The sequence below is a fragment of the Bombina bombina genome, chromosome 2 (genome assembly GCF_027579735.1).
Source record: "Bombina bombina isolate aBomBom1 chromosome 2, aBomBom1.pri, whole genome shotgun sequence".
Classification (NCBI taxonomy): domain Eukaryota; kingdom Metazoa; phylum Chordata; class Amphibia; order Anura; family Bombinatoridae; genus Bombina; species Bombina bombina.
In genome coordinates this window covers 647157859-647302037 of record NC_069500.1, presented here as the reverse complement: position 1 = coordinate 647302037, position 144179 = coordinate 647157859, and positions in this window count along the sequence as shown.

Below are 144179 nucleotides of genomic sequence, written 5' to 3'. Positions count from 1 at the left end.
CATGTGATAAGAGGCTATCTTTAGTGGCTTAGAAACAGACAGAAATGTTGAGGTTTAAAGATTATAAAGTATATTAATATAACAATGTTGGTTGTGCAAAGCTGGGAAATGGGTAGTAAAGGCATTATTTATATTTTTAAACAATAACAATGTTGGTGTTTACTGTCCCTTTAACTTAATACTGATTGGATGTAAAACTAGGCTGATTTTTTATTTATTTAAATGTCTGCTTACTTCTTTGAAACTGATTTGCAAAAAACTCTGTTGGTGACAAAACTCACAGCTAAAACATAAATTACAATATTAAATAAAAATATAATAATAATATTAATATATTAACATAACTAAATTAATTAATAAATAAGTACTTAAAATAAATTGCGTTCTATATATGACATTTTAACAATGAAAACGCTATCAGCATAATTGTAAAAAGAAAAAACAGGTAACAAAGCTTGCCCAAAATAATACTGTCAAAATCTAACAAGTCTGTTTATTCAGCTGTAAATATTTTCTTCATAGATAAGCTGTTTTCAGTTGCACTCTATTTATAACACCGAACAATAAGTTCACAAAAAGCTCTTTGATGAAAGTTAATTAAATGTTCTTATGTCTACAATTCAAATTTTCTGCTAAATATGAATTTTTCTTATGTATGAGAAAAAAAGTTATTTGTGAATCAATATTTTTTTTTTACATATTTAAAGAAAAAGATAACAATCATCTCTAAACTATTTTCTCAACACTGATACACAGTTTTGAATATATATGTAAAATGAAAGCCTTAGAAGTTGGAAAGTTCTGTTATATATTTCCATTGAATAAGAAATAATTGTGCTGTAATGTGAAATCAATACACTGAAAAATAAATTGTTGTTCTGTAGTTTATAGTTATTGCCTCAGTTTTCGTTTTTCAGTTATCACTCCAATACCTTCATTACATCAAATTGATGTGTGTAAAGGATTTTCAATAATGAAAAGGACCAGCCATCCAAAGCACTATAGGATACACAAATAAGTCAAAGAGATTAAATCAAATAGTTTTCTTGACCTAGATTTTACAGGGTCATCAGTATGGATGAGGTCATAGGTCACATAATGCTTTTAAACTTATGAAATCTCCCATAAAGAAGTATATGCATGCAAAATATATGATTGTTTTCAAGCACACAATGGAAAAAAAATAGATTAATTCTGATGAAAAGAGCTGAGGTATATAATTCAAATAAATTATACAAATGGTTCTTAGGTAGCCTTGGCAACAGCTAGATACAGTTTTAAAACATAACATAAGACCAGCTTTTTGGTCTGAAATTGATAAAGTGCCACACTGCCATTTGCAATAGGAGAACAATGCCAAGACCAGAGATGTCTTCAGGAACCTCTTTAAAGGGACACTCAATCAAAATTAAACTTTCATTATTCAGATAGAGCATGCCATTTTAAACAACTTTCCAATTTACTTCCCTTAACAAAATTTATATTTAAACTTTTTGGGTCACCAGCTTCTACTTAGCATGTGCAAGAATTCACAGACTATATGTATATGCATTTGTGATTGGCTGATGGCTGTCACATGGTACAGGGGGAGGGGAAAAAGACATAACTTTTAAAATTGTCAGAAAAAAAATCTACTACTCATTTGAAGTTCAGACTAAGTGCTTTCACATTGTCTTGTTATCTTGCATTTGTTGATTATGCAAATCTACAGTGTTGACTGGTCCTTTAAGTTACTAATTAGACATGTGCACGGATGAAAAAAATAGTTTTCTCTAGATGACCAGCCTTAACTAATAAATGAAAGAATAAAAGGTGATATATTCATTTAAAATTTTAAACAAATAAAACACAATCAATTTTTAAAAGTAGAGCTCTATTGATGAAAGTTAATATCATTTTGGTTCATAAAATGTGTATAAAATGTAAAAAATAATAAAAAAAAGCTTTACATCAAATTCTAAACTGGCTAGTTTTGACCAGAATGATTTTTTAATGTATACTGGCGAAACTGAACTGACATAAAGCAACCTGAAGTGTATCATTTGTCAGATCAAGAATTCAATACTTTTGCCTCCCCATAAATGACTGAAATGTCACCTATAATCTGCTTTCTGTAAATTTAGCATTAACAATTTACTGTTGTCTTCATCTATTTGGTCTGAGTCTGTAAAGTTAAAGGGACACTGCGCTGTAAAATTTGTTTCCCTTTAAAGTGTTTCCAATGGCTTTCTATACCACCACCCATTGTTCTCAAGAACATGCCCATTCAGCTGAACTTAATCTACAGGAACAGCAGACCTCATTATCTTATCTTTCTCTATGTACAAAAAGACATAGGGGGGTAGTTATCAAGCCGTCAACCTCAAATACGCTGGAATTCCGCAGCGTATTTGTGGCGAGGCTGATTCGCCTTAGTTATCAAAGGCTCGAGACCGGCAAAAGTAGAATTTTGTGACGTAAACTTCGATCCGCCGGACTCAGTCCGACACAGATCGATTCTTACGTCACTCCAGATGTTCCGCACACAAGTGCGGCACAATCTCACTACTTTTGCTAGTTATCAAATGACTAGCAGGTATGCTCGGCACTTTTACGGCCCAGCGTACCTGGTTTTCAAACCGCCACCCCTGGAGGCGGCGGATCCCATAGGAATCAATGGGAGTCTGACCATAGCGAAAGTACAAGTTCGCTGCTGACAGACATCCCATTGATTTCTATGGGAGCTGTCTGCACCTAACACCCTAACATGTACCCCGAGTCTAAACACCCCTAATCTGTCCCTCCTACACCGCCGCAACTAAATAAAGTTATTACCCCCTAAACCGCCGCTCCCAGAGCCCACCGCAAGCTACTCTATACATATTAACCCCTAAACCGCCACTCCCGGAGCCCACCGCAACTATAATAAATGTATTAACCCCTAAACCGCCGCTCCCTGAACCCGCCGCAACCTATATTAAATTTATTAACCCCTATCCTTCCCCCCCTACACCGTCGCCACCTATATTAAATTTATTAACCCCTATCCTGCCCCCCCTACACCGTCGCCACCTATATTAAATTTATTAACCCCTATCCTGCCCCCCTACACTGTCGCCACCTATATTAAATTTATTAACCCCTATCCTGCCCCCCACTACACCGCCGCCACTGTAATAAAATTATTAACCCCTAAACCTAAGTCTAACACTAACCCTAACACCCCCCTAACTTAAATATTAATTAAATAAATCTAAATAATATTTCTATTATTAACTAAGTTAATCCTATTTAAAACTAAATACTTACCTGTAAAATAAACCCTAATATAGCTACAATATAAATAATAATTATATTGTAGCTCTCTTAGGATTTATTTTTATTTTACAGGCAACTTTCAATTTATTTTAACCAGGTTCAATAGCTATTAAATAGTTATTAACTATTTAATAGCTACCTAGCTAAAATAAAGAGAAATGTACCTGTAAAATAAAAACTAACCTAAGTTACAATTACACCTAACACTACACTATACTTAAATAAATTATTCCTATTTAAAACTAAATACTTACCTGTAAAATAAACCCTAAGATAGCTACAATATAATTAATAATTATATTGTAGCTATCTTAGGATTTATATTTATTTTACAGGTAACTTTGTATTTATTTTAGCTAGTTAGAATAGTTATTAAATAGTTATTAACTATTTAATAACTACCTAGCTAAAAGAAATACAAAATTACCTGTAAAATAAATCCTAACCTAAGTTACAATTAAACCTAATACTACACTATCATTAAATGAATTAAATAAACTACCTACAAATAACTACAATTAAATACAATTACATAGACTAACTAAAGTACAAAAAATAAAAAAAGCTAAGTTACAAAAAAATAAAAAAATAAGTTACAAACATTTTAAAAATATTACAACAATTTTAAGCTACTTACACCTAATCTAAGCCCCCTAATAAAATAACAAACCCCCCCAAAATAAAAAAATGCCCTACCCTATTCTAAATTAAATAAAGTTCAAAGCTCTTTTACCTTACCAGCCCTTAAAAGGGCCATTTGTGGGGCTTGCCCCAAAGAAAACTGCTCTTTTGCCTGTAAAAGAAAAATACAACCCCCCCAACATTAAAACCCACCACCCACATACCCCTAATCTAACCCAAGCCCCCCTTACAAAAACCTAACACTAATCCCCTGAAGATCATCCTACCTTGAGTCGTCTTCACTCAGCCTAGCAGCGATGGAACCGAAGTGGACATCCGGAGCGGAAGAAGTTAATCCTCCAAGCGGCGCTGAAGAAATCTTCCATCCAATGAAGTCATCTTCCAAGAGGCGCTGAAGAGGTCTTCTATCCGGGCGATGTCATCTTCCAAGCCGGGTCTTGAATCTTCCTCCCGCCGACGCGGAACATCCTTTTTCACCGATGGACTACCGACGAATGAAGGCTCCTTTAAGGGACGTCATCCAAGATGGCGTCCCCTCAATTCCGATTGGCTGATAGGATTCTATCAGCCAATCGGAATTAAGGTAGGAAAAATCTGATTGGCTCATGGAATCAGCCAATCAGATTCAAGTTCAATCCGATTGGCTGATCCAATCAGCCAATCAGATTGAGCTCGCATTCTATTGGCTGATCGGAACAGCCAATAGAATGCAAGCTCAATCTGATTGGCTGATTGGATCAGCCAATCGGATTGAACTTGAATCTGATTGGCTGATTCCATCAGCCAATCAGATTTTTCCTACCTTAATTCCGATTGGCTGATAGAATCCTATCAGCCAATCAGAATTGAGGGGACACCATCTTGGATGACGTCCCTTAAAGGAGCCTTCATTCGTCGGTAGTCCGTCGGTGAAGAAGGATGTTCCGCGTCGGCGGGAGGAAGATTCAAGACCCGGCTTGGAAGATGACATCGCCCGGATAGAAGACCTCTTCAGCGCCTCTTGGAAGATGACATCACCCAGATCGATGACTTCTTCAGCGCTGCCTGGATGATGACTTCATCGGATGGAAGATTTCTTCAGCGCCGCTTGGAGGATTAACTTCTTCCGCTCCGGATGTCCACTTCGGTTCCATCGCTGCTCGGCTGAGTGAAGACGACTCAAGGTAGGATGATCTTCAGGGGATTAGTGTTAGGTTTTTGTAAGGGGGGTTTGGGTTAGATTAGGGGTATGTGGGTGGTGGGTTTTAATGTTGGGGGGGTTGTATTTTTCTTTTACAGGCAAAAGAGCAGTTTTCTTTGGGGCAAGCCCCACAAATGGCCCTTTTAAAGGCTGGTAAGGTAAAAGAGCTTTGAACTTTATTTAATTTAGAATAGGGTAGGGCATTTTTTTATTTTGGGGGGGTTTGTTATTTTATTAGGGGGCCTAGATTAGGTGTAAGTAGCTTAAAATTGTTGTAATATTTTTAAAATGTTTGTAACTTATTTTTTTATTTTTTGTAACTTAGCTTTTTTTATTTTTTGTACTTTAGTCAGTTTATGTAATTGTATTTAATTGTAGTTATTTGTAGGTAGTTTATTTAATTAATTTAATGATAGTGTAGTATTAGGTTTAATTGTAACTTAGGTTAGGATTTAATTTACAGGTAATTTTGTATTTCTTTTAGCTAGGTAGTTATTAAATAGTTAATAACTATTTAATAACTATTCTAACTAGCTAAAATAAATACAAAGTTACCTGTAAAATAAATATAAATCCTAAGATAGCTACAATATAATTATTATTTATATTGTAGCTATATTAGGGTTTATTTTATAGGTAAGTATTTAGTTTTAAATAGGAATAATTTATTAAAGTATAGTGTGGTGTTAGGTGTAATTGTAACTTAGGTTAGGATTTATTTTACAGGTAATTTTCAGTTTATTTTAGCTAGGTAAGCTATTAAATAGTTAATAACTATTTAATAGCTATTGTAGTTAAAATAAATTGAAAGTTGCCTGTAAAATAAAAATAAATCCTAAGATAGCTACAATATAATTATTATTTATATTGTAGCTATATTAGGGTTTATTTTAAAGGTAAGTATTTAGTTTTAAATAGGATTAATTTAGTTAATAAGAGTAATATTATTTAGATTTATTTAATTAATATTTAAGTTAGGGGGGCGTTAGGGTTAGACTTAGGTTTAGGGGTTAATAATTTTATTACAGTGGCGGCGGTGTAGTGGGGGGCAGGATAGGGGTTAATAAATTTATTATAGGTGACGACGGTGTAGGGGGGCAGGATAGGGGTTAATAGGTTTAATATAGGTTGCGGCGGGTTCAGGGAGCGGCAGTTTAGGGGTTAAACTATTTATTTAGTTGCGGCGAGGTGCGGGATCAGCAGGATAGGGGTTAATAATTTTATTATAGAGGGCGACGGTATAGGGGGGGCAGGATAGGGGTTAGTAGGTATACTGTAGGTGGCAGCGGTGTCTTGGAGCGGTGGTTTAGGGGTTAATACATTTATCAGAGTTGAGGCAGGGTCTAGGAGCGGCGGTTTAGGGGTTAATACATTTAAAAGAGTTGCGGCAGGGTCTAGGAGCAGCGGTTTAGGGGTTAGTAACTTTATTGAGTTGCGGGAGGCTCCGGGGGCGCCGGTATAGGGATAGAACAGTGTAGTTTAGTGTGGGTGCTTAGTGACAGGCTAGCAATAAAGCTGGGAAAAAGCCGAAGAGCAGCGAGATCGGATGAGTGATAACTCTCACAGTCCGCTGCTCATCGCCCCGCGGCTTTTTGACAGCTTTATTTGATAACTTAGGCGAACGTATTCAAGGTCCGCGGTGGCAAAGGTAGGCGAGCTTAGGCGGGCGTATTGGGCCGGCGAAGGCAGAAAAGTAGACGGCTTGAGAACTACCCCCCATAGGCTCAGATTACAAGTGGCATGCTATTTCCATACACAGGAGAGGGGGCAATAGGGAATTAAAACTGAAACAAAAGGAAGTTTGGTGGATCAAACATCTAAATACATTACACTATTATTATGATTTGTATTTGTTTTTATAGATTTTGTGGGTTATGTTTTCTGGTACCACTAGAGGTCACTATCTAATATAATTCTCTTGAAACCTGGATAGGTATGAGTTAATCCAATTAAAAAATGCAGGATGTAATTTGATTGATCCAGATACCCTTTTTAAAGTGTATGTTCAGTTGTTTTTAACTCTGCATGATTAAGGACCATGTAGGTCCGAAACGTCGCTTTTAAAGGGACACTGTACCCAAAAATGTTCTTTTGTAATTCAGAAAGAGCATGCGATTTTAAGCAACTTTCTAATTTACTCCTTTTATCAATTTTTCTTCGTTCTCTTGCTATCATTATTTGAAAAAGAAGGCATCTAAGCTTTCTTTTGGTTTCAGTACTCTGGACAGCACTTTTTTATTGGTGGATGAATTTATCCACCAATCAGCAAGGACAACCCAGGTTGTTCACCAAAAATGGGCCGGCATCTAAACTTACATTCTTGCATTTCAAATAAAGATACCAAGAGAAAGAAGAAAATTTTATAATAGGAGTAAATTAGAAAGTCGCTTAAAATGTTATGCTCAATCTGAATCACGAAAGAAAATTTTTGGGTACATTGTCCCTTTAAGGTTGTTATATCCTAATAAAAGAAATAATTTTTCACCTTTGAACAAGGTTGAGGTATTGTGGTTCTGTCACACTTAACGCATTGACTATATACTGTATATATATATATATATATATATATATTTGTATGTATATATATACACTATAGCCCTTTCCATTCAAATACCTTGTCATAGACCATATACCTTTGAACCATTATTACTTTTTAATTGTAATATTTGTGTGAATAATTTATATCAGATAGTGTATATATAAATATAACACTTTATTTTAATGTATTTATGTTATGTTTAGTGCAACTTTTACTTAAGAACTAACCCTTTACGCAAGGTCTTCAGCCATGCTAACCCGACAAGTGTCAATATTACTTTGTGCTCTTGCAGTCGCTTTTAATTTCAACTTGTAATATGAGTGTGTTAGCGCTGAAACAATATTTCTAATGTTAGAGTGCCACTTGTAATCTAGCGGATAGCTTGGTATTACACATTTTTAAAATGGGTAATAGCGTCAATGAATAAAATCAGCTATTTCAATTATAAAAATAAACTTTAAGGTAAATTTCCAGTCCATGTAGTACTATGCAGCTGGTATAATAAGTCAATGAGAATAAATTAAGCCAATAGCAAAAAAAAAAATACAAAAGTGCAACCAACCACCATGTTACTATGTTATAGTAAAAAGTAAAGTTTAATGAATACGTGCTATCTTTATGGAACTACCCATGGTACTTATATTAAAGTGTATGTATAATCATTCATTTAACTGCAACAATAATCTATATGCTGCAATCTTTTCCTTTTTTATTTTGTTTTATGATTTAGCAATATACTTAACATATCTCAATTATTTAAAGTTTGTTTTAAAATACTTTTTTTGCAAAAAAACTGGAAGTGTATCCGCTAAAAGCATATAAGGATGTATGCGTTTGTGGTAGATCAGTTAAATACACTTGTCTTGCCACAAAGAATTCAAGTGACAAGAGCATATATCTTGATTTCAAATTATGAATGGTTTATGCTAGTAAGCAAAATGCAAGACAGAAGCCAAAATGGTAAACAGCAATATATTTCTCATGAATTTCTATCAAGTTTCTTGATTAAACTTTTGTAAATTGTAGAGTACATTCCTTGCTAAGATCTAGATGCCTGAGTTGAAAGCATAGGACATGGTGCTTATAAAATACAGAAGAGTTACTAACAATAAAAACATTTTGGAAAGTCAAATGCATTTGTACTATACTCAGGATAAGAAATTGTATGCAAGGGTTTAACTGTTAGTCAGAATTTATTTCTTGTAGAACACAATAATATTCCTAACAGCTGTGGAAGCATAATACAATGTCTTTGCAATCAATTTAAAAAAACTATTAAATACAGTAGAATTGCATAATTAAAATGGCATTATAAAAACACATGCAGTAATGCTTACTTTGAATTTCAAACAAGGAGTATATTTTTTCTTAAATATGTATTTTTCCCAATTTGCAGTCACCCTATATCATGTGACAGATATCAGCCAATCAAAGACTAGTATACACTGTGAACTCTTGCACATGTTCAGTAGTAGATGGTGCCTTGGAAAGTGTGCATATAAAAAGACTAAAATTTGATAAAAGTCAATTGCAATGTCTGCATGATCTATAAAAATCAGGACATTTTAAGTTTAACCTAATTGTCCCTTTAATTGAAAATGTATTTTGTGTTAAAAAAACTCCTAGGTGCTACTATAATACACCTTACATTCTATAAGATATAACAAGATGGCTACTGTCATCTTTGAACATCTATGTGTGCTGAAGGATGATGGCTCCCTGACTATGTCTTCTCTAGTGGGTGACTCTTTTTGGATGATTTCTTCACTTATTGAATTTTATTTAAAGACAATTCACACCTCTTTTTTCCTTTGGCTGCAAGATGCAGACATTTTAGAATAGGGTTGACAAATTTCCTGTTTTTATCATGATTGTCCTATTTTTTAAAACACTGTATATTTATCTCCAGAACTTTTTGAAGGGATGTGAAAATGTCCTGCTTTTTTTTTATTATTTACTTATTTAGGGCTAGATGATGAGTGGCACGTTAACAGTTACACATGAGGGAAAAAGGTTTGTTCACGGGTGTTAGCGCACATTGGGTTTACTGCATGTATTAGAAGTTGAAAGTAAACACGATCAGTTGAGCACAATCACGATTCACACTACAATGATTACTACGTCCTCAGAGCTCTGGTTAACTGTTTTGTGTAACAAAAAAGTCTCACAAAACACATCAAAAATACATTACAAAGTAGAGTTACACTCAAAATAAAAGTAAGCTATTTACTTTAATTATAGTGGAGTTAACGCTCGAGCAGGAATGTTAAATACCCATCCACTTGTAATCTGGCTCATAATGTTTTCTTTATATATGCACTGATATTATTTTATGTCCATGCATGCAATATCTGAAGCTATTAGAAGCTCTGCAGCTGGTGAACTACAGTTCCATGCATGCTTCAGGGGTGGACATGTGTAAGAGTAGGCGGGAGAAGCCTGTGCGCCTTTTTTGTGGAGTTTAATTTGGAGTGGGGAGGGACAGATTAAAAGCAGAACAAAAGTAAAAAAGCAGAGAAAGAGTTGATCTGCAGAGGAAGATTGGAACAGCAGTGAGAGAGAGAGATCAAACATCAGAGAGCATTTGAACACCATAAAGAGAGTTAAAAAGCAGAGACAGGACTGAGCATAGAGAGAGTTGAACAGCATAGAGATTACTCTATAAGTCTATGGTTAATAACTACTAAGGAACTTTATTGTGAAGTGAGTTGTGAAAACAATCGGCTAGATTACGACTTTTGCGTTATGAGGGGTGCGTTACTAACTTGCACGTTATTGTCACCGCTCACTTACCTGCAGTGCTGGTATTACAGGTTTTTATCAACCCGGCGTTAACAGGCAAAAAGTGAGCGTAGAGAAAAATTGAGCTCCAAACTGCACTCCAATACCAGCACTGCTTACGTCAGCAGTGAGCTGGTTGTACGTGCTCGTGCACGATTTCCCCATAGACATCAATGGGGAGAGCCGGGTGAGAAAAACACCTGCAAAAAAGCAGCGTAAAACTCAGTAACGCAGCCCCATTGATTCCACATTTTATGTTTACACCTAACACCCTAAAATGAACCCGAGTCTAAACACCCCTAATCTTACACTTATTAACCCCTAATCTGCCGCCCCGACATCGCCGGCACCTACATTATATTTATTAACCCCTAATCTGCCGCTTCGGACATCGCCGCCACCTATATTATACTTATTAACCCCTAATCTGCTGCCCCAACATCGCCGACACCTACATTATATTTATTAACCCCTAATCTCCCTCCCCCAATGTCGCCGCAACCTACCTACATTTATTAATCCCTAATCTGCTGCCCCCAATGTCGCCGCCACTATTCTAAATTTATTAACCCCTAAACCTAAGTCTAACCCTAACCCCCCTAACTTAAATATAATTTAAATAAATCTAAATACAATTACTATCATTAACTAAATTATTCCTATTTAAAACTAAATACTTACCTGTAAAATAAACCCTAAGCTAGCTACAATATAACTAATAGTTACATTGTATCTAGCTTAGGGTTTATTTTTATTTTACAGGCAAGTTTATATTTATTTTAACTAGGTAGAATAGTTACTAAATAGTTATTAACTATTTAATAACTACCTAGCTAAAATAAATACAAATTTACCTGTAAAATAAAACCTAACCTAAGTTACACTAACACCTAACACTACACTACAATTAAATAAATTACCTAAATGAAATACTATTAAATAAATCAAATACAATTAGCTAAATTAAAAAACAAACACTAAATTACAGAAAATAAAAAACAATTGACAAGATCTTTAAACTAATTACACCTAATCTAATAGCCCTATCAAAATAAAATAAAACACCCAAAATAAAATAAAACCCTAGCCTAACCTAAACTACCAATAGCCCTTAAAAGGGCCTTTTGCAGGGCATTGCTCTTTTACCTGTAAAAAAAATACACACAACCCCCCCAACCGTAAAACCCACCACCCACACAACCAACCCCCCAAATAAAACCCTAACTAAAAAAAACTAAGCTCCCCATTGCCCTGAAAAGGGCATTTGGATGGGCATTGCCCTTAAAAGGGCATTTAGCTCTATTGCTGCCCAAAGCCCTAACCTAAAAATAAAACCCACCCAATACAATCTTAAAAAATCCTAACATTAACCCCCGAAGATCCACTTACCGGGAGAAGTCTTCATCCAAGCGGCAAGATGTCCTCAACGAAACCGAAAGAAGTGGTCCTCCAGACGGGCAGAAGTCTTCATCCAGATGGCATCTTCTATCTTCATCCTTCCGAAGTGGAGCAGGTCCATCTTCAAGACATCCGGCGCGGAGCATCTTCTTCCAACGATGACTACCCGACAAAGGAAGGTACCTTTAAGTGACGTCATCCACAATGGCGTCCCTTGGATTCCGATTGGCTGATAGAATTCTATCAGCCAATCTGAATTAAGGTTGAAAAAATCCTATTGGCTAGGTAGGTAGGTGGCGGCGATGTTAGGGGCGGCAGATTAGGGGTTAATAATATTTAACTAGTGTTTGCGAGGTGGTAGTGCAGCGGTTTACGGGTTAATATGTTTATTCTAGTGGCGGCGATGTCCGGAGCTGCAGATTAGGGGTTAATATTTTTATTATAGTGTTTGCAATGCGGGAGGGCCTCGGTTTAGGGTTTAATAGGTAGTTTATGGGTGTTAGTGTACTTTTTAGCACTTTAGTTATGAGTTTTATGCTACAGCTTTGTAGTGTAAAACTCATAACTACTGACTTTAAAATGCGTTAGGAATCTTGCGGGATAGGCTGTACCGCTCACTTTTTGGCCTCCCAGGACAAACTTGTATTATCAGCGATATGGAAGTCCCATAGAAAAAAAGACTATACGCAATTTGCGTAAGTTGGTTTGCGGTAAGGCCAAAAAAGTGTGCGGTGCCCCTAAATCTGCAAGACTCGTAATACCAGTTAGGACCTGTTAATGCTGCTTTTTCACCTTACCGCGAAACTCGTAATCTAGCCGTATATTACTAAACATCTTAGTGTGTGTGGGAGGTAGGAGAAACACTTTTCAAAGTATAAAATAAAGAGGGTCATAAAAAAACACCAGTTATGATTTGTAGGAATTGCAGTCTGACATTCATTGTTATCTGTATGTTTTCAGCAATGTTGCATGTGACATTGTTTCTTTATAACAGTGATAATTGTGGCAGCTATTTTTTCATCCATTATTTAATTTAAAAGAAATTGTTTGAAAGGCTACAACCAAAACCTTCATCGTTGATGAAGTGACTCTTTTTTATTTCCCTCAGCTCTAGTCACCCTATATTAGGACATTTTGATATTGTAATGTAAATTTTTTATTTATATGTAGAAAAAATAATTTTATGACATATTTTCATTATTTGTTTTGTCCTCTTTTCCTGTAATCTAAACAGTGGCCTTTCCAATTCTTGTGCAAACACCTGATGTAACATTTCAAAATTCCACACACTAATTGGTCACACATTCTAGCGAACCATTTAGAACTGTCTCAACAGAGAAGGAAACCTAGGTTACAACATGGTGACACTCACACATTATTTTATGGCCACTTGATAATCAAAACGTTGCCAGGCCAGATGTGAAAAACATCTCTGACACTCACAGCTGCCCTCAGATCTAAAATGAGGTTGTGCTTGTGAGAAGTGAGATGTCTCACTAATAAACTAAAAGAGCTTGATAAAAAGGGAAACTTGGGAGAGCAAAGTTAGCAGGGAACAATGAACACACTTTAAAAATAAAATCTTATAGTCAATATAAATCAGATTAATCTGCTTTCAGCGTATAAACCCATGAAACACCCCTGTTCAGCCCACTAGCAGTGGTGGGGTAACATTTTACAATATAGAAAACAAAAAATGCTTTGAAGTTTGTATTATACAAAAATTGCATAGTTGTTTTTTGCATGTGCAGTGTTATATTACAATTTTTACTGTATTGTTTTTCATTTCATTATTTCATTTATTCATTTTATACTATTTGTTTTGTGAGCCTTATTGTATATGCATCACCTGTTCTCAAGGTAAAATCTTCTTTTATAAAATTAAGATAGGAATTTCATAATACTGAAGTTGCTTATTTCTTAGTAGTTTAAGCCTCTGGTTTTGTAAGATTTTCTAATATCTTTTTAAAAATATAAATCTGTATATTATTATTTGATTAACTTTTGCTTTGAATACATAACATTGTATCTAGGATTTATTTAGTGTTGAATGTCCTTTTAATTAGATAGGAAAATAAAAGATTATTTGTCACATAATTAAGATCTTCCTTTCACTTCAGGTAGAAAACTCTTCTTTGTTCAGATTTACTATCTATAAAGCATTTTTTGCTTCTAGTTCAATAATCTGCTTTTAAATACGACATTGTCATTTATGACAATGTATAAATGTAATTCTGCAGAGTTCAGATACTAGACTTATATTTAATTGACTTACATAGTAAAGCCAAGGCCGAATATGACTCAAGATAACTATATTGACTCATGATAATGTCAGAAAGAAAGGTGAGATATAGAATGGCTGACTAATCCACTTCTTTCTAATCTTACTGATTTACGATAATCTGACAGATACTAATGTGGGTGTTTTGTAATCCACCATCCACTGAAATAGTGAATTCTTAAGCATTTTGCTAGCACCAGTCACTATGTTTCAGATCACTGAGTATCATGGTGGTACCTAGCAATATGAAAACTTGTCACTCAATAAGCAAATAAAATACATTTTAGAATGAAAGAATACTTCAAGCGGACTAAGAACATGATAATAAAAAACTCACCAGCATAGAGAGAAATCACGCCTTTTATAGAGCATTATATTGTAATGTCTCTGCTTCTAATCCAGAACCACGTATAGCGAGATAAACAGTTTTTAAGCTAAAATGTACCCTTCTACAATTCTTTTGAGGGACCTCACAGTACTGACGAGAAGGGATGTGCAGGAGAATTTTTTTTGTTTTCTTTAAAGGACCAGTAAGTATAGTAGATTTGCATAATCAACAAATGCATGATAAAAGGAGAATGCAAAAACACTTACGGGCCGAATTAAGAAGCTCTAAATGTAGCTGTTTCCACGCGAGCCTCCAGGCTCGCTGGAAACAAAAGTTATGAAGCAGCGGTTGTAAGACCGCTGCTCCTTAACTCATCCACCACCTCTAAGGTGTCGGACAGCAACCATCCCGATCAGATACGATCAGGATGATTGACACCCCCTACTAGCGGCCGATTCACTAGAAATGCTTGTGCAATGTTAAATGCCGACAGCCTATGCTGTCGGTATTTAGCGATGTCGGGCAGACATGATCCGCTACAGCGGATCATGTCGGCCCAACAGTTAATAAATCTATCCCTATGTCTGAACTTCAAATGAATTGTAGATTTTGTTCTGCCAAATTTCAAAGTTATGTCTATTTCCACTCCTCTTGTATCATGTGACAGTCATCAGCCAATGACAAATGCATATACGTATATTCTGTGAATTATTGCACATGCTCAGTAAGAGCTGGTGACTCAAAAAGTGTAAATATAAAAAGACTGTGCACATTTTGTTAATGGAAGTAAATTGAAAAGTTGTTTAAAATGGCATGCTCTATCTAAATCAGTAAAGTTTTTGTTTGACTTGAGTGTCCCTTTACTTTTCATTTGTGCATTCATTCAGACATTCATTTTCCTGTTTCCAAAAAATGAAAATCTGATTTAATGAATAGAATGGATACAAGATTATGAATCCATAATAGGTGTGTACAGAAGGGTTAAACTCCCAGTATCCTATTTCTATTTGTTAGATTAGTGTAAAGTTGTAGTATTAATATATTGATTCTGGTATCATATGGGAACAAGTAAAAAATAGTAATCAGAAAAAAACCTTCCATTCTTTAAATCCAGGACAAATCTTTTCTATTTGTCCTGTGTGTGTTTTTCTGTGTTTGTTTGAGTGTATGTATATGTATGTGTGTGTGTGTTTCTGAGAGTGTTTGTGAGAGTGTTTTTATATATGTGTGTGTGTGTGTGAGTGAGTTTAGTTTTTTTCTGTGAGTTTCTATGTGTGTGTGGGTGTTTCTATGTGTGCATGTGTGTGTGTTTGAGAGTTTCTGTGTGTGTTTCTTTGTGTGTGTTAGTGATTCTCTGTGTGTGTTTCTGTGTGTGTGTCTGTGTTTCTATATGTGTAAGTTTGTGTTTCTGTGTATATGTGTGACAGTGTTTCTGTGGGTATGTGTAAGTGAGTGTTTCTATGTGTGTATGAGTGTTTACATCTTCCAGTCCTGCAGCTCACATTAGCACAGGATTTTTTAACTCCTTTGCTTCTTGACGTTTCTGGTTGCTAGCAGCATTTGCGGATACTAATTTATGTGTAAGATAATATTTGTGTGTGTATCACTATTCCTCTTCTCTCTTTATTTCCACTATCACTCTAACTCTTTCCTCTCTATCTCTCCTCTATCTCCCATTTCTCCTATCTCTCCTATCTCTTTCTTCTTTCTCTCTCTCTCTCACTCTCTCTCTCTCTCTCTTATTCTCGCTCTTTCCTCTTTCTCCTCTCGCTCTACTCTCTCCCCTTTCTCTTTTCTCACTCCTTTTTCATCTCTCTCTCTTCTTTTTCCTCCTTCCTCTTTCTCTCCTTTCCTCTCTCCCCTTTCTCCTATCTTCTTTCCCATTTCCCTCCTGTGTGTATTTATGACAGAGCTACATAATTTTTAGGGGCTGTACAAATGAGAATGATTATTATAATAATAATATGTGTGTGTATATGAGGGGGTGTGTGTGTTACATTCCAATGTTCTTCACATAGAAGAAATTCTTATATTTATTTTTAAACATATATTTCTATTTGATTGTTTTTTTTTATAAAATATGTACCTATACCTGTATACCTATATGAATATATACAGGTATAGATATATACAGATATATATATAGGAAGATATATTTACAGATACAAAGAACATGTTCTGCTGTATGAAGAACATTGGAATGTAAAAATATTTACATTAACTACACAGTAAAAAAAAAATATTAAAGCTATATGAAACAAAAAAAATCTCTTCCATGATTCAGATAGAGCATGTAATTTTAAACAACTTTCTAATTTGGGCGTAAGCTCAGGAGCCCATTTCTGGACCACTATATGGCAGCAGTTTCTGCAAGAATGGTAACCATTTGCAAGAGCACTAGATGGCAGCACTATTTCCTGTCAGGTAGTGCTCTAGATCCCTACCTAGGAATCTCTTCAATACAGAATATCATCAGAACGAAGCAAATTTGATAATATAAGTAAATAGAAAGTTTTTTTTTTAAATGGTGTGTTCTTTCTGAATCCTAACATAATATTGTTAGGTTTCATATCCCTTTAAACATTAAAATTGAAAAAATATATATTTTTATAGTTGTAAGGTACTTAAGTGGAAAGGGCTCCAAATTGTATGTGTTGTATGTGTGTATTATATATGTGATTATATGTCTATATGTATATATATATATATATATATATATATATATATATATATATATATATATATATATATATATATAAAAATGTGTGTGTATGTGATTTTATGTGTCTATGTATGTATATAAATGTATATTAAAGCATTTTATATTATATATTATTTGAGGAAAATATTAAAGCAGGCATTTTTTATGTAAAAAATCGAAATAATCCATATATATATATATATATATATATTACAGTATGTATAATATTTTTTAATAATTATTATTAATATCTTTTTAATATTATATTTTTAATATTGCAAGAACAAGCTTTAAGATTACTAATTCTTCATGTGTGCTAACCTTACACTGTGTTAGACCTAAAGTGTGAAACCAGAAGTGTGTTACGCATATTTTACATTTCTGTTCTCCATATAGAATTTTTTTTAATTTAAATATATATATGTATATATATATATATATATATGATAATTTTAATGTAAAATAGATGTATATACCTATATATCTAAAGGAATAGATATAAAGATATAGATATATACAGATACCCGACGAGCATAAAATATGATTATGCTCTCGCAATCACATTTACTTTCAACTTGCATCGTACGCAAAAAGCCAATATTGCTTACTTGCTACAGTTAGAGCACCCCTTGTAATCTAGCCCTATATATTTTGCTAGTCTCTTTATCAAGAGATGACTGGCAATTGATAAGTGACAACTTGGATAAAAATATTATACCAGCCTATAAATTAGCAGCCATAACAGCACTTATGGAAATATAAGACCAACTTGGTGAAAAATGAACCATGTACTAAATGTCAATAGCCAGTCTCGTCTGCTTTATGTGCTCGTCTCTTCTTATATATTGGGTAGAAGAACAATTCTTTCATATCCCTATTTTTATGAAGCAGTGGGCGCATTAAAAGTTCATGCCAGCCTCTCTTTAAACATATTTTAGTGAGGAGCAAGTTGATGCAGACTTTGTGGACAGACTTGTAGCAGTGCATAACAATGGTGAACAATCACTTTCCTTGCCAGTAGCTGTAATAGATATTTAGGAAGTAAAAATTTTGTAACAAGAATTCCCAACAAATCCTATTCTAAAGAGAAACTGTTTAGTAAATAACTTTTATACTGTAATGTCCCTTTCTTAAAACACTTTATGCAATGTACAGAAACAATAAGTGCAAAAACCATATATAAAAAAAAAAATAGGAATAAAGATCAACTTTCAATAATTGTTGCACATTAGGGGCTAAATTACAAATGTAGCACTATTTTATCGCTTGCCCGCAAACAGGCAAATTTGCTCATTTGCAGGCGCGGGATAAATAGTCAGCCATTACAAGTTGCTGGTTATTGCTGCCGCAAGTTCACGGTAGCAATTAGCGCTCAGAAAATTAGAGATTAGATCTCTGGTTAATTTTCTAAAATTGTTCCAAATACAGTTTTATAGGCAGTTTTGGGGCCTAAATTTGGCGGGTTTGGGGTGTTAGAAAAAAAATGGCACTGACTACAGGGAGTGCAGAATTATTAGGCAAGTTGTATTTTTGAGGATTAATTTTATTATTGAACAACAACCATGTTCTCAATGAACCCAAAAAACTCATTAATATCAAAGCTGAATAGTTTTGGAAGTAGTTTTTAGTTTGTTTTTAGTTATAGCTATTTTAGGGGGATATCTGTGTGTGCAGGTGACTATTACTGTGCATAATTATTAGGCAACTTAACAAAAAACAAATATATACCCATTTCAATTATTTATTTTTACCAGTGAAACCAATATAACATCTCAACATTCACAAATATACATTTCTGACATTCAAAAACAAAACAAAAACAAATCAGTGACCAATATAGCCACCTTTCTTTGCAAGGACACTCAAAAGCCTGCCATCCATGGATTCTGTCAGTGTTTTGATCTGTTCACCATCAACATTGCGTGCAGCAGCAACCACAGCCTCCCAGACACTGTTCAGAGAGGTGTACTGTTTTCCCTCCTTGTAAATCTCACATTTGATGATGGACCACAGGTTCTCAATGGGGTTCAGATCAGGTGAACAAGGAGGCCATGTCATTAGATTTTCTTCTTTTATACCCTTTCTTGCCAGCCGCGCTGTGAAGTACTTGGACGCGTGTGATGGAGCATTGTCCTGCATGAAAATCATGTTTTTCTTGAAGGATGCAGACTTCTTCCTGTACCACTGCTTGAAGAAGGTGTCTTCCAGAAACTGGCAGTAGGACTGGGAGTTGAGCTTGACTCCATCCTCAACCCGAAAAGGCCCCACAAGCTCATCTTTTATGATACCAGCCCAAACCAGTATTCCACCTCCACCTTGCTGGAGTCAGACTGGAGCTCTCTGCCCTTTACCAATCCAGCCACGGGCCCATCCATCTGGCCCATCAAGACTCACTCTCATTTCATCAGTCCATAAAACCTTAGAAAAATCAGTCTTGAGATATTTCTTGGCCCAGTCTTGACGTTTCAGCTTGTGTGGCTTGTTCAGTGGTGGTCGTCTTTCAGCCTTTCTTACCTTGGCCATGTCTCTGAGTATTGCACACCTTGTGCTTTTGGGCATTCCAGTGATGTTGCAGCTCTGAAATATGGCCAAACTGGTGGCAAGTGGCATCTTGGCAGCTGCACGCTTGACTTTTCTCAGTTCATGGGCAGTTATTTTGCGCCTTGGTTTTTCCACACGCTTCTTGCGACCCTGTTGACTATTTTGAATGAAACGCTTGATTGTTCGATGATCACGCTTCAGAAGCTTTGCAATTTTAAGAGTGCTGCATCCCTCTGCAAGATATCTCACTATTTTTGACTTTTCTGAGCCTGTCAAGTCCTTCTTTTGACCCATTTTGCCAAAGGAAAGGAAGTTGCCTAATAATTATGCACACCTGATATAGGGTGTTGATGTCATTAGACCACATCCCTTCTCATTACAGAGATGCACATCACCTAATATGCTTAATTGGTAGTAGGCTTTCGAGCCTATACAGCTTGGAGTAAGACAACATGCAGAAAGAGGATGATGTGGTCAAAATACTCATTTGCCTAATAATTCTGCACTCCCTGTATATACATATATATTTATGTGTTAATATGTGTATATGCATATAATAACACAGATATATATATATATATATATATATATATATATATGTGTATAAGCACATAATAACACATAGATATATATGTGTATATGCACATAATAACACATAGATATATATGTGTATATGCACATAATAACACATAGATATATATGTGTATAAGCACATAATAACACATAGATATATATGTGTATAAGCACATAATAACACATAGATATATATGTGTATATGCACATAATAACACATAGATATATATGTGTATAAGCACATAATAACACATAGATATATATGTGTATATGCACATAATAACACATAGATATATATGTGTATAAGCACATAATAACACATAGATATATATGTGTATATGCACATAATAACACATAGATATATATGTGTATATGCACATAATAACACATAGATATATATGTGTATAAGCACATAATAACACATAGATATATATGTGTATATGCACATAATAACACATAGATATATATGTGTATAAGCACATAATAACACATAGATATATATGTGTATATGCACATAATAACACATAGATATATATGTGTATAAGCACATAATAACACATAGATATATATGTGTATATGCACATAATAACACATAGATATATATGTGTATAAGCACATAATAACACATAGATATATATGTGTATATGCACATAATAACACATAGATATATATGTGTATATGCACATAATAACACATAGATATATATGTGTATATGCACATAATAACACATAGATATATATGTGTATAAGCACATAATAACACATAGATATATATGTGTATATGCACATAATATATTTAAAAATTCTGCGATTGCTGCATGACTTACCCCCTTCGCTGCACTTACAAGGCTTTCATTGGAGCCTATGGAAGCACGCTCTTGTAAGCGCAATGCTTCCTAGCAATGCGAACGCGAGGACACATTTGCATTGCACTTCACTTGTAATACCAGGGCACATTAGTGTGCGCTGGTATTACAAAGAGGAACGCTAATATTGCTTTAGCGCTTCACTTTAAATCTAGCCCTAGGTATTTTTTTTAAAATATCTTGAAACAAAACCAATGTTGTATTTATTTATTTATTTATTTATTTAATTACTTTTTTTGAAAATGTTATTTGCTTTGGTATTTGGAAAAAATAAAACCTAATATTGCTGGACCAAAAATCAAGTAACACATTATTTTATTTTTTTCTTAAAGCACATAAATACTTTTCTTTTTATAAGCTGTGACAGGCATACATTTTCCTGGTTTCTCTCTCTTTTTTAATGATCACTGAGTTACATAAACTCAATGTAATATACTCTGTCATTTAGAAAATGAAATATTGGCCTTTCCTATCCAATTTGTCCAAGAAGAGGACTTGCAAAGAACCAACATAACTTGGTGGCAATAGATTATTAAAGGAAAATAAAGCAGGTTCCCCACAATGCACCTGAGACCATTGATATAATTTTCAAAGGCCTGGACCATATTCACTAACACTGTTATGGGTATGAAGCTATTATAATGTGTTTATAATTAAAAACAAACAATAATGTGGACAAATATGTCTGTTTATATTTAGTGGCATTTAATATGGTTGTATAATTCCAATGAATTAATTTATAAAAAGAGAGAATTTGAGTTTTAGGACATCTCATTGTGCTAATAAAATAAAAATAAAAAAATTCCATGCAAGCTGCATCTACAAGATTCTAGAAGCCCCTGGGAGTGCGGAGTAACGTGAAGGGGCCTTGACCTTTGGAGGATAAGGCCCGTCTTTTGGATTGGTTGTTGGGAAAAGAGGGAGGGGCTGGCGCGAGCTGGTGCATATTTAAAGAATGAGCGGGAACAGGCAGGTAACAATCTGACAGGAAATTGTTTTGATAGCAGCTCTGTCAGTCGTTGTTGTGTGTCTTTTCCCGCTCATTATACAGGATGGCGCAGTTGGATGCCCTGCTTGGGCAGCTTAAAGAGGCAGCTGAAAAAAAGAGGTTCTACCTGGTTCGAGGAGCGTCTTCGTTCCTTGCTGGATCCGGATGTCGGTGAAGGGGAGATGCAGTCGTGAAGATGTCCAGGCCGGTAAGACGTTCCAGGCCGCCGGTGAGGTTGGATCCGGATGTCGCGAGGAGTTCCGGTGGTCGCAGGAGAGTGAGTCCAAGTCCGGGTGCCAAGTCTGTGGTGAAGAAGAAGTCAGGTTCCAGCTCCGTGAGTCGTCAGGTTTCATCGGGGACTAGGTAGCCTTGTGTCTCCGACGGTGGTGACGTCATCGAACCAGATCAGGAGCCCCAGACAAGACGTAGTTACGATGGCTCAGGGTAAGGCGGCCATTTACGGCCTTAGGGGGGCTGATGGGGGAAAAAAGCAGGTCAATAAAGACGATGGTCCATTGAGGCCTGAAAAAATAATGGGTAGGAATGTGGAGGGTGAAAGTGACAGAAATGTGGGGCCAGTTGAAAAGCAGGGTTTTGGGGGTGATATTGCAGTCAGAGATAACGGCCCTGGGGGGAGGACACAGTTTGTAGAAGCGCAAGTACACACTGTAGAACATACGGCCCAGGTTGTGAGGCCTAGTGGCGGTTTGGGCAGCCATCAGTTATATGTTGTGGAAAAAAGGTTGATGGGGGAGGAAATAATTGGGGATCAACCTGAAGGAGAGACTGGTATTGGCGTGGAGGATTTAACCTTATATTTGGATTCGTCTGAGGAGGATATTATACCTCATTCTCCTCGGAAGGGTGGTCCTCCTTGCCGGTCCAGGATCTCAGTCAGGACATTGGGAGATTCAGTTTTGGGGGGAGGGGAAGGGGAGCGGAGGGGTGGGAATGATACTGCTGGGGACCATGTGTTTGTTTCTAATAATGTTTATATTTCAGAAAGGAATGTAGCTGGGACACGGCCAGAGTTTTCTTCTGGTTTGCTTGTGGTGGGAGAGGACAGTCTAAGCGGGGAAGCTTATTGCCTACAAGATTCTTGGACCGACAACATCAATTATCAAGTAAATTCTCTCAAGGATTTTCATGGTAATAGACGTCACTTGGCCTAAATAAAAGTAAGACACAATTAAAGGGATAGTCTAGTCCAAAATAAAGTTTCATGATTCAGATAGAGAATGTAATTTTAAACTATTTTCAAATGTACTTTTATAATCAATTTAGCTTTGTTCTCTTGGTATTCTTAGTTGAAAGCTAAACCTAGGAGGTTCATATGCAAATTTCTAAGTCCTTGAAGGCCTCCTCTTCTCTCAGGGCATTTTGACAGTTTTACACCACTAGATGGTGTTAGTTCATGTGTGTCATATAGATAACACTGTGCTTACACACGTGGAGTTCAGGTGAGCCAGCTCTGATTGGCTAAAATGGATTGTTGTCAAAAGAACTGAAATAAGGGGGTAGTTTGCAGAGGATTAGATACAAGGTAATCATAGAGGTAAAACGTGCATTTATATACCTGTTTTGGTTGTGCAAAACTAGGGAATGGGTAATAAAGGGATTATATATCTTTCGAAACAATACAAATTCTGGTGTAGACTGTCCCTTAAAATAATAACAATAACTTCCTAATATATTTTATTGCATGTTTAAATTTCTTTAACCAACAATATTAATTCGGGCCATACTGCCAATTAATAATTTAATATAATTTGGATTATTTCTATAATTAATATTTTTAAACTTTCAAACATTTAAAGGAAAATTAAATACTTTTAGGTTTTAAATTATTATTTTTATTATTATTTATAAAATATTTTACCAGGAAGAATACATTGAGATTTCTCTAGTTTTCAAGTATGTCCTGGGTCCACAAAATATTCCATTGATACAATAGGGTACAATAAAAAACAAAAACAATATTAATACATAATACTGTATATGCAAAATTTAACATATAACAGGTAGAAAATAAATAATCAACTTTGACAGATGCATTCTGTTTTGAGATATGCAAAGAGGAATCTCTTAAAGGATTTTAGGCTTGGGGAAGGTTTTAAAGTGTGCAGGAGGTCGTTCCATAATTGTGGTGCTCTGTGGGAAAAGGAGGATCGAGCTGCTTTCTTTTTGTATTGAGGCAGACTAAATAATGTGCTGGTACTGGATCGGTGGTTATGGGAGGTGGGAATAGCCGGGGAGAGCATTCTGCTCAGGTAGGGTGGGAGCTTCCCAGAAAAGCTCTTAAACACAAGGCTGGAAAGATGGAGGGTGCGTCTGGATTCCAGCGACAGCCAGTTTAGTTCTTTTAGTATGTCACAATGGTGGGTCCTGTAGTTACATTGTAGCACAAAGAGGCAGAACAAGTTATACAGTGTATTACGTTTATTTAGGTGAGTTTGCGGTGCAGGTGCATATACTACATCCCCATAATCCATGATTGGCATCAGAATTTGCTGTACAATCTTTTCCTTTACTGTAGGGCTGAGGCAGGATTTGTTTCTGTACAGGGCACCTAGTTTTGGATAGAGTTTAGATGCAAGTTTTACTATGTGGAGGCAAAAAGATAGATTGGGGTCTAACAACATACCCATGTATTTGAAAGAGTAGACTGTGGTCAGGGTGCAATTTGATTTTGTTTTGATGCGTACATGGGAATTTTGTAGTTTGTGCAATTTAGGTACCGTTCCAAAGATCATTGTGACAGTTTTGTCAGTGTTTAGGAAGAGTTTGTTTTTTGAGATCCACTTTTCTACATCTGTGAACTGGTCTTGGGGCACTGCATCAAGCTAAGTCAGATCAGATTTGTTTGCATAGATTACTGTGTCGTCTGCGTACATGTGTACAGTTGAGGATTTGCAGACATTTGGCAGATCATTTATAAATAATGTGAATAGTAGGGGGCCGAGAATGGAACCTTGGGGAACACCACACGTTACTGGGAGAGGGAGGGAGTCACTGTCAGAAATGGAGACATACTGTGATCAATCTGATACATATGATCGAAACCAGGTTAGCGGACGATCACCAATACCTGAGTTTTTTGTTTGAGCTGTAGTATGTCGTGGTCTCCTGTGTCACAGGCCTTTGCAAAATCAAGGAGAATTGCTCCAGTTAGGTCTCCTTGTTCCATGCCAGTTTGGATGTCATTGCAAACTTTTAGGAGGGCAGTTGTAGTGGAGTGATTCGGTCAGATAGTTAGATTGTTGGTAATACTCACATCGTTGCGTATGGACGCATTTTTCTAAGAATTTTGACAATACTGGGAGCAATGACATTGGGCGATAGTTAGTAACCAAGGTTAACTCACCACTTTTATGGATAGGCATTACTCTTGCAGTCTTCCAAAGTTTGGGTATGTATCCAGACACCAAGGATTCATTAATTAGGGTTGTGACAGGTTTAGCAATTGCCGGCGCATTGAGCTTCAAAACCATTGCTGGGATTTGATCAGGTCCAGACTGTTTTTTTATTTTTAGATTATTAAGGTGTTTCTTAATGACATTGATGGGTACAGGTCTAAAATTTAACTTCTCTATATTGGGTCTTTTCAGATTTAGTGGGACCTGATCCATATTTGTAGTTTCAGGATGCGTGTCATTTATTAGTTTGTCAATCAGTGTGATAGAGCATCTGGCAAAATAATTGTTAAAGGCATTTGCTACTTCTAAGGGAAGTTGCAGGGTTTGGTTGTCCACTTTGACAGTGGAGGGTTGGGAGTGGATTGGGGGAGTGTGTATGTTATTTATGACTTTCCAAAACTTTCTAGGGTTTGATATGTTATTGTTCAGATTTTCACAGAAATATTGGGCCTTGGCCAATTTTGTTTGTTTAGTGCATATATTTCGCCATTGTCTATATACAGTGATTGTAATATAAATGTTTAATTATGTGTATTAAAACACCTTTTGTCTACAGTATAGTTTAACATAATTTATTTTGCTTTCTTTTCCTGTAATTGAACTCTGAAAAACAAAAAGCTTGAGACAAGTGCATATTAACTGTCCTGATTCAGATATAACATACAATTTCAATCAACTTTCCAGTTTACCGATACCCAATTTTCTTCTTTCTTTTGTTATCCTTTGTTGAAAAACATATCTATGTAGGCTGAGGAGCAACAACGCACTAATGAAAGATTTTTTTTTTTATGCCATAACAAGTGAAAATGTGTTTTCCTACATATATAGAAACCCATTGCTAAAACAAATCTATATAAACACACAAACTTGTATGCATCCGGTAAAAGGAAAAAAATTAGATCAGCAAATATAGTGCATTCTTTCACTGGCAATTTAAAGCAATAAATTATACTATGTACCATTATCCACAATTTATCAAAAAACTATGACTTATACTTAAACAAAATCCCTCTATCATTCATTTAGAATCCTGCTATATTTCTAGGGAATTATTCTGTACACAATGCACAGCTTTTGCTGACACAGCAAAACCAATGCGTTATCATTATACATATAATTATAAAGTTCCAAGATGAGAAAATAATGTGTGCTTGCACAGAACTATCTGATTAAAATAGGTAGAGAGAGGGGAAAAAAATGTGAAGTAAAAGGAGTCCAGTCATTTAGGTAAATGTTTCTGTATTTTGAAATGAGTTTGTTTTTGTATGTATGTGTGTGTGTGCGTATATGTGTATGTGAGTGTGTGTGTGCGTATATGTGTGTGTGAGTGTGTATGTGAGTGTGTGTGTGCGTATATGTGTGTGTGAGTGTGTATGTGAGTGTGTGTGTGCGTATATATGTGTATGTGTGTGAGTGTGTGTGCGTATATGTGTATGTGAGTGTGTGCATGTTAGTGTGTGTGTGTGCGTATATATGTGTATGTGTGTATGTGAGTGTGTGTGCGTATATGTATATGTGAGTGTGTGTATGTGAGTGTGTGTGTATGTGTGTGCGTATATGTGAGTGTGTATGTGAGTGTATGAGTGTGCGTATATGTGTATGTAAGTGTGTATGTGAGTGTGTATCTGCGTATGTGAGTGTGTGTGTGCATATATGTGTATGTGAGTGTGTGTGGGTGTTTATATGTGAGTGTGTGTGTATATGTGTGTGTATATGTGTATGTGAGTGTGTGTATTTAAGTTTGTGTATGTATATGTGTGTATGCGTGTGCGTATATGTGTGTTTGTGAGTGTGTGTGTATGTCTGTGCGTATGTGAGTGTATGTCTGTGCGTATGTGTGTGTGTGCTTATATGTGTATGTGAGTGTATGTGAGTGTGTGTGTATTTAAGTATGTATGTGAGTGTGTGTGAGCATGCGTGTGTGTATGTATCTGTATGATATTTGTAGTATGTGTTTGTGTGTGCCAATGTCTTTTGTAGGGGGGAGAAATATAAGTTACATAACAAACTATCCTCATCTTGGTTATTTTGCTGTGAAAGTCCATTAAAGGAACACTGTACTGTAAAGTAAGTTTCCCCTTAATATGTGACCAGTGGCATTGTATACCAGCTGCAGAGTATTAAATGTATTTTAAATTGCTCCTTTGGGTTTATTTTTATTTATGAAATATCGTAGTTGTTTTTGTACTTTTAAACCACAACCCAGAAACCACAAACCGAGTTTACAAAGAGCAGACCTCTTTTGTATCACAGACTCCATTATGTTAACTCTCTATAACTCTGTCTATATAAACTAAGCCCAATACTTAAAAAAATAACATTATAGTACCTATTTATTGCACCTCCACTGTGGTTGTAATTTCTTCTGCTTGGTTTGCATAGCTTTTCTGTAATCATTACTGTTATACTGATGTTTTCAGTATTGGTGGCATTTTCAGCAGTCAAATACAGCTATTTGAATTGACAAACTAAAGGAGATTAAGCTATCGGAAAACAATGAAAAATATTGCAGCAGGTAAAATGGATCATATTAAAGAGTAAAAAAAAATACAGTACACTGTCCCTTTATTAGTGCATTAGCATGATTCTTAGACAAACAGGTTCTTAAATAGGTGAGTACAACATATGTATACCCCATATACAGGGAAAAGGATACAAATGCCAAAAGAAACCCAATGATTTTGCTCCTGGCTCTTTTTATGGTTTAAATGTGAAATGTGGATACGTGGTAACATGTACTCTACCACCTTTATGCATGTTTTTGTATGGATGTAATATATAGGGGTATCAAGGACCCAGCTGACAAGGCCCTATAAAGTACAAAGAGACGTTAGACACCACTAATACAAAATTTGCTTAAAGGGACATGAGAGACAAAATTATACTTTCACGATTGAGATACACGGCACTTTTCAATTCTTCTATTATCAAATTTACTTTGTTCCCTCTGATTCCTATGTTGAAAAGCTGTACACATGTATCTGTTGTAATTGGCTCATCAGATGTGTTAAGCTAACTCCCAGTAGTGCATTGCTCCTCTGGAGCTGATTTTTACTTGTGTTTAATTCCTTTGCAGAGGTTAAACATAGAGTTAAATGCAAGAAGCATGATCTGCTAAAAAGTGTGCATGGATTTCTTTTTTTTCTATTTTTTATGTCAACAACTATGCTTCCATTGCTACTGCTATTAATAATAATATTAACCAATCTAATAAAAGCTATATAACGTAAACTAAACTAGTAAAAATATATATATTTTTGATTTGCATTACAGTTTTCCATGAGATATCCTAGTGAATTATTTAACCATTGCAGACAAGCGTAAATGATAAGTAAATCATAAAAGAAATTGTATTATAAGAAACATATAGGTCTTGCTATTAAAGATAGTAATCATGTTTTGTAAGGAAATCAATACAGATTGTCTTTCCTATATTGCTTCCTTAAAGAAGAATCAAGCTGCTGCATATAAACAGAAGATAAGACACAGAGAAAACAAAATGGTGAAGCTTAAAAGATAGGACAAAAACAAATATTTTACAGCTATCAATCCATATTTTCTAAGTTTGTAAGGTCATAAAACATATATATATACTGTTGTCTATCACCATTTAAAATGTAAAAATAAAAGGTGACTCACTCTTGGGGTATATTTATTAATGTGTGAGCGGACATGATACGATGTAGCGTATCATGTCTGCTGCACATCGATAAATGCAGATAGCATACGCTGTCGGCATTTATCATTGCACCAGTAGTTCTTGTGAACTACTGGTGCAATACCGCCCCCTGCAGATTCGCAGCCAATTGACCGCTAGCAGGGGGTGTCAATCAACCCAATCGTATTGGATCGGGCTGATTTCTGTCTGCGGCCTCAGAGCAGGCTTCATAACTTCTGTTTCCGGCGAGCCTGAAGGCTCACTGCAAACAAGGGGCCTCAAGCTCCACACAGAACTTGATAAATTGACCCCTTGAAGTCATCCAATAGAAAGCATAGCTTTGAATATTGTTATAATGCTCCATTTCAGACAGCCAGTCCCTTCTTTTGTTTGTTTTTTACTCTTAAAATTTACATTATATATTGGACCGATTGGACCAGAGCGGGAGCGAGCTACATTGAGTTTAATGGCATTATTGAGCCGGCTGCGAGTAGACAGCGTGCCGTATTGCGCTGATGAAAAAAACAGACCCGCTCAGTTGAGCCAGGAGCGGCGTTCTGTAAAATTAATTTTTGTAGGTAAATATCTCTGCAGTCCTTTGATATAGAAAGCTGCAGCTAAGCTAATGTTATATAATTTTGCAGAATTATATAACATTATTTGGTAGGTTTACTGGCCCTTTGGAGTATTTGGAGGAACCGTTAGGCATGTGCATTCGTGAACAAATGCCAAAGATAGCGGCAGCAAGCCACATTCAGCAATTAGAGCCGGATTTATTCTCTGAAACTGCAACACACTAAGATCTGCATTTGCACAAATCTTAATGTGTTGGACTTTCATGAGAATAAATGCAGTTTTGAAAATTGCTTAATGTAGTTTGTTTCTACCCAAAGGTCACAAATGCATATGCCTGTTGGGCATCTTAGCATGTTAATACTACAATTAAAATGAATATTATATTAACTATACACATATTGTTAAATAATATCATTGGATAAAGGGACTTCCTACAACAAAAGTTGTGTACTGCAAATATATATATACACATGTATACACATATATAGACATATATATAATATAGTAACAAGGGAGAGCACTCTCACTCAGTAAATCAACTGCCAGGGTGCTAGTGTAATTAAATATAGTTGAACACAAAACTGGCACTCTTTGGTCTTTCCAAAAAAATCTTTTACTGGGAAAGTAATGACTTTTTGGGGACAATGTATCTAGGGTCTGAGGAAGGGGATAATTTGTCCCCGAAACGTCACTACTTTCACAGTAAAAGATTTTTTTTGACATTCAAAAATTTGGGGTCCCTTAGACTTTTCCTTATTTTCCATTAAAACATACATAAAATATGTTTGAAATGGAAATATAGCCATTAACAAGGTTATAAATAATACATTTTAAGTGAAATAATAATAGTGTCTTTCAAACTTTGCTTTCATCAAAGAATCATCCTTGTGCAGCAATTACAGCCTATTAGACCTTTGGCATTCTAATTGTCAATTTGTTTAGGTAATCTGAAGATATTTCACCACATGCTTCCTGAAACACCTCCCACAAATTGGATTGGCTTACTGGGCACTTCTTACATACCATACGGTCAAGCTGCTCCCACAATAGCTCAATAGGGTTAAGATCTGGTTAATGTGCAGGCCAATCCATAAAAGATAGAATACCAGTACCAGCTGACTTCTTCTTCCCTAAATAGTTCTTGCATAGTTTGGAGCTGTGCTTTGGGTCATTCTCTCATTGTATTAGGAAATTGTGCCATTTAAAGGGTAGGGCATGGCGTTGCAAAATGTAGTGATACCCTTCCTTCTTCAAGGTCACTTTTACCCTGTATAAAGCTCTTACTTAAAACCACCAAAGCACCCCCAGACCATTACATTGCCTTCACCATGCTGGACAGAAGGCATCAAGCACTCCTCCAGCTTCTTTTCATTTGGTCTGTGTCTCACAAATGTTCTTCTTTGTGATCAAAATACCTTAAACTTAGATTTGTCTGTCAAAACACTTTTTTTCACAATCTTCCTATGTCCAATGTCTGTGTTCTTTTGCCCATCTTATCTTTTCTTTTTATTGACCAGTCTGAAATATGGCTTTTTCTTTGCAATTCTGCCTAGAAGACCAGCATCCTGGATTAGCCTCTTTACTGTTGACGTTGAGATTACTATTTAATGAAGTTGCCAGATGATGACCTGTGAAGCGGCTGTTTCTCAAATGAGACACTCTAATGTTTATGTCCTTTTTCTTACTTGTGCACCAGGGTCTCCCACTGCTCTTTCTATTCTGGTTGGAGCCATTTTGCACTGTTCTGTACACAGCATTGTAAGAGATATTTAGTTTCTTGGCAATTTTTTGCTTTGAATAACCTTCATTTCTCCAAACAAGAATAGACTGACATGTCTTAGAACAAAAATTTTTTGTTTTTGGCCATCTTGAGCCTGTTATCAAACAAACAATTTCTGATGTTCCAGATATTCAACTAGTCTAACGAAAGCCAGTTTTATTGCTTCTTTAATCATCACAACATTTTTCATCTATTCTAACATAATGATCAATTAGCCTTTTTAAATTATAAACTTGGATTAGCAAACACAAATAGCAAACACAAAGTGCAATTGGAGCACAGGACAGATGGTTGCTAATAATATGCCTATGTATGCGTATGTAGATATTCCATTAAAAATCAGCCGTTTCCAGCTATAATAGTCATTTACACCTTAAACAATGTCTATACTGTATTTATGATCAATTTGATGTTATTTTAACGGACAAAAAAAATTTGCTCTTCTTTCGAAAAGAAGGACATTTCTAAGTGACCCCAAATGTTTGAACACTAGTGTATATCTATATATGTATATATTCATATAGATATTTGGATATAGTGTAAGAATATATATATATATATATATATATATATATCCATACTGACTCCATTTTGTATCTTTACAGCCATTCTGAACTAACACTGACTTTTAGTATGCTATGAACTAAGTCTTCTGTTTTTATGCTGTTACAGGGAACATCTTTATCTCATAACTATGTGTAGCTTAGATTTGCTTTGATAAACATGCTCCCACCAAATATCTTAGCTCAGGCAGATGTGCTTATCCCTGTTTCAAGGTTGAAGCCTCACAGCTTTGTCTCTTATTAAACACCTAGGATCCTATGTCTGAAGTTCCGTAATTTCCACTGATGATGTTGCAATAAGGGGGCGTCTATGAAGCCCCTCTGTGTCACTTTACAAAATATATGTGATGTATACTATATAACCGCAGCACTGTTTATAATAAACAGAGCAGACTGAGACTATATTGTATGCCTGTGTCTGATTTTGCTCTCCAAGGCCTTGTATGGTGAATTATTCAGTTCCAGGGCAATAGTAGTAGAGAGATAAGTGGTATCCCAGCCATGAGAGGACCTCTAACATATAGATATATATTTTTCACACAAAAAAAATCATATATATATATATATATATATATATATATATATATATATATATATATATATATACTTCTAGCTAAAAAATAAAAATTCCATGCCACTTATAATCTAGCCCTTTATTGTTCAAATAAAAAAAAATATGCAAGGTACTGCATATTATAATTTACATTTTATCTTCTGTAAAATTGTCTGCCTAGTGCAACCAGTAATGCCCATGTTAGTAGTGAGATCACTGGGCAGTGAAGTTATATCAGTGAGTTGAGAAATAAGGAACAATCCAATTAACCCATACCTAGGGGACTGACAGTGTAAATCTATCCCTAAATATGTGTTTTAGCGATAAGCTGATTTTACATACAAATGATAGTTTAGGAGTACTCATTAATTACACTTTTTTTGTGCTACAGTCTATTAAATTCAGCATTATGGTCAGTGCATTTCAAATGAATTACCCATTACATTAAACATACCTGTCTTTAGCAATTAAACAAATATAATGTCTCATTTTTTCTGCAGTTTTCTTTCTATATCATTTGTATGGCTATTAATGTTTTTTTGCTATTTACAGAGCAGAAACTATCACCAATAGTACACATGATGCAGCTGTTGTCCAGAAATACTTGGTTATAAAAATTAATTGATATAATACTATAAAAAGCTGAAACAAAGCTGCCAGTGGAAATCACAAACAATTTCAATTCATTGAATTTAATGATCCATAAAACATTTGTCTGCTGTGCATTCTGAATACTGACTCATTACAATGCAAATGAAATGATAGCTAATAACTTTGTATACAAATGTTTTTGTGACTTTTTAATCTGATAGAGGATTTTAGTCAGTAAATGTAGTTTGCCTAAAATGTTTTACATTTCTGTGTGTCTATTCCCTGTGTTATTGCACCAAATAAAAAAACACCTATTAAAACCAGATTAATGTTTATAATATTCCTTTATTTCATGACCGATAAAAAGCCCTATGTTTTTAAACAGATTTTTGGGCAAACAAGGCATATATTATATACCACTGTATATATCGCTAGTGGAAGCTAAAGATTAGCGGGTCCGAAGAACAAAATTATAAATACAAATAAATAATATTTAATATATAAACAGAAAATACATGTCAACTTTAAAACAATCCTATAGATGTGACAATCAACTTATAAAAACTCATTAGGGGCGTCTCCCGATATGAGAATACTACGCATATAAATGTGAAGTACAACTAAAACTTATGGCACAGCTACACAAATGGCTCCAAATAAAATTGATACACAAAAGTCAAATATAAAACAATGTTGCTAAGGAGAGATATGAGATCCAAAGCATGCCAAAGTCAAAGATATATCAAAACATTGGCAGAATCTGGACTAGGAATCAGAACTCCTTCAGCCCAAACCGATAAAGTCACCAAGGAATTAAAAGTTAGTGAGTGTACCTTTATAAGGCTTATCCTGGTGTCTGAATAATAATAATTCAATGGCTGATCCTTTCTAACTTCAGCAGTATCTACCGCATCCAGAGAGAACTTTGTGCCTGGGGAAGAAAAAGAGGATTTACCGGTACTTCTGTTACCAAACATGGTAATCCACTCAGACCTCTGCAATGTCCAAAATTCGACAGACGCGAGTAGCGTCTCCTGTCTTGCGGGAGTCCGGGATCTTAGCTCTCACGTGACTACCCTCCGCTATGCAAATTAAATAATAGCTAATAACTTTGTATACAAATGTATTTGGGACTTTATACATCTGATAGAGGATTTTAGTCAGTAAATGTAGTTTGCCTAAACTGTTTTACATTTCTGTGTGTCTATTCCCTGTGTTATTGCACCAAATCAAAAAACACCTATTAAAACCAGATTAATTTATTTCATGACTGATAAAAAGCCATATGTTTTTAAACAGATTTTTGGGCAATTGGGCAAACAAGGCATATATTAAATACCACCCATTAGCTCTTAAAATGGGAGACAACAGCCCTTTCAATGGAGGTACTCATAGGAAAACCAGTGCTCATATATAGCTACATGGACAACTACACTAAGGTAATAGGCTAGTAGGCCAGGGATTTGCTGATATGTGTGATGGTGGCATGACAGAGAGGCTCTAGACCCAGGGTTTTGATATGAATTATAATGGGCCCATTTAGCTGTTTATGGGTTGCAAGACTAATTGTCTGAAATTTGTTTTAGTCATGAAGCATGATGTGACGACTGACCCTTATGTAGATGGTCATAGGTCATAGTGTATAAAGTAGGTTTGCTGAGTTACAGCCTGATTCATGGTCAAATCACAGCCCCATTTTCTCTCCTGACAGTTAACAACTGGTCATCTAATATGAAGGAGATCTGAAAAAAAATAATTTTTACTTTGGCATCCATGGACGGAGTATCATTGATCATGCAAACAATACCTGTGACTATTTCTGTTCTCTGACCAGCACTTATTAGAGTAAATATTTTAGAAATTGTATCTGCTATATCTCCTGTGCAACCATTTTCTAAAATATGTAGTTAGAACACACAAGGACTTCTGAGGTATCAGTCAATAAATCATTTTATCAACACAATCTTCTTTATTATTTAAAATGTCTAAGGAATATCAAATAGGTAATTACTTCTGAAAAATTACACTAGATAGAGGCACTAAAATTGTATGTTTTCTTTGAAAAAAATAATACTAGTGAAAAAATATTACAAACATAATTTTCCTTTCTTCATACATATCAATAGTTTTCCAAAACAATGAAATTGCAACAATGTAATCTCTAAACATAATTTTCTTTAAAATGCTGTGAAATGCCTCAACTGGCTGTTAACTTTTGAAGGAAACCTAGGTTCAGTAATAATTAAATATATATATATATATATATATATATATCTATATCTCTCTATCTATACATTTCTATATCAATATCTATCTATCTATCTATCTATCTATCTATCATCTCGCACATTAAAGAAGTTATATGTTAACTTAAGTACAATGAGTGTTTTTTATGGATCTCTATCATTTATCTTTTTATCTATCTATCTATCTATCTATCTATCTATCTATTTTTTATCTTTCTTTCTATCTTTCTATCCATCCATCCACCTCCTCTCTCTCTCTTTTTTTCTATCTATATATCTATAACTATATCTAGCTATTAAATATAAAAACGTGATAACACACAATTACACTGTGTTACTGCAAACAACAATAACAATCATTGTGGCCTCAATAATATCTATTTCATACTTATTTCTATTGTGCATATGGCATGTATCGCGAAACTGGATGTTTGCAATCAATGTAATTTCCTGTTTACGTCTATGCATGCCCACTGCTGAGCCGGATTTTACTACTTGTCACTCATTACATACTGGTCCTTCTGCCCTCACTTTCTTAAAGTGGTATAGTGCATCATATCCACAATTAGTGTTAAACAATCTTACACCCATATATATATTTCCATACATATTATCTTTATGCCCCACCCTTTGGTTAATTAATATGGATACATTTGGAATTCTGTTTTAGTAAAACACCCTAATTTTTAACATGATCCTATTTTATGCCATAACTTTTTTATCTTAGTTTATGGGGGCGATTTAACAAGCTCCATATGGAGCTGTATGCAGCTGTTTCCGTGCGATCCTTCAGGCTCGCTGGATACAGGACTTAGGAAGCAGCAGTCTTAAGACCGCTACTCCTTAACTTGCCCGCTACCTCTGATTCAGCGGATAGCAATCTGCCCAATCACATATGATTGGGTTGATTGACACCCCTACTAGTGGTCGATTGGCAGCGAATTTGCAGGGGGCGGCATTGCACAAGCATTTCTAGTGAAATGCTTGTGCAATGATAAATGCCAACAGCGTATGCTGTCGGCATTTATCGATGTGCGGCAGAAATGATCTGCTGTCCACCCCTGTATCTTTGTTTTGTACATCATATAATTAAATATTTTTATACATCAGACCCTTAACAGTTGGTGTTCCGGATATGATTATGGGGCCTATCTATCAAGCTCCGAAAGGAGCTTGACGGCCTGTGTTTCTGGCGAGTCTTCAGACTCACCAGAAACAGCAGTTATGAAGCAGCAGTCACAAAGACCGCTGCTCCATAACCCTGTCCGCCTGCTCTGAGCAGGCGGACAGGAATCGCCACAATTCAACCTGATCGAGTAGGATCGGGTTGATTGACACCTCCCTGCTGGCGGCCAATTGGCCGCGAGTCTGCAGGGGGCGGCGTTGCACCAGCAGCTCTTGTGAGCTGCTGGTGCAATGCTGAATACGGGGAGCGTATTGCTCTCCGCATTCAGCGAGGTCTTGCGGACCTGATCCGCAGTGTCGGATCAGGTCTGCAAGACCTTTGTTAAATAGGGGCCATTGTCTTGGCGCTGTTTTTGAGGAAGAGGTAGCTAATTAACTATTTTTGTTTATACCATTTTGCACTGTTTGCGCACTGTTTATTTGTTGGAACAATTATAGCAAATACCTATATCAACAACTTTAGAAATGATAAAAAATTAAAGTTGATATTTATTTATTGGGAAATTTACTTTTTTTACTAGCCAATAAATACCTTGTGTCATAAAACATAAAAGAATGGTATTATGTTAGACATGTAAAACTGGAATAATACATTCTTAAGAACATAAGTGGTTTTATTATAGTTATCAAGATTGCAAAACAGCCCAGTTTTTTCTAAACCCTGTGCTTGACTGACACTGTTTTGTGTGACGTTGTGGCTGATAGATTCAGGTCTGTGACCCTGTATGACTACAGTTGGCCATTTCTAGTCTCTACCAAACAAATTAATTGCAAGATAACGCCCTTAACTTGTGCTTTAGGTTACAGGGCTGCAAGAGTTCCATAGAGTGAGCTGCCACAAAATATCAAAATAATAGTCTACAGGGTCTGTGAATCCAGTAAAAGCCTGTTTTTCAAATGCTCATAATAAACATTAATTGCTCATACAATTATGACTGAATCGTAATATAAACTTGGCAGTGACTTATGAAAATTTGAAATAAATTTACATTATAAATAACACTTTTTTGAATGTATGTCTAATAGGATGGTTTAAAACCTGTGGATATCCTGTGAAAATATATGTTTTTTTCCATAAGGATATCAATTATAAATATTTAGACATTTTCCTCAGGAGTCCTATGTGGTTGTTACCTGGCTAACTTCTGCAAATTTATTTTTAAGATTTGGGAGACTGGCACCACTAAGTACCAATTCACAGCAGCTGTATGTAAAAGTTATGCTTCATTTAAAGTGATCTGTTTGGGGAAGTAATTTGCGTAAAGAACCTGTTTTTGAAAACTTCGCCTCTACAAGTGATATTTAGAGAATGCCTATTGTGCACCATATACGGTACATGAATACTGTTGACTCACCACTGATTGAAGCCCATTACATTTATTTTTTTACATTTTAAATCATATGCATGGCATATGTCAACAGATTATTTTGGTAATTGTCTCTTTTCTATTATAGTTCATCAGTACTCAAAGTGACCTGTATTCAATCTCCTAACAATTATCTTAAATCTTTGGTATGTGTGAATTACCTTAAAAACTTTCTTTTCTCTGTCTTCCATTTTGATTAGAAAGGTGTCATTTGCATTGCTTGATCCTGCTATAATTTGACCTTTGCTAATTAGGATCATGTGACTGTTATTATCTTTAAATTGTATACCCATAGCTTGTTACATCAAGCTTGCTTGTGAGATCAGTGCAGCATGTGTAGTTCTCTAAGTGTGCTAGTTCATAAGTGTAGGGAGTCATAACAAGGGAGTTAGACAAATGAGTGGACAAGACAGAAACAAGTGCATTTAAATCTCCCTAAATTAACTGCAATCATGCTACACTTTCTAATGTCTTCATTAACCTTTTCCTCCATTCTCCTTAAAGTCACAGCTCTTCCTTTCACAAACAGCACTTAGACAATTCATATTTCTCCTTCTCTTCTACCTTCCCCCTCTACAACCAGGGCCGGATTGGGCAGCCGGGATACCGGGAAAAATCCCGGTGGGCCGCCGGCCAGCAGCTCAGCTGAGCTGGTTCAGCTGCTGCAGTCTGAGAGAAGTGAAGCAATTTTTTGATGAGATGCGGCTGCCGATATATATTGTGAACGATTGTGATTATAATATGTTGTGTTGCAACTTGCTTTTGGCTAAGGGCAGGAGGCAGTGGCACGCCAGTAGACTGTCTGTGTCTTTAATTCTACTACTTACAATTCTTCAAGTTCACTTCTAACTGTATAACCAATAATAACCTAACCAGCCGGCCGCAACCGCAAAGCAACCAATCATCAGACAGACTGAGCCTGTGTCTGTCACTCACAATTGCTAATTGGATCATGATGAGGCCTCCAGGGAACGTGGGGGTGGGCCGGCTGGCCAGGCTAGAAAGTGACTGACTTCATCACACGTCACGCTTTCACACCTGACATAGTGTAGGGAGCGTTAGCAAGCCGCCTAGTTGAGTAATTTGGAGCAGGCCTTAATGGGGTAACGTGTGTGTGCAGTGTGTGGGATCAGATGGACGACGGACATTCACGGCCGGCAACGCAGAGACTGAGTCTGAGAACATATACCACCAGCTCACCGGGCAACATTACACAGTGTGACTCCCCTCCTCATGCTGAGCTTGCAGACAGGAAGTGTGTAGCAGCAAGCCAAACGAGCTGCTGAGGAGGACAAGACAGAGCTGCTGAGAGAAGGAATGACCTACCACAATCTGGTGAATTTACGGTAAGTATATTTTTATTTTTTATTTTCTTCAAGGCACTGAGGACAGATGATTAGTAACTGTGAAATTCCCCTCTTGGGTTGTTGCTGATTCACTGGTGCACCGGACCCGGTCACCCCTCTGACTAACTATGCTTAATGCTTTGCTCTGCACTGGCTTTCCTCTCCGTTTTGAAAGCCCAACCTCTGCTGCAATATTCAGTGCTATGTTCGGCAGAGGAGTTATTAAGAGTAACACAGATTGTCAGTGTCAGTCTGCACTGCAGCTATCACTATAAGGCTCTATTGGGAGAATAACTCCTCTGCCGACATAGCACTGAATATTGCAGCAGAGGTTGGGCTTTCAAAATGGAGAGGATAGATTAGCCACTACATGAGGTAATGACAAGAGATTTGTGTGACTATGTTTTATTTTTTTCTTGCTGCTGGGCTTAAGGCTCGCCCTCCAGATAGTGCTTTTTTTCAATAGCAGGCAAAATGACAGGTAATGTGTCTGTCTGTCTACAGAATACCCTTTCACTTCATGCTACAGAACGGCATTTTAAATGTAACTAATTTATCTTCTTTACTAGGCAGGTTGCTATGACTCATTGGGGGAAGGGTGTGGGAGTGCCACTTGGAAGATATGCTACATTTCAGTGGAACTAACTAACGTTAAAGACCAGATGCACCACACAGAATGTGATTCCCTCTGAAAAACTTTAATATAAAAATTCACTGTGTAGTTTGTGTATATTTTTTATTTTATAAGCCCTAAATGTATGCCTTTAAACTTTATGTATAAACTAACATGGATTCTACAAAAACATGATGGTTTGTTTAGCTTTTAAAGCTAATAGAATGTAAGACACAGTTGTTCTGCCTAGACAAAATGTCACTTGTAAGACACAGTTGTTCTGCCTAGACAAAATGTCACAGTGTGAGGAGGTGATGGAGGGTGTCCTTTACATTGCAGTGGAGATTGGGCCGGAGGGGAGCAAGGCTGAGCCAGGAGGCGGGGCTGAGTAAGGGGCGGGGCTGAGCTAGGAGGGGCGGGGCTGAGCCATGGGGGGGGGGGCTGGGCTGGTCCATATAAATTTCCAGGGCCGGTCTGATTTCCCAGTCCGGCCCTGTCTACAACATACATGAAATCTATTCCTCTCTCACATCCCTCAGCCAGCCATGCTTTACTGATTCTAAACTTAAACACTCACATAAGACAGATTCTCATCTCCTTTCGCTCACCATATTTCTTCTTCTTGCAGCTGGGGTCCCAGGTCCACCCTCTGCTTCCCTCAATTCACTGCCCCAAATGACATCTCATACACCTTGCCCACGTAACCCTCTAAACCTCATTAACTGCACCTCTGTTAGTACACCCCAATTCTCTTGTGCCCTATGGAATTCACGCTCTGTATGCAATAAGCTTATATCTATTCACAACCTATTTATTGCACGTTCACTTAACCTGTTAGCCCTCACTGAAACTTGGCTTTCCTCCTCTAACACAACTGCTGTAGCCTCTCTGTCCTATGGCGGCCTGCACTTCAGTCACACTCCCAGACCAGGAGACAAACAAGGAGGGGGAGTAGGAATTCTCCTGTCTCCACACAGTACCTTTCACTGCATTCCTTCATCCCCCTCTCTTTCCTTCACATCTTTTGAAGTTCATGCTATTCGCCTCTTCACCCCTGTAGCATCACAACTTCTGGACCACTTTGAAGCCGGGCTTCCACATTTTTTCTCTTGTAATGTCTCTTCTCTCATCTAAGGGGACTTCAACATACCTGTTGATAATCCTAACATGCCTTCTGCCGCTAAACTTCTATCCCTTACCACCTCTTTTGGCCTGTCCCAGTGGACAACATCTCCAACCCACTGTTAAGGCAACTCCATAGACCTAGTCTTCACTAATCTCTGTGCTGTTTTCAACTTCCTTAACTTCCCCTTTCCTCTCTCTGACCACCATCTACTAACTTTCTCTCTTACCCTAGCTACTACATCTTTGCAAGCCCCCAAAAAACTGCTACCTTGCAGGAATTTAAATGACTTGGATCCCACAGACTTTTCCACTCAACTGAATCCTCTGCTCTCCGACATTTCATCCCTCTCTTGCCCAAACCTTGTGGCTTTACAGTATAATTCAGCACTAAAATCAACACTTGACAAAGCTGCACCTTCCAAAGCTGCACACTTGACAAAGCTGTACATCAATCACTCAACAGCAACCGTGGCACACCAAACAGACCAGATATCTTCAGCGACGTTCACGGGCTGCTGAACAGCAGTAGAGGAAACCATGCACCTGTGCTGATTTCCAACATTACAAATTCATCCTTAAGTCCTATAACCTGGCCAAACAAGTCTATTTCTCCTGCCATGTATCATCTCACGCATCCAACCCCAGAAAGCTGTTCTTAACCTTTAACTCCCTTCTACATCCGCCTGCACGTCCGCCCACTACCAACCTCACTACTCAGATTATTGCTGATCACTTCAAAAATAAAATTGACATCATTAGAAAAGACATCTGCACCTCACACCCCTTAAACCCAGCAATCCTATCCACCCTGTCTATTAACAAAACTCTATGCTACTTCCCTCCTGTAACAGAGGAAGAAGTCTCTGTACTCCTATCCTTGGCTCATCTCCCAACCTGCCCACTTGACCCTTTTCCTTCACAACTTCTTCCCTCTCTCTCTGCTTCACTTACCCCTACCCTAACTCATCTCTTTACCCAATCTCTCACCGCTGGCACATTTCCTGATACCTTCAAGCATGTGTCAATCATACCAATCCTAAAAAAGCCTCGCTTGACCCCTCCACCCCTTCTAACTATCGACCGGTCTCTTTACTTCCCTTTACTTCAAAATTATTGGAATGACTGGTCTATAATCGGCTAAGTCAATTTCTCACAACTAACTCCTTACTTGATCCACTACAATCTGGTTAACGCCCTAAACACTCAACAGAAACCGATTTGACTAAAGTAAATGACCTTTTATCAGCTAAAGCAAAAGGCCAATACTCCTTACTAATTCTTCTTGACCTGTCCGCTGCCTTTGACACAGTTGACCATCCTCTACTCCTAAAAATACTACATTCATTTGGCATCTGAGACACAGCCCTCTCCTGGTTTGCCTCATATCTCTAAAAATGCTAATTTTCAGTTTCCTTTAACAACATATATTGTGATCCTTGTGGCCCCTTGCTTTTCTCTCTCTATACAACCTCCCTTGGAAAACTTATAACCTCCTTTGGATTCAAATACCACGTATATGCTGATGATACCCAAATCTATCTTTCCTCTCCTGATATCTCTCCCCTCTTTACTCAACCAAATTTCCAACTGCCTCTTTGCAATTTCCTCTTGGATGTCTTCACACTACATCCAACTCAATCTGTCCAAAACTGAGCTGCTTCTTATCCCCCCCCCTTCAAGACATCCAACACCTGACATTTCTCTGATGGTTGGAGACTCTATTCTCAACACCTCACCCCAGGTCCGCTGTCTTGGGCTTACACTTGACTCAGAACTCATATTCAACTCACATATACAATTGCTTACCAAATCCTGCCGTTCACACCTACACAACATTTCCAGAATTTGGCCCTTTCCTTACTCAAAAAACTACAACAATACTTATTCATTCCCTCATTTTGTCACGCATTGATTATTGCAATCTACTTCTAAATGGCTTTCCAAAATACCGCCTCTCCTCCCTCCAATCTATCATGAATGCTTCTGCTAGACTCATCCACCTAAGTCACCGATCTACATCGGCTGCTCCACTCTGCCAGTCTCTACACTGGCTCCCCATACACTCCAGTATACAATTTAAAGTATTAACCCTAACTTACAAAGCACTCAACAGTCTAACTCCCAACTATATTTCCTCTCTCATCGTGAAATATTCCCCCATCCCATCCTCTTCGATCACCCTCTGACCTACGTCTCTCCACTCCTGTTATCTCTACATCCCACTCCTGTCTCCAAGACCCCTTAATGTGCTGCTCCTGTCCTCTGGAACTCTCTATCCCGCTCCATAAGACTGTCTCTAACCTTGTATAGCTTCATATGCTCCTTTAAAACCCACCTATTCAGAGAGGCTTACCATCTCTCCTCCATCTCTCTTCCTAACCAAACTAATACATGAACTGCCTGACTCACTGCTGCAACTACAACCAATGTGACAAGCTACCCCCAATCTTATGTCTCTGCACCCTAAACCTGTAGACTGTGAGCTCTCCGGAGCAGGGCCCTCTTCCTCCTGTACTAGATTTGTTTAGTTTTGTTATGTTTTGTATTTTATCACAAATCCTTGTCATTGTATACCCCTATCACCATACCCAGCACTACAGAATTTGGCGGCACTATATATATAAATGATAATAATAATAATCCATGTCAGCTAATGGTAAGATCTGGGTTGTCAACAATGCACCCTATTGATGACATTTTGTGATAGCTGTTCACTCTCTGACTGTTTCTTAGATATCCAAGCAGGTGATCTCTCTAGTCACTAACCATGAAGGCATAAGGGCAAATTATTTTCCAACACATTTTCTTCTCTCTTTCCATCTCCTTTATTTCCGATAGATAGATAGAGATAGAAAGAAAGAAAATGTATATCCATGTTGTCAATGTCACACCTTAAAGGGACAGCCAAGTCCAAAAAAAACTTTCATGATTCAGATAGGGCATGTAATTTTAAACAACTTTCCATCACCAATTTTGCTTTGTTCTCTTGGTATTCTTAGTTGAAAGTTAAACCTAGGAGGTTCATATGCTAATTTCTTAACCTTAAAGGCCCCCTCTGCATTTGACAGTTTTTCACCACTAGATGGCATTAGTTCATGTGTTTTAGCTCATTGAGCTCATGCACGTGAATTTACCAAGGAGTGAGCACTGGTTGGCTAAAATGCAAGTCTGTCAAAAGAACTAAAAAAGGGGGCAGTGTGCAGAGGCTTAGATACAAGGTAATTAAAGAGGTAAAACATGTAATAATATAACAATGTTGGTTATGCAAAACTGGGGAATGAGTAAGTAAGGGATTATCTGTCTTTTAAAACAACAAAAATGCTGGTGTTGACTGTCCCTTTAAGTGATATTGACAACTAATATCTTTTTTTCCCTTACTCTAACTTTATCATTGTTTAGTGACACAAATAGGTTTAAAAATGGATGGACACATGTCACATATTACAGTTATATTGTACTGAGATTTGCTATGAGCAAAAAAAATGATTGAACTCAGAAACAAGTTGGATAAATTCAGGATGAAAAAAATGTACACTACAAAGAGATCTCAGTAGTGACCATGGGCGTGAAATTAAAGTTTCAGGAGCTGGAGTAAAGGGAATGGAAAGCACAGTTGGTTGGTTTATTATCACATGCTCATGGGATTGTAGATGTTCTATGCTATGATGTGACAGATAATTAGTAAGATATCCAACACCTAAGACTTCAGTCCTCTACAGATGTTTCTAGAGATCCAACTACATGCTTTGTAAGTACTGGCTCAAATACTTATATTTTTGTTCTCATCATAACTTACATTTCTAAATACTAAATTTTGTGAACATATAAAGCTGTGCCCCTGTGCTCAAAGTTTCATAATTTTTATGGGAAGTATATCCTTTACTCTTTCCTTGTAGGGACATTTCTCTTTAAGAAATTCAAAGCCCACATACTGGACATCTCAAGGAAAGAAACAGTGTGACTCTACAAAATATTCTTTATATAAGTTCCTGCCAACAATCACTCATATAAAGGAAAGCTACACTAGCTGAAAGTACAGTGCACAATAACAATATACAAGAGCACCAGAATGCCAAACTAAATTTCTTCCAAATCTTTATTAGCTGTATGCAAAATATAGGCTACATATATTATTAAGTGCCCATAAAACAACATACTGTTGTGTTTGAAACAGAATTTAAACAAATGGTTTCCGACTGGGGAATGTTGGTACTTTTAACTTACATTCCAAATTCATATTTTTTTTTTTTTTCTAACTGAGACATTGGCCTCTAGTTATCAATGTCTGTCGGACCTGATCCGACAGAGCGGATCAGGTCCGACAGACATCGCTGAATACAGCGAGCAATACGCTCGCCATATTCAGCATTGCACCAGCAGCTCACAAGAGCTGCTGGTGCAACGCCGCCCCCCTGCAGACTCACGGCCAATAGGCTGCCAGCAGGGAGGTGTCAATCAACCCGATCGTACTCTATCGGGTTGATTTCCGGCGATGTGTGTCCGTCTGCTCTTTGTGACCGCTGCTTCATAACTGCTGTTTCTGGTGAGCGTGCAGGCTCGCAAGAAAAAAAAACGGGGCATCAAGCTCCATACGGAGCTTGATACATATGCCCCCTCATATCTTTGATCCCCTAAAAAAAAATTGTGCAATATTTTTATATATATTTTTATTAGCTAGTGTTATTATGAGCGTAACTGTACTTTTAAATGTATTTTTCTATGTGTTTTGAAACACTTTTTTTTATTTCACAAAAGTAACCAGCTCTCTGAGCTTGAACTATACCGACGCCCTTTCCCTTCAATTGCGCATCACGTTTACTTTCAACTTGTAATACGAGCGCTACATCCGACGTGTGTAAACAGCCACAATAAACCCGATATTGATCACACGTAACGGTCAGCTTGCCACTCATAATCTGGCCCTATATGTATACAATTATTATAAATATTGCTGTTAATACTGCTGTCACATAACACTTAAAGGGACAGGAAACACACATTTTTTCAGATAATGAATGCAGTTTTAATTTTTTTTAAAATGTAATTCTATTATCAAATTTACTTTGTTCTCATGTTATTCTTTGTTGAAGAAATATCTAGATAGGTAGCGTGCACGTCTAGAGAACTACATGACAAGAAATAGTGCTGCCATCTAGTGCTCTTGCTAATGTATAACATTGCAAAACTGCTGCCAGAAAGTGCTGCAGACACGTGCACACTCCTGAACTTGCTTCCTGTTTTTCAACAAAAGATAACAAACAACCAAAGAAAATTTGACAATAGAAGTACAAAGGAAACTTCTTTAAAATTGTATGTTCTATCTGAATCAGGATAGCTACATGTTGAGTTATATGACATTTTAAGACATGCACATGCTTCAGGGCATATTTAGGTATGCTCCCACAGAAGAAAGCTACACTTTAACAAAGAAAAACAAAAGGAGATACATTTGATGATCGGAATAAATTGGAAAGTTTTTTTTGTATTTTTATTTATTTGCCCTTTCTGTGTCATATAATTCTAATATTTTCACCATATATTTAATGTATCAACAAGGGATTACATAATTGTTGCTATTTAGAGAATCACAAATGTTAAAAACGTTTATTATTTGCTTACAACAATGTTTATATATATATATAGCAGTAGTTTAAGTGAGCATTAGTTTAAAAAGAATTCATTTAAAGGGCCACTAAACCCAAAATCTTTCTTTCATGGTTCAGATAGAGAATAGAAATGTAAACAACATTACAATTTACTTCCATAATTTATTTTGCTTCATTTTTTAAATATCCTTATTTGAAGAAAAAGCAATGCACATGGTGAGACAATCACATGATGCTTCTATGTGCAGCAACCAATCAGCAGCTAGTGAGCATGCTTTTCATCAAAGAATATCAAGAGAATAAAACAAATTAGATAATATAAGTAAATTAGAAGGATGTTTAAAATTGCATTCTCTTTCTAAATCATAAAAGAAAAAATGTGGGTGGCATGTCCTTGCTCAATGCTTAGTATGACAGTGTTATTCTCAACTTTTTTGGCAACACCTTGTTGACTCATGAAAGCAGCATAGAACTCTGTGTTTTATTGAGTAAATGTATCACAGCAGGGGATTGGATGTCATGTCATCATGTGATCATTTCACAAACAGAAGCACATCCTCATTGCTCATGGACATAGGATGCTTACACCATATAGAGGGACTTCCAACCCCTCATTTGAAAGATAATAGTGAGATGTCCTTTTTGAATGCACTCCCAGAGATCTTGCATTGGATGGGATAATAAATATCTTTTTCTTTTTGCACTTTTATTATCAGAGGCCGTTTCCCTAACTGAGACTAATAAGCAAATTATTTTAAATCTGGCATGTTATGGCTGTTAAGGACTGGATTTGGAAAACTCTCATGGAAATGTATTTGTATAATGTATAACTTTGTATAATGTATAACTTTTTTGGGGTGGGAATTAATAGACATGTTGCCAGGGTTGGGGGTTAATGCTGGTATTCACATGCATGTATATTAAACCCTTACAGCACCTAATACAAGCACAGCTAAGGATTACTTAAAGGGACAGTATACTCCAGAATTGTTATTGTTTAAAAAGATAGATAATCCCTTTATTACCCATTCCCCAGTTTTGCCTAACCAACATTGTTATATTAATACACTTTTAACCTCTGTGATTACCTTGTATCTAAGCCTCTGCAGACTGCTCCCTTATCTCAGTGCTTTTGACAGACATGCAGTTTAGTCAATCAGTGCAGACTCCTAAATAACTCCATGGGAGTGAGTGCAATGTTATCTATATGACACACATGAACTAGTACTGTCTAACTGTAAAACACTTTCAAAATGCTCTGAGCTAAAGGGCAGTTTTCAACGGTTTAGAAATCAGCTAGGCTTAGATTTTCAAAAATACCACCAAAGGAACAAAGCAAATTTAATGATAAAGGTCAATTGGAAAGTTGTTTAAAATTGCATGCCCTATCTATCTGAATTATGAAAGTTTTTTTTTTTAACTTGACTGTCCCTTTAATGTTTCTTGGAACAATGCTAGTCCAATACCATTGACACTTGTGTTTTCATACATTATATACAGCATTTTTTATGGAACATTATCATAATTAAATAATAATTTGACTATTTAATTTTTTGTAAAACATATATTTGTCCAGGCTATATTCCACTGCTAATGCTAATACAGCATCTGCAATACAAAACGAATCTCATGCCCCTTAGGTACATTTTCACATTACATTTTTCTTGAATGTAAAGGTAAGCTACTGAAATAATTTTCTACTAAAATAATATTAATAAGCACTATATAATAGTGTCCATAGGCCAATGAAGTTATGCTTAACCCAGTACTATATGTAATTGCCAATAGTAAAATAATTTCACTTGTGGCAACAACCAACTCCTGTCAGATTTTCAGTTGATCTTGCTTTAGGGCCTGTCACTGTATTTATATAAATACATTTAAATTGTGTAATAAAAAAAAAAAAGAATTATTTAAGAAAACAATTTTATTTGTTCTAAAATTATGTGACATGCAATATGGTATTCAAGTAAGCAGGCATAACAGTATAGCTCATAGTTTATTTTTTAATGAGATGAAAACTATAAATATTATGCACAATAATTTTGTATGCAAGAAAAAGGTATAAGAAATGTATATATTATTGGTAAAACTACATCATAAAGATAGTAAAACAACATTTTATGGAAGAAAAATTAAACAGGATCAGTGGTTAGGGGTAACGTTAGGGGTCTTGGGGGTGCAAGCTGTTAGGGGGTTAAGTAGTATAGGGGTATTTTGTATTGGGGGAAATGTATCCTATGTATTGGATATATATATTAATCACCTTGAAGTTCCACAAGAGAACTTGATTGAATTAGGAAAATGTTTCAGGATTTACCCTTTTGTCTATGCTTTATATGTGTGTGTGTTTGTGAATGTTTGTGTGTGCATGTAGGACCTACTACCAAGATATTCCCAGACCCATAGGGGTCAATTTATCAATGTGTCAACATGACCACATTCACTGTGTTAAATACACTTGCTGTACATCACTGACGCAAATCTCCATTCAAAGTCCTTATTTATAAAAAAAACTGTGAAAGTCACGCGCGTCAAGTAAAATAAATATGAAGCATCAATGACGCGTTTTTTCACTATTTATCAAGTAATCTATCTAGAATTGTGTATGATCCCCATCATATGTCCATCACAAGGGGTTAAAGATGAACAGTTCTTTAACCCCTTGCCGACCAACGACGTATGGGGTATGTCCTCTAAAAAAATCCAGTTAACAACCACCGTACATCGTCGGTCTTGGAAAGCGGTGGAAGCGATCCTCATCGCTTCCAGCCGCTTTCCGGTTATTGCAGTGATGCCTCGATATTGAGGCATCCTGCAATAACTCTTCTTAGCCATCCGATGCAGAGAGAGCCCTCTCTGCATTGAACATCGATGGCCGCAATTGTTGGTGGGAGGGAGCCGATGTAGGAGGCGGGTGGGCGGCCATCGATGGGTGCCTGCCGTAAGAGGGGGGCAGGATTGTGGGCGGGTCGCCGGGGGTACAAGAAATTTTAAATCAATTGCAAGACACTCAGATATACCAGAGACTAGACGCAGATCCAACCAATAAAATAAAAAAAGAAATTGAACATATAACTATGAAGGCTGTGAAAAGAGGTATCATCACAGACACATTCAGAAATTGTCTTTTGGTGCAACATCCGATTAGGCCAGTTATATATACATTACCAAAAATACACAAAATGCCACTAGACCACCAGGTAGGCCTATAGTGGCTGGTATGAATTCAGTTTTTTCCAAAATTGCCATTTTTCTTGACACAGTATTACAACCTTTAGTAACCAAAATGACTTCATATTTAATAGATACAAGTGATTTTTTGGAAAAATTGAACAATATGGACTATGTAGGGGACAAATGTATTATCTACACCCTTGATGTATGTAGTTTATACACATCTATTAAACATGTGAGTGGCACAACATCTGTACAAGCATTGTTGAGAACTTAAGGTTATTATAGTGAGGATGAAATCAATTTCCTTATAGAAGTCCTTGGCATTATTCTATATCAGAATTATTTTCTCTTTAAGGATACTTTTTATCAGAAAATACAGGGCACTGCTATGGGCTCCAATATCGCCCCTACATATGCCAATATATTTATGGGCAGCTGTGAGGAGCACTTTTTGTATCCTCACAAGATGTTCATACGCTATGGTGCCTCCTGGTGGAGGTACATAGACGATATTTTTGGCGTGTGGAGGGGCGACATTGAGAGCCTATTATTATTTGGGACTGAAATTTACATTAACGTCAATTTTTATGTGTCAAAAAGATAGAGACCCTAAATTATGTCATGATAGACTAGAAGAGATGGGTAATAAATTTTAAAGAAGGGGCTATCCCAACTATCTGGTAGATAAACAGAAACAAGAGGTTATGCTCCAAAAGGTACCTGAACAGAGAAGAGATAATAAGAGGATAGGCTGATCTTTATAAGTAAATACAATCACATGAGTAATAAAATCATCCGCATACTCAGAGGACACTGGCATATTTTAAAAGATCTTAATCCCCTGGTGAGAGTATTTGATAATCCTCCCATGTCAGCGTATAAACGCAATAAGAATATCAAAGACCATTTGGTTCTAGCGGACATAGGCAGTGATAAAATAAATATTCAGAGAACTATAGGTCCAGGACAGACAGGGTGTTATCAATGCCTGAATTGCAGTAATTGCAATTCCATGATAAAGGGAGAAATCTTCCACCACCCTACACAAGGTACAAAATATAGGATTAAACAGTATCTAACATTTAGGTCCAAGTTTATAGTATATCGTATTAAATGTCCGTGTGGTTTTTATTACATTGGAGAGTCCTGTAGGGAGGCCAGAGAGCGGATTACACAACATAAATCCAATATAAGATGTCAAAATAAGGATGCCCCTGTATCGTCACATTTTATTGAAACTGGCCTTAACATCAGCCAATTACGCTTCCAAATTATAGAAAGAGTAATTTCTCCTTAAGGTCAGGGAAATGTTTTGGATTAACAAACTACAAACTTTGAAACCTAAGGGTCTAAATAAAGATTTTGATTGGTCTCTCTTTAGGTAAACATTCTATTTGATATAAATGATTAAGATTGCCCATACAGGTTAAAAATTCAAAATGTAAAAATTTAAAATTGACATATAAGGTATTCAGAATGTTTGCACAAATTACATACATCAATATATTCTTGGGTTATCTGTATATATCCTTGCGCTGTTCATTTCTTTTGTACCTGCATTTTTGTATATATGATGGTTGCTATTCTGCTACTAGGATTATTTCTGGATTCTGTCTTATCATGATTGTTTTTGCTAATGCAAATGTAGCTTCTCGATTTTTAATTATATGTATAGGGACTGTATGTATATGTTTTAACTGTGCCTTTTTGATATTTTGCCAATACACATTATACGCAGTGCTTGCTTAAGATAAGAAATACCATCTTTGAATGTTACAAAAACTGTCAGCATTAGATGGCGCTGTTGTACAATTAATGTGCAGTTGATTTGCACCTGTGTAATTGTTTTACACCTGTTTACTTGTATAAAGGCAGTCTCTCTGCATACACAGATAGACATGACTAATTAACCCCATCACTGCTGGGCATAATACACGTGTGGTGCGCAGTGGCATTTAGCGGCCTTCTAATTATCAAAAAGCAACGCCAAAGCCATATTTGTCTGCTATTTATAAACAAAGGGGATTCCAGAGAAGCATTTACAATCATTTATGCCATAATTGCACAAGTTGTTTATAAATAATTTCAGTGAGAAACTTAAAGTTTGTGAAAAAATTTGTGAAAAAGTGAACAATTTTTTTTATTTGATTGCATTTGGCGGTGAAATGATGGCATGAAATATACCAAAATGGGCCTAGATCAATACTTTGGGATATCTTCTAAAAAAAAATATACACATGTCAAGGGATATTCAGGGATTCCTGAAAGATATGAGTGTCCCAATGTAACTAGCGCTAATTTTGAAAAAAAGTGATTTGGAAATAGCAAAGTGCTACTTGTATTTATTGCCCTATAACTTGCAAAAAAGCAAAGAACATGTAAACACTGGGTATTTCTAAACTCAGGACAAAATTTAGAAACTATTTAGCATGGGTGTTTTTTGGTGGTTTTAGACATGTAACAGATTTTGGGGGTCAAAGTTAGAAAAAGTGTGTTTTTTTCATTTTTTTCCTCATGTATTTTTTTTTTATAGTAAATTATAAAATATGATGAAAATAATGGTATCTTTAGAAAGTCCATTTAATGGCGAGAAAAACGGTATATAATGTGTGGGTACAGTAAATGAGTAAGAGGAAAATTACTGCTAAACACAAACACTGCAGAAATGTAAAAATAGCCTTGGCCCCAAAAGGACAGAAAATGGAAAAGTGCTGTGGTCATTAAGGGGTTAATGTAATATTTAATTGGTTAACTTGTTGTGTCCTTGAAATAACTATTTTCATACAAGTACAAACAATAAATCTTACATAAATTTACATTTGTGTATATATATATATATATACATATATATATATATATATATATATATATATATACATACTGTGTGTGTGTGTATATATATATATATATATATATATATATATATTTTTTTTTTTTAATTGAAGGAGTATTGCAAATGTAAGACATAATTCATGTTCATTGTTAATGTCTGTATGAGAGGACAAACAGCATATAACTAAACTTTTCTGTGTTGGGAGACACACCTTTATATAGTCTAGTATCATCCATTTGATTCCTATGGCATTCGCGTGCTCAAAGGTTGCATATTGAAAATCAGGTTCTCTGCATCAATCGAGATGCGAGCATACCAGTTGAATGCTTTATAAATGTAGTGCTAAAAATAAATACACAGAGCGCCTCCTAAAAGGCTAAGACACTAGTAGTGACAAGATTATTTAAATAAAAAATATATTGAAATTCTATAGGGGTATATAAAATATTTTATAAGCTACTTATAGCTAAAATATACAAACAAGATGCAAAAGTGGATCCACTTAAAATTAACAATAAAATATGCATATATCTATATAAAAACAATACAATTGTGGTTAAAAACCACAACAAAATACAATCTTAATCACAAAATAAATTACAATAAAACAGCTGTTAACTGATAAGCTGGTTGATGGTTGGATAAAAAATATAAATATATAAAAACATCAATTTACTGAGTAGGTGTCTATAAATATGTAGGTCCCAAACTTAGTTAGTCTTGATAAAGGCCCAGTTCTTAGGGCCGAAACGCGTTGACATAAATGGTAAGCTTCTTTTCAATTACTGACTAAGTTTGAATAGCAGTTTTGCACTATGTTATATTTGTTTTATTACAGGTATATCTTTGAATGAATTGATCCCTGAGACATAGGATCCATTTCTGTATTTTTTCATCGTTTACACACAGGAATAACTTTTTAGGAGCATCTCTTCACATCTTGTTTTCACATAAGGGTCACTTTATAAGTGTGTTATTCACTTTAACACATCCTAAATATTCATTTGGATTATTTTTTCACATTTTTTCCTTTTTCTTTTTTCATTTTTGTGTACACACATTTTTGATTATTCACGCCCACTTCATCACATCAGCTTTTCAGGATTTTTTGGATATTCACAATAATTTTTTAAATTTTATTTGAAAACTACTACGTTTTTCTTTTGTACACTCTTCATCATTTTACCGTTTATCGAGGGATATATAAGGATAACTGTTTTAAAATAGAATCTTCATATTGGACATTCACTCTCTGGAAAGAATTTAAAGTTTGGGACCTACATATTTATGGACACCTACTCAGTAAATTGATGTTTTTATATTTATTTTTTATCCAACCATCAACAGCTGTTTTATTGTAATTTATTTTGTGATTAAGATTGTATATTGTTGTGGTTTTTAACCACAATTGTATTGTTTTTTATATAGATATATGCATATTTATTGTTAATTTTAAGTGGATCCACTTTTGTATCTTGTTTGTATATTTTAGCTATAAGTAGCTTATAAAATATTTTATATACCCCTATAGAATTTCAATATATTTTTTATTTAAATAATCTTGTCACTACTAGTGTCTTAGCCTTTTAGGAGGCGCTCTGTGTATTTATTTTTAGCACTACATTCACCTTTTTGGGGGCGCTGGTACCCACAATACTAGGAGCTACAGACACAAGGTTGAGCGCTGTCAGATTTTAACAGAATGCTTTATAAATGTTTATTGGGTCAAATAGAGTTGTATGTACAGGCTTATAACCAGTAGTACGCTCAAATAATGTGAGCATCAAACTAATATTGCTGTAGCGTATGTTACAGTGAATTGGCCATAGAGTGTTTAACCGATAAAAAAAAACCCATCACATTACTGAGAGAAGGCCTATCAGTTTAACTAATCACAGCTATAAGGGTGCTAGGCTAAAACTTTGCCGTCCTATTAGTCATGAGGTTAAATTTCAATGAAAGGACTACAGCAATAGCACAAATGTATGTTTTATATATATATATATATATATATATATATATATATATTCAGCATAATTCAACTTCAGTTACTTTTTATTAATTGCCAAACCATTCCACTCCTCTGGAATAAATCATACTCCAGTGGCAATATATACTGTATGAACTGCAAAAAAAACAGGTAACAACAGGAAAAAATACAGAGAAGAAATCAAGAAGAGATTTTCATTAAAGTCTGACAAAAAAAAATACCTTAAACTGTTTCCATGTTTTCATTTTGAGTTAAACCCACATGATAAATACTGTATATTGATTTCTTTCTATCAGTCAACCATCAATCAATTGTTCAAAAAAAGATCTTCAGGTAGATTACAAGTTATGCGCGCTATAGGGTTTTTAACGAACGCAACAAAAGTTGCGTTATTTCCCCCTCCATAGCGCTGCCATTACAAGTTTTAGAAAAGCCGGCTTGTGCGTAAAATATGGCTGTGTTGAGCTCCGTACCGCACAAAAATCCAAGCGCTGTTTTGACATGCTCGTGCACGCTTTCCCCATAGACATCAATGGGGAGAGCGTGTTAGAAAAAAAACTAACACCTGAAGCGCGGAATGAAAAAGCTCTGTAACGCAACCCCATTGATGCCTATGGGGAAAAAAAAAGTAACGTTTAAACCTAACACCCTAACATAAAGCCCAAGTCTAAACACCCCCTAATCTGCTGCCCCCGATATCGCCGACACCTACATAATGTTATTAACCCCTATTCCGCCGCTCTCAGTATAGCCACCACCAAAATAAATCTATCAACCCCTAATCTGCCGCTCCCAATATCGCCGCAACTATACTAAAGGTATTAACGCCCATTCCCCTGCACCACTACATCGCCCATACTATAATAAATTTATTAACCCCTATTCCGCCACTCCCCGACATCGCCACCACTAAATAAAGCTATTAACCCCTAAACTTCTGGTCTCCCACATCACTACCACTTAATACACCTATTAACCCCTACACTGCCAGCCCCCCACATCGCAACAACCTAAATTAAACTATATTAACCCCTAAACCCAACCATAATCCTAACACTAAACCTAACCATAACCATAACACCCCTTAACTTTAACATAATTAAAATAGAGCTAAATTAAAGTTACAATTATTAACTAAAAATATTCTTACCTGTGAAATAAAAACTAAGCTAGCTACAATATAACTAATAGTTATATTGTAGCTAGCTTAGGTTTTATTTTTATTTCACAGGTAAGTTTGTATTTACTTTAACTAGGTAGACTAGTTAGTAAATAGTTATTAACTATTTACTAACTACCTATTTAAAATAAATACAAACTTACCTGTGAAATGAAACCTAAGCTGCCTTACACTAAAACCTACCATAAAAAAAAACTATCATTACAAAAAATAACAAACAAAATTATCCAAAACAATAAAAATTATTCCTATTCTAATACCCTTTTAAAAAATAAAAAATAACCCACCCCAAACTAAAAAAGCCTAATCTATAATAAACTAAACCTTAAAAGGGCCTTTTGTAGGGCATTGCCCTAAAGATATCAGTTTTTTTACTACAAAGGAAAAACAAACACTCCCAAACAGTATGCAAACCCCCAATCCCCAAAAAGAAAAATATTTTTTTTTACACAAAATAACAAATGAATTATCAAAAATAATAACAATTATTCCTATTCAAATGCCCATTTTTTTTTAAAAAAACACCCCAAAATAAAATCCTAATCTAGAATAAACTACCAATAGCCATTAAAAGGGCCTTTTGTAGGGCATTGCCTTAAGTTAAACAACTCTCTTACCTGAAAAAAATACAAAGACCCACTAACATTACAAACCCCCACCCCCCCAAACCCACAAAATAAAAAACTATCTAAATAAACCTAATCTACCCATTGCCCTGGAAAGGGCATTTGTATGGGCATTGCCCTTAAAGGGGCATTTAGCTCTTTTGCATTGCCCTGAAAAGGGCATTTAGCTCTTTTAAGAATAGCCCAAACCCTAAACTAAAAAACCCCCCACCCAAAATAACCTTAAAAAAACTAACACTACACCCTCTTTAGGTATTCACAGTTGCTGAAGTCCCGCTTGAAGGATCTTCATCCCGGTGGCTTCATCTTCATCTAGGCGGCATCTTCATCCAGGTGGCTTCATCTTCATCCATCGCTGGACCAGCATCTTCTTCATCCCTGCGAAGGTGGAGCGGCGATGCGCAGAGGCGGAGGTCCAGGCGGAGGTCCAAGGCGGAGGTCCATTGATCCGACGTGGAGGCCCTCTTCATGCGATCGTTCGCTACACAGTGAGGATTGAAATGCAAGCTACCCCTTTTATACTGGGGGTACCATTGCATTCCTATTGGCTGAAAATTTTGAACGAAGCAATAGGAATTAGGGCTGCTAGCTACTGAAATTCTATTGGCTGAATTGAATAGCCAATAGAATTTCAGTAGCTCTAACAGCCAATTTTTGCAGCCCTAATTCCTATTAGCTGATTTTAAAATTTTCAGCCAATAGGAATGCAATGGTACCCCAGTATAAATTGGTATCTTGCATTATTTACTAGACAGGGTTTTATACTCCAGATTTATAAGTCAGTTATTATAGTGAAGTCTCTCAGAATTGTACATAAACTGGTTATTGTGATTAGATCCCTGGTAGTATTTAATTAAGCATAGTAAGTGGGTAATCCATATTGAGCATTGAACTAGAGTTATTGGTTAATAACAGAAGATTTTGGTTTTTTATTTTGGTATTTTAATGAAATTCAATTTTGAATAAGGTTAATAAATAAGGTATTTTTTATGATCTTTGCATAGCATAATATAATAGTTTAAACCTGTACAGTTTTGATTCATCTCTGGTTCTCTATAAATATAATTCAATGTGTCTATAAATTTGAACTAATATAAAGAATTTAGGCATTTACATTAATTTTATTGTTTTGTATATGCATTTTTATTGGGGGTTTGTTTTAAAGAATAATTATTAAATATATTGTATTATAACCCGGCCATATACTGACAAGGGGGTGGGGGTTTGTAATGTTAGTGGGTCTTTGTATTTTTTTTCTTTAGGTAAAAGAGCTGTTTAACTTAGGGCAATGCCCTACAAAAGGCCCTTTTAAGGGATATTAGTAGTTTATTCTAGATTAGGTTTTTTATTTATTTTTTTTTTTTTTAAATGGGTATTAGAATAGAAATAATTGTTATTATTTTTGATAATTTTTTGTTATTTTGTGTAATGTTGTTTTTTCGTTTGAGCTGGGTTTTTCTTTTTAGAATAGCCATTTGTTAAATGGGCAGCAAAAGAGCTGAATGCCCTTTTAAGGGCAATGCCCATACAAATGCCTTTTTCAGGACAATGGGTAGATTAGGTTTACTTTATTTTTATTTTGGGGGGTGGGGGTTTGTATACTGTTAGGGGGTGTTTTTCTTTTGTTAAAAGAAAGCTGATATCTTTACAAAAGGCCCTTTTAAGGGCCCACAAAAGGCACTTTTAAGGACCCTTGGTAGTTTATTATAGATTAGGCTTTTTTATTTTGGAGTGGGTTATTATTTTTTATTTTTTAAAAGGGTATTAGAAAAGGAATAATTTTTATCGTTTTGGATCATTTTGTTTGTTATTTTTTGTAATTTTAGTGTTTTTTATTTTTTGTAATGTTAGGTTTTAGTGTAAGGCAGCTTAGGTTTTATTTCACAGGTAAGTTTGTATTTATTTTAACTAGGTAGTTAGTAAATAGTTAATAACTATTTACTAACTAGTCTACTAAGTTAAAATAAATACCAACTTATCTGTGAAATAATAATAAAACCTAAGCTAGCTACAATATAACTATTAGTTATATGGTTGCTAGCTTAGGTTTTATTTCACAGGTAAGTATGTTTTTAGTTTTAAATAGGTATTATGTAGTTAATAATTGTAACTTTAATTTAACTCTATTTTAATTATGTTAACGTTAGGGCGTGCTAGGGTTAGGTTTCGGGTTAGGTTTAGGGTTACGATTAGGGTTAGGTTTAGGGGTTAATATAGTTTAATTTAGGTTGTTGCGATGTGGGGGGCTGGCAGTTTAGGGGTTAATAGGTTTATTTAGAGGCAGTGATGTGGGAGGCCAGAGGTTTAGGGGTTAATAGCTTATTTAGTGGCAGCAATGTCAGGGAGTGGCAGAATAAAGGTTAATATCTTTATTATAGCTTGGGCGATTTTGGGGTGCTGGGGAATAGGGGTTAATAACTTTAGTCCATCCAATGTAGGGAAAAATAAGCGCTCCAAGCCCACAGATGTATAAAAGTTCAATTTTATTCCAAACTATGTTAAAATCATACAGGATAGATTAAAAAGTGGTAAGCACAATAGTGCAAAAACAAGTTGTAGAACAGGTGCAAAAAACAGCAGTGCAGACGCACTCGGAATATTTGTTTGCCGCCTAGGATGTTATCTACATTTTTCTATCACTTTTCACATATACCCTCACTCTATCAGTGCCTATTATAAGTTCAGGATTTGTTTCTACATACCCCAGGGGCGCTCCGTTGAGCAGGTTAGATTTGTATCGTTAATAACTTTAGTATAGTGGCAGCGATGTCAGGGAGCGGCAGAATAGGGGTTAATCAATTTTATTAGTGGGAGCGATGTCGGGAGCGGCAGATTAGGGGTTAATAACTTTACTGACGAGGAGCAAGCAGACCATTCTGCTAAAAGTGGCTCTAGTGACCAATCTGAAGAGAACGAACTAGTGGTTAGACCCAAACAGGGAAAAAAAGACAACATGAGGTAGACATGACTCTACATATACTAGAACATATCCAGTGGTCACTAGGAACCTTAGTCAGAGAGATAATAGTATGACAACACAGATATGAGACGCAGGGAATTCCTGAGAGAAAATGAGGGAGGCACCCCTACATTAAATACCACTACTAAACCATGTTTAAAAAATAACACAATAACAAGTCAGCACCATTTTGGGCAGGTAGGAATAGAGACAGAAGGGGGAGGAGGAAGAGGAGGAAATACAGGAAGAGGTCAAAGAGGTTGAAGGGGCAGAGGTCAACGTAATAAATACAAAATATAAAAATCATCTACCTCTCAAGTTCTATACTAGAGGAGGATGAATTATCAGTTCTGAGCCTGGGGTTGGGCTTTGTCCCAAATGTTAAATTTAATTTATTTGAAATCTTAACTGACGTAAATCATCTAGTGTGAGATCTCATGTTGAGAAAATTATTTTGGGACAAAGAAATAAAAACCCAGGATGCTGATATGCATAATATTATTGTTCCAACTGTAGACAAAATAGATAACCTCCCCCCAATTATGGATATCATTGATTTCAGGGAAGCATGTGACTATTTTTCATTACAGGATCTCTGTTATGAATCTAATATCCCAAATTTGTTTGCTTAAACAACTCATGTAGGATTCAAACCGATGTCTATCTTCTATCCTACCAGGGAGAGAGGACCATTTTTGGAGGCTTTCCATCGTAGGATAGAGGAAGACCTGACACAGTTGTCTAAGTGCCACACTGCGACCCCCCAAAATCTCACCCAGGGACAGAGACTTTCCCTTGAGAGTTTGGGTAAAAGAGATGACATAGTCATCAGACAAGCAGATAAGGGGGGTAGCATTGTGGTACTGGACATAGAAGCTTACATTAAAGAAGCAGAGAGGCAAATACATGACACTGAAGTGTATCATACACTCCCCCATGACCCTACTAATATGTATAAATTACAATTTTTAGACTTGCTGGATGATGGACTGCAGGAGGGTATTCTGGACTAGGACACCTTTGATTATCTCCTCGTAAATACCCCTATTATTCCAATCTTCCATCACCTCCCCAAGGTACACAAGTCCTTGGAGGAGGTGAGAGGAAGACCTATAGTATCAGGTCTAGGTTCCCTCTTTGAGAGGGTTTTGGGTTGGTTTGAGACTCTCCTGCAGCCCATTGTCCAGCAATTACCATCTTTTCTAAAAGACACCACACATTTGCTATATTCCCTAGAACAAGTAGCCTGGGATAATAACTGTTCATGGTTAACAGTTGATGTAGTGGGTCTTTATTCATGCATTCCTCATGAGTTTGGACTGCAAGCAGTTAAATATTCCCTTGATACATATAGTAATTATGATACTAAACTTAAAAGTTATCTGATGAGGGTCCTTGAATTCCTTTTAGTTCATAATTATTTCACATTCAGAGATACTTTCTTTCTCCAGAGACGTGGGACCGCTATGGGTGTGCGAAATTCACCCCCACCTATGCTAACCTATTCATGGGTTGGTTGGAGAGGTCCCACGTCTTTGGGGAGAGAAATACATATAGAGAAAATATAAGATCATACAAGAGATACATTGATGATCTTCTCTTTATATGGATGGGTAATGAACATGACATGAATGACTTCATTGTCTATCTCAATTCTAATCAGTTGAATTTACAATTTACATCATCTCATGATAAGACTATAATACCTTACCTAGACTAATAGGTTATCCTACAACTTCTATTATAACAACCACACTATACAGGAAACCTATTACCTCTAATACAATATTACATGCCAAGTCATGCCACCCCAAACATACAGGTTTTGGGGTGGGAAAGGGTCAGTTCATAAGGATGAAAAGAAATTGTTCATCTAATACAGATTTCTTAAATGAATCAGGAATACTCAAGAAACAGTTGCATGAAAGAGGCGATTCACACAAAACTGTCACAGTAGAGCATTTTGGAGGTAAATAGAATGGATAGAAGGACAATGTTACAACAGAATAGAGATAATATCAAACCTTCTATCTTTGATAACCAAAAGACAAAATTCATTACTACATATAGCCCACCGTTTACAGAAATATGTGGAATTATAGGTAAACATTAACCTGTTTTAAAAGGTGAGAATAGCCTCAAAGATTTTGTTTCTCATGGTTGTAATTTTATTTCCAGAAGAGGTCGTACAATAGGGAATATCATAACACCTAGTATGCTTAGAAAACCTAGCACAGGAGGGAGCAGTTGGCTCCAAGTCAAAGGGCATTTTAAGTCCAATTTTTCCAATTGTATAGCTTGTAGTCACACCAGTGTAGCAAATAGGTTCCAATCTAGGGTCACCCAAATGGTCTTCTTCAGACTGTACCAATTGTTGCACCAGGTTTGTAATATATCTAGTAAAATGTACGGACTGCAAGTTGCAGTATGTTGGGTGTACCACTCCTGAGGCACATTCACGTATTAGGGAACACCTTAATAACATTGAGAAAGGGATAGATTGTTCAGACCTAGTGTGACATTTCATAATAGATCATAACAAGAGAGTTAGTACTTTTAAATGGCAAATCATTGAGTGCATATCCAAAACTCTTAGGGGAGGAGACAGAACCGCCAATGTTTTACATAGGGAGGCCTTTTGGATATTCACAATGCAAGCTAGACGTCCAAAGGGATTTATTGCAGATGGTGATATCATTAACCATTGGCAATATATATAATAAGTGAGGCCATTCCCTTCTTCCCCCCATCTCCCCCCTTTAATCTTAAGATAAAAACTTATGACATTATGTATTCATATATCTATTGAAGTTGATAATTTACTCATATTTATCATGACATCCAGGATGTATGAGTGATTTCACTCTTTCTCTTCTGATTGTATGTAACACAGAGAATATTTCACTGGTAGGTTTATCTGATCACACATTAATTATACACTATAATTACTCTTGTCTGGAATGTGCTTTCTAGGATATATTTATATCGTAATTGAGCTTGTACTGTCACTGTAAACTGTTTCTAAATACACGTTAGCTGTTAACAGGTTAAGTGTTAATTTCTTGACCACAGCTGTATCCCTTGATTGGTCTATATCAGACTATTTAAGGGAGGTAACCAGATATTAAGCCATGGTCTATGATTAAGGCTTGTCTTCAGGCGAAACGCATAAGACTGGCAGGGAGCTGTTGGTCATAGCATCTTTTTTTGATGTTTTTTAGTGCCTGAGAGCTTTTTTTTACCCTGTAATCAGTGTATTTTTCAAATAAAACATAATTTATGTAAGAACTTACCTGATAAATTCATTTCTTTCATATTAGCAAGAGTCCATGAGCTAGTGACGTATGGGATATACATTCCTACCAGGAGGGGCAAAGTTTCCCAAACCTCAAAATGCCTATAAATACACCCCTCACCACACCCACAATTCAGTTTAACGAATAGCCAAGAAGTGGGGTGATAAAAAAGTGCGAAAGCATATAAAATAAGGAATTGGAATAAATTGTGCTTTATACAAAATCATAACCACCACAAAAAAGGGTGGGCCTCATGGACTCTTGCTAATATGAAAGAAATGAATTTATCAGGTAAGTTCTTACATAAATTATGTTTTCTTTCATGTAATTAGCAAGAGTCCATGAGCTAGTGACGTATGGGATAATGACTACCCAAGATGTGGATCTTTCCACGCAAGAGTCACTAGAGAGGGAGGGATAAAATAAAGACAGCCAATTCCTGCTGAAAATAATCCACACCCAAAATAAAAGTTTAACGAAAAGCATAAGCAGAAGATTCAAACTGAAACCGCTGCCTGAAGTACTTTTCTACCAAAAACTGCTTCAGAAGAAGAAAATACATCAAAATGGTAGAATTTAGTAAAAGTATGCAAAGAGGACCAAGTTGCTGCTTTGCAAATCTGGTCAACCGAAGCTTCATTCCTAAACGCCCAGGAAGTAGAAACTGACCTAGTAGAATGAGCTGTAATTCTCTGAGGCGGAGTTTTACCCGACTCAACATAAGCAAGATGAATTAAAGATTTCAACCAAGATGCCAAAGAAATGGCAGAAGCTTTCTGGCCTTTTCTAGAACCGGAAAAGATAACAAATAGACTAGAAGTCTTACGGAAAGATTTCGTAGCTTCAACATAATATTTCAAAGCTCTAACAACATCCAAAGAATGCAACGATTTCTCCTTAGAATTCTTAGGATTAGGACATAATGAAGGAACCACAATTTCTCTACTAATGTTGTTGGAATTCACAACTTTAGGTAAAAATTCAAAAGAAGTTCGCAACACCGCCTTATCCTGGTAAAAATCAGAAAAGGAGACTCACAAGAAAGAGCAGATAATTCAGAAACTCTTCTAGCAGAAGAGATGGCTAAAAGGAACAAAACTTTCCAAGAAAGCAATTTAATGTCCAATGAATGCATAGGTTCAAACGGAGGAGCTTGAAGAGCTCCCAGAACCAGATTCAAACTCCAAGGAGGAGAGATTGACTTAATGACAGGTTTTATACGAACCAAAGCTTGTACAAAACAATGAATATCAGGAAGAATAGCAATCTTTCTGTGAAAAAGAACAGAAAGAGCAGAGATTTGTCCTTTCAAAGAACTTGCGGACAAACCCTTATCTAAACCATCCTGAAGAAACTGTAAAATTCTCGGTATTCTAAAAGAATGCCAAGAAAAATGATGAGAAAGACACCAAGAAATATAAGTCTTCCAGACTCTATAATATATCTCTCGAGATACAGACTTACGAGCCTGTAACATAGTATTAATGACAGAGTCAGAGAAACCTCTTTGACCAAGAATCAAGCTTTCAATCTCCATACCTTTAAATTTAAGGATTTCAGATCCTGATGGAAAAAAGGACCTTGTGACAGAAGGTCTGGTCTTAACGGAAGAGTCCACGGTTGGCAAGAGGCCATCCGGACAAGATCCGCATACCAAAATCTGTGAGGCCATGCCGGAGCTACCAGCAGAACAAACGAGCATTCCTTCAGAATCTTGGATATTACTCTTGGAAGAAGAACTAGAGGCGGAAAGATATAGGCAGGATGATACTTCCAAGGAAGTGATAATGCATCCACTGCCTCCGCCTGAGGATCCCGGGATCTGGATAGATACCTGGGAAGTTTCTTGTTTAGATGGGACGCCATCAGATCTATTTCTGGAAGTTCCCACATTTGAACAATCTGAAGAAATACCTCTGGGTGAAGAGACCATTCGCCCGGATGTAACGTTTGGCGACTGAGATAATCCGCTTCCCAATTGTCTATACCTGGGATATGAACCGCAGAGATTAGACAGGAGCTGGATTCCGCCCAAACCAAAATTCGAGATACTTCTCTCATAGCCAGAGGACTGTGAGTCCCTCCTTGATGATTGATGTATGCCACAGTTGTGACATTGTCCGTCTGAAAACAAATGAACGATTCTCTCTTCAGAAGAGGCCAAAACTGAAGAGCTCTGAAAATTGCACGGAGTTCCAAAATATTGATCGGTAATCTCACCTCCTGAGATTCCCAAACTCCTTGTGCTGTCAGAGATCCCCACACAGCTCCCCAACCTGAAAGACTTGCATCTGTTGAAATTACAGTCCAGGTCGGAAGCACAAAAGAAGCCCCCTGAATTAAACGATGGTGGTCTGTCCACCATGTTAGAGAGTGTCGAACAATCGGTTTTAAAGATATTATTTGAGAAATCTTCGTGTAATCCTTGCACCATTGCTTCAGCATACAGAGCTGAAGAGGTCGCATGTGAAAACGAGCAAAGGGGATCGCGTCCGATGCAGCAGTCATAAGACCTAGAATTTCCATGCATAAGGCTACCGAAGGGAATGATTGTGACTGAAGGTTTCGACAAGCTGCAATCAATTTTAGACGTCTCTTGTCTGTTAAAGACAGAGTCATGGACACTGAATCCATCTGGAAACCCAGAAAGGTTACTCTTGTCTGAGGAATCAAAGAACTTTTTGGTAAATTGATCCTCCAACCATGATCTTGAAGAAACAACACAAGTCGATTCGTATGAGATTCTGCTAAATGTAAAGACTGAGCAAGTACCAAGATATCGTCCAAATAAGGAAATACCACAATACCCTGTTCTCTGATTACAGACAGAAGGGCACCGAGAACCTTTGTAAAAATTCTTGGAGCTGTAGCTAGGCCAAACGGCAGAGCCACAAACTGGTAATGCTTGTCCAGAAAAGAGAATCTCAGGAACTGATAATGATCTGGATGAATCGGAATATGCAGATATGCATCCTGTAAATCTATTGTGGACATATAATTCCCTTGCTGAACAAAAGGCAATATAGTCCTTACAGTTACCATCTTGAACGTTGGTATCCTTACATAACGATTCAATATTTTTAGATCCAGAACTGGTCTGAAGGAATTCTCCTTCTTTGGTACAATGAAGAGATTTGAATAAAACCCCATCCCCTGTTCCGGAACTGGAACTGGCATAATTACTCCAGACAACTCTAGATCTGAAACACATTTCAAAAATGCTTGAGCTTTTACTGGATTTACTGGGACACGGGAAAGAAAAAATCTCTTTGCAGGAGGTCTCATCTTGAAACCAATTCTGTACCCTTCTAAAACAATGCTCTGAATCCAAAGATTGTGAACAGAATTGATCCAAATTTCCTTGAAAAAACGTAACCTGCCCCCTACCAGCTGAGCTGGAACGAGGGCCGCACCTTCATGTGGACTTAGAAGCAGGCTTTGCCTTTCTAGCTGGCTTGGATTTATTCCAGACTGGAGATGGTTTCCATACCGAAACTGCTCCTGAGGATGAAGGATCAGGTTTTTGTTCTTTGTTGAAACGAAAGGAACGAAAACGATTATTAGCCCTGTTTTTACCTTTAGATTTTTTATCCTGAGGTAGAAAAGTTCCTTTCCCACCAGTAACAGTTGAAATAATGGAATCCAACTGAGAACCAAATAATTTGTTACCCTGGAAAGAAATGGAAAGCAAAGTTGATTTAGAAGCCATATCAGCATTCCAAGTTTTAAGCCATAAAGCTCTTCTAGCTAAGATAGCTAGAGACATAAACCTGACATCAACTCTGATAATATCAAAAATAGCATCACATATAAAATTATTAGCATGCTGAAGAAGAATAATAATATCATGAGAATCACGATGTGTTACTTGTTGCGCTAAAGTTTCCAACCAAAAAGTTGAAGCTGCAGCAACATCAGCCAAAGATATAGCAGGTCTAAGAAGATTACCTGAACACAGATAAGCTTTTCTTAGAAAGGATTCAATTTTCCTATCTAGAGGATCTTTAAACGAAGTACCATCTGACGTAGGAATAGTAGTACGTTTAGCAAGGGTAGAAATAGCCCCATCAACTTTAGGGATCTTGTCCCAAAATTCTAATCTGTCAGACGGCACAGGATATAAATGCTTAAAACGTTTAGAAGGAGTAAATGAATTACCCAATTTATCCCATTCCTTGGAAATTACTGCAGAAATAGCATTAGGAACAGGAAAAACTTCTGGAAAAACCACAGGAGCTTTAAAAACCTTATCCAAACGTTTAGAATTAACATCAAGAGGACCAGAATCCTCTATTTCTAAAGCAATTAGTACTTCTTTAAGTAAAGAACGAATAAATTCCATTTTAAATAAATATGAAGATTTATCAGCATCAACCTCTGAGACAGAATCCTCTGAACCAGAGGAATCATCAGAATCAGAATGATGATCTTCATTTAAAAATTCATCTGTAGGGAGAGAAGTTTTAAAAGATTTTTTACGTTTACTAGAAGGAGAAATAACAGACATAGCCTTCTTAATGGATTCTGAAACAAAATCTCTTATATTATCAGGAACATTCTGCACCTTAGATGTTGAAGGAACTGCAACAGGCAATGGTACTTTACTAAAGGAAATATTATCTGCTTTAACAAGTTTGTCATGACAATCAATACAAACAACAGCTGGAGGAATAGCTACCAAAAGTTTACAGCAGATGCACTTAGCTTTGGTAGATTCAGCACTTGACAGCGATTTTCCTGTAGTATCTTCTGACTCAGATGCAACGTGGGACATCTTGCAATATGTAAGAGAAAAAACAACATATATAAAGCAAAATTGATCAAATTCCTTAAAAGACAGTTTCAGGAATGGGAAAAAATGCCAAAGAACAAGCTTCTAGCAACCAGAAGCAATAAAAAATGAGACTAAAATAATGTGGAGACAAAAGTGACGCCCATATTTTTTCGCGCCAAATAAGACGCCCACATTATTTGGCGCCTAAATGCTTTTGGCGCCAAAAATGACGCCACATCCGGAACGCCGACAAGAATGACGCAATAAAATGAAGCATTTTCAGCCCCCGCGAGCCTAACAGCCCACAGGGAAGAGTCAAATTTTTTGAAGGTAAGAAAAAATTTATTAAAACAAATGCATTATCCCAAATATGAAACTGACTGTCTGAAAATAAGGAAAGTTGAACATTCTGAGTCAAGGCAAATAAATGTTTGAATACATATATTTAGAACTTTATAAACAAAGTGCCCAACCATAGCTTGGAGTGTCACAGAAAATAAGACTTACTTACCCCAGGACACTCATCTACATATAGCAGATAGCCAAACCAGTACTGAAACGAGAATCAGTAGAGGTAATGGTATATATAAGAGTATATCGTCGATCTGAAAAGGGAGGTAAGAGATGAATCTCTACGACCGATAACAGAGAACCTATGAAATAGACCCCGTAGAAGGAGATCACTGCATTCAAATAGGCAATACTCTCCTCACATCCCTCTGACATTCACTGCACGCTGAGAGGAAAACCGGGCTCCAACTTGCTGCGGAGCGCATATCAACGTAGAATCTAGCACAAACTTACTTCACCACCTCCATCGGAGGCAAAGTTTGTAAAACTGAATTGTGGGTGTGGTGAGGGGTGTATTTATAGGCATTTTGAGGTTTGGGAAACTTTGCCCCTCCTGGTAGGAATGTATATCCCATACGTCACTAGCTCATGGACTCTTGCTAATTACATGAAAGAAATATAGATTTTTGCATTAGAGGCTCGCTGGATTTTGTTGCTTTTGGTTAATAACTTTAATATAGTATTTGTGATGCGGAAGGGCGGCAGTTTAGGGGTTAATAGTTTATGGGTGTTTAGTGTACTTTGTGACAGTTTAGTTATGAGTTTTATGTAACAGTTTTGTATCGTAAAACTTATAACTACTGCTCTCAGATTGCGAAACGGAACTTGCTAGTATAGGGTGTAACGCAAGCTTTTTAGCCTCACCGCAAAACTTGTATTGGCTGCGCTATGGAAGTCCCATGAAAAAACGTCATTTTTTACGACTGCGGGACTGACGTTGTATTACAAGCTAAAAAGGTTTGTGATACAGCTATACCGACAAGACTTGTAATGGCTGCGGTGCTGTTTTAACGCTGAAATTACCATTTTTTCAGTGTTAAAACACAAAACTTGTAATCTAGGTGCTTGTATTTAAATGGTGAGCACAAGGAGAATAACCAAAAAATATGTGCATTGAAAAAAAACATATATTGTATTGTTTCCAAGTTACACCAGTCACATGACCTTGTGTACACTTGCCTACTTTTGAATAAACTATTATAAATATTTTACTTTTAGCATCTCAGCTGCTATGTTCACAACATTATTTATGTTCTTGTTTTCTTGATTTCAGATTTCCCTTGATGAAGCAGTATAATGGGAATACTTTCCAAAAATAATTCCCTATTTTTCCCACTTATTACTATCCCCATTATATGCTAATAATCACTTTTTTAGAAATTGTTTTATTTTTTCAAGCAGTTTGTTAGTGCTCTGACATTACATTACACTTAGCACGTAAGGCATTTAAGAATGTAATTGAGCAGCATATAAAATGACTTATGGGGTTCCATAAATAATGTCTACATGAACACTTATTTCATTCAAAATAAGTTTTTCTCCTAATGTATTGTCAAAAAACATAATTTATGCTTACCTGATAAATTCCTTTCTTCTGTAGTGTGATCAGTCCACGGGTCATCATTACTTCTGGGATATTACTCCTCCCCAACAGGAAGTGCAAGAGGATTCACCCAGCAGAGCTGCATATAGCTCCTCCCCTCTACGTCACTCCCAGTCATTCGACCAAGGACCAACGAGAAAGGAAAAGCCAAGGGTGAAGTGGTGACTGGAGTATAAATTAAAAAATATTTACCTGCCTTAAAAACAGGGCGGGCCGTGGACTGATCACACTACAGAAGAAAGGAATTTATCAGGTAAGCATAAATTATGTTTTCTTCTGTTAAGTGTGATCAGTCCACGGGTCATCATTACTTCTGGGATACCAATACCAAAGCAAAAGTACACGGATGACGGGAGGGATAGGCAGGCTCTTTATACAGAAGGAACCACTGCCTGAAGAACCTTTCTCCCAAAAATAGCCTCCGATGAAGCAAAAGTGTCAAATTTGTAAAATTTGGAAAAAGTATGAAGCGAAGACCAAGTTGCAGCCTTGCAAATCTGCTCAACAGAGGCCTCATTCTTGAAGGCCCAAGTGGAAGCCACAGCTCTAGTAGAATGAGCTGTAATTCTTTCAGGAGGCTGCTGTCCAGCAGTCTCATAAGCTAAACGAATTATGCTACGAAGCCAAAAAGAAAGAGAGGTAGCAGAAGCTTTTTGACCTCTCCTCTGCCCAGAGTAAACGACAAACAGAGAAGACGTTTGTCGAAATTCCTTAGTTGCCTGTAAGTAAAATTTTAGAGCACGGACTACATCCAGGTTGTGCAGTAGACGTTCCTTCTTCGAAGAAGGATTTGGGCACAAAGAAGGAACAACAATCTCTTGATTGATATTCCTGTTAGTAACTACCTTAGGTAAGAACCCAGGTTTAGTACGCAGAACTACCTTATCCGAATGAAAAATCAAATAAGGAGAATCACAATGTAAGGCTGATAATTAAGAGACTCTTCGAGCCGAGGAAATAGCCATTAAAAATAGAACTTTCCAAGATAACAACTTTATATCAATGGAATGAAGGGGTTCAAACGGAACGCCCTGTAAAACATTAAGAACAAGGTTTAAACTCCATGGTGGAGCAACAGTTTTAAACACAGGCTTAATCCTGGCCAAAGCCTGACAAAAAGCCTGGACGTCAGGAACTTCTGACAGACGTTTGTGTAACAGAATGGACAGAGCTGAGATCTGTCCCTTTAATGAACTAGCAGATAAACCCTTTTCTAAACCTTCTTGTAGAAAAGACAATATCCTAGGAATCCTAAACTTACTCCAAGAGTAACCTTTGGATTCACACCAATATAGGTATTTACGCCATATCTTATGGTAAATCTTTCTGGTAACAGGCTTCCTAGCCTGTATTAAGGTATCAATAACTGACTCAGAAAACCCACGTCTTGATAAAATCAAGCGTTCAATTTCCAAGCAGTCAGCTTCAGAGAAGTTAGATTTTGATGTTTGAAGGGACCCTGTATCAGAAGGTCCTGTTTCAGAGGTAGAGACCAAGGTGGACAGGATGACATGTCCACCAGGTCTGCATACCAAGTCCTGCGTGGCCACGCAGGTGCTATTAGAATCACTGATGCTCTCTCTTGTTTGATTCTGGCAATCAATCGAGGAAGCATCGGGAAGGGTGGAAACACGTAAGCCATCCTGAAGTCCCAAGGTGCTGTCAGGGCATCTATCAGGACTGCTCCTGGATCCCTGGATCTGGACCCGTAACGAGGAAGCTTGGCGTTCTGTCGAGACGCCATGAGATCTATCTCTGGTTTGCCCCAACGTCGAAGTATTTGGGCAAAGACCTCCGGATGGAGTTCCCACTCCCCCGGATGAAAAGTCTGACGACTTAAGAAATCCGCCTCCCAGTTCTCCACTCCCGGGATGTGGATTGCTGACAGGTGGCAAGAGTGAGACTCTGCCCAGCGAATTATCTTTGATACTTCCATCATAGCTAGGGAGCTTCTTGTCCCTCCCTGATGGTTGATGTAAGCTACAGTCGTGATGTTGTCCGACTGAAACCTGATGAACCCCCGAGTTGTCAACTGGGGCCAAGCCAGGAGGGCATTGAGAACTGCTCTCAATTCCAGAATGTTTATTGGCAGGAGACTCTCCTCCTGACTCCATTGTCCCTGAGCCTTCAGAGAATTCCAGACGGCACCCCAACCTAGAAGGCTGGCGTCTGTTGTTACAATTGTCCAGTCTGGTCTGCTGAATGGCATCCCCCTGGACAGATGTGGCCGAGAAAGCCACCATAGAAGAGAATTTCTGGTCTCTTGATCCAGATTCAGAGAAGGGGATAAGTCTGAGTAATCCCCATTCCACTGACTTAGCATGCACAGTTGCAGTGGTCTGAGGTGTAAGCGTGCAAAGGGTACTATGTCCATTGCCGCTACCATTAAGCCGATTACCTCCATGCATTGAGCCACTGACGGGTGTTGAATGGAATGAAGGGTGCGGCAAGCACTTTGAAGTCTTGTTAGCCTGTCCTCTGTCAGGTAAATCTTCATTTCTACAGAATCTATAAGAGTCCCCAGGAAGGGAACTCTTGTGAGTGGAACGAGTGAACTTTTCTTTTCGTTCACCTTCCATCCATGTGACCTTAGAAATGCCAGTACTAACTCTGTATGAGACTTGGCAGTTTGAAAGCTTGAAGCTTGTATCAGAATGTCGTCTAGGTATGGAGCTACCGAGATTCCCCGCGGTCTTAGTACCGCCAGAAGATCACCCAGAACCTTTGTGAAGATTCTTGGAGCTGTAGCCAATCCGAATGGAAGAGCCACAAACTGGTAATGCCTGTCTAGGAAGGCAAACCTTAGGTACCGGTAATGATCTTTGTGAATCGGTATGTGAAGGTAAGCATCTTTTAAATCCACAGTGGTCATGTACTGACCCTCTTGGATCATAGGTAAAATTGTCCGAATAGTCTCCATCTTGAACGATGGAACTCTTAGGAATTTGTTTAGGATCTTTAAGTCCAGGATTGGTCTGAAAGTTCCCTCTTTTTTGGGAACCACAAACAGATTTGAGTAAAACCCCTGTCCCTGTTCCGATCGTGGAACTGGATGGATTACTCCCATTAACAAGAGCTCTTGTACGCAGCGTAGAAACGCCTCTTTCTTTGTCTGGATTGTTGACAACCTTGACAGATGAAATCTCTCTCTTGGAGGAGAGTATTTGAAGTCCAGAAGGTATCCCTGAGATATTATCTCTAGCGCCCAGGGATCCTGGACATCTCTTGCCCAAGCCTGGGCGAAGAGAGAAAGTCTGCCCCCCACTAGATCCGATCCCGGATCGGGGGCCCTCAATTCATGCTGTTTTAGGGGCAGCAGCAGGTTTCCTGGTCTGCTTGCCCTTGTTCCAGGACTGGTTAGGTTTCCAGCCTTGTCTGTAGCGAGCAACAGCTCCTTCCTGTTTTGGTGCAGAGGAAGTTGATGCTGCTCCTGCTTTGAAATTACGAAAGGAACGAAAATTAGACTGTCTAGCCTTAGCTTTGGCTTTGTCCTGAGGCAGGGCATGGCCTTTACCTCCTGTAATGTCAGCGATAATCTCTTTCAACCCGGGCCCGAATAAGGTCTGCCCTTTGAAAGGTATATTAAGCAATTTAGACTTAGAAGTAACATCAGCTGACCAGGATTTTAGCCACAGCGCCCTGCGTGCCTGAATGGCGAATCCTGAATTCTTCGCCGTAAGTTTAGTAAGATGTACTACGGCCTCCGAAATGAATGAATTAGCTAGTTTAAGGACTCTAAGCCTGTCCGTAATGTCGTCCAGAGTAGCTGAACTAATGTTCTCTTCCAGAGACTCAATCCAGAATGCCGCTGCAGCCGTGATCGGCGCAATGCATGCAAGGGGTTGCAATATAAAACCTTGTTGAGGCGTCAGACGCTACATGGAAATGCTCATTCACCTTTTTCGAGGGAGCCGGAAGGGGAGGAGCTAGCAGCAAGATGGACGCTAGCATGCTGCTCTGATCTAAAGGGCACTATCCAACACCCCCCACCTGCGTTATTCCTTGGCCAGAAACAATCCACCTGGCTTGGATACTTTGTTTGCAGAACCGGCTCCTTAATGGTAGACAGACTCAGGAGCAGAGTCAATATGCCAGGAGGCGTTCTGGCACAGAGTTATCTGGTTAAAGACCTACAACAAATCTGACTTACCTTGGAACCTAAGGGAAGGGAAGTGGAGCTGCTGTGGTGGAGGCAGAGACCACGGAGATATCCGGGATCGGCGGCCCCTATACCCACGGCAACCATCGTTCCCTTGAGCGGAGTCAGGAGCTGAGAAGTGGCGGTGTTGTAGCTGGTTCCGGGTTGTGCTGTGTGCCGGAGGGCCGGAGCTACCGGAAACAAACAGGAACCAAAGAGAGGCTTGGCGGTGCAAGGACGCTGAGGTCAAACTGGGACGGCAGCGATACTCTATTGCAGGAAGTATCGTAGATGAGCAGCCTGAGAACTGGCAAGGCTGAGAGGAGAGGAGACACGAGCAGAGCAGGTAGCAGGGACAGAGTCTACACTGCTACGGTCCGGTAAGATCACCCGCTCACCCCCTCTAGCTGGGACTGATTAAGAACTGCCATATAACTCGCTATAACAGCTGAATATAGCGAGGTGTTGCCCACAAACCCAAAAGGTTGCAAACTATAAGAAAAACCAAATTCACTCAATATATAATAGAGTGCAACAACTTAACTGTATCCCGCTTGATTATAAAGAGGTACCCAAGTGTTGGTGGAAGCATTTCCCTATATACATAATATCACGAAGCTGGATTGCTTTATACTGGTCCCTGGGGATTTACAACCTTTTTTCTAGAGAGACACTTTCCCATTCCATAAGCTGACAAAATCTAAAGACGTTCTGGCTTTAATTAAAAAGGGACTGTGGAGAGTGGGAAAACGATAACTTTGAATATCAGTCTTACCAATTCATATAATTGACTTTAGGAGACTACGGTATTTAAAAAACAGCAAAGGATTTAAAACCAAGGGATTTAGAAGTAGCTCTTAAAGTCAACCTTGCAGATATTCTATACATATAATTGGTATTAGACAAAGGCTACTTCTAAAGGCTCTGAAAATATACAAAAAGAATCTAAGAGTGAACCTTGTGTGTAATTGGCCTATGGTTTCATTATTGTTAATTGTTTCATTGCACTGTCTAGCTGATATGACAACTCTAACCAACTGCTATTTTTTTTGAGAAAAATTTTCTATTGAGGGTGTTAAACTTTTCTTTTTTAGTATACATTTTGCTTAGCAAGGGTTTAGTTTAAAATACCATGTGACAAAGGTATTTATTCTTTTACAGAGAAAGAGCAACATATAACTGAACAAATTGTGGTTTGCAGGGGTTAAATACTTGGCCTTAAGTAGGGGGATCATCTGGTTGCCTGGCATTGAAGGCTCTCTCTTTTTTTTCTTTTTAATAGCAAGCAAGGAACTGGTTAGATAAAGTGGCTACTTGATTCAGTCTATTCTTTTTCATTGAACTAATAGAGTGAGATTACTACAAGTTTCAGAGGTGGTATACACATATTCACGCACCCTCTTCTACAGGAGCACTTTATTGTGCCCCCCAAAAATAATTAAAGCAGAAAGCACTGTATTCACAATAACTGCTACACGATATGTAAAGTATAGTTGAATTTTTAACACAGTTTGTATTGTTTGTTGGTTGGTTGCTTCACAGTTAAATCTGAAATAAGAACCCTTTTGAAGGAGGGAGTGGAGGGGGATAGGGGAGGCAGAGAGGAAGGGAGAAACGCCTCTGTTTCTTATCCTCTTCTAGTTCCCAATCTGGTTATTACAGGGTCTTTTTTGTTTTTTGTTGTTGTTGAACACTATATTCACCTCACGATTGGCTCTAACCTGGTTAACAGGCTAGACCCTTTTCTCTCCTTTTTTTTGTTCTTAGCACATACACAGTTTTCATGCGAGTAGCCTCGCCTAAATAGGAATAAATAACTTCACTAAAGGATCCAAGATCAAGATAAGAACAACAATTTCTAAATATCTGTTAATTGAGATCTTGGGTATTTTTGTTTCTCACATATTCACTATATGGAAAGATTCATCTCACACACTAAAACCACCTCCCCCAATATGCCACTCAAATCAAGAGAAAAAAAACTTAAACCCAATGAGAGTTGTTCAGATTTACTCAATCAGAATGATACAGGGGTGAGTGGCTCAGATAATACCTTACTTATACAGCAGATTTCAGAACTAGTGATGCCACAATTTGAAGCTCTAAAAACTGAAATGGCAACTGTCACAAATGAAATCAAACAATTTTCAAGTCGTATGAATGAGGTAGAGTACAGAGTATCTGACATAGAGGACAGATTTACAACACAAGACCAAATGGTTAAGGCACATGAAGTTAAACTCTCCGTGATCCAAGCCAAAATTGAGGAATTAGAGGATAGGGCAAGGCGCAATAATTTGAGGGTCGTGGGGCTTCCGGAAACCGCGGAATACCACGATCTGATAAATTTTGCAGCTACACAGCTCCCAAAACTTGTAGGGAGCACTATAGAGAATGTCAGGATTCCAATAGAGAGAGCTCATAGGCTGGGCCAGCCTAGAAGCAATTTAGAGGGACAGTCAAGGCCTAGACCTGTCATTATCAAATTCTTGAACTTTCAAGATAAATTTCATATCCTTAGGTTATATCGCAAAAATAATAATATCATGATCGGCCCTAACAGAATATTACTATTCCAAGACTTCTCAATGGAGACTCAAACTAAACGCAGGGAAATGGCCCCATATTGCTCTCGAATGATCAAAGCCAATTTTAAGGCGAGGTTAGTTTACCCTGCTAAAGTAATATTAGAAAAAGATGGCAAATCCCATAGTTTTACAAAACCTGAAGAGATCAAGCTATTTTGTCAGAATATAGGAGTATAGCCAGGTAACTACTAAAGGAGCTCGAAACAGCGAATTAATGGCGGTTTTAAAACCGATGACCACAAATATGATAAATGAAGGTTGTTTTGTTAAGGAAAGATGGAAAAGTGTCAATTCGGTGGCAAGGGAGGGGGGTATCCCCTTTTCGTTTTTTTTTCCCCCCTTTCCCCCCCCCCCTTTTTTTTTTTTTTTTTTCTCTCTCTACTGTCCCTTCTTTCTGCCTCTTCTTTACCGCCTAGTAGTCTAAATGGTTAATTTAAAACTTTTATCTTGGAACATTGGAGGAATTTCTTCTCCAAGGAAAAGGAAACTGGTTATTAGACACTTAGGACTCCAGAATCCTGATATAGCCTTTATTCAGGAGACTCACCTCAGACCTAAGGAGGCTATTAAACTTAAGTCTAAATGGGTTGGGGAGGTCCTCTACACAGTATATGACAAGTCAAATAGAGGCTTAGCTATTCTTATACGCAAACATCTAGATTATAAAGTTAATAATTTAGTAAATGACCCAAATGGGCGGTATCAAATTGTGGAGATGGAAGTAAATGGTACTAACTTTATTTTCTGCAATGTATATGGCCCCAATGTTATGGATAAATATTTCTGGGAAGAATTGAGATTAAAATTGTTTTTGTATTCTGGGAGTAACTTGATAGTTGTCGGTGATTTTAATTTGACCTCTTCCGAGGTATTGGATAGATCAAAAACCAGGTCGGGGATGAGGAAAGATAGGAGAAAGGATATCCTTGAAGGTTTTACCAAAACCTTAATCTTACAAGATATCTGGCGGGTACAGAACCCGGATAGTCGTGAGTATACATGTGCTTCATGGGCACATGCCTCGTTTTCAAGGATAGACTTTTTTCTAATCTCAAAACATATGCTGAAAATGAAGATGCGGGCAGAAATTCAGGATATTGTGATCTCTGATCACGCTATCATTTCCCTAGAGATAGGATTAACTGGGAAAGCATTTTCACCAAACAAGTTTTTCTTCCCTCAATATCTCTATAATAACCCCCACTTTAAAAAATGGATCCAAAAGAGATGGCATCAATTTGTGATTGATAACCAAGACTACTTGGATAGGCCAGAAATCCTCTGGGAAACTGCAAAAGCAGTCTTTAGGGGAGAGATTAAGGCATATTTAGCAAAAATGAGGGCAATCTGGGGGAAAAGGGAGGAGCAATTAGCAAATACTTTAACTAATAACTATAAGAGATACCTGGTTGATCCTTCGCCTGGGCAGTGGCAAAAATATAAAGATAGTAAAAATCTGTATGATCTTTTCTTGAAACAACACTCTGCTTCAGAGGATTTAAAGTTGAAGGCAATGTACAAGGGAGTACATGGGGTCTCAGCTAAATACCTAGCAAGGATCGTTAATACTAGACAGCAAAAAAATTATATAGCAGCTGTTAAACATAGGAATACTAGAGTCTCTGATCCCCCAGGAATAAGAGAAGCCTTTTTTCAAACATTCCAAGAACTATATGCGCAGAAACAGATCAATGTATCCTCTAAACAGCATTTTTGGCAAGGAATATCCTTGCCTCAAATTAAGAAAGAGGATCTTCAAGAGCTTAATAAACCCTTTACTGTGGAGGAAATAACAAATACTATCCAGAAGCTGAAGTTAGGGAAAGCCCCAGGACCAGATTTCTTGCCGGCAGAATTCTATAAGTTACTCTCTGAAGAGATCCCGACGGTTTTAGTTAAGCTATACAACGACTACTTTATTAGGAATAAACCTCAATCCACGCTGTTTGCAGCTTCCAATATAGTCTTAATTCCCAAAAAAGGTAAAGACCCAGAGCTAACTACATCATATAGGCCTATCTCGCTCTTGAACCAAGACTACAAGATCTTGACACATATCTTGGCTGGTAGATTAAAAACCCCTTTAGATGGTCTGGTCCATCTGGATCAGACAGGCTTTATGACAGGTAGGAGCTCTGTCAAAAACATTAGGAAAACACAATTGGTCTTAGATTATTTCTGGAACAAAATAGAAAGACAAAGGCCCTCTCCCAAGCCAGATCTTGCTTTACTTGCAATCGATGCGGAAAAAGCATTCGACTCCATTATATGGGACCACCTATTAACAACATTGGGAAAGTTCGGTATAGTTGGCTCCTTTCAACAATTTATCACACAATTATATAAGGGGCCAACCTCTGCTCTTATAGTAAATGGAGAACTCTCTGCGAAAATTACTTTGGGGCGGGGCACTCGCCAGGGGTGCCCTTTGTCCCCTTTTCTTTTTAATTTATCCCTTGAACCTCTGGCAATACTTTTGAGAAATGAACTGCAGGGTATTCAGTTAGGAGGACATAAGTTAGTTCTATCGTTATTCGCAGATGATCTTCTGCTTTTTCTTAGTAATCTAAAGATAGCCATTCCTCGATTGTTGGAACTATGTAATCTCTTTAGCTCCTTCTCAGGCTACAAAATTAACTATGAAAAATCAGAGATCATGTGGATACGCAAGCCTGTAGTTCCCTGTAATCATCCATTCTTAGAAACTTCTCAGATAAGGTATTTAGGAATCACATTGAGTAGGGACCCCAATAGGTGGTACGATCTGAACTTTAAACAGTGCATTAAAGCACTGGCTCTGAAACTACAAAACTGGGCTAAGCTTCCCTTGTCACTTACTGCACGAACTATGCTAATTAAAGTGGTGCTCTTTCCTAAGCTTTTATATTTTCTGCAGAATCTCCCGCTCCTATTATACAAGAAAGATCTAGTCACGCTTAATAGGCTATTTAATCAATTTATATGGCAAGGTAAGAAATCTCGAATCTCACTATCTAAATTAACACTCCCTAAAGCCTTTGGAGGTATGGCATGTCCTAATGTAAAAATATACAATTACGCCACACTAGTAAAATTTGCCTTGGATTGGATCACTGAAAAGGGTTTAAGCTCATTTTATGAGATAGAATCTGCTCTCATAAAACCATTCAGTCTAAAGGCGATTCTCCATCATGCAGCAAATAGACTTCCAGATCAAGTTTACCAGATGTCTACGTTTAAATACATTGTCCATGCATGGCAGAAAACATGCAAGGAACTGGGTGTAGATTTTAGGAAATCAGAATATCTACCCTTAGTGGGTAACCCGAGTTTCCCGATAGCTTGTGAACCTTTGGTTTTTGATATATGGGCTAGATACGGATTGAAGTATGTGATACAGATATGTGAAAATAATGACTTGAGGCTTCGACCATTTGAGAACATAGCTCATCAATTCCATCTCCCAAGGTCCAGTTTTTTTGCATATCTACAAATTAGACACTGGGTGGAGAAATTGAGACTAGATACAGGAGTGGGGATAGATAGTAAATTTTTGAAGACTATAATCTCACAATATAGTGAGGGGGTTAATACTATTTCCCAAGTTTACCAAGCCATAATGAAGGAAGGGGGTCAGAAAAATCTTGTAGATATTTCAGTAAAATGGGCAAAAGAAAAACTAAAAGTAGAACCCGAGGATATAGTACAAAGTATCTCCCTAGTAGCTAGGGCAACATATAATTGCACTTGGAAAGAATCCCATATAAAATTATTAAATAGGGCATATCTTACCCCAGCCAGGCTAGCAAAATGGAGCTGGGAAAAGAGGAAGTGTCTCAAATGCAGTAAGGAATATGCAGATTACATACACTCCTTCTGGGCTTGTCCCAAAGTAGCCCAATTCTGGCAGAAGGTAAATTTCTGGGCATCCAGGATAATGGGAAGTAGGATTAAACTAACGCTTCATCAGATACTGTTTTTTTGCAAATATACCTTTGACCTACCTAACAATAGATTTATGAACCTACTTATTTTGACAGCCCGAAATTTAATTTTAAGAAATTGGAAGAATCATAAATCACTCAAATTTACAGAATTCTTGAAAGAAGTCCAGTATCAAATGGTGCTGGAGCAATATAATACAAGATCTATTAATCCAAAACAAGTATCCAGATTCTTTAATAAATGGAAGTCCTATATTATCTCACTCTCTATGGATGTACAAAAACAGGTAGTGCGACATTTTAATTCCTCCTCTTGGTTCCAACAACAAATAGAACGGAGTCGGTTTCCTAGAAGCTGGCTATGTTAGGAAAGAAGGGAATGGTTGGTCTTCTATCTTTATCCTACTATTTTTCTCCTTCTCTTACCCCCCCCCCCCTCCTTTTTTTTTTCTTTTTTTTTTTTTTCCCCTGCCTCCCTCTCACTTGACATGGATAATGCCTAGCCCTCAGTATAGGTTGGATTGTTTGTCACCCATAACAAGGAATGGTAACTGCTTAGAAGTAGGATCCAGCAGAATAATCTCATTTATTAGAAATTCGCTCAGACATAGGTAGTAAGAGTAAGGGGGTACCCCAGAAATAGCTAGAAGTGGCAAATAACACACCTTGAAGAGATTGAACAGCTGAGGTAGCTAGATAGGAACATAACAAGTTTCTGTAGACGATCTTATATAAGATTAATTGAATTAGTTTTGATTTAAAAGAGGAGTAATCGTCCTTTGTAAGGTTCTTTATATCGTTCTTTTTTGCTCTTTTATGTTTTTGCTTTTTTGTTTTCTTTAGCGTTACCCTGCTTAGGGCTGAAATAGATAAATCAGTTTGAACTTGGAAGTAGTTATAGATTGATGTTATGTTATCTATTTAAAACTTGTAAATATTACTAATTGCATTGTACGGGAGCTGTGTCTCCCAAATGACGTTTTCTGTTACTCTATAATGAACAATAAAAAACTTTATAAAAAAAAAAAAACCTTGTTGAACAAACATTTTCTTAAGGTAACCCTCTAATTTTTTATCCATTGGATCTGAAAAAGCACAGCTATCCTCCACCGGGATAGTGGTACGCTTAGCTAAAGTAGAAACTGCTCCCTCCACCTTAGGGACCGTTTGCCATAAGTCCCGTGTGGTGGCGTCTATTGGAAACATTTTTCTAAATATCGGAGGGGGTGAGAACGGCACACCGGGTCTATCCCACTCCTTAGTAACAATTTCAGTAAGTCTCTTAGGTATAGGAAAAACCTCAGTACTCGCCGGTACCGCAAAATATTTATCCAACCTACACATTTTTTCTGGTATTGCAACTGTGTTACAATCATTCAGAGCCGCTAACACTTCCCCTAGTAATACACGGAGGTTTTCCAGTTTAAATTTAAAATTTGAAATATCTGAATCCAGTCTGTTTGGATCAGAACCGTCACCCACAGAATGAAGTTCTCCGTCCTCATGTTCTGCCACCTGTGACGCAGTGTCTGACATGGCCCTAATATTATCAGCGCACTCTGTTCTCACCCCAGAGTGATCACGCTTACCTCTTAGTTCTGGTAATTTAGCCAAAACTTCAGTCATAACAGTAGCCATATCCTGTAATGTGATTTGTAATGGCCGCCCAGATGTACTCGGCGCTACAATATCACGCACCTCCCGATCGGGAGATGCAGGTACTGACACGTGAGGCGAGTTAGTCGGCATAACTCTCCCCTCGTTGTTTGGTGAAATTTGTTCAATTTGTACAGATTGACTTTTATTTAAAGTAGCATCAATACAGTTAGTACATAAATTTCTATTGGGCTCCACTTTGGCATTGCAACAAATGACACAGGTATCATCCTCTGAATCAGACATGTTTAACACACTAGCAAATAAACTTGCAACTTGGAATACAATTCAATTAGAATAATATTAAAAACGTACTGTGCCTTTAAGAAGCACAGAAGATCTATGACAGTTGAAAATTAATAAATTGAAACAGTTATAGCCTCAATCTTTGTAAACAACACAACTTTAGCAAAGGTTTAATCCCATTAGCAAAGATAACAAATTCTGAAAGCAGGAAACAAATTACAGAATAAACGTTTTTTATCTCAGTCAACTATAATTCTCACAGCTCTGCTGAGAGAAATTACCTCCCTCAAAATAAGTTTTGAAGACTCCTGAGCTCTGTAGAGATGAACCGGATCATGCAGGAAATACAATGAGCTGCTGACTGAAATATCTGATGCGTAGCAAAAGCGCCATAAAACGGCCCCTCCCCCTCACACACAGCATTGAGGGAGAACAGAAACTGTCAGAAAAAAGATTAAGCAACTGCCAAGTGGAAAAATAGTGCCCAAACATTTATTCACTCAGTACCTCAGCAAATGAAAACGATTTTACATTCCAGCAAAAACGTTAAACATAATTTCTAGTTATTAAACAGCTTTATGTACTTCTTACAGTGTAATTCTAGTGAAGTACCATTCCCCAGAATACTGAAGTGTAAAGTATACATACATGACATTATATCGGTATGGCAGGATTTTCTCATCAATTCCATTGTCAGAAAATAAAAGCTGCTACATACCTCTATGCAGATTCATCTGCCCGCTGTCCCCTGATCTGAAGTTTACCTCTCCTCAGATGGCCGAGAAACAGCAATATGATCTTAACTACTCCGGCTAAAATCATAGCAAAAACTCTGGTAGATTCTTCTTCAAACTCTGCCAGAGAGGTAATAACACACTCCGGTGCTATTTTAAAATAACAAACTTTTGATTGAAGATATAAAACTAAGTATAATCACCATAGTCCTCTCACACATCCTATCTAGTCGTTGGGTGCAAGAGAATGACTGGGAGTGACGTAGAGGGGAGGAGCTATATGCAGCTCTGCTGGGTGAATCCTCTTGCACTTCCTGTTGGGGAGGAGTAATATCCCAGAAGTAATGATGACCCGTGGACTGATCACACTTAACAGAAGAAATATATTTTTAATTGTGCCATCAGTAGCTTTTTCTTGGTTGACAATCTTATTTTGAGATTTGTATGAATTACATTCTTAATGGGAGAACATCTTAGAAGTAAACAGGCAGCTGCTGAAAGAGAAACTACTGTAATTTAAGTGTGGCCTCTCACATCTCACAAGTTAGTCCTCCAAAACCTATAAATCTGACCATCAGGAATAGAAACAATTTGATTTACTATTGGTCAATTTAAATGCTGACAATTGCCATCTTCTGTGTCATTACCTTCTACACTGAGAATGTTCAAATCAATATTATAAACAACAACAAATTATACCAACCACACTCAACTATTATAATGGCACTAAATGTCAACTCCATATATTATTATTTTTTATTTATTTCTTTTTGGTATCTCTCCATTGATGTTTCTTTGGTTCTTTGATGTATTTTTTAATATCCAATTTGTCTCAATAACTCTTCTTTTCTCTCTTTCCCATTGTCTCTCATTCTTCATTACTCTTGATACCTCCCATTTTCTGGAATGGTTTTCACCACCTTGATCTCACTCTTTTTTTCTCTCTCGCACCCTGCATGTTTTACATTGCCTTTGGATGTTCTCCCTCTCCCCACAACGTACATGTATTCTCGTATCTCTTACTATTCACATAATGTCTGAAGAAGGAATGTAGGTGAACTAAATGCTTGCAGATGGTTTCCAGCTTAGCTATTAAACGTATCACATTGCTTTAGCTATTATTTAAACAAAAGAATGCATACTTTCACCATTCACAACACACAATCATTTTTCTGTGGAAGTCTAATAAAAAGTAATGTTTCTTGCAAATAAAATAATAAAATATGACAGACAATAATTTTCATTTTTTCCACCATCATTTTAACCTACTCTGATGTTATGAGAATAAAGAATTCCATAAATAACAAGGAGGATGCAGAAAGCACAGAATTTTTATTGTGCCCAAAGCTGCATACTTAAGTGCAGAAACTAGGAGGAAAGACATTTCATATGTTTTGATGCCAGAAAAGCTTTAGTAGTTAGTTCCACAGAATACTAATTGTTTCATATGTTTAAATTTGTAAAGTTTTGGAAATGAGCTTTATTACTAGGGGTTTAGGGTTAGCAACTTAGCTGCTGGAGGAAACTGCAGAATAATGCCTCTGCAGCCAAGGGGTTAACCCTACCCTAATCCAACATATCATCTCTAACTTAAAATATAACCCTGGTCTAGCAGCATCACCAGGGAATGTGATTCGGACCCACATTCTACCCCATCCCATGTCCCCATGGTGCACTCACACTACATCTCATAACAAGATGTTACCTGGTGTATGCAATTTGTCTTTCTAAGACTTATCTTGCTGTGAAGTCTAGTACCAGAAGTAATTGCACAGTAAAATGCTAGAATAGGGTGAGCGGTATTGATGTATACATTTTAAGTCTTATCTGGTTCTCATCATGATTGAAAAAAAAAGCATTTATATTTCACCTGATAAATTGATTTTTTTCATAGTGACAATAGTCCATGATTCATTACATATGGGATATACCTTCCTATCAGGAGGAGGCAAAGTTTCCCAAAACTGAAAAGCCTATAAAACCCCTTCCACTCCACCCATACCTCAGTTTAATGTATAATCAAGTGGTGAAGTTTAAGAAGGAGTAAGAGCCAAAATATAGGAGCAGGGAAAAAACATGTGCTTAAAAATAAATTAACCCCAAAAAAGGGTGTGGGCTCGTGGACTCACACCACCATGAAATAAATTAACTTATCAACTAAGATCCATTACATATGGGAACTAATACCCAAGCTGTGGAAATCCACGAATAACAAATAAAGGGAGGGATTGAAAAACAGCTTTTTTCACTGAGAAATTAAATCCACAACCCAAAAAAGAAATATCACTTATGACAACTCAAAATATAGGCACATTATCACACTGAGAGAGCTGCCTGAAGGACCTTTCTACCGAAGGCTGCTTCTGACGAAGCAAAAACTTAAAAATGGTAAAATTTAGTAAAGGTATGCAGAAAAGACCAAGGGGTAGATTTACCAAGCAGCAGATGCTGCAATCTACCCCTGATGTTTCCGGATCACCAGAAACAAGAGTTAAGAAGCAGCGGTCTTAAGACCGGTGTTCCTTAACTCGTCCGCCACCTCTGAGGTGGAAGAACCTAATCATCCTGATCAGATACGATCGGGATGATTGACACCCCCTGATAGCAGCCGATTGGCCGCAAATGTGCAGGAGGCGGCATTACACAAGCATTTCACCAGAAATGCTTGTGCAATGTTAAATGCCGACAACGTATGCTGTCTGCATTTAGCGATGCCAGGTGGACATGATTTACTGCAGCAAATCATGTCCATCCGGCATATGATAAATCAGCCCCCAAATGTCCAATTTGCAAATTTGATCAACTGAATAATAGATTTGTTTTGGTTAGCACTATTGTGTCATTATTGGATCACCAATTCAAGGGGAGTGTTGGGAATTATTGGGCAAAATGTATTACAGACGCTCTACAAACTCTTAATAGACCATTAAATACAGTAGAATAACAGTCAACAATTTAATATTACTTACCCTGAATTTAAATGAACTGTAGATTTTTTTCAAGCAAATTTCAGAATGTCCTTCCGTTTCCCTGCCCCCTGTATCATGTTACAGCCGTTAGCAAATTCCAGACGCATATATATATATATATATATATATATATACACACACCGTGAACTCTTGCCTAATAAGATATGCATATTAAAACACTTTCTGGGTCCACAGTTCCTATATTGTCCTATACAGCTAATTCATTAAAACTCAATCATGTCTCTAAACTTTAATAAACCATCAGCATAGAACACTAGAAGGGAAACTTTAGAGGAATGTTCATAAATGTTGTCTGGTAACAATCACTAACATTTAAGCACATATACATACAAACAGCCCCATTCATAAATCCCAAGTAAGTGGTTACAGCTCAATATTTACCATCACTTACACAGTTACCAGTGCTAATAGCCCTCACACTTTTAGTAATAATACAAGGCTGTAAAATCCCTAATAATGAATGATAATTATAGGACTGAGTGTTTAAATCTACTGTCCTCTTCAAACGAGCTGTTATGCATATTTATGTAAAAGTATGACATACATACCTATTAGCATGAAGCGCTAGAGCTCTCACTGTATTCAAGTGCTTAGAAAGCCAAGGTCAAAACCTCTGACTCATCAGTGATTGAAATGCTGATTTCCATCAACTAATCCTATTACAAATGTTGAGGGAGCTCTTATTGCACTCACAAATATTACTAACCAAATTACGTTGCCCAAATTACTGTTTTAAAATGATAAGTACATTGCTATTTTTTATCAAGATACTTCTCATGTGTATTAGCAAGAACATTAGATGACAAAAGTTGGCAATAATGCAATATATTTAGTGTTTCTTTTTAAACAAATCTGTATAATAAGATGCATTACTTTATAGAAAATTATTAGTCAGTGAGAATGGTTGTAAATTTTAAGTCTAAGGTGTCAGAAGGGCACTTTTGGGCTTCAACGGACACCTGTCACTACGTACTCTGTCATGATCTATTTCCAAGCTAAGGAACAAAAGACAATATTTCATATTACATCAATTATAATTCCCTTAAAGACACATAGAAACAGAGATTCTGACAGCAAATAAAAAGCATAAAGCCCATTGAGTTTGTCCATATTTATCTATTGGCATTTGGTTTAAATTCCTTCAGTCTCTTAAAATCTCTTTATTTCAGATACTAAGAAAATGATTGGGAGAACAAAGCACATGCAAAATAATAGGAGAGTTTTTATTCCTTTAGAAATCCTCAGCAATGGTTTTACTGAAGCAGGGAATTCTAATTTTAAATCCACAGTGCCCCATCCTTTTGGTTCTACAATCTTCTGTAAATAATGTTTGCTGGGGATTTCTTTGGAAAACCCACAAGTTATGTTTAGTGAAGATGTGCAAACAATGGGCTCCATTTATCAATTGTTGAGCAAACATGATTTGCTGTACCAAATCATGTCCACTGTACATCGCTGCAGGTGGATAGTATACACTGTCCGCATTTAACAATGCACAAACATTTTACAAGAAATGCATGTGCAATGCCGCCCCCTGCTCACTGGCGGCCAACCAGCTGCTAGCAGGGGCTGTCAATCATCCTAATCGTATCTTTTAGGTAGCAGACAGGTTAAAGAAGAGTGGTCTTATGACAGCTGCTTCTTAACTTTTGTTTCCGGTGAGCCTGAAACTATGGTCCCCCGAAGCATTAACCGCTTGATAAACGGAGCACTATGACTTATTATATACATTTTATTTGTTATTTATTCACTTACAATGGAGACGATTTCATCATAGATGTTTATTCACTATAATGTATATGGAGACTAGTTTTGGTAAACAAAGAGTTGTAAGTAATTAAATAAACTACATCATACTGTTCAAAATTGTATAACAGGATTAGGCTATAGGGCCAAAAGTGTAATAATTCAATGATGATTTATTATATAGAGGTAAATGTAATGAAAATAAATAGCCATTGTTTTAACTTGCTACTATAACTGTATTTATGGAAATGGTTTATGTAGTGTATTGTCAATAGGGGAAGGGTAAACATTTACTTACAGACTCTACAATTACTCGAACCTCTCCACCCTTCAGGTTCACCAGCTCTCTGCTGGAGAGAATATTAGTGAATCTATTCCAATACTATTTACAAAATCAGTAAATATAAAATCATTCTCAAATGATTATACTATCAGTGCAATTTTGTAGATAATCAGTCCATTTGAAATAAAAATATAGCATAGCTGTAAAGTGTAAATTCTGTGACCAAATATGTGACATTGATATAACAGTATAAACATTCAAATGATAGTGGTAAATAATGTAGCACACTCTATAACCATCCAATCATTTCTGAAAATGAATTAACCTATATAATAAAAAATATTAAACCTATTTTTGTAAGATTTTAAAGGGCTATATTAATGTAATAGTTTTTCAAATAAATCTACCTTGCAAACACTTTCACTTTGCTCCACATGGCTTTTTATGATAAAGGTCAGGAATCAGTAAGCCAGTCCAAAGCTACATCTTGGAGAACAGGGAAGAACCAGAATAATTCTCCAAAACATAGATTCAAGCTTCAGAAGCAAGGTAATTAGACAGGAGCAGGCACCATGGCAAAGGGTCAAGAAGCAAAGTCCAGGAAACAGGCCAAGGTCATACCAGAAAAGGGAGGTCAGGAACAACAACACCAGCAGCATCTTCAGAGAGTAACCAAGCACCAAAAAGCATTCTCATGGTGGTTTTATTTAACTTCCTTGCACACTTTCTGCAACAGCATCACTTCCTACATCCAGACAACAAACAGCACCATTAACAGCATTGGCTTCCCTACTTACGTATGCTAGGTTTAGCACTACTGCAAAAGAGCACACATTGTGTCTTGAATATCATTACAGCTTGCATTATGACTGGCAACTCTGCTGGGGCAAGCACTGTCTTTAAAGGGACAGTGTACACAAAAACAAATATGGGCTATTTAACCAAAAATGATATTGTTTAAAAAGATAGATAATTCCTTTATTTACCATTCCCCAGTTTTGCATAACCAACACAGTTATATTAATATACTTGCTACCTCTATGATTACCTTGTAGCTAAGCTTCTGTAGACCGCCTCTGTATCTCAGATCTTTTGACAAACTTGTATTTCAGGCAAGTAGTACTGACTCTTAAATAACTCCACTGGAGTGAGCACAGTGTTATCTGTATGGCGCTATTCACAGCCAGACAGTGAGATAAGAGGTGGACTGCAGAGTCTTAGAAAATAGCATATGAGCCAAGAGGATAAAGCTAAATTTATGATAAAAGTAAATTGGAATGTTGTTTAAAATGTCATGCTCTATCTGAATCATGAAAATTTCATTTGGACTTTACTGTCCCTTTAAATAAAGCTTTAGCTTTACAGTTTGAAATGTACTTGCTGTCATGATAAGTGTATGTCTAAAAGAGTGATTTCTGTTCCTGCTGCTGTTAGGTGCATTATACATTTAAGGAGGCCAAGAAGATACATTGGGCCTTAATTGCAGTAATCTATATTAACTGTGTGTTTGTAGCATGTGGCTGCTTGTGTATTGAGTTTCTGAACCTCTTACTCTTGCAATTATTACTTGAACATACTGGTCTGACTTTCAGCTTCCCCTGACTACGTTTTTGAATTAAAGGGACAATCCAGTCAAAATTGAACTTTCATGATTCAAACAGGGCATGTCATTTTAAATAACTTTCTAATTTACTTTATCATCAAATGTGCTTTGTTCTCTTAGTATTCTTAGTTGAAAGCTAAACCTAGGTAGGCTCATACTGTATGCTAATTTCTAAACCCTTGAAGGCCGCCTCTTATCTGAATTCATTGTATAGTTTTTGACAGCTAGAGGACATTAGTTCATCTGCCATATAGATAACACTGTGCTCATGCTCATGGAGTTACTTATGAGCGGGCACTGATTGGCTTAAATGCAAATCTGTAAAAAATAACTGAAATAAGGGAGCAGTTAGCAGATGCTTAGATACAAGGTAATCACAGAGGTAAAAAGTATATTAATATAACAGTGTTGGTTATGCAAAACTAGGGAATGGGTAATAAAAGGATTATCTATATTTTTAAACAATAAAAATTCTGCAGTACACTGTCCCTTTAAACCATTGTTTGTGACTGATTTAATATTTGACTTTGGCTTGTTTGTGGACACTGCATTTGTTAAATAATTTTGTGCTGATTTTCCCTGTGAGGCCTAGACCGGACTATTTAACTTAGTTTACTTTTACCCAGGACTCGTCTGCTATCAGGAGAACTGGGTTTAAGTATCTTTTGCAAGTTTATATTTATCTGGCTAGTGAGACTAAACTTACACAAAGGTATGTCCTTCTTTGATATTCAAATTTATAAACTATAGCTACTTCCTAGTAATTAATTGTTGTTTGTTTGGTAGGAGCTGATTAAAGTACTAGAGAGAGTTTAGCTACTAAGTTTATTCTCACTGCTCTCTTACCCCTGGCCACTGTTGAAACACTGTGTTAACATTCAGTGTATCAGTAAGGGTTTGTGGTAAGATGGGGTTCTCAGCCATTGAACCTAGTTTTTTACATTCAAAACAGTAAAGGAATACTTTGGACATGATACCATTAAAAAGATATGTATGTCAAAATGAAAGATACTTTGCCATTTACCTCTATTATCAACTGTTAGCGCTCCACTCGTAATCTGGCCCTTTATGTTTATTATTATTATTATTAATAATATGTTTTAATCAATTTAAATGTCATAAACTAAGATATGCAAAGATATATACACACTCTGGATACATATTCAGGTGAGCGGAATTAGCCAGATTCCGAAAATGTGTGTGTGTTCCAAATAGGGAGAAACTGATTAATAATGTGGATTAAGGAACATGGAGCCAAATTAAATTATATTTTGGCCTCAGTGTATTGGTCTGGACAACCTTGGTATATAAAGAACACAATGGAACCGATTTATTAAGGACCGAATGGCCCTTAATTTACCTGTTTCCACGAGAATCTTCAGGCTCGCTGGAAACAGGAGTTAAGAAGCAGCGGTCTTAAGACTGCTGCTCCTTAGCTTGTCCTCCGCCTCTGAGTCTGCATACGATCTGGTTGATTGACACCTCCTGCTAGCGGCCGACGGTATTGCACAATGATTGCTTGTCCACCAGACATATGATAAAACGGCCCCAATGAATGATTAGGCCAACTGGACTGCTTCCTGTAGTGGTATCTTTCTGATCAATCATATACTGTTTTTATTCACTTCCAACTCTCTCACATTCTATGTGACTATTAGTGCTTGGCTAATCATTCAGATGTTTTGAATCTTGCCTTAAAGGAACACAAAATGTATTATAGGTTTTTTTTTGTTTGTTTGTTTTTTTGCTCACTGGAAGAGCTAGTAGTTTAAGATTTGTTATTCTTTTTATGTTTGTGAGCTATATGTTATTGTGCACCAAAGCAATGGGTGGTTTGTGGCATCTGATAAACTGGAACAGTGCTAGAAGTTTTTTCCCAGTTAGAATATACAGTAGTTATTATAATATAAAAAAGGGAAAAACAGAAAGGAAGAAAAAAAAGCTCAAAATTATAACAGAATTATTTGGTTTATAACTTGATATAATTTTTCCTTCTGCAAAGAAAAAAACTATTGTTAAATAATGTAGCTTTCCTACTTTTACAAGACATTCCAATATAGTATATTGTTTCTATAAACAATTGTGATTATTAGTATATTACTATATTCATAACAGCATACAAATAAACTCTACAAACTTTGAAAATAAGGGGTCAGTATTTTTTAAAATACAAACACTGCAAATCTCAGCAAAAATAAATCCAGGTGATAATGTGCCTTTAATATGTTTAGCTTAGACGGGAAACACTATATAAAAATGCTTTAAGAATGGATAAAATGATTGAACTATAGAATGAAGGGAAGTTCAGAGACACAGCAATGTTAAACCAAGAGGTCACCCTCTGTCATTGGAGGTTGCCAAGTTACAAAGAAATTTGAGAGGATAGAGATTTGTAGAAATGCCTTATGTGGTGATGGAGGATTAAAATAAAATTTAATCACATTTGAGATAGAGAGAATGCTCTCTAGAGTATTGAAAGAGGACAAAGATCAAAGATGTTTAAGACTTTAAATCATCAAAAGAACAAGAGATTTGCAAAGCTGTTCTTATATACAGTACACCCAATTTTATTGAAGGCATCAAAATATTTTTTATATAGGATTGACTCAACTTCTTATTACTAGATTGTCTTACCACATCTGTAGGGAATTGTCATTTATATTAAGCTTACCACACACAGCCTCTTTGGTGACTTAACTAAGTATGCAGTAGAGTAAAAAGACTGACAGGCCCCACAAATCAGCGTGTCTACTCCACTTGCACTCTGTGTTAAGAATGTTCAATCATATTTTTATACATTTGACTGTATATACAAAAGTTCAGCTTAGATCAAAATTGAGAATTTATTTTAGATGTATTTCTTAACGTTAGATAAGGCTTAGGTACAAACTCTGCTTCAAATGGATATGAGTTTACGTGCACAATAATAATAATAATAATAATAATAATAATATAGCTAGTAATAGTACGTTCATTACTCTAATTACCATCAGTGGATGGTGAGATTTGAGGTCTTGTATTTTAATACTTTGTAAAAAAAAGGTGAAGAAGTCTCTCTCTGGTAAAAAATATATAAAATTCTTTATTTAGGCATCAAAACCGTTAAAGAATAGTAGAAACTTGAGTCATCACAAAGATGTGGTTACAAAGTGCATAGGAGGGCGTACCACCTGCTGGTTGACATTTTTATGCGAGAGCCTTAATCATAACCTAAGGTGCTACACCTTACAAGATGTTTAAAAAGTATTGTTAGCATTCAAATTGGTTAAAAGCAATAATTGAATGAGACCACCCTCTAAGCACAGCACCAGAACAGAAGTTAATACAAAGGCCCTTATTTAAGAAAGGTCTTGTGGACCTGATCTTACACTGCGGATCAGGTCCGCAAGACCTCGCTGAATGTGGAGAGCAATACGGTCTCCGTATTCAGCATTGCACCAGCAGCTCACAAGAGCTGCTTGTGCAATGCCGCCCCCTGCAGACTCGCGGCCAATTGGCCGCCAGCAGGGGGGTGTCAATCAACCCGATCGTACTCGATCGGGTTGCTTTCTGGTGATTCCTGTCCGCCTGCTCAGAGCATCCTGATGAGGAGGATACAAGCAGAGCAAGATGCACAACCTGAAGATAACATATAGCTTGCAGATAATCTGTTGTCCTGTATTACAATGCTTAGCGCTGTCACAGGTGTTTAAAGAGACAGTAAACACTTTGTAATTCCAAGACATTTCTCTTGTGTTGCTATAGAATAACATATCAGTCAAGGCTTAACGTTTTTAAAACAAATTAACATTCTTTTTTACTGCAGTTATTTTTCAAAACGGTCAACTCTAGCCACCATTTGCCTTATTTGGAGAAACTGGTGATAAAGTTAGTATAAAATGCATTGTTTTGTTGTTGTCATCTGATAAAGCCAATTAGGGACATATATATATCAGCCTTGATAATACCGCAGGATTGCTACGTTTTCAGTTAAATTATATGAAAAAGGAGCAAAATAAAAAAAAATGAAAATATATATGTTTAGTGGTTTCATTATGCACAAATAAACATTTTATAATCTCATTTTTTTTTTAATTTTTTTGAAGATCGAGTTGAGCAATGGCACTACACTTGGACAAACTCCCTAGTATATATACAATAGTTGTGTATATTTAATTACAACTTAAGGTTTTGGTGATAATAAAGGGAGGGGTGCTCTGCACAAAAATTACATTTAGACTGAATGTGGAAGAGGTAAAGCCACTTCCACGAAAGAATGCGGTGTCAGCACTCACTGTCCTGAACCACGAGCGGAGTTAAATTCCTGTATTTAAAACATAACCTTTATTAAACAATAATAAACAATGGGGAGAGGGGGGGACATGTACGGTTAAAAACCTAGGATCGAGTAGTCAGTGTATGGATTCCTTAATATAATTAAATTAATAGGCCTTTGGGGTATAATAGCCCAAGTGATATTTATTAAGGTTAACTCTATACATAAGTCTGTGTGGCACTATGGTTGTAATGTGTGTGAGTAAGGGTGTAACGTAATAAAATTCAGATAGGGTAATCTTCTCTTACAATCAATTATAGGTTGTCACCTTGTGACAGACGTAGAGGGGATTCGTATAATAACCTCTCTGTGATGATATGCTGTTGTATATTACACTGGATAAACGTGGTTCCTTGCAGTATATATGGACTTCTGAGGTAATAACTGTGGTATAGAATACCTGTGTAGATTAGTTTGGGTAGGTCAGATATGACTAAACGATATACACAATAAAGTATAATAGATAATAAATCTATATTGTATAGTAAAGTTACTTAGATGGTAAATAGAGTGTTAAAAACTACCAAAATAACAAAATACTATATACTATACCTATGTGATATAGTATATAAATCGAGTACTATTCATAAAAAACAACTCAGTTATATGTGATGTCCGGCAGAAATAAGAGTGTGTATATCTGTCTGTATGTCTGTGTTGTTAAGCATAAAGTCTCACTTTTGATGCTGTACCACAGTATTAATGTAAATAACCTGGAATGTTGGTTAATATATAAGTTTAATTTTTACATATCGTACCCAATATAAGTTATTTGGTAGGAGTAACACTATATATGTATGTTTGTGTCACTTTATTAGTGAATCTATTAGATTACTTTATATCTCTGAGCAGCAAAAGTGTGTCTGCATAAATTGTACCACAGTGATGATGTACATAACCTGAAGTATTAGTGATAAAACTGAACTTGGTTCCTCCAACTTTAATTTTTACATATCGTACCCAAAATGAGTTCTCTGACAAGAGCAACAATGTATATGTATACTTGCAATACTTTATTGGTTAATGTAACAAATTGCTTTGTATGTCTAAGCAACAGGAGTGATGCTGTAAAAGTTATATCCCAGCATTGATACACATAGCATAAAGTATTGGTGATTAAGCTGAACTTAGTTTCTCCGAAGTGTATCAAGTTGTTTACCACGTTATTTGGTAGTTATATATCTACCAGTATTGTAATATACTATGTTCGTTCATTGTAATTTTTGTTGTAACTGAATTATTCTAACGTCTGCCTTGTAGTGCACTGAGATCGTCAGCTGTAATTGTAGTATCTAGGCTTGCTGGTCTTACATTTCATAGCAAAAGCCCGTATAAATATAAACCCATATGCAACAGCTGTATAATTAAATAAGTGGCGGCAACTTGCTATTATCAATTCTATACAGGTTGTGCGTGGGTTAATTAAAGTTTACAAGAATATTATTACTGAAAGGTTGGTGGATGTATAGTAAAAATTAGATCATCCAGGTACCATTGCCGTTATTTGTTTGTATGGTAAACTTAATCTATTCACGTGTAGATACACGTCTCGGTACAAGCTCACGGTAACTGTTGCACTAGAGAGACCCCATACAACACATAGCGCCTCAATTATAGGTTAAAGACTGCTCAATCCTAACATTAAAAAAGAGCTCACAATGCTCTAATGCTACACCTAGTTTACCTTAATAAATATCACTTGGGCTATTATACCCCAAAGGCCTATTAAATTAATTATATTAAGGAATCCATACACTGACTACTCAATCCTAGGTTTTTAACCGTACATGTCCCCCCCTCTCCCCATTTTTTATTATTGTTTAATAAAGGTTATGTTTTAAATACAGGAATTTAACTCCGCTCGTGGTTCAGGACAGTGAGTGCTGACACCGCATTCTTTTGTGGAAGTGGCTTTACCACTTCCACATTCAGTCTAAATTTTATAATCTCAATGTGTTTAATGTCCATCTAATAAATATTGGGTTTTATATTAGATTATATAAAATATTTCTATGATTTCAATGCTCAGTAGCTTTTTATTTTCTCTGTCTTGTGATGCACCTCAAGTGCATTTGCCTGGAATTTACTTTCTCTTCTCTATTTATCAAGCAGTAGATGCTGATTTAGAGCTTCATTGATTCAGGATTGCCTAAAACGAAATTTAAGATGCAGCGGTTTTAAGTCCACTGCTCAATATCATCTCCACCACCTAAAAGGTGTGCGTATTGAAATCATCCCAATCTGATATCATTGAGAAAGGGGCTGGTCCCCCCGAAACGTTGCTCGTCCTAATAAAGGTATAGTTCCTTAACCGTGTGCCACCTTTGATTCTTTTTGTATGCTACACACTGAGACCCAGTGAGGGGGGTCTCCAAGGTGTTGCACCGGACACTTGTCACAGACTTTATTGAATTATTGTTGTTGTGCTTGTGCTGATCCCTTGAGTATAAATACATATGATTGGGATGATTGACAGCCCATGCTAGCGGCCGATAGTGCAATGATAAATGCGGACAGCGCCTGCAGCCATGTCCAGCAGACATGATTCACTATAGCAAATCATGTCCGCTCAACGTTTAATAAATCAAGCTCACTGTGGTAATTAAAACACAACGAAAAATGTCTTAGCTAAATAGTGTTTATAGACAATAGGGCCGAATCATCATACCCCTGTTTCCGCGCGAGCCTTCAGGCTCGCCGGAAACAGCAGTTATGAAGCAGCGGTCTAAAGACCTCTGCTCCATAAGTGGTTCGCTGCCTCTGAGGCTGCGGTCTGAAATCCGCCCGATCCTATACTCTGTTCTTAAAAGCTTATTAAAAGGACTTGAAACCCCGCATTATTATTTCATGATTCAGATAGAACAGCGATGGCTAACATTGGCACCCCTGATGTTTCAGAACTACATTTCCCATGAAGCTCAACTAGACTGCAGAGTGCCTAAGCATCATGGAAAATGTAGTTTCAAAACATCTGGGGTGCCAATGTTAGCCACCACTGAGATAGAACATGCAGGTCAAAACAACTTTCTAATTTACTTCTATTATAACATTTTCTTAGTTATCTTTGTACCTTTTGCTGAAAAGCAATAGAAATAAATATATTGTAAACTTTTTTACACAAAAAATGTAAATTGTCTGAATGAGAAATTTGGGCTTTTATCTCCCTTTAGGGAATGGAAAAGGAGGGAAATATATGTGCAGCATGTCTGTTTGGTGTGTATATTTTTATACAAGTAGTTTTGTTCCTTACCAATCAGAAGAATTGGAGAAACAAAGAAAGAGTGAATATCATTATTACGCAGAAAAAAACCTTCAGCTAAAGATTATTTGCACAATCAATGTTATCACAAATAATTAGACAGGCACACATCTAGGTTATCTACTACCGTTGTCTCCTGCATATATATTTGCAGTTTGAAGACTAATGCTACTATAATAATTTCAAAGTGCTAAAAATGTCCTCCCTGGTTAAAACCCGTACAAAATAATTATTGATGTTGACAGTGAAATAAAAATCACTGAAGGGCAAGGGAAACCTGTTTTGCACCCTTCTATAATGCTAAACAAAAAAGAAGTTTCACTTAATAAATACAATGCAAGAATATGCAAGTTATTGACCTTAGCACCAACGGTTGCTTACATATTTAGTCAATACACACACGTAATACTGTGTCAAGGATATTTCCTCAAAGCATATGCATGGCGCAAAAATGAATAGTGCTATTTCACAACACTGCAAGAAGTACTCAAAAACCATTTGCTAACTTAAAATATTTCTTACATATTATATCTTAAAAAAGTGTCATATGTAAAAGTTTATATTGCAATGGCCTAGAGCAGTGGTGGTGAACCTTAGCAGTCCAGATGTTTCATAGCTACATTTACCATGATGCCCGACTGGACTTCAGAGTGCCTAAGTATCATGAGAAATGTACTTCAGCAACATTTGGAGTGCCAAGCTCCGCCATCACTGCCTAGATGAACACACAGTAAAATATTACCTCTAATAAAACGTCATATTTGATGCCTGCTGGAAAGAAGTTTTAAAACCTTCAATAAAAAAGTGAATTCAGATTTACCCGTTCTGTTAGCACAGATCCAAATTATCTGCAACAGACACTTCAAAATCAATTTTGTCCAAAAGATATTGTCACCTGTTGTCTGTATATTGAGATAAACAGAATCAAGTCACATGATTGGCAGTTGATCTACATTTCATAATTTGTACTGTAACAATTTTGAAAAGAGGAACAAAATGACTAGAAAACATGTTTACACTCTAGCTGGATACAAATATCAAAACTTTTATTTTCTTGCGAACAATACTGTTAGTGAAAAGAAAACCTTTGTCAGCATGACAAAGATAATATGTATGCGCCACAGGACAATGTAAATACACATTCCATGTTCCTCTTCAAGTGCCTAACCATTTTAAAGCTTTTCTCTTCTCAATTTTCCTTACCCACAGGAAACAGTTGGGTCATAATTTAAACATAGTTGTAGTCTATTTGTAGGAATTCCATACGTACTTCAAGCTGCTGCTGTGACTGCAGAGTACAATTACTGTTTTTTTTTCGCCATTAAATTGTGCATCAGAAAAAAAGTTGGGAACAGACAGTTTCTGAACTCGGTGAACTTACTAAAATAAGCATGAAGGCCTCAAACATAAAAGAAAGGAAATGAGACTATTTTATTGCTCTACAGTAAAATGTATGCAAAGTGCTACATAAAGCATCTAATAAATATATTAATGGTTGGTTAGATTCTGTAAACACTGGTCTAGACTACAAGTGGAACGATACATTTTTATTGCTCATGAGCGCTAATTGTGCTAAAATTTCAGCCGCAGACTAAATTTTGAATGCGAGGAACCCCTTTTATATAAGGTTACTCTTGCATTCCTATTGACTGATTTTCATGATCAAATTCAAATTAGTCAATAGAAAAAGCTTTAATTCTACTGGCTGATTTGAATTTGAACATGAAAATGAGCCATACAAAATGCAAGGGTACCCCTATATAAAAGAGGACCTCTGTGTTGAAAATGCTAAGATTGATGAAGACCACCACAGAAGATTGACTGTGGCTGGATGAATATGGAGCACCACCATCATCTTTGGTGAGTACCATCTTGGGGTTTAGGGGCATATTTATCAAAGCGTCAATTTCACTGCATTCGCCGGCGTCAATACGCTTGGCAGACATCACGGATGCAGATCTGAATATGATACCCTTATTTATAAAAAAAACCCCATCAAAAACACGCGTGTCAAGTACAGTACGAAGAACATCGGACTGTTGTTAACTAACAGTCATTGATGTTGCGGTTATTCAGGTTTTTCCCAATTTTATTTATACAATTTCATTACTGTCCATGAACAATCACATTTCTCTAAAGCTAATCTTTTATTTTTCATCTGTTTATGTACAATAAATAGTTACATTTATACCTCAACAAACACTCGGCCAGATTACAAGTTTTGCGTTAGGAGCTATGCGGTGCTAACGAGCAGTTTTTTCTCACCGCTTACTTACCGGCAGCGCTGGTATTACAGGTTTTTACAAACCCGGCGTTAAAAGGCAAGAAGTCAGCGTAGAGCAAAATTGTGCTCCTTACCGCACTCCAATACCAGCGCTGCTTAAGTCAGCGGTGAGCTGGTCGTACGTGCTTGTGCACGATTTCCCCATAGACATCAATGGGGAGAGCCGGTTGAGAAAAAGTCTAACACCTGCCAAAAAGCAGCGTAAAACTCAGTAACGCAGCCCCATTGATTCCTATGGGGAAACACATTTTATGTTTACACCTAACACCCTAACATGAACCCTGAGTCTAAACACCCCTAATCTTACACTTATTAACCCCTAATCTGCCGCCTCTGACATTGCCGACACCTACATTATTCGTATTAACCCCTAATCTGCCGCTCCGGACACCGCCACCACCTAAATTATACTTATTAACCCCTAATCTGCTGCCCCCAACATCGCCGCCACCTACATTATATTTATCAACCCCTAATCTGCCGCCCCCCCAATGTCGCTGCAACCTACCTACACTTATTAATCCCTAATCTGGCGCCCCCAACATCGCCGCCACTATATTAAATGTATTAACCCCTAAACCTAAGTCTAACCCTAACCCTAACACCCCTTAATTGAAATATAATTAAAATAAATTTAAATAAAATTACTATCATTAACTGCATTATTCCTATTTAAAACTAAGGGCAATGCCTATCCAAATGCCCTTTTCAGGGTAATGGGGAGCTTAGGTTTTTTTAGTTAGTATTTTATTTGGGGGTTTAGTTGTGTGAGTGGTGGGTTTTACTGTTGGGGGGGTTGTTTGTATTTTTTTTTTTACAGGTAAAAGATCTGATTACTTTGGGGCAATGCCCCGCAAAAGGCCCTTTTAAGGGCTATTGATAGTTTAGTTTAGGCTAGGGTTTTTTTTTGGGGGGGGGGTGCTTTTTTCATTTTGATAGGGCTATTAGATTAGGTGTAATTAGTTTAAAGATCTGTAAAAAAAATTTTAGGTTAGGTTTTATTTTACAGGTAAATTTGTATTTATTTTAGCTAGGTAGTTAGTAAATAGTTAATAACTATTTAATAAATATTCTACCTAGTTAAAATACAAACTTACCAGTGAAATAAAAATAAAACCTAAGATATATACAATATAACTATTAGTTATATTGTAGCTAGCTTAGGGTTTATTTTACAGGTAAGTATTTAGTTTTAAATTGGAATAATTTAGTTAATTATAGTAATTTTCTTTAGATTTATTTAAATTATATTTAAGTTAGGGGGTGTTAGGGTTAGGATTAGACTTAGATCTAGGGCTTAATACATTTAATATAGTGGCAGTGACGTTGGGGTCGGCAGATTAGGGGTTAATAAGTATAATGTAGGTGGCGGCGATGTTAGGGACGGCAGATTAGGGGTTAATACTATTTAACTAGTGTTTGCGAGGCGGGAGTGCGGCGGTTTAGGGGTTCATATGTTTATTCTAGTGGTGGCGATATCCGGAGCGGCAGATTAGGGGTTAATAATTTTATTTCAGTGTTTGCGATGCGGGAGGGCCTCGGTTTAGGGGTCAATAGGTAGTTTATGGGTGTTAGTGTACTTTTTAGCACTTTAGTTATGAGTTTTATGCTACGGCGTTGTAGTGTAAAACTCATAACTACTGACTTTAGAATGCATTAGGAATCTTGGAGGTAGAGGGTGTACCTCTCACTTGTTGGCCTCCAACGACAGACTCGTAATACCAGCGCTATGGAAGTCCAATAGAAAAAAGGGTTTACGAAACTTACGTAAATCGGTTTGCGGTAAGGCCAAAGAAGTGTGCGGTGCCCCAAACCTGCAAGACTCGTAATAGCAACGGTAGTGAAAAAACAGCGTTAGGACCTGTTAAAGGGACAGTCAACACCAGAATTTTTGTTGTTTAAAAAGATAGATAATACCTTTAATACCCATTCCCCTGTTTTACATAACCAACACAGTTATAATAATACACATTTTACCTCTGTGATTACCTTGTATCTAAGCATCAGCAGACTGCCCCCTTATTGCAGTTCTTTTGACAGACTTGTATTTTAGCCAATCAGTGCTCACTCCTAGGTCACTTCACGTGCATGAGCTCAATGTTATGTATATAAAACACAAGAACTAAATGCCCTCTAGTGGTCAAAATGCATTCAGATTAGAGGCAGTCTTCAAGGTCTAAGAAATTAGCATATGAACCTCCTAGTTTTAGATTTCAACTAAGAATATCAAGAGAACAAAGACAAATTGGTGATAAAAGTTAATTGGAAAGTTGTTTAAAATTACATGCCCTATTTAAATCATGCAAGTTTTTTTGAGACTTGACTGTCCCTTTAACGCTGCTTTTTCAGATTAACACAAAACTCGTAATCTAGCCGATTATCTGTTAGGAAGTTATTTTTATATTTATTTGTTATGCAAAAAAAAAATCTGTTATATGATACTTTCACAAAAATGAATGTGTATTTGTATTTCTAGAAGTCATGATATGCTTTTATCTAATGTTTGTTTTTAATGCTAGAATTTGTACATATATATTTGCACATACTTGTGCGTATATATATATATATATATATATATATATATATATACACGGAGTGCAGAATTATTAGGCAAGTTGTATTTTTGAGGATTAATTTTATTATTGAACAACAACCATGTTCTCAATGAACCCAAAAAACTCATTAATATCAAAGCTGAATAGTTTTGGAAGTAGTTTTTAGTTTGTTTTTAGTTATAGCTATTTTAGGGGGATATCTGTGTGTGCAGGTGACTATTACTGTGCATAATTATTAGGCAACTTAACAAAAAACAAATATATACCCATTTCAATTATTTATTTTTACCAGTGAAACCAATATAACATCTCAACATTCACAAATATACATTTCTGACATTCAAAAACAAAACAAAAACAAATCAGTGACCAATATAGCCACCTTTCTTTGCAAGGACACTCAAAAGCCTGCCATCCATGGATTCTGTCAGTGTTTTGATCTGTTCACCATCAACATTGCGTGCAGCAGCAACCACAGCCTCCCAGACACTGTTCAGAGAGGTGTACTGTTTTCCCTCCTTGTAAATCTCACATTTGATGATGGACCACAGGTTCTCAATGGGGATCAGATCAGGTGAACAAGGAGGCCATGTCATTAGATTTTCTTCTTTTATACCCTTTCTTGCCAGCCACGCTGTGGAGTACTTGGACGCGTGTGATGGAGCATTGTCCTGCTTGAAAATCATGTTTTTCTTGAAGGATGCAGACTTCTTCCTGTACCACTGCTTGAAGAAGGTGTCTTCCAGAAACTGGCAGTAGGACTGGGAGTTGAGCTTGACTCCATCCTCAACCCGAAAAGGCCCCACAAGCTCATCTTTGATGATACCAGCCCAAACCAGTACTCCACCTCTACCTTGCTGGCGTCTGAGTCGGACTGGAGCTCTCTGCCCTTTACCAATCCAGCCACAGGCCCATCCATCTGGCCCATCAAGACTCACTCTCATTTCATCAGTCCATAAAACCTTAGAAAAATCAGTCTTGAGATATTTCTTGGCCCACTCTTGACATTTCAGCTTGTGTGTCTTGTTCAGTGGTGGTCGTCTTTCAGCCTTTCTTACCTTGGCCATGACTCTGAGTATTGCACACCTTGTGCTTTTGGGCACTCCAGTGATGTTGCAGCTCTTAAATATGGCCAAACTGGTGGCAAGTGACATCTTGGCAGCTGCACGCTTGAATTTTCTCAGTCCATGGGCAGTTATTTTGCGCCTTGGTTTTTCCACACGCTTCTTGCAACCCTGTTGACTATTTTGAATGAAACGCTTGATTGTTCGATGATCACGCTTCAGAAGCTTTGCAATTTTAAGAGTGCTGCATCCCTCTGCAAGATATCTCACTATTTTTTACTTTTCTGAGCCTGTCAAGTCCTTCTTTTGACCCATTTTGCCAAAGGAAAGGAAGTTGCCTAATAATTATGCACACCTGATATAGGGTGTTGATTTCATTAGACCACACCCCTTCTCATTACAGAGATGCACATCACCTAATATGCTTAATTGGTAGTAGGCTTTCGAGCCTATACAGCTTGGAGTAAGACAACATGCATAAAGAGGATGATGTGGTCAAAATACTCATTTGCCTAATAATTCTGCACTCCCTGTATATATATATATATATATATATATATATATATATGTGTGTGTGTGTGTGTGTGTGTGTGTGTGTGTGTGTTATGTCAGAAATCTTTTGCAAACATATTTACATGTCCCTAAATTCCTTTTTTTGTTATAAACAATGTTGTCTTTCATATCTCTGTGTTTATTCATACCACTATATGTATATAGTGTAAATGTATTTTTATTATGAGCAGGAATAATTGCGAATATAGCATGTCATCAGGTTATCATATGTATTTATTTGCAAGCAATGGATACTTTAAGAGCTGGGCCAGTTTTCTCTCCATACCTGTGTAAACCCTCCTGATTGCAATCTAGTTTTAAAAACCACCCCTTCACAGGTTTTATAAAATAGGCTGGCATATAAGATGACTTATCTTACTGAAAAAGAAATTCAAGAGAAGGAAAAAATACACTGAAAATAGCATAACAGTAAAGAGATAATTTTTATTTCTGCTGTATCTGATTCATGACAGTTTAATGTTAGGTGGGCTATCCCTTTAAACTATCAGTTTAAGATGATATTGAATCAAACATCAATTTGAATTTTAAAATCATTGTCTAAAATATTACACTGTGTGTCCTAATGTCAGCATCAATGTTTATCTTTAATTTTAATTTCACATATACATACTTTCAAAGTATAATACACAATGAGGCCTATTTAACAAAGGTCTGTCGGACCTCACTGAATGCGGAGAGCAATACACTCTCCGTATTCAGCATTGCACCAGCAGCTCTTGTAAACTGCTGGTGCAACGCCGCCCCCTGCAGATTCACAGCCAATCGGCGCCAGCAGGGGGTTGTCAATCAACCCGGACGTACTCGATCGGGTTGAATTGTGGTGATCTCTGTCCGCCTCCTCAGAACATGTGGACAGGTTATGGAGCAGAGGTCTTGAGACCGCTGCACCATAACTTGTGTTTCTGGCGAGTCTGAAGGCTCGCCATAAACATGGGGCTTCAAGCTCCATACGGAGCTTGATAGATATGCCCCAATGTAACAAATGGCACTTATGAGTGATCAAAGACACAAGTATTAAGCAATTCAATTCGCTAGTGATAGTTTAAAATGTATATTTCAAAAAAATATACATTTTATATTTTTTATAATATTGAAAAAAATATATATATATTTAAAATGTATATTAGTGCGACAAGTTTGGGGCAAAACTTTTCAACAAATTTGTAGAAATATTGTCCCCTTGCTTTGTAATGAGAGACAAATTTGTAGCATAATCCATAAGTAGTAATGTATTTTTAATTTTTATCCCTATATCTACTAGTGCACCAAATGTAGAGCAATAATATTGTTTGATTTAAAAAGGGTATACCATTTTAATAGAGTTTCTAATTTACTTTTATTATGTAATATACTTCATTCTCTTGCAACATTGAACATAAGCTTTCTGTGTTTTCAGACTCCCATTGAGTTCTATGGCATCCGCAACCTCAAGGGTGGCGGATTGAAAACTAGGTACGCTGCGTCGGAATACATGCGAGCGTACCTGTTAAATGTTTGATAAATTGGGGAAAGGGTAAAATATTGTCGAATCTGAATTCGAAACATCTGTAATGATGCAAGCATCGATCAACATTTGCCGATCTTGATTCTTTGATAACTACGGCGGATCAATCTCGCGACACATACGACGCGGAATTCAAGCGTATTTACAGTTGACACTTTTTTAAGATTAGGGATTTTTTTATTTTTATTTGGGCAGCATAGAGCTAAATGCCCTTTTAAGGGCAATGCCCAGCAACAAGCCCTTTTCAGGGCACTTTTTAGAGTAGGTTTTTTATAGATTTTTTTTTATTTTTTGGGGGGGAATGAGCGGTGGAGGGTTTAATGTTAGAGGGTTGTAGGATTTTATTTCACGAAAGAGCTGGTTCACTTTAGGGCAATGCCCTACAAAAGTCCCTTTTAAAGGCTATTTGTAGTTTAGTTTTAGAATTTTTTATTTTGGTAATGTTAGGGTTTTATTTTTTAAGTAATGCTATTTTTTTTTGTAATGTTCTTTTTTTAAATAGTAATGGTAGTTTTTTTTTTTTAAAGGTAAGGTAAGATTTGTTTTTACTTTCACAGGTAAATTTAATTTTTTTTAAAGGTAGTTAGTTTTTTTCTGGTAAAGGTAGGGTTAGTCTATTTTGGGTTAACTTGGGGGATGTTAGGTTAGGGGTTTGGGGTTTGGTTGTAAGGGGTTTACTTTGCTTTGAAGGGGTTTAGGGTTTAATAGTGTAGTGGTTTACTTTGCATTGGGGGGCTGGCGGTTTAGGGGTTAATAGTGTAGTGGGACTTTGGGGTGGGCTATGTGGCGATTTAGGAGTTAGAGTAGGGACTTATGGCTATTTTGGTTAGCTCATGAGTACGTTTTTTTTACCCACATTTTTTTTCTACATTGAGTTCTATAAGGAATAGTTAAATGCGCGTGCGATATTGTAATTTCAGCTTTTTGCGTACATCGGTCTAGCGATGGAGCGATTACTTTTTACTTTTAACTCGTAATACCAGAGCAACCCGATATGCTCAAAATGTTTTCTGCTAGCATATTTAGCTCTCTAGCGATAACGCTTATTAGCGTTCCACTTGTAATCGATTCCAAAATGTTACATTTTGTGCAATGAAAAAACTTTGCAATATACTGTGCTTTGATTATTTATTTTGTCCCCTTTTCATGTAATTTAGCTCTGAAAATGGAAGATTTTCTAATAATAAAAATCTGGAATGCACCTGCTGACTTCTCAAGGCTTATTCTGCAAAATATCTTTCACTTATTGGGCCAGGTTATGAGTGGAGCGCTATCAGTTATGCGCAAACAATAAGGGGTTTATTGTGGGCGTTTGGTCTCGTCGGGTTTACCACTTGTATTACAAGTTGAAAGTAAATACGGTCACTTGAGCACAATTGTGATTTACACTAGAATAATTACTTTGTCCTCAGAGCTCTGGTTAACTGTTTTGTGAAACAAAAAGTGTTAAAAAACACATAAAAAATGCAATACAAAGTACACTTACACTCAAAATACTTGAGAATATGCAATACCGTTAGAGTGCGAATATTGACTTCTATGGGGGAATACATAAATATGCACGTGATATTCTAACCTGCTTTTTTCATGAGCGGAAACACTGTTTACTTTCAACTCATAATACGAGCGCAACCCGACAAACACAAAAAACTTAATTCTAATGCAGTTAAAGGGGCATCTGAGAGTGTTTTTGTAACAATGTATAGTTTTGCTTATGTTTTAATAACATTGTGATGGTTTTCAGCCTCCTAACCAAGCCCCACAGTGTCAAATGTATACTCACGTTTACAGACTACTGCTGGCTCCTGTTTATATTATCTGTCTTTTCATATGCAGGGAAGGGGGGCTCTTCTTGTTTTCTGAGCCCATTTCAATGAGTGTCCCAGACTAACCTCATCAACAGTGCTAAACTGGGATCTTCTAAGTAAGTTTTTAAAATGTTTTTTTACTGGACCAGTATCTGTGCATATTCTTCTTTATAGTAGTGTCTATTACATGCAGTTATATGAAAATTGCTGTACACTGTCCCTTCACCGCTCGTGCGGGAGCGTTAAATAGCGGTCCACTTGTAGTACTCCCTAAAGACTCTACTGTTCAGGGATGCATACAACCTACGCTAACCTTTCTTTATACCAGTTCCTCTCCTCCATTGCTATCCCCTGAACCCCCTTAGCATGTAAGCCTAAGAGTCCAGGGGCGCGATCCGATATAGATCGCAGTTTGCGGCGCAAGCGAAGGAACCCGCGTCACCCGCAGTTTCAGCTCGCAACTCGAGCTATCCCATATATGTCGCCGTCAGATGCTAACGTGCCGTAAGTGTGATAAACCAGCGATGTCCAGAAATCTGCGCAAGTACAAATTTCTGGCGTCGCCAGTGACTTGCGGCACGTTAGAAACTGCCGGCGCCTACAAAACCTGACTAAAGTCTAAATCACCCGCACTGTCTAACACGCCTCCCTAACATAGCCCGACACGTCTAACACGCCTCCCTAACATAGCCCGACACGTCTAACCCTCTATCCGATATCCCCCCTCACTATCCTAACAATAAAATATGTATTAACCCCTAAACCGCCGCTACCTAATAAAGTTATTAACCCCTAAACCGCCGCCAGCTATATTAAATCTATAACCCCCTAAAGTGAGCCCCTAACACCGCCGCCATCTACCTTACCTACCCCCTAAAGTGAGCCCCTACCGCGCCGCTATTTTAAAATTATTAACCCCTAATCTAATCCCCCTACCCCGCCGCCATCTATATTAAATTATTTAACCCCTAAAATACTAAACTATCCCTACCACTAAACCTAAGTCTAACCCTACAAATAGCCCTGAAAAGGGCTTTTTGCGTGGCATTGCCCCAAAGTAACAGCTCTTTTGCCAGCCCTTAAAAGGGCTTTTGGCGGGGCTTTGTCACAAAGTAAACTGCTCTTTTGCCTACAATCTACATCCCCCTACACTGCGGCCACCTATAATAAATGTATTAACCCCTAATCTAATCCCCCTACACCGCCGCCAGCTATATTAACTATATTAACCCTAATTATATTAGGGTTAATATAGTTAATATAGTTATTATATTATATATATTAACTATATTAACCCTAATTATATTAGGGTTAATATAGTTAATATCGTTATTATATTATATATATATTAAGTATAATAACCCTATCTAACTCTAACATTCTAACTAAACTCTTATTAAAATAAATCTAATATTAATATTATTAATTAAAATATTCCTATTTAAATCTAAATACTTACCTATAAAATAAACCCTAAGATAGCTACAATGTAATTAATAATTACATTATAGCTATGTTAGGGTTTATATTTATTTTACAGGTAAATTGTTAATTATTTTAACTAGGTATAATAGCTATTAAATAGTTATTAACTATTTAATAGCTACCTAGTTAAAATAATTACCCAATTACCTGTAAAATAAATCCTAACCTAAGTTACAAATACACCTACACTATCAATAAATTAAATAAACTACAAATATCTATCTAAAAATACAATTAAATAAACTAAACTAAATTACAAAAAAAAAAAAAAACACTAAATTACAAAAAATAAAAAAAAGATTACAAGATTTTTAAGCTAATTACACCTATTCTAAGCCCCCTAATAAAATAATAAAGCCCCCCAAAATAAAAAAATGTCCTACCCTATTCTAAATTAAAACAAGTTCAAAGCTCTTTTACCTTACCAGCCCTTAAAAGGGCCTTTTGTGGGGGCATGCCCCAAAGAAAACTGCTCTTTTGCCTGCAAAAAAAAACACAATACCACCCCCCAACATTACAACCCACCACCCACATACCCCTAATCTAACCCAAACCCCCCTTAAATAAACCTAACACTACCCCCCCTGATGATCTCCCTACCTTGTATTCACCCCGCAGGGCAGAACTCCTGATCTGATCCGGGCGATGTGTTCCAGCAAGCGGCAGTGAAGTCTTCTTCCATCCGGGCGATGTCTTGAAGCAAGCGGCAGAGAGTCTTCTTCCATCGGCGATGTCTTCAAGCAAATCGGCATCTTTAATCTTCTTACTTCGCTCCTCCGCCGCGGAGCATCCTTCCGGCACGACGACTTCCCGACGAATGAGGTTCCTTTAAATGACGTCATCCAAGATGGCGTCCGTCGAATTCAAGTTCAATCTGATTGGCTGATTGGTTCAGCCAATCGGATTGAACTTGAATCTGATTGGCTGATTCAATCAGCCAATCAGATTTTTCTAACTTAATTCCGATTGGCTGATAGAATCCTATCAGCCAATCGGAATTTGGTGGACGCCATCTTGGATGACGTCATTTAAAGGTACCTCATTCGTCGTTCAGTCGTCGGCCGGGATGGATGCTCCGCGGTGGCGGAGCGAAGAAAGAAGATTGAAGATGCCGCTTCATGGAAGATGCTGCCGGAAGGAAGAAGACTTTGCTGCCGCTTGGAGGAAACAGTCGCCGGGAGGAAGAATTCTTCTTTGCCGCTTGGAGGAAGACATCGCCGGAGGAAGAATTCTTCTTTGCCGCTTGGAGCAAGACATCGCCCGGATCGGATGAGGAGTTCGGCCCGGTGTGGTGAAGACAAGGTAGGGAGATCTTCAGGGGGGTAGTGTTAGGCTTTTTTAAGGGGGGTTTGGGTGTGTTTAGAATAGGGGTATGTGGGTGGTGGGTTGTAATGGGGGGGGGTATTGTATATGTTTTTAAATGCAAAAGAGCTGAATTCTTTGGGGCATGCCCCACAAAGGCCCTTTTAAGGGCTGGTAAGGTAAAGAGCTTTGAACTTTTTTTAATTTAGAATAGGGCAGGTAATTTTTTTTATTTTGGGCGGCTTTATTATTTTATTAGGGGGCTTAGAATAGGTGTAATTAGCTTAAAAATCTTGTAATCTTTTTTTTATTTTTTGTAATTTAGTGTTTATTTTTTTTTGTAATTTAGTTTAGTTAATTTAATTGTATTTTTAGATAGATATTTGTACTTTATTTAATTTATTGATAGTGTAGGTGTATTTGTAACTTAGGTTAGGATTTATTTTACAGGTAATTGGGTAATTATTTTAACTAGGTAGATATTAAATAGTTAATAACTATTTAATAGCTATTATACCTAGTTAAAATAATTAACAATTTACCTGTAAAATAAATATTAACTCTAACATAGCTACAATGTAATTATATTGTAGCTATCTTAGGGTTTGTTTTATAGGTAACTATTTAGATTTAAATAGGAATATTTTAGTTTATAATATGAATTAGATTAATTTAATATAAATTTAGTTAGGGGTGTTAGGGTTAGATAGAGTTAATATAGTTAATATAAATACTATAGTAACTATATTAACTATATTAACCCTAATATAATTAGGGTTAATATAGTTAATATATATAATGTAATAACTATATTAACTATAATATACTTAGGGTTAATATAGATAATATAGCTGGCGGCGGGGTAGGTAGATTAAATTAGGGGTTAATAATTTTAATAGAGATGGCGGCAGTGTAAGGGGCTTACATTAGGGGTTAATAATATTAATATAGCTGGCGGCGGTATAGGGGAATTAGATTAGGGGTTAATAATTTTTATATAGGTGGCGGCGGTGTAAGGGGTCAGATTAGGGGATAGATAAGGTAGATGGCGGCGGTTTTAGGGGCTCACAGTAGGGGGTTAGTTAATGTAGATGGCGGCGGGGTCCGGGAGCGGCGGTTTAGGGGTTAATAACTTTATTAGGGATTTCGGGGGGGGGGGGGATCGCGGTTGACAGGTAGATAGACATTGCGCATGCGTTAGGTGTTAGGTTTTATTTAGCAGATCGCGGTTGACAGGTAGATAGACATTGCGCATGCGTTAGGTGTTAGGTTTATTTTCTAGCTAGTTTAGGGAGTTACGGGGCTCCAATAGTCAGCGTAAGGCTTCTTACGGCTGCTTTTTGTGGCGAGGTGAAAATGGAGTAAGATTTCTCCATTTTCGCCACGTAAGTCCTTACGCTGCATATTGGATACCAAACTGCGCTGGTTTGGTATACCTGCCTATGGCCCAAAAAACTACGGGCGACGGCAGAAATATACGCGCGTAACTTCTAGGTTACGCCGTATATGTGATACCAAACCAGCGTAAATATTGGCGTCGCCGGCTTTTGCGGGCGACGATTTTTATCGGATCGACCCCCAGCTGTTTGTTGATCACCTTCTTAAGAGCTGACTACAACAGTGCAACTCTTGGCAGGGCCCTCTACCCATTTGATCCCTATAATTGTTTTGTTGTACTCCGCCTTTGTTTATAGCGCTGCAGAATCTGTTGGTGCTCTACAAATAAACGATAATAATAATAATAGTCTGACCTATTGTTTTTTATGAATAACAACTACAAAACAATGCACTTTATTCTAACATTATGACAGTGACTAGCCTTGTTGTCTGCAGACTAAAGCCCAGATCGACTCCTCCAAATAAAGCAAATGATGTGTGGAGTTTGTCTATAGAAACACATTTGCCGTAAAAAGGCTTTTAATTTGCTTTAAAAATGTTTTGACTTAGCTGATATGTAAACACAACAGAATTGTCTGGTAATTACAAGATAATTAACACATCAGCAACCACGATGATGAGAAAAATGATAACAAAATATATATTTAAAGGATTTTGGTACCCCTACTGTTAGACAAAATTATCTGCACATATTTTTCTAAGTTCAGGTTACCTGACAATTTAGAATAGTAAATACATAATGAGGTTATTTCATTAAAATACAAACCCACAGCTTTTACTTCACAAGTTAGTAGTTACACTATCAGGATACCCTTTGCTTTGGGGATCTTTCTATTTACCAATAAGCACACAACACATATTAGTTATTAGTGTGCACCCACATCCTACACAAGTATATGTGTTCACAAGCAAACTCTTTTAAAATATACATAATATTAGTCTGTAATATACATTGAAATCCTAGAAATAAAACATGAAAAAAGTTAAACTTGCTTTGAAAAGGGCACTTTCTGACAGAAAGCTATATTTACACCAATTGTTTCACAACATTGTTTCCAGCTGTTTGTACTGTAGCACTGGCTAATCATTTGTTTTGTAAAAATATACTAGAAATTTTCAAAACAAAAATAATTCTTCACCTAAAATATTTTAAAAACATCTAAACCCATTTACCTAAAATTTGATATTGCAACCTGTGAGTGTATTTTGTCTTCTGTATTATATTTTCACCTACAGGTAGTTTAAGCAAGAGAGAGTAAGAGCACAAGTTTTCATTTTACTAAATGTAATTAACTTATGCATATTTTGTTCAATTATAGACGTGGACAATAAAACCTAAATACTTGTTCAGTGCAAGCAAAATTCTAGTACAGGTGTCAGTGGTGTATTAAAAGCAGAATGACTCTAGACAGGAACTGTTGCTATATTTTTTTGTTTTGTTAACGCTGATGAAATAGGCCAACTTACTTCCCATTATTTTGCAGTACATCATTAATAAAATACTGCTACGCTGGCTCTAGTGGGAACTAAAACCTGATAGCAGCAGATAATGGTCTTGGAGAGGAATGTGAAATGCTTAGAAGACAATACTGAGCTCATCTATTGTAAGCAACCTATCCTTCTGCCACTGCCTGTAAGAGTGATAAACTATAAATGGAAAAAAAAATCATATTACGTTTCCTTTTCTGTTAACCAAAGCACTGCGACTGTAAGATCAGATAATTAACTTGGGTTCCTTCTTGTTTAAGGGATGCCCTAGAGAATACTGCTGCACACATTGCCAAGGTCTTGTTTGGTAGACAATGTGGCTTAGCAATTGAAATATATGGGGTTACTCTTACTGATGATAAGTAGTTAGAATAATAGGTCTGCTCCCCTTAAGTTCCTCAGTTATCATATTTGTACTATTAGATTCTGCTGGAGAATACTGTGGTCTTATTGTAAAAACTGAACACTAACAGCAACAGGGAAAGTGGGATTTCTTTTTTAAAACCACACTCACCTAGATCAAGAGTTTTACGTTACGGTTTTAATGCTGACTAAATTGCCACTTCAGTGTAAAAACAGTAAAGCAGCCATTACGAGTCTTGGCAGTATAGCTATACCGCAAGCATTTTAGCCTGTAACGCAACGTCAATCCCGCACTGAAAAAAATTACGTTTTTGCGTGGGATTTCCATGGCGCCAGTATTAAAGGTTGTGCGGTTAGGCTAAAATGCTTGCGTTCCTGCCTATACCGACATGATCCATTCTGCTATCTGAAAGCAGTAGTTATGAGTTTTGCGCAACAAAAAAGTTGCACAAAATTTATAACTAAAATGTTACAAAGTACACTAACACCCATAAACTACCTATTGACCCCTATTTCGCCGCCCTCCCGTATCGCAAATACTATTTAAAACTTATTAACCCCTAATTTGCTGCTCCCGACATCACTGCCACTAATAAAAGTTATTAACCCCTATTCCGCCGCTCCCCGACATCACCCTCACTATAATAAAGTTATTAACCCCTATTCCCTCACACCCCAACATCGCTGACACTATAATAAAGCTATTAACCCTATTCTGCCGCTCCCCGACATAGCCGCCACCAAATAAAGTTATTAACCCCTAAACCTCTGGCCTCCCACATCACCGCCACTAAATAAACCTATTAACCCCTAAACCGCCAGCCCCCACACTGCAAAAAACTAAATTAAACTATTAACCCCTAAACCTAACAACCCCCTTAATTAACATTACAGTATTCCTATCTTAAAATAAATAAAAACTTACCTGTGAAATTAAAAAAAAACTAAGTTTAAACTAACAATTAACCTAACATAATTATTATACTAAAATTAAAATAACTACCAATTAAATAAACTATATTACACTTTTTAAAACACTACTAAATAAATACAATTACACCTAATCTAATAGCCCTATAAAAATAAAAAAAGCCCCCCAAAATAAAATAAAAACCCTAGCCAACAATGAACTACCAATAGCCCTTAAAATGGCTTTTTGTAGTGCATTGCCCTAAAGAAATCAGCTCTTTTACCTATAAAAAAATACAAAGACCCCCCAACAGTAAATCCCACCACCTAACCAACCCCCAAAAATAAAAAACCTAACTCTAACAAAAATCTAACCTACCCATTGCCCTGAAAAGGGCATTTGTATGGGCATTGCCCTTAAAAGGGCATACAGCTCTTTTACATTGCCCTTAAAATGGCATTCAGCTCTTTTAAAAAAAAGCCCAAACCCTAATCTAAAAAGAAAAAACACCAAAAAAACACTAACTCCCAACGATCTACTTACAGTTTCTGAAGTCCGGACATCCAGGTGGCGAGAAGTCTTCATCCAGGCGGCGAGTTCTTTATCCATCCAGATGGCATCTTCTATCTTCCTCCAGGCTGCATCTTCTATCTTCATTCTGGCGGCACAGAGCGGGTCCATCCTTGAAGACATCCGGCGTGGAGCATCCTCTTCATACGGTCACCGCCATACACTGAATCTTCAATGCAAGGGAGACTTTTCTAAAATGGCGTCCCTAGCATTCCTATTGGCTGATTTGATTTTTGAAATTCAAATCAGCCAATAGGATGAGAGTTACTGAAATCCTATTGGCTGTTCAAATCAACCAATAGAATTTCAGTAGCTCTCATCGTATTGGCTATTTAAAAAAATCAAATCAGCCAATAGGAATGCAAGGGACGCCATTTTAAAATGACTTCCTTGCATTGAAGATTCAGTGTATGGCGCTGACCGTATGAAGAGGACGCTCCACGTCAGATGTCTTCAAGGATGGGCTCACTCCACGCCACCAGGATGAAGATAGAAGACTCTGCCGGGCTGAAGATCTAATTTAAAGTTAGAGGTTTGTTAGGTTTAGGGGATAATTTTTTAATTTATTTTTTTGTGATGTGGGGGGCTGGCGGTTTAGGGGTTAATAGGTTTATTTAGTGGCAGTGATGTGGGAGGCCAGAGGTTTAGGGGTTAATAACTTTATTTAGTGGCGGCGATGTCGGGGAGCGGCGGAATAGGGGTTAATAGCTTTATTATAGTATTGGCGAGGTTGGGGTGCGGAGGAATAGGGGTTAATAACTTTATTATAGTGGCGGCAATGTCAGGGAAGGGCGGAATAGTTGTTAATAACTTTTATTAGTGGTGGCAATGTCTGGAGCGGCAAATTAGGGGTTAATAACTTTATTTCAGTGTCGGCGATGTTGGGGGCAGCAGATTAGGGGTGTTTAGATGTGGGGTTTATTTTAGGGTGTTAGGTTTAAACGTAACTTTTTTTTCCCATAGACATCAATGGGGTTGCATTATGGCGATTGCCATGCCGTGCTTCAGGTGTTAGTTTTTTTTTCCTAACACTCTCTCCCCATTGATATCTATGGGGAAAGCGTGCACAAGCACGTCAAAGCAACCCTTGGATTTTGTGCGGTATGGAGCTTATCGCTACCATGTCACACGCACAAGGCGGTTTTTCAGAAACTTGTAATAGCAGCGCTATGGAGGGTGAAATAACGCAACTTTTGTTGCATTCATTACGCACCCTCTATAGCGCAAAACTCGTAATCTAGGCAACAGTTGAAAGATAAATAAAAACAAAAGTCTTGTATATTTTTTTCTGTACATCATTTTTTTTTATTCCACTACAGCAGCTTCTTATTAGTTTAGACAATAAAAATCAGGTAATTCACTTTTGTCTGCAAATTAATAAATTCCCTTTTTATGTAATAAAAGGCAATTTCGCTATTGCAGGCAAAACATCAGAAGCTTAATTTTGTGTGAATAATATTAATGAAAAAAAAAAGTCAGCGTGCAATTGGACACAGTAAAAACAGAACGCAGCAGCAAAGAATAATCAAATTATATTGTGAAGTTTGAATTAGATTAGCACTCTGAGCCATTGTATAGCAGTTGTAGCATTTTTTTTTTATTATTTAACTAACGTGAGCATAGGAGATGTTTGCTCTAATTATTAACTAGTGGATAATATCCCTTTATCCATTGTGTGAGATTTTAATTTTCTAAGTTCTATTATTTGATAAATCACCAGTATGTTCAGCAGCGCAGGAAAGAAATATATTGTAGCATCCATATTATTATCTGTATTTTAAAAAAAATAATAATAATCAGCATACTCTGTAGCACAAAGCAAATGGAGAAAAATACATATATTAGAAAATGTGCATCAAGATTAAAAAAAACCCAGAGACAATATAAAGATAATAATGTTATTTGGAGACATCATTTAAAAAAATAAGTGTGAACATATTCTATCACAGCCAATCATATTTTCAGTTTCTTTAAAATGAAGGTAAACATGAGCGTACTTCCTCAAGTCATAGGGGCATATTTATCAAAGTGCGAGTGGACATGATACGATGTAGCGTATCATGTCCGCTGCACATTGATAAATGCCGACAGCACACGCTGACAGCATTTATCATTGAACAAGCAGTTTACCAGAACTGCTTGTGCAATATCACCCCCTGCAGATTCTCAGCTAATCGGCCGCTAGAAGGGAGTGCCAATCAACCCAATCGTATTCGATCGGGTTGATTTCTGTCCACCGCCTCAGAGCAGTCGGACAAGTTATGGAGCAGCGGTCAGAGCTTGATAATTCGGCCCCATAGGATATAATTTAAAAAATTTGTGAGTCTTTCATTCATGAAATCGGTAATTTATCCTGCTCTTCTTAGATTTTTACATTTTAATGCCAGAACGATAACCGCCGTTCCTCCGCCCGCCATAGTCCTCAGTTGATTGACAGATGACTCATCTGCAAACCCACTAATCGTTGTTTTCCCCCTAGGGCGTTCTGCCCCTTTGCACAAACATCACAGCCCCAAGGGGGAAACAACAATTAGTGTATTGCAGATGAGTCATCTGTCAATCAAATGAGGACTATGGCAGGTGGAGGAACGGCGCTTATCGTTCCGTCATTAAAAAGGTAAAAATCTAAGAAGATCAGGATAAATTACCAATTTCATGAATGAAAGTCTCACTCATTTTTTAAATTATATCCTATGACTTGAGCAAGTACGCTCAAGTTTACCTTCACTTTAAATAAAAAAAATAAAAAAGGACATATCAGTTAAGGGTTATTACATTCAAATTACAAATGCCCAATAGTACTGTATATTTTTAACTTGAAATACATTTTTGCAACATAAATGGTAAATCATACTGCAGAAGTTTGCATGGACATCCATCAGTATCTTGAATTTGAATGCCAGCAATGATGTGTAGCTTTATGTTAATGCTACTTAGAGGGTGTCTGAGTCATTATATATTTATAATTTTTTTGTATGTGGTGCGAAAATACTACGTAAATTTAAAAACATAAACAGCAGATTTCAAATTAGTGTTATTGTTCTTTTAAATGGATTATCCATACAGTGTGATGCAAATATATCACCACGTAGGGCCTCAATTATTAAGCTGGGGATGCAGCTTTGGGAGCCTTGTTGCCAAGTTTGTGAGCAGCTACTTAGCACCACAACAAGGGACATGAAACCCAAAATGTTTCTTTCATGATTCAGATAGATAATACAATTTTAAAGAACTTTCTAATTTACTTCTGTTATCTAGTTTACTTAATTTTCTTGGTATCCTTTGTTGAAAGAGAATTAATGCACTACTGGGAGCTAGCTAAAAGCAAATTACAAGAGACAGATATTTGCAGCCACCAATCAGCAACTTCTAAATCTTTATAGCTATACTTTTCAACAAAGGATACAAAGAGAACTAAACACATTAGATAATAGAAATGTTAGGAAGTTATTTAAAATTAAAATTGCGGGGGGCGGAGTCAGCTATCAAAGCAACCAGACGTGTTTCTATGGAGCTCCTAATATAATCCTGGGCCAAATCATCAATATGAGCCTTAAATCCCTACTACCGTACTGAAAAACTTCAGGGACACTCTTAAACAATTGAAGGATACTGGGATACCTTACTTTGAGAATATGCAGTTGGCATACACTCCTCAATAACGCTGTGTGGTAAGATCCGCCATTCTACCTATAGGCCTGGGCTATTGAACCTTCCCTCTGCTAAGATTCCTGGCCCAAAAAGCTGTCTTCGACATAAAGTAGCTAAGAGAGGATCTGGGGCTATACCGGCTACCCTGAGAAAAATATATCCTGAAGCTGCCTAACCAAGATAAACAGTAGACATTCATACTCAAGCGGTATCATCAATATGGAGGCATTAGACGCCTGGGAGCAACGTACCCAGCAACTTATAGACTGGCATTTTCAGAGCCTAAAAGAGCACTTCACATCCATATTATCCTCCTCATTACCACCGGAATATGCAGCTAATACCTACATTGGACAAGGTGCTGGAATTGGCTCCAAGCATACACTCAGGACCGCAAACAACCAGGGCACTCCCCTAGGCAGGCCTGTGCTGCATTGCCTGCGCTACCAGCTTCAACAGTCTCCAGGCATAAGCTTTCTGGTGTTAGACATAGCAGTGGAGCCAAACATAGAGGAAGCCCTAAGTTCCGATATATATCCCTTGCACAGGAGGTCACAGCATCGGTAGTCTCTTTCACATGGCTCGACCCTCCTCATCTGAATCGACGTCAAGAAAATACTACCGTGTGTGGGGTGTATCTGAGGGGGATTACGCGACTTTACTTCCCTGATATTGATGAGAGAGAACATGAACTTTGGATCCAAGAGAATACCGCCATGCACCACAGATCCCTAAGTATAACATTGATCGTACCTTTCTGTGAGAGTGTCTCGCTGGTCTTTGACAGCCTTTTCTATCTCACAATTGACAGACTGATGCAGGAGCCGGTGAAGAGACAGAACTGCTACGGTGTTGGCTAAATCTAGGATGTATTTTTGAGTGCCAATATAATTATATAGTTATATAAAATGGCTCTTAATTTACCTCATAAGGTTTTATTAGTGTTATAGTTTAGGAGGCCTTTTTGTAGTAGATTTAGAAAGCGTGCTAGGTATTGTCCTCTTTACATATGGATTAATTGCTGGAGACTCACCTCACAGTGTTCTCATGACTAAATTAATTCCATATGCTAATATTGCTATACGTTATTGTTATATATTGTGTAAGCTATTATATATTCAAATACTATGATATCTACTGTATATTTTCTATCTATATTTAAGGCCAGTTAATACTATTTTGCTCTCAGTATGCCATACTATTTCCACCCTCTATTTAGTGCAAGCCTCTGGTCTATATATAGATCGTCATTTCCTAATATGTTTAAAGTGTTTCTCAATTCATAATGCAGCTTGCTTTCTATTAAGTATTGGCCAGTACCATAATTAGTATATTTATATTTCACTATGTTTATTATAGGTAGGGATGATCATTAGATCATTATTTTGGCACATTTATACTGTATGACTACTAACCATATATTATAGTGGTGTTCCTTATAATCCCATATGGTGTAAAATGGTATCCCACATTAAGTGAAGCTTGTATATGTGCTTTCCTTTTTTTAGTGCCTTACACTGTTTTAGTGAGTATAGTGTCTTGCTTCAGTAATATGTTATGACTTAGCCCAGTATTCTCTTTGAGAAATCTATTCCTATTTCTACCCACACCTAACATCCAGTTAGATGTTTAGCTAGAACTGCATAAATAGTATTCACTATAGAATTGGGTAAATTTTGCCCATATAGAGTTTGTATTAAGCCCACACTTTTATTAGTTCTGGACTGGATATTAGATCTACCCCCAACCCAACTCTAACATAGATATTTACCTCTGAGGGTTAATTTATTCAATGTCTTCAAAGGTTCCTGCCTTGAACAGTTTAATACTAGGATCTACCTAACTCCTGTTGTGGTTGTTTCCCCTGTTGCTGGGCGTAGGGCCCATGCCCAAGTGTAAGGGTTCAGTTATATAGGATAGTAGATCACAAACCCTCATCTAGTATGGTTTTGGTACACCTGTATTTCAGTTCTTATCCAGTGCAGACCCTTATTTTAGTTTATACTGCTATATTATATGCTTAGTTAAGTATTTTGAGAAGACTGTAACTATAAAACTTTTACTAACATTATAATTCTTAAGTATGTATAGAAAGAGGAGCTCCTGTAAAGCCTATATTATGACCTCTGTACCCCCCCTAATTATAGTACTCAGGGTCTACTGGAATAATCCTGAGTCTCTTAAAGCGGTTTCTCTCATAACAAAACTGCAGTTAATCTAAGGTCAATTACTACATAGAATCAATATTATGTTCACAAAGCTTACAGTTAATCCAATAATTTTACTATCCAGAACTAATATTGTAAACAAGTTGTATATCTACAGTGTCGACATTTATGATTTATACTAGATATCCCAATTGACGCTTCTTTATTTATATTTATATATGGTCATCATATATTTGGGTTTATTGGGGCAATATCAAGTATGCTTTCTCATATAAGATATATTTGTTGGTGTTAACTCCTTTAGTTGTAAACAACATTGCATGTTTTACTCCTATATGGTTGGTTTACTTCCGTGCTTATTGTTTATTTACTACATCTTTATACGTTATAGAATATATATTTCTCATGTAAGATTTATTTCTACTAAATACAAAACAAAGAAAATGATAACATTCTTTTTGTACTCTGAAAATGGGAGGTTCATTTTCTACATAATTCAATCTATCTTGTGATGTAACGGGTATGATTGTATAATATTTTGCTTGAGACAATTTATATGGTTTGTTTTTTTTTTTCTTTCTGTACCACTACATTAGTCGATACATTGCTTGTATGTTATTGCATATCAAACCTCAGTAAAAAAAATAATAATAATAATAATAAAAAAAATTTAAAAAAAAAATTGCATGTTCTATCTAAACCATGAAAAAAACAAATGTGGGTTGTATATCCCTTTAAATCATCTCAATCCAATTAGATTGGGATCATTGGAAAACCCTGCTCTTGCTCTATTGGTTGTGCGAGTGATGGGGTAGTGGCTGAACAAGCAATTGCTTGTACAATGTTAATTGCAGCCAGCGTACGCTGCCTGCTCACCGTGATGCCAGAAAGGTTCCTGGGAGCAAACTTTGGCCTAGATTTGGAGTTTGGCGGTAGATGGGCTGTTAACGCTACGCAGGCTTTTTTCTGGCCGCACCATAAAATTAACTCTGGTATCGAGAGTCCAAAAAAATGCTGCGTTAGGCTCCAAAAAAGGAGCGTAGAGCATTTTCACCGCAAATGCAACTCTCGATACCAGAGTTGCTTACGGACGCGGCCAGCCTCAAAAACGTGCTCGTGCACGATTCCCCCATAGGAAACAATGGGGCTGTTTGAGCTGAAAAAAAACCTAACACCTGCAAAAAAGCAGCGTTCAGCTCCTAACGCAGCCCCATTGTTTCCTATGGGGAAACACTTCCTACGTCTGCACCTAACACTCTAACATGTACCCCGAGTCTAAACACCCCTACCCTTACACTTATTAACCCCTAATCTTCCGCCCCCGCTATCGCTGACCCCTGCATTATATTATTAACCCCTAATCTTCCGCTCCGTAAACCGCCGCAACTTACATTATCCCTATGTACCCCTAATCTGCTGCCCCTAACACCGCCGACCCCTATATTATATTTATTAACCCCTAATCTGCCCCCCTCAACGTCGCCGACACCTGCCTACACTTATTAACCCCTAATCTGCCGAGCGGACCTGAGCGCTACTATAATAAAGTTATTAACCCCTAATCCGCCTCACTAACCCTATCATAAATAGTATTAACCCCTAATCTGACCTCCCTAACATCGCCGACACCTAACTTCAATTATTAACCCCTAATCTGACGACCTGAGCTCACCGCTATTCTAATAAATGTATTAACCCCTAAAGCTAAGTCTAACCCTAACACTAACACCCCCCTAAGTTAAATATAATTTAAATCTAACGAAATTAGTTAACTCTTATTAAATAAATTATTCCTATTTAAAGATAAATACTTACCTGTAAAATAAATCCTAATATAGCTACAATATAAATTATAATTATATTGTAGCTATTTTAGGATTAATATTTATTTTACAGGCAACTTTGCAATTATTTTAACCAGGTACAATAGCTATTAAATAGTTAAGAACTATTTAATAGTTACCTAGTTAAAATAATTACAAAATTACCTGTAAAATAAATCCTAACCTAAGTTCTAATTAAACCTAACACTACCCTATCAATAAATTAATTAAATAAAATACCTACAATTACCTACAATAAAACCTAACACTACACTATCAATAAATAAATTAAATACAATTTCTACAAATAACTACAATTAAATAAACTAGCTAAAGTACAATAGAATAGAATGCAAGCTCAATCTGATTGGCTGATTGGATCAGCCAATCGGATTGCACTTTATTCTGATTGGCTGATTCCATCAGCCAATCAGAATATTCCTACCTTAATTCCGATTGGCTGATAGAATCCTATCAGCCAATCGGAATTCGAGGGACGCCATCTTGGATGACGTCCCTTAAAGGAACCGTCATTCGTCGGGAGACGCCGGAAGAAGAGGATGGATCCGCGTCGGCTGCTTCAACATGGACCCGCTCCGCACCGGATGGAAGAAGATCGAAGATGCCGCTTGGATGAAGATGTTTCCCGGTCCGGATGTCCTCTTCTTGCCGGATAGGAGGAAGACTTTGGACCCTCTTCTGGACTTCTTCAGTGGATGTCTAGCCCCCGCTTGGGTTGGATGAAGATATCGGAGCCAGGACCGATCGGTGATACCCGGTGAGGTGAAGACAAGGTACGAAGATCTTCAGGGGCTTAGTGTTAGGTTTATTTAAGGGGGGTTTGGGTTAGATTAGGGGTATGTGGGTTGTAATGTTGGGGGGGGTATTGTATGTTTTTTTTTACAGGCAAAAGAGCTGATTTTCTTGGGGCATGCCCCGCAAAGGGCCCTGTTCAGGGCTGGTAAGGTAAAAGAGCTTTTAAATTTATTAATTCAGAATAGGGTAGGGCATTTTTTTATTTTGGGGGTCTTTGTTATTTTATTAGGGGGCTTAGAGTAGGTGTAATTAGTTTAAAATTGTTGTAATATTTTTCTAATGTTTGTAAATATTTTTTTATTTTTTGTAACTTAGTTCTTTTTTATTTTTTGTACTTTAGTTAGTTTATGTAATTGTAGTTATTTGTAGAAATTGTATTTAATTTATTTATTGATAGTGTAGTGTTAGGTTTTATTGTAGGTAATTGTAGGTATTTTATTTAATTAATGTATTGATAGTATAGTGTTAGGTTTAATTAGAACTTAGGTTAGAATTTATTTTACAGGTAATTTTGTTATTATTTTAACTAGGTAACTATTAAATAGTTCTTAACTATTTAATAGCTATTGTACCTGGTTAAAATAATTACAAAGTTGCCTGTAAAATAAATATTAATCCTAAAATAGCTACAATATAATTATAATTTATATTGTACCTATATTAGGATTTATTTTACAGGTAAGTATTTAGCTTTAAATAGGAATAATTAATTTAATAAGAGTTAATTTATTTCGTTAGATTTAAATTATATTTAAGTTAGGGGGGTGTTAGGGTTAGACTTAGCTTTAGGGGTTAATCCATTTATTATAGTAGCGGTGAGCTCCGGTCGTCAGATTAGGGGTTAATAATTGAAGTTAGGTGTCGGCGATGTTAGGGAGGGCAGATTAGGGGTTAATACTATTTATGATAGGGTTAGTGAGGCGGATTAGAGGTTAATAACTTTATTATAGTAGCGCTCAGGTCCGCTCGGCAGTTTAGGGGTTAATAAGTGTAGGCAGGTGTTGGCGACGTTGTGGGGGGCAGGTTAGGGGTTAATAAATATAATATAGGGGTCGGCGGTGTTAGGGGCAGCAGATTAGGGGTACATAAGGATAACGTAGGTGGCGGCGCTTTGCGGTTGGCAGATTAGGGGTTAATTATTGTAAGTAGCTGGCGGCGACGTTGAGGGGGGCAGGTTAGGGGTTAATAAATATAATACAGGGGTCGGCGGTGTTAGGGGCAGCAGATTAGGGGTACATAAGTATAACGTAGGTGGCGGTCGGCAGATTAGGGGTTAAAAAAATTGAATCGAGTGGCGGCGATGTGGGGGGACCTCAGTTTAGGGGTACATAGGTAGTTTATGGGTGTTAGTGTACTTTAGGGTACAGTAGTTAAGAGCTTTATGAACCGGCGTTAGCCCAGAAAGCTCTTAACTCCTGCTTTTTTTCGGCGGCTGGAGTTTTGTCGTTAGAGCTCTAACGCTCACTTCAGAAACGACTCTAAATACCGGCGTTAGGAAGATCCCATTGAAAAGATAGGATACGCAATTGACGTAAGGGGATCTGCGGTATGGAAAAGTCGCGGCTGAAAAGTGAGCGTTAGACCCTTTAATCACTGACTCCAAATACCGGCGGTAGCCTAAAACCAGCGTTAGGAGCCTCTAACGCTGGTTTTCACGGCTAACGCCAAACTCCAAATCTAGGCCTTTGTCTGCCCAACATTTGAAGCCTATAGACTTCAGTAGTATTTCAACAAATTCCATCTGAAAAATAGATTTTGGGAGTTCTACCTGAGGTCACCCTATTTGTTTTCAAAAAGTCAGATTGGTATCACAATTAACCCAGTAACACCAAAGTGAGATACATTACACCTAATAAATTGTTTTTAGTTTGTTTTTATATTTTTTTTAATGGACCAACATATTTGTACTTTGAAGCAATGGTGTAGATAATCAAGCAATACTGAACTTGGTTAATTGATAAATCTCTACTCCTTAGACAGCAATTCCTTACATAAGAAGAAGATACCTATGATAGTTTGAATTATAGGGAATACAGAACCTCAATTAATAAACATGTCACTCGCTACTTAAAACCATCTGAGATCAATATGGTAATACCTCCAAAAGTTTGGAAGAAATTGGAGTTGATCCTAAACATAGACAGTGCCTTATTTTTTTTAAAGTGTTTTCCTAGAGTTCGATGGAATATTGAGTCGAATCCTAAATACAATTACATCTACTTTACTGAGTTGCACTCCGCTCACCCAATTGTAACTATGATAGCAAATCCATTAATCTCAGGTGGAAATCACACTCGCAAATAGATTTTATTCACAAAAGTCATGTTATAGCTTGGTCCTACATGTATCTAAATGATTATACCTCAATATGTTTATGACTGCCAGCTTGTTTATGTTGACATACAGAACCAATAACAGTATTAACAATGGCCAGATTACAAGTGGAGTGCTAAAGATAGAGAGTGGTACAATATAAATATCATTGGGCCGCGCTAAAATTAGTCCCTAATTTACCAGAGAAGGTTTAGTGTGACTGATATCACTTTAGAGATTGCAACTGTGCTATATATCACTGATATTACTAGTTAAAAGTTACAAATTAAAATAAAAAATTAAAATAATATAGTGCTAGAAGAAATAGTATGACCTGGGGGTTAAATCAAAGTTTCACAACATGTAAAACATATTTATAATGCTCATTTCTAAATTTTTATATTGAAATAAAAATGTTTTAAAAGATTTTTAAAGGGATATGGAAGGTGTTTGACTCTGACTTGAAATAGCAATATCATTTTAAACAATTTTAATGTTTTATATATATATATATATATATATATATATATATATATATATTTTAATAGAAATAGTTGAAATTTCTTTGTTCTTTTTATTTTTGAATACATAATATCTATCTATCTATCTATCATCATATAAATATATATAGGTATAGATATATATTTTACAAAAATATATAGATATATAGAAATATATAGTCAAAAATAAAAAAAGATTTTATTCTAAGCAGTTGGCTAAGTGCAGCTCTTTAATAAAAAAAAGAGAACATTACATTAAGAACTGGCCAAAGGTCAGGTACCAGGATATCAGCCCAGCAACTAGGTACCAAGAAATAAACAAGAGAAGATTCCAAATACAAGTTAAAGGTCAGCTAGTACAGGGAAATCAGTCCAAGGTACCACGGAATAAAGGAAAGTCCTAGGACAGGCTAAAGTTCGGGGGCCGTGAACTCAGTCCAGCAACTAGGTATTAGGGGTAAAGCAAGAGCAAAGTCCAGCAGTTACAGGTGTTAAACCTGATACAGGATACCAGGTAAGTGCAGCGGGTACAGCAGGATTCAAGTAAGTTGCAACTGGTATAACAAATACAGGAGGCTCAGCAGGCACAGGAAACACAGCAGATACTCTTGGTGCAGCAGGTATGGGATACCAAGTAAGTGCAGCTGCTACAGCAGGATTCAGGTAGGTTGACACTGGTACAACAAGAAACATGAGACTCAGCAGGCACAGGATACCAAGTGGGAACTGTTGGTGCGGCAGGTATGGTAATAACAGGTAAGTGCAGCTGGTACAGCAGGATTCAGGTAAGCTAGTATAGGAGACTCAGCAGGAACAGGATAACCAGTGGGAACGGCTGGTGCAGCAGGTATGGGATACCAGGTAAGTGCAGCTGGTACAGCAGGATTCAGGTAAGTTGCCACTGGTATAGCAAACACAGGAGGCTCAGCAGGCACAGGAAACCCAGCAGGTACTGTTGCAGGTATGGGATACCAAGTAAGTGCAGCTGGTACAGCAGGATTCAGGTAAGCTGCCACTGGTAGAGCAAACACAGTAGGCTCAGCAGGCACAGGAAACCCAGCAGGTACTGTTACAGGTATGGGATACCAAGTAAGTGCAGCTGGTACAGCAGGATTCAGGTAAGCTGCCACTGGTACAACAAGAAACAGGAGACTCAGCAGGCACAAGAAACCCAGTGGGAACGGTTGGTGCAGTAGGTATGGGATACCAGCTAAGTGCAGTGGGTACAGCAGGATTCAAGTAACCTGCCACTGGTATAGCAAACACAGCAGGCTCAGCAGGCACAGGAAACCCATCAGGTACTGTTGGTGCAGCAGGTATGGGATACCAAGTAAGTGCAGTTGGTACAGCAGGATTCAGGGGAGCTGCAATTGGTACAACAAGAAACAGGAGACTTCGCAGGCACAGGAAACCCAGCAGATACATTTGGTGAGGCTTTTACTGAGTACCTGGTAAGTGCAGCTAGTACTGAAGGATTCAGGTAAGTGGTATCAGGAACAAATTAAGTACAACCTTGTTGTAACACAGGATACAGGGAGAGCTGAGAGCAGGTAAGTGCAAGATGAATTCTCAATAACAGCCCAGAGTGAAGGGATAAATGGATATATAGTGGAACTCTCACTCCTGTGGCCATTTAAGTGGGAGTTTCTGAAATGAGGTTTGGCCCCTTTATATAAGCGCAGTGCACGTCCGCATGCCCCTAAGGAAAGCAGCAGCCACTGCAGAAGACAGGCTTTGGGGTTCCATGTGGAGGAACAACAAAGCATGAGCCCTTTGCTGGAGCACAGTCAGGTAAGTACCTGACAGGTGGAGCCCTTGTGTGGCATTTACGCTCATGCAAGCCTGCTTTCTGCAATGTTACCCTCCCCACCCCATCTGCATTGGTGTAGATAAATAACCCAGAATATATTCAATCAGGGTGATTGACAGGCCCCACACATGCGCAATTGCTCGAGCATGAGCAGGGGTAGGTGCTGCATAACCAAATTCTTGTGCAATAGTACATACGGCAGCAGACACTATCCCAAATCTGGAACCTTGTCCGCCGGCACTTAGTACAGGGTGCCTTGTGTGTGCTAGTGGCGCTCTGCTACATACATACATATAGAGCACACTATGAAAGTTTAGGTTGTGTTAAGATGCTTTGATTAATATTTTAACCCTCACATTAAAATACAAGACTTTGCTTTATTCTTTGTGATAGTACAAACACAAGATAATTTATTTTGCCCTATCGTTTGTGATCCACCCGTATTCTAGCTCATAATATTTTCTGTATGTTTACAACAAGCTATTCATTTTTCAGATGATCTATTAAAAGAAGACAAAAAGTAGCTCTTGTGTACAAAGAATCCCCCCCCCCCCCCAGTATTTCAATGCTTGATCATAAACAATATATATTGTGGTTATGGTTATACAGTGATTTATTTGATTGTGTTTGAAAGCGTAGTGTTATTCATTTGAAATCATTTTTTGATGTCTACTTTGGCAATACATGTTATTTATCCTTATATTGGGTTTATATATTTGTAATCTGTAGGAATATGACACATTTATTGCTTGACATAACACCTAATTTGTATGGTATATACTGTACATAAATGAGAATTATTGCTAACTATATTCTGCAGATAACTGACTTTGGAAATGTCAGTAAAACTTATGTATGAATTTATTTTAAACCACATCTAGTACATTACTTTCATTTTACAGACAAATAAGATATATACTATACTTCTTAAGGGTAAACTTTATTACTGAAAAGCTTATCGTCCTTTTTTATTTCAAAATTCTCTATTAAAGTTTATAGAGATCTTTGCAGATAAATACTTTGCTAAGCCTTTCAACTGAATTAGAACCTAACCCTTAGACCAGGATTTCCCATCTCCAGTCCTCAGAACCCGCTATTAAGACAGATTTCCAGGGTGTCTGAAATACTGTAAATGTGATATGATATGAGCAGTGATTCTGCTAATTTAGACTGTTCTTATATAAGATACCTTTACAATCTTGCAGAATTAAAAAGTATAATGCAAAAATATTAGTCCTGTAGTGTGCAAACACTGCTCAAGTTAAATCAACAAATCAACAAATAAACTCACATATATTTACAACTTTGAGCCCATCCCAGCCCACCTTGCTATATACCATATCCCTTTAAATCACTGTTTAAACATTTATTTCAATAAAAAATATATATTTTACATTATATATATATATATATATATATATATATGAAATATTGTATTTTAATATATTATACATGTATGCATATATCCAAACTTTAACACTTTACTTCAAGTCTCCAGAAGGGCTCGAGTGCAGCACCTCAATTACCACTTGTAATATGAATGATGACTGCTCATCCTGCGCTATGCATTGGAAGTAAAGAGCGTACAAAAAAATGTCGACAATGTTAAGATTCTTGGTTAACATGTTTTTACTATTCACTTGTGACATCAGATTGTGTGTTGTTTTTAGTGTAGGGTCATGATATGAACCTAGATTACAAGCTCCACTTGTAATCTAGGTTCATGGGTCTAAAAAGTTATATAAAGGATAATTACAAAACGGTACATAGTTTATGTTACTATTTCACAAATCTGGGTCATTTCTAATTCATTAGTAAAGCCATTAAGGCTTTTTAATACTATCAGAAAATCAATATTCTTCATGGTTTTCAAACGATTTCTCATGAATATGAACTGAAATCCAGCCAGTAATTTTTCACCCTCACCAAAAGTATTCTAGTTCATCAGAAATTATTTTAGTTTTTTGGATGATTCTACAGCCCTGCCTTTTCAAACAACATTCTGGCTTGTTTTGTGTGACATATATTTTGTTTACATGGCTTTTATAATGTTTACATATGTGCGCATGTTTAGATTCTATATTAATGAACACAATAGAGCCTGTACTTTCAGGTTTGGACCTTACAAGTCACTGTCTGCATTTAACATTGCACCAGTAATTGCTTGTGCAGCCCCACCTCATTCTCTTGCACAACCAATCAACATGGGGTTATTTAAGAAGTGAAGAAGAAATGGTCTAAAAGGGACAGTCTGCTTGAAAATGTTTGTTTTTTAAAAAGATAGCTGATCCCATTATTACCCATTACCAAGATGAAGCTTAGTTTCTATTTATGCTAGCCTATGCATACAAATTAATTCATCTTAAAAATGTACATAAATATAGGTATGAAATAGGTGCAGAATTCATTTGAAAATTAAAGGTGACAGATTAGTATGAATGTATTGGAGCATCATTTGAAGAAACTTGTCAAAGTGACCTATTATTTGCAGGCCCAAAAATGTAGTCAAGATCAACAAGTAGCAATAATATACTGTTAAAATAATAATAGGGCAACACAAGGACTAATCTGAGGGTGAAGTGTAAATTGTCTCATAATTCAACTGGTGATGTCATTCATTCTCCTGTATGGGATCTGTGTGGGTTTCTCTCCACTAAAAATTAAATTGATAGTGTGATAAGTGCAAAAAAAAAAAAGACTAAAGAAAAAATTGTTGTCTAAGTGGTCTGAAATGATTTAGCAGCAAAGGGTTTAAACAGTAAACTATGGAAGCTTTTTCCAGATTAATGAGTAGATTTACCAAAGGTCGAGCCGACATGATTCGCTTTAGTGAATGATGTCCGCTCAACCTCGCTAAATGCCGACAGCATACGTTGTCTGCATTTAACATTGCACAAACATTTCTAGTGAAATGCTTGTGCAATGCCACCCCTGCTCACTCGCGGCCAATCGGCTGCAAGCAGGGGCAGTCAATCATTCTGATTGGATCGGGATGATTTCAGTCTGCCACCTAAAAGGTGGCGGAGAAGTTAAAGGGACAGTATACACTCATTTTCATATAACTGCATGTAATAGACACTACTATAAAGAATAAGATGCACAGATACTGATATAAAAATCCAGTATAAAACTATTTAAAAACTTACTTAGAAGCTGTCAGTTTGGCTCTGTTGAAAAGGTAGCTGGAAAGCCCATTGCAAGTGGGAAATAAGACACTCCCCCCTCCCCCTTCTTTTACATATGAAAAGACCCTTTACACAAACAGCAGCAAGCTGGAGAAGGTAGCTGACAGTATTCACATAAATCTTTGGGGCTTGGTTAGGAGTCTGAAAATCAGAGCAATGTTATTTAAAAATAAGCAAAACTATACATTTATTTTTAAAAAAAACCTTTATGGGCTATATAAATAGATCATCTACAAAACATTTATGCAAAGAAAAAATGAGTGTATAATGTCCCTTTAAGGAGCAGCGGTCTTATGACCGCTGCTTCTTAACTTCCTTTCTGGCGGACCAGAAACGATGGGGCGTTGATGCAGCATCTGCTTCTTAAAGAGACAGTCTACACTTAAATTGTTATTGTTTAAAAAGATAGATAATGCCTTTACTACCCATTCCCCAGCTTTGCATAACCAACATTGATTGCTTTATGGCTTTTAAACCTCTAAATGTCTGCCCGTTTTTTAAGTCACTATACACAGCCTCTTAATCACATGCATTTTTATTTGCTTTTCACAACAGGAGACTGCAAGTTCATGTGGGCCATATAGATAACATTGTGTTAACGCCCAAGGAGTTATTTAAGATATAGCACAACACAGTACTAACTGCAAGTCAATAGATAATAAATAAAAAGTCATGTGATCAGGGGCTGTCAGAATATGCTTAAATTAAAGGTAATTACAGGGGTAAACAGTATATTAATATAACAGTGTTGTTTGTGAAAATAAAGGGATTATCTACCTTTTAAAACAATAACATTTTTATTGTAGACTGTCCCTTTAATAAATCAACCCCATAGTCTTCACTTACCTTTTCTTGTGTTTGTCTTATAGGAATAACCTGAAGCAGCAGTAGAATTAAAAAGCTAATAAAATAATGTCTTTGGCTTTGTTTAAATTTATAAATGGTGCCATGAGGACGATTTAAAATGCCCTCTACGTTATACATTAAATTCTATTTCCTCCTAATAAATTTTACAGGCACTATTGTAATAAAAGATTACTCTGCATAGGTCCAGATACTGTTGCCTTAAGCATTGTTGTAACTGCAGGCAATTAACTGTTAGTTAAACATTAACCAGTAGGATGTAGTCTGTACCTTTAAAAGGTAGTTTTAGAATTTTATGGGTTATCAGCTTTGACTACGGCTCCCAGCCAAAACACGTCAGCTGTGCTCTGCTGACACTCCGTTTAACCCACTTTGTGTGTACTCGCTTTTAATGAAGTTTGAATAAAGAATTGATGATTTTACTCTCCTAGCTGGTGCTCCGTTCCATTTTTTTATTGTGCAACTTTGGATTGACTTACATTATGTGCAGCACAGCTAGTGGATATTCTACCCATAAGCTCCCTGCAGTTTGCAGGAAGGACCCGACCCAACGCTGGACCAATCACGGTAAAGCAGGCTATACACACCCCTGTGACGTCTGAAGAGGGTGCCGGTTGGAACGCGAGCAGAGAGAAGGAGCTCTCAGCATTCTTGTGAGTACTCAGCACTGGTGTGCCAGCAGATTGGGCTGAGTGTGGGCTTAGCTTAGATGCCTTCTTTTTCAAATAAAGATAGCAAGAGAACGAAGAAAAATGTATAATAGAAGTAAATTAGAATGTTGCTTAAAAGTGCATGCTCTATCTGAATCATGAAAGAAAAAAATTGGGTTCCATATCCCTTTAAACAAATTTCCTACTTTCACTACGGAAGACAAAATGTTTATTAAGTTATGGAACGATACGTTATTTGATTGTTCATATAGATTGATGAAATTGTTAATAGAGTATAAAATGACTCAAATACAGGATGTTCTGGCTAAAATTGTTCCAGTGCAGGAAGAATTGAACAGAAGATGTAAAAATGTTGAATTCCCTAGGTTCGATAAGTTTTTACAGGATGCGGTTTCTGAGGCTAAAACTCTTCTTTTAGAGACAAAACATAATAAATATATAAGAGACCAGTTAGATTACACCAATAACACAGTCTACATATGGAAGAGAAAGGAGAGATTCCAGAAAAGGAAAGAATTCAACCAAACACATGGTTTTGAGGGAACAGGCAGAAGCAATAGGAGTAGACAAAGGGGAAGAGGTAGATAAAACAGGAGAATACAGTTCTCCAATAGTGAGGCTGATTTGTTTGGAGATAGTTCAGCGTCAGGTGACGATGACACTAGATGTGTACAGTTCAAACCACCCATCCAGAATTTCCCCCTATACTAGCCAGGCAAAGCAAGTGGTTAGGCCCAAAGAGAATACAATTGCCCCTGTGTCTATTCTGAAAAACTCATCCCCTACCTCTAGATACTCACCACAGTTTATTGAACCCCCACAACATACAGGAATCCCCAACACTTCGGAATGGTTAGAACTCAACCAGGTTTCCCCCCCCCCCCCCCAAAAGTAGATGGGGTGGGAAAGGCACAAGAGGAGCATACAAAGGGGGATATCCGCTAAGGACAAATCTGAGACAGACTCGTTATCAGTGAATAATAGTATTATCAACTTGTGAACATACCCATTGAGTGACATTGAGCAGAAAGTTTTGAGTTTGGGATTGGGCTTTGTTCCCACTAACTTCTTTAATCTGTTCAACACTCTATTGGATGTGAACAAGTTCATTAGAAAGGTCACCCTCAAAAAACATTTTTTTAGGAGCCATTGATGTCTCTGACACAGACTTTACAGAGAGGATGCATACTTCTGAGTATACAAATAGACCACATTTAGAAACATTGGATTTCCAGGATCTCTGTGGTCTTTCTGTGTTGGAGTCATTAAAGTGAGAAGAAGGAGGGGAACAGGATTTAGGTCAGTTTTACACACCTAATTTGAAGTACCCCTCTAAATTTTACCCCATTGAGAGTAGGGTCCAATTATCGATAAATGTCAGAAGAGAGTAGAAAGTGATCTGACTAAGCTATTCTACCAGCAGAAAAAAGTTCAGATAAACCTCACTAAAAAAAGAAAGGAACGCTTTGACACAGTTAATCTCTAATCCCCAACTGGTGATCCATGCCGCTGACAAGGGGGGGTCTGTGGTAGTGATGAACAGGAGTCAATTTAAAGACGAAGCCCTGAGACAGTTCACAAACACACATGATTACAGGGTCCTGAATGTAGATCCAACAAGACTATTCAGTAAAAACTGAAGGATGATGGACTGGACCAGGGCTTCATCGACAAAGAAACTAGTGAATACCTGTAAGTTACCTATCCCATAACACCAGTGTTTAATCACCTCCCCAAGGCGCATAAATCCCTTGAGAACGTGGTAGGGAGGCCCATTGTCAGCGGCATAGGGTCCCTGTTGGAGCACCTTTCAGAGTGGCTTGATCTAATTCTGCAGCCTATGGTGATGAACCTTTGGAGCTATGTGAGAGATTCGAAACACATCCTCAATATAGTATCTAATATTGAATGGAAATCAGACTATAAATGGCTGACAGTGGATGTAAAAGCCCTTTATTCCTCAATTCCACATGAAAAGGCCTTTTAGCAATAGCTTATTATACGAGGAAATATCATGGCCATGATGTTGAGTTCTGTGATGGGAGCAGGAACCCGTTCGGCTCAGAGATAGTTGTGTACAAAAGATTAATTGATGATGTGCTGTTCATCTGGAGGGGTGATCAGTCAGACTTGCATCAATTTGTTCAGTATTTGAATACCAATGATCTAGGTATAAGTTTTACTTCTGAATGGGATCCCAGGAGTATTAACCATTTAGACCTAGCGTTAATTTGTGTATGTGGTGAGAAAGTCTCTACAACTGTTTATAGAAAACCTATCTCTTACAATGCCCTTCTGCACGCTTCAAGTTGCCATCCTAGGAGCGTGTTTAAGGGTATAGCAAAGTGGCAGTTTATTCGGCTCAGGCGAAACTGCTCAGATGATGCTAAATTTGAGCAAGAGTCCCATAACTTGGCAAAGAGACTAGAGGAAAGAGGTTATTATAAATGTAGCTGCTAAAACAGTAGCAAAATTAAATCGCAATGACCTACTCCGCTCTAAAGATCAGCCTACTGAGAATCAGCAACCATATGTTTCTAAGGGAGACAACTTATTGTTTATTACTTAATACTCAGAGCAGCATAACCAAATTTGTGACGTAATAAAACATAATTTTTTCTATTCTAAGAGCTGATGATGGATTGGCTGATCTGTCTCTGAAAGGGTGCTAATTTGCCTATGAGTGAAATAAGACTATAGGGAATATGATTGCCCCCACCAAACTCCCATTTAATAATCGAAAAGGGTCATCATGGTTAACCTCGAATGGCATGTACAAATGTCACAATAGCACTTGTGTGGTATGTGAGAAGGTAGAGTTAGGGGAGTGGTTTAGATCTTCAGTTACAGGGCAGACTTGCAGACTTACCAAAAGCGATCATGTCTCAACTGTAGATCCACCTACGTTATCTATTTGATAACGTACTTGGAATGTGACAAGCAATACATAGGACTCACTACTTGTGAGGTTAGATCCAGGGTCAAAGAACACCTCTCTAGCATTAGAATTGGCACAGCTAGTACTCCACTGGTACATCATTTTACCCAAAAGCATAACAAGAGTGCTAATTCAATCAGATGGTCCTGCATAGAAAAGATCATGCCCCCCCACTTAGGGGAGGAGACAGAGAGAAACTGTTGGCAAAACCAGAGGTCTTCTGGATATTCAAATTGAAAACCAAATGCCCAGAGGGGCTCATTTTTAGCAATAGTTTCATGTCTTATCATGCCCTTTTTAATCCATTAAGATTTATCATCTGTGAGTATATATAGAGGGGATCTTCTGTTACTCCATTTTCAGTGTTGTTCTGTTATGCTATGGACTCATTAACTCTCTGATGCATATGTATATGTATTTCAGTTTTATCAGTAAGAGCCTATTATTCTGCATGTGTCACATTTGATAAATGAAAAATTGACCGATATTATTAACTCTTTGAGTCATGTTTACAAACACTGAAATTTCTCAATGACTGTGCATCTCCATGGTTCATTGTTTACTGATTTCTCATTTTTCATTTTGTGAATCTCAATGCCAATGTTTGAATTTAGTTTTGTAATGCAATAAGCTGTCATGAGCCCATGTGGTGTGTAATCTTGTTCCCTCATGAATAATCACAAATCATATTCATGTTTATTGTGCAGTGTTAACTACTGTATTATGCCCCTCTTCAGATAAACCAGATAGTTTTTGGGTTAATATAGGCATATCATAAATGTATAAATGGTGCCGTGAGGATGATTTCAAATGCCCTATATGTTATACATTAAATTGTATTTCCTCCTAATAAATTTTACAGGAACTATTGTAATAAAAGATTACTCAGCATAGGTCCAGGTACTGTTGCCTTAAAGGTACATGAAACCAAAAAATTTTCTTTCATGATTCAGATAGAGAATACAAATTCAAACAACTTTCCAATTTACTTCTATTATCTAATCTGCTTCTTTCTCTTGTTATCCTTTGCTGAAATGTTTATCTAGGCAAGTTCATGTGCAGCAGAGAACCTAGGTTCTAGCTGTTGATTGGTGGCTGCATATATAAACTGATTGTCATTGGCTCACCCATGTGTTCAGTTAGAAACCAGTAGTGCATTGCTGCTCCTTCAACAAATGATACCAAGAGAATAAAACAGATTAGATAATAGAAGTACATTAGAAAGTTGTTTTAAAATTGTATTCTCTACCTGAATCATGAAAGAAATTTTTTGGGTTTCATGTCCCTTTAAGCTTTGTTGTTACTGCAGGCAATTAACTGTGGAGGTAGCCTGTACCTTTAAAAGGTAGTTTTAGAATCGTATGGGTTATCAGCTTTGACTATGGCTCCCAGCCGAAACGCATCAGCTGTGCTCTGCTGACACTCCATTTAACCCACTTTGTGTGTACTGGCTTTTAATGAAGTTTGAATAAAGAATTGATGATTTTACTCTCCTAGTTGGTGCTCCGTTAGGTTGTTTTTGTTTGTTTGTTTGTTTTTTATTGTGCTACTTTTACTAATTTGCGCCATATCTTAAAGTAAATAAACTGAGGCCCAGGTGCTACTTTTGCAAACAAAAATTGAAGAACAAATTAAGCAAAATTGATTATGTTTTTATTAAAATTCCCCTAAATTTACAGACATATTCACAGTTTAGATGACCTAACAGTTAGTGCCTATAGGGCTAGATTCCGAGTGACATGCTAAATGTTGTACGCAAGCAATATGGGGTATTTTGCAGGTCTTTACGCACAACCAAAATAGTGCACATATTACAAGTTACACTTCCAGTATATTATTATTATTATTATTATTATTATTATCGGTTATTTTTAGAGTGCCAACAGATTCGGCAGCGCTATAAACATAGGCGGAATACAAGGTAGCAATTATAGGGATCAAATGGTAGAGTGCCCCGCCTAGAGTCGCTGTAGTCAGCTATTGCAAGCAGTTGGGCTCTTAGGCTTACATTCTAACGGGGTTCATGGCAGATAGCAATTAAGGAGATGAATTGTTATTAGGATAGGTTAGTGTAGGTTGTATGCATCACTGAACAGAAGAGTCTTTAGGGAGTTTTTAAAGCTAATGTGTTTAAGGTGGAAGCGGCAGTATTTAGTCAAAGTCTGAATGTGAGGAGTGAAAGAAAGATCTGAGTCAAGTGTGACCCCAAGACATTGGGGTAGGGGTAATGATGGAGTTTTCAACAGTTATAGAAAGATGGGGGTGGTGATTTTAGAAGAAGTGGGGAAAATAAAGAGCTCAGTTTTGGAGAGATTTAGCTTAAGGTAGTGAGAGGAAATCCATGACATTCATTAAGAGATGTGAGAAAGACAGTTAGTGACATGGGTTAGCAAGGAAGGAGATGGGTCTGGAGCAGAGATGTAGATTTGAGTGTCATCAGCATACAAATGATATTGAAACCCGTGGGACTTTATTAGGGAAAGTGGAGAACAGACATTTTGGGTTTGAAGAAAGAGCGGAGATAAGAGTAGAGAAGTAGTGGTGCTTATAAAGATTAAGGGTTAAGTAGTAGGAGTTCAAGATTAACTTGTAGTAAACAAAGTCAGCTGAACTCCGAGATTTTCTCCAGTGCCTCTCAGCAGTACAGGAACATCTGCAAAGGTACAGTGTCAGAGGAGTATGCCAGGGCTGAGGGTGAGTGTGTGGTTTCCCGAGCTATGGTAGGAGGGGCCAGATTGTCAAGGACCAATGTAAGTGTGGAATTATAGTGGCAGATAGATTGGTCAGGGCAGGAAAAGGAGGAGATGGATGAGAGGTTTGCTGATCTAATGATATAATGCTTCTGTGAAGTTTGGTGTGAGAGGTAGAAGGAGGGAGAGTGTAGGGAGGGATGAGATGTTACAAGTGAGGAGATAATGGTCAGAAAGAGGAAAATGGGAGTTTACTAAGTTTGAGAGAGTGCATCGAGGAAGTGAGTTGCAGAAGTTTTTTGCAGAGGAGGCAGTGGGATTGTCAAGAGGGATGTTGAAGTCAACAATAATGAGGGCAGGGGTGTCTGAGGAAATGAAATAAGGTAGCCAGGCAGCAAAGTGATCTAGAAATTGAGTTGAGGACCCAGGGGGCAGTATATAACTGCAACACGTATAGGGGAGAGGGGAGAGAATAAGCAAATTATGTGGGTTTTGAATGAGGAAAATGTGAGGGAAGAAATGGGTTGTATTTGTTGAAAGGTGCAATGAGAGGAAAGTAAAATACCTACACCACTTCCTTGTCTGTTACCAGACCTAGGAGTATGGCTGAAGTGTAGACCCCATGTGACAATGCAGCAGTGGATGCTATGTCTAAAGGAGAAAGCCAAGTTTCTGTGAGAGCAAGAAAGTTGAGGGAGCTGGAGATAACAAGGTCATGGATAGAAGTGAGCTTGTTGCAAACAGAGCAAGAGTTTCGGAGTGCACAAGTGAAAGGGGTAGTGGTTTTAGATACAAGAGGAATGTGAGTAAGGTTAGCAGAGTTTAGTTTGCTGAGTCTGTGGAAAGGTACACATGGATGTGCACGGCTAGGAAGTTGTTGGGGACCAGGATTAGGGGAGATGTCACTAGCAGTTAGTATGAGCAAGAGGGAGAATTACATAATGTGAGATGCAGATTTGCAGTAATGAGACTGTTTTTTGGATGAGGTGCAGGGGGGAGAGAGGGAGTCTAGGAATGTGTGAAGTTTATGAGTACAAAAGTAAGGTGAGAGATGGGCTAATAAACAGAGCAGGTGGTAAGGGGGGAGGAGTAATTGAGTAAAGTAGTTTGTTATAGGGGAAAGAGGTAGGAAAAAGGAATATGAATATATTGGTCATTTTAACAAAAGTGGGAACAAATTAAACACATAAAACACAGAATTACAGCAGCACTTGCATAAGGAAACAATTAGATACTTAAAACACAATATTACAAGAGTACTTGCCTTGTGTGTTGCGCCTTGTCCAACCCTTGTTCTATTATTGTATAGTTCTTATCTTAATGCCTCACTTATAAAATGTAAATAAATGCTATTGTAATATGTTATATTATCACTTAAAACTTTCTGCAGCTCTACATTAACCATATTAAATACCCATGTTAATTCATTTGGGTGACAATGTAGATGTTAAAAAAAAACGACTGCAGCACAGTTGAAATCTTGGGGTTTCCTGCTTATTTATTCAGAACCTATAACCCAGTGATGTGCAGTCACTAGAGGCAGGTGAGGCAGTGCTTCACCTCTCATATGGGCAAAAATATATATTTTTTATTGGCTTTAAAAAAAATTGTATTTTTTTTCCCCAGCATTTTTTTTTCTCACAGCTATATGTTGTGCAATGCAGAGGCACAAGCAGGTCTGCCCACCATTACACAACGTGCTGCGCCACCTACTGGATGCAAGTGGTTAAGATCATTGCATTGCCCATTAACTGCTTATTTGAGGCAGTCCTATTTGGGCTGAACCAATCCAGTGAGAGGCATTAGTAAGTGGAACTTAGGGTTGGGGCTGGATGTTAAATCATATAAAACAAAACAAAAATGGAAAAAAACAACTTTCATATATTTTGTTGCTGTTCTGTGAACCTGCTAGCTTTGATAAAGTGAAAAAGAGAGTTCTGTTCTTCCCCTCTAAGTGCAGTGGAATGTGCCACTGTCATTTCCTGAATCCTTACAGAGCAGGAAGAGAGAGGCACAGAGAACACTGTTTCAGCCACATCTTATTAAAGTAAGATTTTACTGAAAGGGATTCTGTTAGTGAAAATGATAATTTAATGAATGTGGTTTAGTGTTTTTTTTACTCTTTTACAGCAGGGTCGTTTTTGTATTTTGTTTACTCAAACTTTACATCCACTAACTTAGCAGCTTGCCTCTGTACTAATGTATAGTCTTACTTTCTGAACTCTCTGTAGCTCTGCTGTTTTATTACTTTAAAATGCAGTGGTCCCCCCCCTTGTGTGTGTGTGTGTGTGTGTCTCTCTCTATCTATCCATCTCTCTCCTTATGTGTTGCTCTCCCCATGGTCTCTTTCTCTCTCTGTCTCTCTTCCTCCCCCTCTGACTCTCTCATCCCTTATGTAATGAAAGAATCTATAAGCATAATTTGCAGCATTAAAGTAAAAAGTATGTTTTAAACATATTTTAATGGGCATGGATTTCTAGATCTCATAATCAGAGCAAGCATTGTGTTATCTGGCAAGAGTTTCTGTTACAATCCTTTTAGACTAAAATCAGATGTTTACTAAGTTGACCAGTTTTCCAAGACACCATTTAAAGGGACATGAAACCCATATGAAACCCATATGCAAATTTAAATAACTTTCCAATTTACATCTAATATCTAATTTTCTTCATTCTTTTGATGTCCTTTGTTGAAAATCATATCTAAATATGCTCAGTAGCTGCTGATTGGTGGCTGCACATAGATACCTCATGTGATTGGCTCACCCATGTGCATTGCTATTTCTTCAACAAAGGATATCTAAAGAATGAAGGCGTATCCTAGCCACTGCTTCACCAGCCTCTGACATCACTGCACGTCACTGCTATAACCTATGCCTAGGCTACATAATTACATATAGGTATTTACCTACCACCTACATACTTGTTCTTTGGCTTCACTTGAGATGCCTCTAAGGCTCCTATAGAAGAATACTCCACTGCAATCCTGAATTCATAAAGCTCTTAGAACAGAAAGAGGTGGGTTACAAAGATAGAGGGTCATGTTCAGAATACAATGTACCTAGCAATTGTATAGTTAGAACTAAAGGTAGTGGTTACTGGTAATGTAAGGAGCGGACTCCACTACTTTTTAACATTATTTTGCAGAATCGCATCTTATCACCTCAGCAGAGGCCTCTAATGGACAGATATGTCACAGGGTTAGGCTTTTGAATTCTGTACATTGAAAGACAGGTAAACTTACAGGCTTCTGGAAAATTAGAGTGTGCTGGGTATTTATTTGTTAGTCATAGTGAAGTTCTACCGAGACAAGCTAAGACTTTGCCCCATGATATGATTTGAAATACATATATACATATATATACATATATATATAAATATAGATAGATAGATAGATAGATAGATAAATAGATAGATAGATAAATTATACATTTGATTGGCTCTAGAAACAGTGTAGCAATAAAGAGTAAAAAAAAGATAGTCATAATTTTTCTGGTGTTTTATCTTTCATTGTTACCCATCATTTAGAAATTAGTAGCTGAGATGAGCTGTCATGAATTGATTGAAATGAAATTGTTTGGACAAAATTTGAACATGCATTTATATGCTAAACTCTATCTGTTTGTATTTTCTGTTGAAAATGGAAGTCTCTGATATTTTTGCCTTGTGTGTTGCGCCTTGTCCAACCCTTGTTCTATTATTGTATAGTTCTTATCTTAATGCCTCACTTATAAAATGTAAATAAATGCTATTGTAATATGTTATATTATCACTTAAAACTTTCTGCAGCTCTACATTAACCATATTAAATACCCATGTTCATTCATTTGGGTGACAATGTAGATGTTAAAAAAAAACGACTGCAGCACAGTTGAAATCTTGGGGTTTCCTGCTTATTTATTCAGAACCTATAACCCAGTGATGTGCAGTCACTAGAGGCAGGTGAGGCAGTGCTTCACCTCTCATATGGGCAAAAATATATATTTTTTATTGGCTTTAAAAAAAATTGTATTTTTTTTCCCCAGCATTTTTTTTTCTCACAGCTATATGTTGTGCAATGCAGAGGCACAAGCAGGTCTGCCCACCATTACACAACGTGCTGCGCCACCTACTGGATGCAAGTGGTTAAGATCATTGCATTGCCCATTAACTGCTTATTTGAGGCAGTCCTATTTGGGCTGAACCAATCCAGTGAGAGGCATTAGTAAGTGGAACTTAGGGTTGGGGCTGGATGTTAAATCATATAAAACAAAACAAAAATGGAAAAAAACAACTTTCATATATTTTGTTGCTGTTCTGTGAACCTGCTAGCTTTGATAAAGTGAAAAAGAGAGTTCTGTTCTTCCCCTCTAAGTGCAGTGGAATGTGCCACTGTCATTTCCTGAATCCTTACAGAGCAGGAAGAGAGAGGCACAGAGAACACTGTTTCAGCCACATCTTATTAAAGTAAGATTTTACTGAAAGGGATTCTGTTAGTGAAAATGATAATTTAATGAATGTGGTTTAGTGTTTTTTTTACTCTTTTACAGCAGGGTCGTTTTTGTATTTTGTTTACTCAAACTTTACATCCACTAACTTAGCAGCTTGCCTCTGTACTAATGTATAGTCTTACTTTCTGAACTCTCTGTAGCTCTGCTGTTTTATTACTTTAAAATGCAGTGGTCCCCCCCCTTGTGTGTGTGTGTGTGTGTGTCTCTCTCTATCTATCCATCTCTCTCCTTATGTGTTGCTCTCCCCATGGTCTCTTTCTCTCTCTGTCTCTCTTCCTCCCCCTCTGACTCTCTCATCCCTTATGTAATGAAAGAATCTATAAGCATAATTTGCAGCATTAAAGTAAAAAGTATGTTTTAAACATATTTTAATGGGCATGGATTTCTAGATCTCATAATCAGAGCAAGCATTGTGTTATCTGGCAAGAGTTTCTGTTACAATCCTTTTAGACTAAAATCAGATGTTTACTAAGTTGACCAGTTTTCCAAGACACCATTTAAAGGGACATGAAACCCATATGAAACCCATATGCAAATTTAAATAACTTTCCAATTTACATCTAATATCTAATTTTCTTCATTCTTTTGATGTCCTTTGTTGAAAATCATATCTAAATATGCTCAGTAGCTGCTGATTGGTGGCTGCACATAGATACCTCATGTGATTGGCTCACCCATGTGCATTGCTATTTCTTCAACAAAGGATATCTAAAGAATGAAGGCGTATCCTAGCCACTGCTTCACCAGCCTCTGACATCACTGCACGTCACTGCTATAACCTATGCCTAGGCTACATAATTACATATAGGTATTTACCTACCACCTACATACTTGTTCTTTGGCTTCACTTGAGATGCCTCTAAGGCTCCTATAGAAGAATACTCCACTGCAATCCTGAATTCATAAAGCTCTTAGAACAGAAAGAGGTGGGTTACAAAGATAGAGGGTCATGTTCAGAATACAATGTACCTAGCAATTGTATAGTTAGAACTAAAGGTAGTGGTTACTGGTAATGTAAGGAGCGGACTCCACTACTTTTTAACATTATTTTGCAGAATCGCATCTTATCACCTCAGCAGAGGCCTCTAATGGACAGATATGTCACAGGGTTAGGCTTTTGAATTCTGTACATTGAAAGACAGGTAAACTTACAGGCTTCTGGAAAATTAGAGTGTGCTGGGTATTTATTTGTTAGTCATAGTGAAGTTCTACCGAGACAAGCTAAGACTTTGCACCATGATATGATTTGAAATACATATATACATATATATACATATATATATAAATATAGATAGATAGATAGATAGATAGATAAATAGATAGATAGATAAATTATACATTTGATTGGCTCTAGAAACAGTGTAGCAATAAAGAGTAAAAAAAAGATAGTCATAATTTTTCTGGTGTTTTATCTTTCATTGTTACCCATCATTTAGAAATTAGTAGCTGAGATGAGCTGTCATGAATTGATTGAAATGAAATTGTTTGGACAAAATTTGAACATGCATTTATATGCTAAACTCTATCTGTTTGTATTTTCTGTTGAAAATGGAAGTCTCTGATATTTTTGTTCTTAAACATAAAAGCTAAAGAACATTATTATGAAGTACACAGAGCTACTAGTGTGCTGAGATTCGGAAAAAAATGTATTTACAGTTAAATTATGGTAATGTTTGAAAAAAAGGCAGCATAAGTGCACCTAGACTGGCAAAGCTGTCATTCACCTAACACAATAAGTGCAGGACATAGATGTAAACCTATTTTCCAAATTAATCGACAGTAAGAGAAAGCAAACCACATTTGGCTCATAAAACAACTAAATTAAAGTACTTTCGCATAACAAGATTTCACAGAAAGTGCCATAGGAGCTTGTCAATTGATTTAACAAAGTGAATCTAAAAGTGGTTTTCCCTATCCCTTGTATGACAAGTCCTTATACAGCTCT